The sequence below is a fragment of the Mastigoproctus giganteus genome, chromosome 13 (genome assembly GCF_048544385.1).
Source record: "Mastigoproctus giganteus isolate SK-2022 chromosome 13, ASM4854438v1, whole genome shotgun sequence".
Lineage (NCBI taxonomy): Eukaryota > Metazoa > Arthropoda > Arachnida > Uropygi > Thelyphonidae > Mastigoproctus > Mastigoproctus giganteus.
Window position 1 is genome coordinate 173,216,132 of NC_143587.1, and position 144,179 is coordinate 173,360,310.

The 144,179-nt window shown below is 41.9% G+C and overlaps 1 protein-coding gene and 1 long non-coding RNA gene across 2 annotated transcripts in view; both read left to right on the forward strand.

Moving 5' to 3' along the window:
• The first annotated feature begins 2,146 nt into the window (after positions 1-2,146).
• Positions 2,147-117,599, forward strand: LOC150076617 (insulin-like growth factor-binding protein-related protein 1). The gene is made up of 4 exons (XM_090387147.1): positions 2,147-2,977; positions 72,216-72,359; positions 80,742-80,918; positions 117,360-117,599. The coding sequence occupies exons 1-4, from the start codon at positions 2,545-2,547 to the stop codon at positions 117,383-117,385; spliced, it is 780 nt and encodes a 259-aa protein (XP_090243273.1). The 5' UTR covers positions 2,147-2,544; the 3' UTR covers positions 117,386-117,599.
• Positions 117,600-138,856: 21,257 nt separating this feature from the next.
• Positions 138,857-144,179, forward strand: part of LOC150076618 (uncharacterized) — a 73,937-nt gene continuing 68,614 nt past the window's right edge. The window contains exon 1 of the long non-coding RNA XR_016547822.1: positions 138,857-138,936. This is a non-coding gene — a long non-coding RNA (uncharacterized LOC150076618). The remainder of the gene's footprint in view (positions 138,937-144,179) is intronic.

Consider the following 144,179-nt stretch of genomic DNA (forward strand, 5'->3'; position numbering starts at 1 on the left):
CCACCCCACCTCCAGACCGTAGTAACGAGACGATCCACTACTAGTAATCTGTTGGAGACTCTCTTCAGAATGCAGCACGCATTAAATGAAAAAGCCCAACTGGACATCATATTCCTTGATATAAAGGCAGCTTTCGATAATGTGTCACTACCTGCACTTGAAAACATATTCAAAGTTTATTTGCGCATTGAGGGCAAACTATTGCAGATCATCAAAACCATTTTGAAGCCAAGGCACCAAGAATTCCGTGCAGAATACACCCTCACTTGGGGCATCCCACAGGGAGGTGTTTTATCAGCTTTGCTGCTCGCTGCAGCCCTGGAGCCTTTTCTGGAGCGGAATCAGAATTTTATTTCCTACGCCGATGATATTAAGTATTTTGTTGTCTCTAACGAAGGATCTCAGGTGTCCGACGTCAATTTCCATGCCAACGCTAAGCTGTATGAACTGGAGACATACATACGCAAAATCGGTTTGTGGCTAAACTCAGACAAGTCAGCACAACTGACAGTAACTAACAAGAAGATAAAAATTCAAATCAAATTATCTATTAATGGAGCACAGATTAAGGAAGTCAACTCATACATCGACCTAGGAGTGATGTGGAATGAGGGTTTTTACCTTCCAAAGGCACTTTCAGAACACGAGAACAAAAACCTGTAAGACAGGAAATAACTGGGATACGAAACCAGCAGCTAGTGATCCAATATATCCAAAGATGTATCGTTCCTGTATCCGTATATGCTTCGACAATTTGGTTCTCTGCTCTAAATATTTATATCAGGAAATTTCTCAGCCTGGAACACTGGTTGCCCCGGTGGTTAAATAGGATCGCCGGGAAGCCCTTCACAATTTCGAAATCCATACTGTATGCAAACTTGAACACAGCTCCGTGGATTCAGATGATCACAATACGTAACATCTGCACTCTAGCACAACTTCTCACTGGAAGTTTAGATGCCCCTCAAATTGAAAATCTTGTAGTTGGGCCCCGCCCTGGAGCCCGCCTCCTCAACCCTCACAGTCTCCGAAGCGCTCTAAATAACACGGACGGATTAAGGCGGATGTTTTCTGCCAATACTCTGGAGCTGTTTAGAGACCTCAAAATAGACCCGGACAGGTACTGCCATGAGAAAACTTAGAGGAAGCTCATTGCAGAGGATCTGTACACAGAACTACAAATATGATAAAGAACGTAATTCAAGAAAGACTTCAAGTGCCCTCGAACTGATAAAAATCTTAAATGAACTATATATTGTGTTTCCAAAAGACTCTTATAGGACTGAGGGTATTCCTTTTGTTCAGAGAATGACAATGAGGACCAATTCATAGTGTAAATGACGATGTCATTTTTCTATGTATGCGTAATGTTTTGTAATTTTATAATTTTTCTATGAATGTATGATTTCTGTGTCTGTAATTTTTCCTCTATATTTATTTATCTTATGTATTTGTTGATCTTTTACGCTGCTACACTCTTATAAGTTTAGTTGGAGCCACCTTCCTAGATAATTTCTGTATAGGGGTGTTTGTTGAATAAACTGATAATAATAATAATAATTATTATTATTATTATTTTATCATCAGTTTATTGAACAAACGGCCCGTCTACTTCCCTCCAACTGAGAATTCGCTCGTCGTAGGAAGCGGATGGCGGCCTCGCCTATAATTGTCGCCCCCTCAAGTTGGCCTTGTCATTCTCGGCTAACCTTCTCGCTTTACGCGTACACCGTGTTTTACAGAAAAAAAAGAAGGGGATCCTGTTGTAGCGTTGCTGACTGCGCAGAAATTTGTAGCGAAACTATTATACGCTTGCGCCGAAGAAATGACGTCATGCCTCGCAGCTGAAATCTAATTGGGGAGAGTTTATTACGACGACAGAATGTTACGATCGCAACGGCGCTTCTTTCATCGACAACAAAAGGTCACGATGAATGAATCGACACGCGCGTTGAACTCGTGCGTCTCACACGTTCCGATTCGATTCCTCTCGTCGAGACCGCGCTGTTATCCTTTTTTGGCAGCGAGGCGATGACGCCTGGCGGCCTTAGTTTCCTGCCCGCTTAATAGAAAACAAGCGACGCGTTGTTTCTTTGATTTCCGAACGAGTGCGTCACGGACGGCGGCCACCGCCTTGACCTGAGTGCGCGTTTGTTTCTCGAAGTGTCCGTAAAAAGAAAAGTGTGTCGGAAGATTTGCTCGCGCAGTGAAGGAGCCCTCAATAAATAAGCGCAGATAAGATAGAACGCGGGGAAGTATCGACACGAAGCCGCTTGAGTGCGAAATAAACATCCCCCACGCGCATGTGCCAGACCTTGAGTCAAGTGCGCGTTTCGCAGCAGACGCATGCGCGAATTAAACGAAATTAACGAACGGAGAAAGTTTTAGAATTAAATATTCCGCTCTTCCCGTGGGTCATCGTCATTCGTTTTCGTCCGCACAAATCGAGCCGAGGAGCATCGCAACCGAGAGGATAAGAACGAAAGAGAAAATCTCGTGGATTAGTGGAGAAAGGGTTGAGCCGTGATTTCAATCTTCCGGAGGATGTGGCCGTCCGTGTTCCTCTTCTTTTTGGTGTCGTCCGCCGCGGGGCTCTCCCTGAGAGAGGCCGGTCCTGAATCTGACTGCGACTCGTGCGACGTGTCGTCGTGCCCGCCCCCCAAGCAGTGCTTCGCAGGGATGGTGAAGGACGAGTGCGGCTGCTGCTACATCTGCGGCCAGAGGGAAGGCGAGAGGTGCGACCACCCCACTCTGCCCGTTCACCGTCGATTTGGGTCCTGCGGCGAGAACCTCGAGTGCCACCTCCGTACAGATCTCGCCCCGGGGGATCCTCCCGAATCGCTGTGCTTCTGCACCCGCACCGACCCGCTCTGTGGCAGCGATGGAAAGACCTACGACAACGAGTGTCAGCTGACGGAAGCCCGCTACCGACGAAGAGACGGACTGCGGGCCATGAGCAGAGGGCCCTGCAAGACCGGTAGGTACAAAACGGACGGGTAAGTCGCTCGCATTCCACACTCCGCTTTCAGTAAGTGGCGACCCCCCCCACGAAGAGAAAAGTGACTCCCGCAGTTGCACAATCTCCGTGTCTTCCCGTTGCTATTCGCACTTTACGGTTGATCAAAAAACATCCGATTTTATCCGCGAGCGACGTACACGAGCGCAACATTTTCAGACGTCATTTTCAGAGAGCGCCGTGTCCGACACAACCCCGAGAAGTGTCCTCCGCCGGGATGAAAATGCAAAGTCGTGGAAAAGCAGCGATTTGCAGCGCGACTCATGTTCAAATTTTGCCCACCACAACGAAGACATTTCTCTCTCTCTCTCTCTCTCTCTCTCTCTCTCTCTCTGAAAGTAAATGAGTGGAGAAGCACGTGGTTCTGTATGGGAGTGGAAACTTCGTACAATAAGGGGCCACGCACGGTCCCTCGACGAAGAACTATTCCAGCTGGAACTGCGCGATAGAGATTTATGCGCGTGTGCAGCTGCGCGAGAGTGGAAGAAGTACTTTTCGCGAGGGTGCGTATTTGCGCTCACTCAACGCGGCAAATGCGTTTCTAATTTGGAGAGTGGGGGAGAAGACGACCTCTCCACCCGAGCAACTCCTTCCACAAATTGCGACGATTACTTCCCAAGGAAGTATTCGAAAGAAGATTTGTTTCTCGCATTCTGACACAAACAAAGTAGTACTGAAGTCGGAGTCGGCAGAGCGTTTCTTTAATTCAAATCTCTATTTTTTTTACTTTGAAATATTTTAATTATTATTATTTTTTTTGTTTATTACTTTTTACATTTTATAACTTTTTTATTTTTATTATTATCTTCGTTCGTTTTATTTATTTATTTTTTAATTTTATTTTTTTTTCTCCTCTGGAATGGGCCCCCGGAGGATCCTGGCCCACCTTCCCGTGGTGTGGACGAGTACCCACAATCATCTGTCCAGCTGACTGATGCTTCTGGGTAGCCAAGCGGACAGAACAGAACACGCGCACAAACCTACGTCACACACACACACACACACACATCTGACTTATTTGTAGCGATGCCGTTCTTCACAGAGACACGCGGCGCGGTTGAACTGACCTTCTGGGAGACGCCCCTTACATAAACACGTGTTCAAACGTGTCTCCCTCAAACTAAATACAAAAAAAATTTCTCCGTTCTCTCTCTCGAACCAAACGCTAACTTCGATATTTCGGCAGCGAGGGCTGAAAACTTAAGAAGCGTTAAGAAAGACGGAGCGTGTACTTTTTAAATCGGGATTAACGATTGCGAGTGCGTGGCGGTATGGCTCTCGCGAACAGTAATCCGCATCTGAAGAGGGCTGTAACGGGGCTGTCGCGGTCACTGACATACGGATGACGACGCATCCGATCTCACGGACTTCTGTTGAATACGCGCAAAGGACACACGTGCAAACTTATGAGACGCCACGAAGGAAAATGCCACCACAATGCATCCCGTTAGAGATAGGTGAAAAGTGAAGCCATCACTGGTCCTCCTCCTCTCTCTTACAATCTACTACTCCAAAGACGCCTGGCTGTGAGCACTAGGACAGTCAAGACTGAAGAGATACCACGTGCAACAACCGGTGAAGGACTGCCTCATCTCTCTCTACATTTTCTACATTTCTCTCATGCTTTTCTAATTTACAGCACTTTTGAAAAAATAATATCCTTTAATTCTTTCAATTATGTAAAATAATAAACACTAAGTTCTGTACCTTTCGGGTTAAGCGTACATGCGCCCCTTGTAGGAAAAATTTAAAAAAAGGGAAAGAGAATAGTTAGCGAGAAAAACAACAAAAAAGAAATGACGGACCAGCTATTTAGAGAGTGGACAGAAGTCACATTCGGAAAGCCTTTGAATGAGAAGCAGAAAAATTGTGAGGAAAACATCCGCGAGATGCAGAAAATGATTGAAAAACTGACGGATTCCACTGGCACTAACCAAACTAGAGCTAGAAACATATTACGTGAAATTAATATCAGCAGGGAAAACTTAAAGGAAGCTATTAACTCGCTCCCCAATAAAGCAACGATCGGGCCGGACCAGTTCCCGCTATTCATGATAAAAATATGTAGCGCTTACATAATCGAACCGCTCCACCACCTCTTCCAGCGAATACTAAGTGAGGGGGTTATCCCGGAAAAATGGAAGACATATTACGTAAAACCAGTTCCAAAAATAAGCAATCCTAAAACCAGTAAAGATTTCAGGCCCATCGCAATCGGATGCTGTCTGCAAAAAATATTTGAAAAAGCAATCCTGAGCACCATCAATCAGCACTGCTTTGGGGACAGGCCAGAATACTTACATTCTGTGCTTCCTCGAAGGTCGAAGGTCTTACAAATTTAATGGAGACTCTTCTACGAATACAGCTAGCTTTAAACAATAAACAACAGTTGGACATCGTTTTCCTGGATGTTGCAGCAGCCTTCGACAACGTCTCAATCCCAGCTATAACAGTAATCTTCAAAGAGTATTTCCTCATTTCAGGAAGCAATTTAAACACCCTTCAAGAAAGACAAATTATCGCAATAAACGGGAAACAAACAGCAACTTACTGTATCTCTAAGGGAGTACCTCAAGGGGGCGTATTGTCCGCCACCTTCTTTGCAATAGCACTAGCCCCATTTTTAGCTGAAAACTGTGAACAATTTATTACATATGCTGACGATTTGAAATTTTTTGTAACCTCTAAAGAACAAGAAACTGCACCCCATCTATCAGAGGAAACAAACAAGGCAATCAGGAAACTAGAAGAATATCTGCACTACATTGGCCTGAAACTTAATGAAAAGAAAACTGCCCAAAATGACTTTCACCAACAAAAAGAAGATAAACGAAATTAAGATCTTTGTGAACAATACCAGAGTCCAAAAATCCTCCGCACCTTGGCCCTAAGTGGGATGAAGGATTAAACTCCATACCTCACTTCGAGCACATTAGAAAGAACACGTACTCAGTACTCTGGAGCACTAGACAAGAAATTGTAAATATATGAGCTGTATAATGTATGTACAGAATCATTAATGTGTAAATACCGTATATATTAAACATAAAATGTGTATATAATATTTCGGGACGAGACTACGTGTTCAGTATATGTAACCCACTGCACGTAGTATCTCGTACCCTGATATGTACTTAGCACCCTCCTGGCACTTTGCCGTCCCGGGGTGGTTTCCTTATGGAAATAAACAGATAATAATAATAATAATAATAATAATAACTCACCGATCCCCTCATCTTATGATTCAATACATCCTTAATCGCGTTACACCAATTCTGTTGTACGCATCGACTCGGGAACCCGAGTCGATGCGTACCCGAGAACAACATCGACTTGATGTTGTTCTCGACTTGATGACCCCGAGAACAACATCGACTTGATGTTGTTCTCGGGGTCATCGGCCCCCGAGAACAACATCAAGGCCTTCTTAGGAGTAGAATACTGGCTCCTAAGATGGCTAAACAAGATCGCCGGGAAACCGTTTACCATTTCAAGAGCGGTCTTGTCTGCCAATCTGGACAGCACACCCTGGAAGTACATCATCATAACCAGAAACATCTTAACTCTGGCAAAGCTACTAACGGAGAGAGAGAGTGTGTGAGAGAGAGAGAGTGTGTGTGTGAGAGAGAGACAGAGAACAGATGCGCCGAAAGTGGGAAACGTGATCACTCGCCCTCGGATGATATGACCGAGAATAAATAGAGAAGAACCAAGTCTCAAGTGCCAACTGACTCAATTGGACTCTCTGGGGAGATTTTTCCTTCCCAACAAATACTGTGAATTATTTTAATAATTTAAATATAGATCGAGAGAAACTATGTACAGACAAAATGCATAGGACAGAAATCTTTGGTAATGTGTATCGGCAAGTATAAATATAATAAGAAGACTAACTTAATAATTTATATAATAATATTTATCCTTTAACAATCATTTAGTAATTAATTAAACCAACTTAACAATTAATTCATTAACCACATGCTCTGTGTTTTTTTATCTCCAAATTTTGTAAATAAGTTCATGTAAATATGCTCGTAAATACTGATATAATGTGGACAAGTGTAAAGGGTGGCTACTAGAACGTTTGTTCAACTCCGCCTCGTATATATATATATATATATAATCTGTATTGTACAAAGGATGTATACAATTTACCCTTCACGGAAGTAATGCCAGGGGCCTTCACATTGGCTGGTGTCCAAAGGCCTTGAGGACGGGGCCCACATCGAAGTTCGGGTTCATCCCCCTGGGCCAACAATATAATAGGTTTCAGTTAAATTATTCACAATATTCATAAAAATGTTATACAGTATTTTTTGACATTATATACAATATTATACAGACATCCTTTTTAAATTTATTATACTGCGACATCACTGTGAAGTTTTCCTGGTTGAGTTTAGGTCATCAAGAATCTCCCTCCGGTATTTGCGGTCCTTGACAAACTTGTAGAGGTCGCCTTTGATTGCTTGGATAGTGATAAGCATCTGCTTGGGGAGAAAGCGGTCGCTAAGGGCTAGTCTGTTATGGTTGGCTATAAGGGTTGGAGCTGATCTCAGTCCGGGTTGAGGGATCCTCGCAGCTGCACAGTTCCCATATGTTTGGCTCCGAGATTATTCCAGTGGCCATTTTGACAGTTAAGGTGAGGCGTCTTTCCATTATAAGATTTGGCAGTCGGGCAAAGTTCAGTGCGGTTGCCATCGCAGTTGTTCTTTGCTGGGGTGAACGATGATGTTTATGTGTGACCCAACGAAGGAGCCAGTATTCGGAGGAGTACGCACGCTTGATATTCATGGGGGCTGCAGATGCCCATATTTCTGAGGCGTATAACACGACGGAGTATACAGAGGTGTATACCTGCCGCCGAGTCACATCCAGATCCTTAACGTGAAGTAGTTGTTGTTTGGTAATCCACCGCATTTTGCAGAATTTTGTTATGAGCTTGTCGATGTGGGGCTTGAAGGTCAGTTTGCAATCGAAAACTACTCCCAAGTCTGTGTGTGTATTTACCACTGGAAGGAAAATGCCATTTAGAGAAACTTGGACTTCAGTGGGTTGGTGCTTCAACGAAAAGACACTTTGGGCTGATTTTGCAGGATTAATTAGTAGTCCAAATTGATGGAGATAGGATTCTAAGTCGTGTAGCTTTCGATTGATCTTTTCATTAATTTTTGAGATATGTTTCCCCGGGTTAATCTGGGTGTGTAACTTAATATCGTCAGCATAGCAGATTGTGTCTTCTCTCTCTTGAACAAACGGAATAATGACTGCTGTAAATAATGCTCCGGAGAGGACTCCGCCTTGGGGAACTCCTGCAGTGATTTTTCTTGAGATTATATCTTGATCCGCTGTAAGAACAATGATTCTGTCTGACAGCAGGGTTGTGATAAACCACAACAAGTCACCTTTTATATGGAAGTAATTTTCTAGGAGGTGAACAAGTGAGGGAATGCTGATTGAGTCGAAGGCAGCTTACAGGTCGACATACGTAACGGCAAGTTCTGCTTTTGCTTCTAGTGCCCTGAGAATGGTGCTGGTTATGGAAGTTAAATTGGTGACTGTGGATCTTCCGGGAATGGCATAGTGAATTTGTGGGGGTTTGTGAGGCATGATTTGATTGGTGATGGTTGAAAGTAATGCCTTCTCCATAAGTTTCAAGAGGCTGGAGGAGCGAGAGATTGGCCTGAACTGTTTAATGAGGGATGCAGATTGGCATTTAGGATGTGGCCTCACATTATATCTGTTCCAGAGAGGGGGAAAGTAGTGCTGCATTAAGATACGGTTAAAAATTGAGAGTAGTGGATCGATGATAAACGTGCTGAGACACTTGATCATGAATTGTGGCACAAGGTCAGGGCCTGCAGTTGCGGTGGGTGGCAATCTATTCATAGCAGTTATAAGCTGCTTCCTGGTGATGCTAACGGTGGCGAGCATATCCGTTGGGATGTTGTTGACAGGTAAGTTGCCTGGATATGTCGGGGCCACATTGTTCGAGAACCGTGCAATGTGGTCCATCCATAGTTCAAGATCCAGTGTTTTAGGGATTCCTGTATGCCGAGAGTCGTAATATGGTTTGCCTTTTTGTAGGGTTGCTTTTAGATGTTTTTTGATTGCAGATGATTTCTGGCGGTTGAACACTGCCCTTGCTCTGGAGAAGGCAATCCGATCTTGTACAGTGCCTGACTCTTTCCATCTCTTATGCAGATTTTGTTTTTCTTGGAAGGTTTTGTTCAGTGGAGGCGTCCACCAAGCTCTTGAACGGGGAGTGACGCAGACAGTCCTTGTCGCTCCGTAGTTGGCAATGGTCCGGATCCAACCTGGTCATGAGGTCCACAGCCAACTGGAGATCGCAATTGTTGAGAACTTCCCAAGGATGGAGGATGCGGCTTCGAGACATCGTGGTGGATCAATGAATTTGGGGGATGTTATTATTTTTTTCTTTTTTGGGCCTTGAATATTGAAGTTAGGTGCGGCTAAGTGCAGGAGTATGGCAATGGGTTCGTGATCGGATTGAAAGAGATCGTGAGGGTTGTCTAAGAGGTCGCATGGTGCTGAGGAGAATACCAAATCTAAGAGACTGAGTCCTCTCGTGGGGTGGCAGTTGAGAAGGCTGATACCCAGTGAATCCATACTACTAACGAGTGTCCTACTAAGATGTGCGAGAGTAGGAGGAAGATTGAAATCTCCACAGACAATGTGCTTAGCAGAAGCGTGGAGGTGATTCACTAGCCAATGGATTACATCTTCAATGATATCACTGTTTGGTATCTCTGTGAAAAACAGTATCACTACAAATGAGCCAGATGTGTGTGTGTGACGTAGGTTTGTGTGTGTATTGTGTGTGTTCTGTTGTTCTGTTCTGGCCGCTTGGCTACCCAGAAGCATCAGTCACCTGGACAAATGATTCTGGGTACTCGTCCACACCACGGGAAGGTGGGCCAGTCTCAGCTAAACACGTCCTGTCTCAATACGAGACTCTGAACCACCACCTGATGTTGCCAAAAGGTGGGCTAGTCCATGTAAAGCGCGTACTGTCTCAAGAGAGACTCTGACCCACGTAATGTTGTCAGAAGGGAGGCCAGGATCCTCTGGGGACCAATTCCAGAGGGAAAAAAAACGATCACCCATGGTGCTGGATATGGAACCGAAATTATTAAAATAAAACATTTATAAAAATAAATAAATCAAAAAATAAAAAATTAAAAAAATAATAAAAAATAAGTAAAATGGAAGAAGGTAGTGGTGGTTCTGCTAAAAAAAAAAAAAAGCCAAATAAATTAGTAAACAAAAAAAAAATTTTTTTATGATAATATATAAATGCATAAAAGAAAGAGTGATGCTACTAAAAAATATATATATATATATATATATAATAAATAAATACATAAAAGAAGGAAAGTGATGCTACCAAAATAAAAAAAAAGGAAGAAAGCACTTAATTTTGTCTGCAGGCCATGGAAAAATTTCACTTCTTGAGGATTTGAGTTTATATATTATTAAAGGAGATGAAACCAGCTATGCATCAGCAGGACCATTGTGCTGTATTCTGTTGAGATCTGTCCACACTGAACGCCTTCGAAGAAATACGCCTTGAGCGAAAGCCTGAAGAATGAGATATGACTCCGAGCTTTGAAGCAGAGGAGCTTTGATACAGGGAGCAATGAAACAAGATGTGATCCCAACTCTTTGGTGATCCACACGAACAGAGGTCTGTTTGTTATAAATTGAACCTAAGAAGACTGGTTCATCGATCCATGTCCTGTCAACAGGTAGGACGTGAATATGTCCATGCAGAACCACAATCGAACACGTTTATCAAGGAGAAATGAAACTTGTGGTATAAATTTTCTCGTTGTTGCACCAACGAGAGCTGTATCCCATCGAGACTACCAGATGTTAACTAACTCGTTCCACAGTCTCCTTCTTTCTCTTTTAGCATCGTCTTGAAGGTTGATGGTTATTCCAAGAAATTCGGTTTCAATCTGCCTTTTCAGTCTGTATAAAAAGCCTCTATAAGTAACTTGCAAGTCTAAAGGTAATGTTCCGGCTAGTACTTGCAGAGCTTGCGTCGAGACTGTCCTGCATGCCTTAACTAAACACCGCAAAATGGTTCTCTGCAATGAGGCGAGTTTTGTAATGAAGTGTTTGAGCCGTGCCCCGTGAAACCATACACCGGCAGCATACGTGATTAGAGGGAGGAAAACTGCATTGTAATAGATCCTTAAAGTTTTTCTGGAGAGCCCCCATTCAACACGGGACACCCTAACAATTGCACCAGTAAATCTACGTATTTTAGATGATAAGTTTGTCAAGTGAGGAATAAAATTGAGACTGGAATCAATTACCACTCCTTGTATTCTTTAACTATGGGGAGACGAATGTTGTTGATCTTGACCAACGGAGGACGAGAGATATCCAACTTTGATCCAAGAATCATCAACTGATATAATGTAACCACACCCTCTAGCCACGTGCTGTCTATGGGTGTCTCGAAAGAGAAATAAACAGATAATAATAATAATAATAATAATGTAACCGCCGGACACATGTCCCTGTCTTAACCTCTGTATGTAAATATCACCCCCCCCTAACTTCCTGCTGTCCAGGGGGTGGCTCTTCGCCAGAGCAATAAACAGATTTAATAAAATAAATAAAAAAATTTCAAACTATTATTTTAATGGCAGCCGAGCGTGTCGCTTACGTGTCTGTGCAAGTGCACGTTCGTGGGCCGATGATGTGCGGGACTGAAAGCCCCGAAGAAATGGCGAAGAAAAATTGCGCTCCTTCCAAGCCCGAAGTCGGCTAACTTCACCCACCCACCCGCGATTGAACGAGAAATAAATTCCGTTTAAACTCCCGACGACCACATGGTCAGAAGAGTTTTTTTTTTATCTTTATTTTGCCGTAAGAGACAAACCAGGGGGTGCACATTCACAATTCACAAATTTAAGTTACAAACATAATTATCCATTTTTAATTTATACATATCGTTGTCTTAATAAATTATACAAAATATACATTGTCTAATTAATTATATTATCATTGCCTTATTTTACATGACGCGCAGAGAGGAAGAAAGAGAGCATAATTTGCAATTTTACAAGGAATTAGAGAATGTTCGCATCTACACCACTATTCACAGCGAGTTCACAGAAAGATAAGACGTATAATGCAAACATAAACAGTCCCGACCAGTTCATTCTTCATTTCCTCCATTCTCTTTTGTTTTCATCTCTGAGCTTCGCTCAACATTTATAGGTGCAGAAATGCATTCTGAAACATTTCAGTCCTGGACCTCTTCTCTGTGCAAAGCTTTTCTGGGTCTGCTTGAAGATCGTTGTAGATCTTAATGGTGTTAAAAGGAAAAAATCGCCGAAGGCTTTCCAGCTGCGTGAGCGCGCTACTGATTATAGGGGATGGTGTTCTATTCGGCCGAGTCAGCAGTTAGTCAGTTTTCGGCGAGTCGAGTCTCTCGGTCAGCAGTTTTGCAAGCGTGAGAATGTTCTTGGTGACAATTATGTGAGACTAAGGTGTCTATTATGTGACATCCAAGTTGGCATATAAAATGGCTCATGAGATTGCAAATGGCTGGGTAGTGATCCCGTTTAACCATCTCGGCATCCAGTACTCTAAACCCAGGAAAACCTCGATGGTAGCATCTGGGGATGACTCATCTTAAAATATATTGTTTTAGAAGGTCAAGGTTCCTGATACCTATTAGTTCCTGTCTGGAGGTCCATAGTGCTGCGTAAGTTTTCTTCTTTACATATCCGAAATAGGGTGTGAAGTTTAGGTTTTCATCCCATTTCAGACCGAGATCAATATGTGTCCTGACTTTTTTGAGCACGCTGCCATTCACGCGTATTGATATGTGGTTCTTTATTATCTTGTTGGTGAAAACAATTTGTGCTGTCTTGTGTTCATTTAGTCGGAGCCCCATGCAATTATGGTATTCTTGCAACTCGGCGATTTTGGAGTTTGCTTCGTTGTTGCATTGTAAAGATGTGTTTTGGTCATTCGAGGTGACGAAATATTTCAAGTCGTCTGCATATACGACAAATTGCCTTTGATTTTGGGTCAGGAAAGGATGCAGTGCTGTTGCAAAGAGAATAGCAGAGAGAACACCACCTTGTGGGATTCCCCAGTTAACTTGAAAGGTCTCTTTGGAAATTCTATTTATGGCAGTGATGTGTCTCTCCCTCAAAGAACTCGTTATTGTAGCTAATACGTTCCCAGTTATATGGAAATATTCCTCCAAGATGATAGTAATAGCCGAGATGGATATACTGTCGAAAGCGGATGCAACGTCTAAGAAGACAATATCTAATTGCTATCTGAAGTTAAGGGCGTGTTAGATTCGAAATAGAGTCTCCATGAGATTCGTGGTAGCAGATCTTTGTGGGATCACTGAATGAAGGTACTCCGGTCTATGCCCGAAGCAGTGATGGTTGATGGCATTTAAAATGTATTTCTCAAATATTTTTTGGAACGAACATCCAATTGCAATAGGCCTGTAGTCTGTTGCGGATTTAGGGTTGTTATTTTTGGGAACAGGTTTAACGAAGTACGTATTCCATATCTTCGGAAAGTGGTTTTCACTTAAAATTTTGTGGAAAATGTGGAGGAGGAGATCTATGATGTATACACTGCTCTTAATCATGAAGAGCGGGAATTTATCGTGCCCAATTGTGGCTTTATTCCTGAGGCTATTCACAGCTGCTTTAACGTCATCTCTAGCGATATTGATTTGAGACAGCTCAGCATAGACCCCTGTTTTCAGTTTGCTAATTGCTTCACGGATTTTCTCTGTGTTGACTTCACCGTCAACTTGATTTTCTGCCAGAGGAGTTCCAAAGGTGGCTTGGGTCCATTCTGAGAAGATGTGCTCCGGCATTATATCCGTACGCCTTTTATTATTAGATATCCTGCTTCCTTTCTTTAGATGTGATCGCACCATGTCATACTAAGCTTGACGTTTCACTCGAATGAACCGTGCTCTTTATATCAAATATAATCAGGTGGGTGTTCAGTTTTTTTCCATTTTCTGAAGAGTTTTTTCTTGTTCTTGAAAGCATATTTTACTTGTGGACTAAACCAGGAATTTGCTCGATCGGGAATTTTAATGCGTTTTGATGCCCCTTCAAGAGCAATAAAGTGAAGGGTATCCGAAAGTGCTTCTAAGGCATCGTCTACGGGGAGTTGGAAGAGATTTTGCCAGTTGAAATTCACGAGCCGTTTCAAAATTACGTCTAGTTTTATGTAATTGGTTGAGAAAATAACATCAGCGTTGTTTTCCCACCTCCAGTTCTCTTTTTGACTACAAGCTTGACTTCTCAGGTTGGCTTGGATTGAGAGAGGGATGTGATCAGAAGTGAAGCGAGTCGTACTGTCAGTTAATGTGATGTCTAGAGCATTATAGTATACCAGGTCAAGGCGCTGTGTGCCTCTTGTGAGGGGCGTTTCCAGTTGTTTCATCGAGAGGGTTTCCATACTATCATCCAATTCGCTCTTTGCATCTTTGTGCTTAGGAAGAGGCATGTTCAAATCTCCCATCACGATAGATTCTACATCTGGGTTCAAGTTTGCTACAAGCCAAGTAAGGAGCTCATTTTTGGCTTCGCTATCATGGTTCGGTGGAAGGTATAGAATACAATTTTGTACATTCTTTGTACCTTCTCTGAAGGTTGCTGAGACGGCTTCAAAATTTTCCGAGTGTGACTCTTGGTTTTTAATTACAGAGAAATTATTGTTATAGAGATATAATGATATTATTGTTAAATCATTACTCCTCCTCCTCTTTTGTTTTCTCTTCCTCTTGTAACGCAGTTCACAAGCTAGAGAGAATACAAGCCACGGGCTTCAACTCCTGTCACTCAAGACACGTGTACTTGTGCATCCTCGCGCTGTGATCACTCGGCTAGGGCTTCAGACATTCCTGCACTCGCCAGTGAAAATCGAACCCACGTTTCAGCTTTGTAAAACCGGAAAGATGGTCCAGGAATGTGAGAGAAGTCATCGTCCACCGGAAACAGTTCTCAAACGGGGTCTGAAACATAACTGTTTGTCTGTGCACCCTAATGCGAACAATATGAGGCCACGAAATGGACAAATTGTTGCTGTTGCTGCGATCCTGGGGGACGGAAGAGCGAATCAAAGGGCCTCAGTCGCATTTCACCGTCTGTCTCGGTCTTCAATACTTCAAGTCCATCCGCGACCACTACATCGACCGCTGGATATTAATGTACACCTGGACGATTCGGTTTCTTGCCTGAAAAGATTCGAGCCGAGGACCCCACGCGTTCAACTTGTCCACGAGTAAAGTTATTTTTTAAATCATTTATTAACACACGACTGAAATTGATACATAAATCAATTTATATACATACTCTTATACAGTGGTGTCCCCTTGTGTACATATGCATGCTTTTATTTATTTATTTATTAAATCTGTTTATTGCTCTGCCGAAGAGCCAACCCCTGTGGACAGCAGGAAACTAGGGGGCGATATTAACATTATGTGAATATCACATGTGTCTGGCGGTTACATGGAGCACATGTACGCTTAACCCGAAAGGTACAGAACTTACAGTGTTTATTATTTTACATACTTGAAAATTGTGCAATACCGAGGTCATACATTGTAGCCGATATGTTTCTGGCAAGATGGTAGAGCAGACCACAGCGGATAGCTTTGAGATCCAGGGGCAGAACTCCTACCAGGACTTGGAGGGTAGCCGTGCTAGTCGTTCTAGTTGCTCTCGACATAGTAAGGAGGATGGTTCTCTGAATGGTTTCGAGGATCTGTTTATTCACTTCTAGTGCCGCCCTCGCGTACCAGACAGGGGAGCCATATGTGATGGCAGGGACGAAGAGAGCTTTGTAGTACAGAGACAGGGTAGTACGTCTGAGTCCCCAGTCCCTGCGAGTGACTCTAGCGATGAGGGCCGCGTATCTTCTTATCTTTTGTTTAATATATTCTAGGTGTGGCTTGAAATTTAATTTTCTGTCCAGGATTATTCCTAGGTATTTAATCTGTTCGCACAGCTTAACTGTTTTGTTCTCAATCTTAATTTGTGGTGGTCTCCTTAAGTCTAGCGTACCTTTTAGCAGCACCGATTTTGTCTTGTCGGGTGCTAGTTTGAGTAAGTGTAGCTTCGTCCAATCTAGCAGCTTTTGCAGGGCATCATTTGCCTGCATTTCTAAGGAGGATCTGCTGTCAGCCTCGATGGTCAAGACCAAGTCATCTGCATAGGCCTGGGCCTCCACACCATTCAGATCCATGGCGAGGAATTCGTCTAAGACAATGTTCCACAGGAGCAGCCCCAGGACAGAACCCTGGGGGCAGCCCCTGCGGACTGGGCGACTAAGGCATTTATATGGTAAAGTGTAAAGTGTAAAGTGTGTTTAGGGTCAAACGGCACCAGGGGTTTCCCCCATCTCCGCGTTGCTTTCATTGTGAGTGAACCAGTTCGCTGGGAAATGCCAGAGATTTAAAAGTGTATGGATATTGTATATGTGTAATGTCATGTACCGTTGTTCATCTGGTCGTTTAGCCGCTGGACCCCTACTGAGGCCCAACGTTGCCCCACTTTCGCCCCGTGGAGGCAGACCAGGAAACACCAGTAGACTAAGATTTACTCTGGCAGGTCCTGCCGCTTAATTTCCTGAGATTTCGGCGGCTAGGACCTAAAAAAAAAAAAATATATATATATATAAAAATAAAAAATAAAAAAATAATAAAATAAAAAGAGGAAATGAAAGTTAAAAAATAAACTAAGATATATATATAAATATATATATATATTTTTTTTATTTTGGTAAATTCTATGGGGAATAACGCTAAATTTTTGAAACGCCGAGTGTATGGGCGAAAAACGTAATTTGGAGATGATTAAATCAATTCCGATGTGTAGGGCATTCGCTTGCGTATGTGCAGGTAGAGTGGGTGGGGAGACTGAAGTCTGGGGGGAAAAGACAGAAGTATGGAGTCGAGAGAGGAGGCAACTCCAAGTCACAGTGGGGCATGCCCATGCCCCACCAGAAGGGAAAGTGGGAATGGTGAGAGGGGGATGAGACAGTAAGACCGTCTCCCCCCCCACCGGGGATATGGGTATTAAAGATGAAGGAGGCTAGGGTGCCCTCTTCAATTCGCCAAATGGCGTTTGGCAGCTGTGCTGCGTTAAGTCTCTTTTCTTCAATATTGAGCCGGTTTCAGTCCAGTCGCTCATGGGGTAAGCTCCGTCCTTGTGTTTTTCACTCACTTGTCTCAAGGTTTTTCTCTGTAGTAACTCTGTTGGATAGTATTTTATGGTCTTGTACAGTTTAACTTGTGGTGATATTTCTTCAGACACGATTTATAGTAATTAGCAGTTTTCTCCTCTCGAAGAGGTCCTGCGCATATTGAGAAAGTGCTCTGTATTCCTCTTCTGTGTCAATGAAGTGGGATTCCAGTCCTTTCGGAAGGTAGTGTATCTTTGTGATCAGGATGCCTCTGAGATCTTCGTATTCTGGGCAGTCGTAGACCAAGTGGTTCCAGTTCTCGATCTCCCCACATGTGCAGTTGGGGTCCTCAACAAGGCAGAACCCGAGCAGCTTCTCCTTAAAGGGACCATGACCAGTAAGGAGCGAAGTCAAATGCTTCCCCGGAAAGTACCAGGCTGGTTGCTTGGGATATATTTTGCTGAGGTTGGGAAGGAATTTTCTTGTGATTTCCCCTTTTGTTGTATCGGTCCATCTTTGTTGCCACTCCCGAAGTAGGTAAGCCTGTAATCGGACTTTTTCTGTTTTTGTACTACTCGCTGGGTCAATTATGAAATCCTGGAAGGTGGCAGCAACCCCCCTGGCATGCAGGAAGAGCAAGCCAGCTTTTACAGTCTCCAAATCGAGGGGGAGCGCTCCAGCAAGCACCTGCAACGCTGGTGTGCTTACTGTTCTGCATGCTCGTGTGGTTGTTAGTAAAATGGTCCTTTGTATCGTATCCAGAGTTCTCCTATTGACTGCAAGCGTCGTTTTGCTGTACCACACTGCAGCAGCATAAGTTATCGCAGGGATGAAGGTTGCCTTATAATACAACATTAGTGCTGTTTTTTTTTAATCCCCAGTCTTTTCTCGTAACCCTCGCCACCAGTGCCGAGTAACGTCTTATCTTCGTCCTTATATATTGTAGGTGAGGTTGAAAGGATAAGTTTTTGTCTAGGATAACTCCTAGATATTTCATTTGGTTGGCAAGTTTAATGGTCACACCTTCTATTTTAATTTGGGGTGGGCGCCGTATTTGCAGGGTTCCTTTTAGTAGAATAGATGTGGTTTTCGTCGGTGAAATTTTTAACTGGTTTCTTGTAGCCCAATTTTGTATTTTCTGCAGAGCTTGGTTTGCGGTAGTTTCCAGTTGGGCTCTTGAGTCAGCCTCAATGGTAAGAATAAGGTCGTCTGCAAAGGCCTGGGCTCCGATCAGCCCCAGGTCCAGGTTCAGGAGCTCGTCGAGAACCATATTCCAAAGGAGTGGCCCCAAGACAGACCCCTGCGGGCAGCCCCTGTATACAGATCTTGTGACTTTTTGGTAGTTGGCATTTATTTCTACTTTCCTGCAAGATAGGTAGTCCTCCATTACCTTGTATAGGTTGATAGGGATTTATATGGTGCGGTAACTTGCACTGCTCTATCAGCCAGATAATCCTTCATGCAATAATAAAGATTCAATGGAAGGTTGGCAGCTCTGAGTCTCGCCAAGACGCTCGGCCACCAGAGGGTGTCGAACGCCGCAGCGAAATCCACTGCGATGACGAGGAAGTATTTCCTTTGGTAATGGGTGGCTCTAGAGAGGAGGTTCGGTATTGCTTCGATAGTGGATTTGCCAGGAGTAAATCCATATTGCTTTGTCATGTTAGGATTTACTTCATTATAATGCCTTGTGATTCTGGTATGTAGCAGCCTTTCGAATATTTTACTGAGAGTTGGTAGCAGGGCTATGGGTCTGTAGGAACTAGGTGTCTCTGGTGGCTTTTTTAGGAGCAGTTTTAAATTTGCCTTTTTCCACTGTAGTGGAAATTTACCTGCTTCCAGGCAGCAATCGAATAGTTTTAGCGGTAATTCCGGTATATGTTCCATTGCTTCTTTTGCCATCTCCGGTTCAATTAGGTCCAGTCCAGGGCATTTCTTATTTTTTGCGCGGCTTGCTGCATCCTGAATTTCTTCTAAGGTGAAGGGGGTTTCTATTTGGTCATTATTATAGGAACTGTTTGCTTGGCAGATAGCCTGCTGCTCATCTGTTAGTGTTGTTGGCAGCTGCTGAAGGATGTTGTCCAGGATGTTCCCAATCGCCTCCTCCCAGGTTATGGTTAAATTTCCTTGTGCGGTTTTGGTGGCTGTCACGACTTCCCCCCTGGGGAGTTTGTGAGTGGTAATTTTGTATACCACCCCCCAAGGGGTTGCTGTTTCCTGACCCTTGTACCAACCTCTCCCATGATTCTCTTTTCTTTTTCTTTATCTGTTCAGTATAACAATTTCTAGCGATTCTATATTGGTTCCTGAGTTCAGTGACTCCTTGTTGCGGCCAATTCCGCCTAGCCCTCTGAAATTGTTTTCTTCTGTGTTGTACTAATTTCCTCATTCGTGTGAGTTCTGGAGTCCACCAGGGCGTGGCCCCTGCAATGGGAATTCTTCTCTTCATGGCTTTCTCTGCTGCTTCTGTTATTATTTTTGTTAAATCCTTCTGGAGTCGTTCTGGGTTTTCGCTCCCGCATTCCTGCTCCCTCAGTGTGTGCAGGTATTGCTGGCCTGCTGTGCGTAGATTCTCTCGGAAGGTGTCCCAGTTTGCCTTGCTGAGGGCAAATCTATTTAGCATGTGCTTGTCGGCAGCTGTTCTTGTCAGGTTCTTTTCTAATGTGAAGGTTATTGTACAATGGTCCGAGGTCGTCCATGCGTTTCTAACCGTCCAATTTGTGATGTGGGTGTCTATGTTACCACTGACATCACTAATGACTGCAACTGTGAGAAGAGAAGAATCACCGACCACCTCTCCAGGTTTGGCAGAGGAGATGGAGCAACACAGAAAAAGGTGCAGTGACCAGAAGATTCCTCCCCACTGTCACCAAGCTGTACCCTAAGGCGCCAGCGTGGTTTCACCCTGGTCGAAATACCACCTTCCTCCTTAGAGGGCACAGTTCGTTTAAAGCTAAACTTCACCAACTTGGCATCATAAATAATGCGGACTGTCCCTGTGGCAACCCAGAGTCCTGGAGATACTTAATGTTTGAGTGCGATTTGTATTATGACCTACGACTACGCCTAATAACGGCAATCCAATATATCCCAGACAACCAAGAACCCAGACTGTTAGACACTCAGGAGGACTACAAGGCACTCAGTCAATATGCCCAGGATCTATTTTCTAGGAGGAAAACAATGATAGAAATATACCAAAGGCAACCCGACTAGAAAGAATGCAGGAGGTCAAACAAGTAAAAATAAACTCAGCTTACAACAGAAAGTCAAGACTTTAGGATGATTTGGTTGGCCTACTGTCGACCCAAAACTGCACTCCCTTGTGCGGTTTTTTTTATTTTTATTTATTTATTTTTATTTTTTATTTTATTTATTTTTTTTATTATTATTATTTTTTTTATTTATTATTATTATTTTTTTATTTATTTATTTTATTTTTTATTTTTTTATTTTTTTTTTCCTTCTCGTCTCCCCATGTCGTGGGGCATGGGCATGGGCATGCCCCACTTAAAATGGGGGATCACCTTCCTAATCGACCCCTTCTTCTTCCTATTTCATCCCCCCGTCCACACCCTCCCTCCCATTACTTTCTCTTGTACAGCGATTGCCCCACATGTCCAAATTTAAATCACATCAAATTTTGCCCGACCTTTTAGGCTCTCTAGAAATAGCTCTTTCAGTGTAAAACCCCACCTAGCGCTTTCTAAATGCAATTTTACTTAAATCAACAGCGATAACTCCGACCTTTATTTTAGGTCCTAGTCACCGAAATCCCAGGAAAGTAAGTGGCAGGACCTGCCAGAGTATAATTAGTCTCTTGGTACACCCGGCCGGCGTCCCCGTCGCTAGGTATGGTAACGCCGGGTCCCACTGGGGGGCCCGGCGGCCAACAGGCCGGATGAACAATGGGTACAACAAACTACATACCACATGACCCATACATTATTTTTAAACCTCTGGCATCGACAGGGTACTGTCACTCGATACATAGAACATATGCGGAGATGGGAGAAATCGCCGGAGCCGTCAGACCCTCAACATACCTATACCTATACTTATACCGAAGTGTCTCGAATTATAGGATATTATTTTCTCAAAATTGCTATAAATTACAAAACCATGAGAGAAATGTACAAAATATAGAGAAATGAGTCAGTCCTTCACCGGTTGTGTGTGTGTGTGTGTGTGTGTGTGTGTGTTATGAAGGGTGGCTCCTAGACAAAAAAAAAAAAAATACACTATTATTTTCAGGACACCCGAATAATTAAATTCATCTGCCGCGCTGCGTCTTATGGCTGTTAATTGCGTGTGTTCTGTGGTCCATTCTGCTGGACGAAAACCCCAGTTTCCACGAGCGGAAGATCAACTCGCACTGTAAACCAGAAACCTCCGAAGAAGGAGATTGCGCAGCAAGCATTCTGTCGCTAAGTGTGCAACGCTTCCGTTATTTATTTATTAAATCTGTTTATTGCTCTGCTCACGAGCCACCCCTGGACAGCAGTAAGCTAGGGGGGGGGGGGTTGATATTTACATTCTAAGGCAGGGACATGTGTCTGGTGGTTACATGGAGCACATCTACGCTTAATCCGAAAGGTACAGAACTTAGTGTTTATTATTTTTCATTCCTGAAAGTTGTGCAATACCGAAGTGTCCCGAAATAAAGGATATTTATTTTATCAAAAGTGCAAAAGTGTTAACTTCTCTACTGCAATACAGTCCTGTCTTCTTTTGGTTTTCCTCTTTGCCTCCTCGATGAGGGGAGCAGTTAATCTTTCAGGTTATTTCATCGCGCTCACTGACCGCGCTCGAAGTTTTCTTTACACTCCGGGGCGACCCCAGGGTCGGAACGAGTTCACGAGATGGAGACAGAATGCACGTAACGTCACCGTATTTATAGTAGTCGAGCCTGCTTGAACGAACGATCACTGAAAGAGCCTGTAAATGAGCACCCTCATTTACAGGCTCTTTTTGCGGTGGTCATTCGCTACATTTTTTTTTTTTTATTAACTTACGGGGAAATTAGCAATTTATCAGCGTTTTCTATCTGTGTCCTTTGTTGTCAGACCGCAGGGTCACCATGTGGCTGACATCAGGGCCATAGAGAGGCACCAAAATAAAGTGGTTGCCACTGGTAGATTGCGCTTGACTGGGGAGGTGCCCCATATCGTGCCAAGCCCGAGCTGCAAGAGTGCTCCACGAATTTGTGTGTTTACCTGTTTTCCTACCTTAGAAACATGTATTTTGTGATCCCCCCCCACCCTGCCATAAACTTTATATGGACAGAATCTATCTTGGAATTTACAACTTTAGCTGGGAAACAGACCTTGCCATCGTCTTCTACGTCCACGAATACCCCGAGAGGAAGTGGCTGTTGTCTTTCTGCGACAAATTTGAAATTTGCTATATCCCCCCCCCTCACTTGACTGTGGGGGATAACCAAAATCTTCAACAGAGAACTGTGCAGCTCCTAATAAACGCACGGACTTGTGCGACCCCTCAATTCTTCATTTCCTATCCCCTATAAGGATCTACAGACATAATCACGTTAATTCGGAAACCCCGTTTTTCCGACTTGACCAATACGCCATTAGAAGATGTCACCCAAACGGAAGAGAACGGCGGGAAAGCGCCCGAAACTATACTAATTGACGAGCCAAGAGATGGCGGTGATGAACAGAAACCAGCCACCCTCTCCAAAAAGCGAAACAAGAGGCTAACTGGCTCTAAACCAGAAAGGGAAACTAGGTCCCAATCTGACCCTGAAAGGAAGCAACAACAACAACAACAACAACATAAACAACTGGAAATTGTTGAAGAATGCTGCACCTTAGACCCTAGGCTTGCCAGAAGGCCTTGTGCCTGATCAGATGCTCGCACTCAGGCACTCACTCGAGGACCTCCTAAAGGAACAGAGCAATCGAGTGACCACATGGCTCCGCGCCGACATAGTCGCCTTGTGGACAAAACTCGAGACTATTTTATACAAAACGCACGTGGAATATCAGAAAGTGAATGCTACACTGGAAGAATACCTAAAGGAGGGGCAAGGGAAATACCACAGCGCGCCCCCATACCTATTCAGACGGCTGAGGAACAAAATCACAACCACAGCTGCACTATAACCACCATTTCCACGCCTACTCCTAGGAAGACATTACTTCCAAAGCCACATCTTGTGGCTCTTAAACCCACGACAAATGACTCCCACAAAAGAAGTAAAGAAAATTGTGGTCGACTCCCTGACTCAAGATCTGCCAAAATCAAATCCATTAGAAAGACGCGGAACACAGGGGTTATCATCGAAACTGCAACCAGGGATGACGCAAACCTCATTATGAACAACTCCAGGATCCCCACGCTCGGGCTCATAGCCGAACCGCCCAGAAAGAAAGGCCCCTCTATTGTCAAATTTGACATTGACAATGACCTCAGCCCTTCCTCCATATGTGAAGAAGTGTACAGGCGCAACCTCCAATAGGCACTACCTGACAGAGATCCTACCAGCCTTATTACGCCAAATTCCAAACTAAGAGCAGAAATGGAGGCTCCTCAAACTGGGTACTCGGATTGGCCCCTGAACCCTGGCAAAGAGATCACAAAACAGACAAGAATATATATAAATTGGAGCTCCCACTGGTACAAGCACATCGCGGTCCCGAAATGCTTCCGGTGTTGCCGATTCGGGCACACCACGCACACAATGCACCCAACATGCGGACATTGTGCTGAGAAGGGACACAACTTCGCAAACTGCCCGAACAAAGCAAACGATCCAGTTTGTGCAGCAGTGCGTAGCACACGCTTCTCGATTAGACCGGGGTTCGAGCCCGTCACCACCAAATACGGAGGATGCGGAAAGGTCAGGGAGTGACCACCGCATTCCCGGAGCAATATGGCCTTAGTTGCTAATGCTCCTAAAAACCAAATAACAGCAGCAACAACCATTTAGTGCAAATTGTAAGTGGCAGACACTCCCTCACACACACACTCACTCAGAGACAGCAAATGACCTGTCTACATAAAAGCAAAAGGCGCACAACAACTAAAGATCCACTATGGGGACTCTTCCTAAAAGATACAACACAAGATGCATTAAATTTCTCCAAATAATGCGCAGTGGGCCATTGCCGTTGGGGGACAGGTTAGGGAAAAGGCAGAGGAAGAAAATCTTGACATCATACTGCTACAAGAAGCTTACACCTGCGCCGGGGCTGTACGGGGATACCCGCTCAATTACAAGATTGTCCATGTGGATGGAGTGACCCCCCCTGGGCGGCTATAGTGGTGAGAAACCCTAATATAACAGTGAGAAAGATCACCCATCAGTGTTCTGAGTGGGCATCCTGTGCACACATAATATCGTCACTGGGAGAATTGTATGTGATATCCTTGTACTGTCGTCCGGGCGTTGATATTCTCCCTCCAACACAGGACTGGCAACATGTACTCACCGAGCTGCACGGAGCCATGGTCTCCGCTGACTTGAACTGCCGCTCACCTCTGTGACACAGCGAGACCCCGGAACACAGGGGTCCAGAAATGGACAACATATGGAAGAGTTTTTGAACAACAGTGGCTTTGTTGTCCTAAACCGTCCCAATAATCTACCCACCTTCAGTTCAACCCTTTGGGAAGCCACCTTGGATGCTACCATAGCTACCAGACCTCTTGCCAGTCACATTGCAGCCTGGAAGGTTCAAGAGAACTGGACCACTTCCGACCACCGAGCTATCACATTTGACATGCAAAGATCGCCTCAGCGAGTCTCAAACTAAACAGGTATGCAGTAGATAAAGCGAACTGGGAACAATTCAAAGAGGCTATCATCTGCAAAGCCAGCAACCTACAAACCGACCAACTACTGGGCTGCACACCGGATCCCCACCAATGTGCAATAACAAATGCCATAACAAGTGCTGCAAACCAGACGATCAGGACCCCACAGCCGGGGGAAGTCCCGTGGTGGTCACGAGAACTTGAAGTACTGAGAAGGGAAATGAATCAAAAGAGACGAGCCTTCAGAGAGCTAGACGGACCTGGCCCCCACCTGCACAGGTGGAGTTCCTCAGGCAGCAGTACAGGGATGCCAGGAATACATATACCGCGATGATCAGGCTGCGAAAGAAGCTGTCCTGGGAGCACCTGGTGTCTACTGTAGGCAACTCGGGCCCATGGAGCATAATATATCGTATAACCATGAACAAACTGCCCAGAGGGGAGGTGACATCCTCCACAATTACCCCACAAGGCACTGTGACAAAAAATTGGCAAGATTCAATCAACAATATCCTAAATACCACCTTCAAACCACTAGACGGAAATGATACTCCTGAACAACAACTACTTTGTCTAGCCAACGAAGCTTACCAAACCACCCGAATGGAAGAGCCCTTCACTCACCATGAATTGCAAACAGCCCTAAGCAAATTTGCTTAGGGCTGTTTGAAGCAAAAGAACTCCAGGTCCTGACATGCTGGAGCCGGAAATAGTAAAGAAAGTTGCCGAATATACCCTGACCTCCTCCTAGATTTCTACAACCACTGCCTCAGCTCTGGCTGGTTCCCCTCAGACTGGAAGGTGGCCAGCGTGAAACTTATACTTAAAAACCCATCCAAACAGCCACAGATACCAGAATCATATCGACCAATAGCTTTCCGTGCTAAGCAAAGTATTTGAAAACTGCTCAAACTGAGGATACAACACAGCAAATTTAACTGCAAACAACCAATTCGGCTTTAAACCTGGAAGATCTACCCTTGACGCTCTAGAACGTATCCTGGACTTAGCAGAGAGTTGTGACCTAAAATATTTCCTCCTCATCTCGATTTATTTTGCGGGGGCGTTCGATGCCTATTGTGGCCGAGCGTCCTTGCAAGACTCAGAGCAGCCCAATTACCAATGAATCTCTATGGCTGTATGCGGAGCTACTTAAGTAACAGAAGGATCTTTGTAGCTGCTGCTGCCTATTGTAGGGTGGAGCGACGGGTCTGTCGGGGATGCCCCCAGGGCTCGGTACTGGGTCCTCTCCTATGGAACTGTGTACTTGATGAGTTCCTCTTCAAGGATCTAGGGAAATCACTGGCATTTGCTGATGATCTCTCCTTGGTACTGGCTGCTAACGCTAGGGCTCAGATGGAGATCATCGCAAACAAAGCACTAACCACCCTCCGAGACTGGACGGAGGGACATCACCTGACCATTTCGTCAAACAAGACGGAAATAATACACAGACCGATCCTCCTAACCATCACCTGAGCATGCAATACAGTATCGACACATGCACTGCAAGTTATCACGGGAACCTTGCCTCTCGACTTGGAAGTAATCCGCACAGGAATGCAGCAGCAACTCAGGCGTGGAAAAGCCACAACGTATGTAAACCATACCACAGATCCGATAAATAACAGACATGCAGAGAAGAAAAGACTGGAAACATACCTACAAACAATCTGGCAGCAACGTTGGACTGACTCAACCAAAGGTGAAATAACTCGAAAGTTTCTACCTAATCTCCAACAGGTCTACCCACAATATCGGCAATGGTTCAACCCCGGACTCTATACTACTTTCCTCCTCACAGGACACGGAGCGATCCGCAACAAACTGAACCTCCTTAGCATCACAGATAATCCCGTGTGCGCGTGTGGCTCCCTGGAGACATGGGACCACATAATGCATGAATGTGAGCACTATGAAGATCTACGTGGACACCTGATTACACAGACACAATTCAACCCCAAAAACCAGGAGCATTATCTACTGGAGAATGAAGCAAATTACAAGCAATTCTCTAAATTTTCCCAGAGCCTCTACGCCAGACGGCAAACCCTCCTGCCGCCAGCAAACCCTGAACAACCAGAACCAACATAGCTCACTGCTTGTACGACCACACCAAGCCGTATTGACCTGCGGAATAACCAGCACAACAAAAACAGGAGTCTCGAATCCCTATTTCCCCATTGTGACTGAATTCAAAGATCCCGACTTTCACTCCCGGACAGGCCATAGGGCCCACAGAGAAACCACGACTACCAAAGACAAGTCCAACCTATAGCGTGCAAATGACTCTACACACCCAGGTTGGGACCAAAGCACAGAAATGAACATGTAAAGACAGCCACTATGATGAGAACAGATCCCACAAACAATGATCGTAAAGATCTGACTCTTTTAACCCACAGCTGGGGCGTTTCCCAATCTATAAAGACTAATGACCAAGCAGCTGTCGCGTTGCACAGACACCAAATGGCCATGATTGGACCTTCAACCCGGATGAAAATCTTTCCCAACTGACACACGGATGGGACTCAGTCCCATGAGCGACTCTCACCAAAAGATGAAGGAGAACCTGTACAGTCGTCGTAGTGACCTGACAAGAAAGCCTGAACGAATTCCATTAGCCCTGGATGGTAGCTCCCTGGAAGGTAGCTAATCCCCTGATGCTAATCAGTGGATTAGCCACTGATGATAGACGACCACTTCGCAGCCACAAGCGTTCACGCCCTATTGGCGATCTGGGTCAGCTCCCTTGTCTGGCCCATTATTATTCCCCTTCTCCGATGGGGGAGGGAGAGGACTTGCCGTCTTCTGCAACCCCCACCACCCTTCTCTTCTTTTTGGTGGGGCATGGGCATGCCCCACCAGAAAGAAGATAAGTTGGAGCAACCTTCCCTATCAGCTCCTTATTTCTGACTATATTCCCCCAATCTTCAGTCTCTCTCCCCCAACTCTAACTATACTCAAGCGAAAGTCCCACACAATCCAAATTTAACCATCAAAATAAATTTCGCCCAAAACTCTCGGCTTCACATTCTAGCGCCTTCACCACGCGAACTAACCTATACCAATTGATGTGTATGTACATGCATTTTTGTACGTATGTATATGTGTACTTTTTTTTTATAGGTCCTAGCCACTGAAATATAAGGAAATTAGGTGGCAGGACCTGCCAGAGTAAATAATTATAATACTGGTGTACCTGGTCTGCCTCCACGGGCGAAAGTGGGGCAACGTTGGGCCTCAGTAGGATCCAGCGGCTAAATGACCAGATGAACAACGGTACACGACACTACACATAAACAATATCCATACACTTTTAAATCTCTGGCATTTCAATGTAAACACCTGTCACAATGTAAACAACGCGGAGATGGGGGAAATACCTGGTGCCGTATGATCCTAAATACACTTTACACTTTACCGCCGCCTCCTTCTCCTCCCTCTGCGAGGATGAACTCGAAAGCAGCGACACAACTGAGAGAAACAAAATATGAAAAAACAAATTGATATTATTTTTGTGGATTTCTCTGCGGACTACGACAACGTCTCAATTCCAGCCCTCATTCGGATTTTAAGGAATTATTTTAATGTAAGAGGATGTTGTTAAACATAATAAGCAGCCCGCTCGAACAGAGAAAACTGACTGTTAAGCACCAAAAGCTACAATCTTGCTTTATCCTCTCGCGAGGAATGCCACAGGAAGGAGTTCTTTCCCTTTTCTCGACCGCCCTGGAGCCGTTTCTTGCACGGTACCGCAATTTTATAATTTATGCTGACGATGGGAAATTCCTCATCACGTCCAAAGACCATAAATCAGCAGAAGGTCTTTGCCAGATGGCAAATAGCACAATCGGAGAATTTGAGAGCTACCTGGATTGCATCGGGCTCCGTATTAATGCACAGAAGTCTGCCCAAATGACCATAACTTACAATCAAAATAAAAATGACATCTCGATCTCTGTGACCGGGTCTAGTGTGGAAAAAGTGCACTCTCACCCGGCCCTGGACCTTAAGTGGGATGACAGACTCACCTTTGCTCAACACTTCGCCCATATGAAGACAAAAAAATCGCCGCTTTATGGCGATTTTTTTGTCTAAAATCTAAAAAATCCCGCTACTAGACAGGAACTGGTAGGAATTAGGGATCCTCGGCTAGCGACCAAGTACATTTTAATGTGTGTCCTGCCAATTGCAATGTATGCCTCGCAAATCTGGTCTTCAGCTCCAGATTCACATTATAAGTCCGTCCTTGGGATTGAGTACTGATTCTTGAGATGGCTTAACAGAGTTGCTGGCCACCCTTTTACTATCCGAAGCACCATTCTCTACTGAAAGCTTAACATCACACCTTGTTTGTTGTTATTTGATTTTTAGGAGCATTAGCAACTAAGGCCATATTGCTCCGGGATATGCGGTGGTCATTCCCTGACCTTTCCGCATCCTCCGTATTTGACGGTTACGAGCTCGAACCCCGGTCTAATCAAGAAGCGTGTGCTACGCACTGCTGCTCCTGTCCATGAAAGCGCTTATCACACCGTGAATGCGGCGGACAATTAACAGGACCATACACACTCTCGCACTGGCAGAGTGGATGCACAGCCCTGGATAATATTCTATTCAAACCACGTGCCACTGCTAGACGTTGCTGAGGAGTAAATCATCCTCCGTCCAATCCTGAACAATCTTAGTAGCCTTCAAAGATTCTTCCCATCAAATGCACCAAAATTTTTAACTCCAAAGATGCACAGAGATGCCGAAAAACGGTGTGAGGATGCAACACACCGGAAAGAGATCTTCCAGGATTCGTACAGGCTTACCGAAATATGAATCGGCTGCAAAGTACCAAAGAATTGTGAGTAAAAGTGAAACTTTCTGCTTTAAGAACAATAATAATTTGGTAAGCTGTTGACTGGTAAATTATACGTTTCCTAACGGCTGTGTAAATATATAAGTAAATGGAATTACTGAATTATAAATATGTGATTTGTATGTACAGAATCATTAATGTATAATTTCATTAAATAAAAATTGTGTACAAAATATATTTGGGGACGAGACTACGTGTTCAGTACACTGCCCGGAGTACCTCGTACCTACCCTGGCATGTAATTAGCACCCTCCTGGCACTTTGCCGTCCCGGGGTGGTTCCCTTTGTGGAATAAACAGATAATAATAATAATAACGTGTTTAAATTAACGTCCCGCTCTAAGTGGGAACTTTCGAAACCGCACTTTCCGATTCTGTTCTAATGCAATTGTTCTTCCCATAATTCCGTTTTCCTATCTGGGGGGGGGGGCGGATTCAGAGTTCCAGATCCAGGCGACCGAGTAAAGCGATAGAGCGGCCTTGCCATCTCGCGAGTTCCAAAGTGATCACCCACCGACTGTCGCTGTTCGTCTGCATCTCCTCGGATGGCTAAAATTCACTGGACGGAAAAAAAAAAAAAAAAAACTCCCGAAGATGCACATCAGTTCGTGAACACGCACTTTTCACGTGCAGTTTAATATTTATTTATTAAATCTGTTTATTGCCCCGCTCAAGAACCACCCACCCCCTGGACAGCAGTAAGCTGGGGGGAAGGGAGTGATATTTACGTTCAGAGGTTAAGGCAGGGAAATGTGTCCGGCCGTTACCTGGAGCACATGTACGCTTAACCGGATAGGTACGCAGCTTAAGCGTTTATTATTTTACATTCTTGAAAGTTGTGCAATAGCGAAGTGTCTCGAATTCAAGGATATTAATTTATCAAAAGTGCTGTAAATTACAAAACATGGGAAATCTGTACAAAAATATAAACGATTGAAGCAGTCCATCACCGGTTGTTTCCCGTGGTATCTCTTCAATCTTGACTGACCTAGTGCTCACAGCCAGGAGTCCTTGGAGTAGTAGATCCTAAGAGAGATTCTAATTCATCTTTCTTGGGATGCATTGTCGTGACAATTTTCCTTCTGGTGGCGTCTCATTCCAAGAGTACGAACGCCAGAGTTACATCTTCCCCCTCAGATCATGTTCCTGCAAACCCACTCACTTATGCGCACATCACTATGCTACCTAAAAAGCATAACACTTTTGTGGGTAGAAAAACCCGCCCATCCCAAAATTTCATGCCTACTCTCGCCGAGGACGGCCGACGACGTAATCCAGTACACAGAGAAAGTATTAACGTGTCTTCCTGTAACACACCTGAAACAAACAAACGGTTTTCTGAAATGTACAACATTACTTCCGTTGCAACCAGAGAGAAAATTTTTGTATCAAGGCTGGGGCCCACAACACAGCCCAGAAACATTAAAGCCATGTGTGAGGGCGAGCATGGGATAACTGTGGAAGTGAAGCAAGTGAAAACACGACACCCAGCTTACTCCTCCTTTATAATCTCTTGTCCACCAGATAAAGTAACTCGCCTACAAGACGTAAATGCCTGGCCAGTAGGTACCTTAGTCAAGCCCTACAGAGACAGATTGGCCAGACCACTGGATAAAAATGATGCAAGGAATCGGGCTCAATAGCAATCAAAAAAACTACCACCCCCAGCTTGGGATGCAGAACATCACATCCACTTGTTTGCACAAAACGTGAGGAGCATCTCAAATAAGCTCCACACCTTACAAACGATGATGATGTACGAGGACCTGGATTTTATTTGCCTAATCGAAACCTGGTTGGGAAATGGAAAACAGTTAGATCGGCTAACTGCGGCAGCAAACTGCAAACGTGTGGGAACAGGAAGAACAGATAGGCGAGGAGGAGGAGTTTTAATTTGCTATCAAAATAAATACCAGCCTATAAGAGAACGAAAAACCAATTCAAATAATTTTGAAGGGATTTGCGTTATCTTTTCAAAAGAGCACGTGAAAATACAGTTATGCATCATATACCTCCCACCTGAGCACACAAAGGAGACAAGAAACGAACTCTATGCTTGGCTTGCTGCAAATCTAAAGCCATCAGTCGACACAATAATAGCGGGAGATTTTAATCTGCCTTTTCCGAAACACAGGGAGGCCAAGAAAGAGCTGGATGCTACATTGGGCGCATTGTACTTAACGCAGCTTCCGACACCAGTGACAAGGGGAATGCAGCAACTTGACCTGTTGTATCATAGTTCCTTAGACATAAGGCTAGCGCAAAACTGCATAAAATTTAAGTCGGACCACAATCCCATTGAAATAGAAGCAGCACTGAAGATACACAAATACATGCAGGGTAACCACACGAACTGGGAAAAGCAAAGTAAGTATCTTTTCTCCGTGAAGTATATTAATGCAGAGGTCATTCTCAGTCACCTGACTAGTTACAACTGGAATGACCTGCAAGAAAAGCCAGTAGATGAAGCTTTAGAAATGATCACTAAAAAGCTATACCAAACAGCATTGGAAGGAGCAGCAAAAGAAATCAAAATATCTGAGAGAACAAAAGAATGGTTTAACCCACAACTGAAAGCAAGTTTCCTCAGGAAGCAAAAACTGTATAGAAAATGGCAAAGAACGGATCATCCCGCCGATCACGTTCGTTATAAGAAGGAAAGAGCACATTTCATCAAAGCAAAACGACAGGCACACTACAGTGTTGTTCATAATAAACTAAAAAGAGCAAAAAGAATTACTAGCAATAGAAATAGCACAGAGAATATGACCGAATGCATTTTCAAGGAATGGGCAAATAACACTTTTGGTAACCTGCATGGACTGAATCAAATTGAGAACACTGATAATGGTAACAAAATTTTTGAATTCCTGAAAGATTTAAACAAGCGAAACTATTCGGCAAGAGAGGAACCAACAAGGCCTCCATTGAATGAAATACAAATCACCAAAGAGAGCGTAATGAAAGCAATCAACGATCTGCCCAATAAGGCCACTGTTGGACCAGACAAATTTCCAATGTTCATCCTTAAAATAAGTAGCCCATTTATAATAGATCTATTACTGCACATCTATCAGGAAATCATTAGGTCAGGAGCTTTCCCGCAAGCTTGGAAAAATTACATTGTAACCCCAATACCAAAGATCAAACACCCAAAATTGGCTAAGAATTACAGACCAATTTCTGTTAGTTGCACCCTACAGAAGGTATTCGAAAAAGCACTGCTTCCCACCATCAATCAACACTGCTTCAGCCATAGACCACCGCATTTGCACTCAGTCATTTCGGGTAGATCAACAATAACAAACTTACTGGAAACCCTTTTTCGCATGCAGAAAGCACTAAATGAGAAAAAGCAAATTGATATTATTTTTTTGGATATCTCGCAGCCTACGACAACGTCTCAATTCCAGCGCTCATTGGGATTTTAAGGAATTATTTTAATGTAAGAGGAAATCTGTTAACTATAATAACCAGCCTGCTAGAACATAGAAAACTTACTGTTAAGCACCAAAAGCTACAATCTTGCTTTACCATCTCGCGAGGAGTGCCACAAGGGGGAGTTCTTTCGGCTACCCTCTTCGCAGCCGCCCTGGAGCCGTTTCTTGCACGGTACCACAATTTTATAACATATGCTGACGATGTAAAATTCTTCATCACTTCCAAAGACCATGAATCAGCAGAAGGTATTTGCCAGATGGCAAATAGCACAATCCGAGAATTTGAGAGCTACCTGGATTGCATCGGGCTCCGTATTAATGCACAGAAGTCTGCCCAAATGACCATAACTTACAAGCAGAATAAAAATGATATCTCGATCTCTGTGAACGGGTCTAGTGTGGAAAAAGTGCACTCTCACCTGGACCTAGGTCTTAAGTGGGATGACAGACTCACCTTTGCTCAACACTTCGCCCATATGAAGACAAAAATATTCGCCGCTTTATGGGCTACTAGACAGGAACTGGTAGGAATTAGGGATCCTCAGCTAGCGACCAAGTACATTTTAATGTGTGTCCTGCCAATTGCAATGTATGCCTCGCAAATCTGGTCTTCAGCTCCAGATGCACATTATAAGTCCGTCCTTGGGATCGAGTACTGGTTCTTGCGATGGCTTAACAGAGTTGCTGGCCACCCTTTTACTATCTCAAGGGCCATTCTCTACTCAAACCTTAACATCACACCGTAGATGCAGCGGACAATTAACAGTAACATACACACTCTCGCACAAATGCTCACAGGCAGAGTAGATGCTCCAGTCCTGGATAATATTCTAGTCAAACCGCGTGCCACTGCTAGACGTTGCGGAGAAGTAAATAATCCACTGCGTCCAGTCCTGAACAATCTTAGTAGCCTGCAAAGATTCTTCCCATCAAATGCAGCGAAAATATTTAACTCACTACACATAGATGCCGAAAAACTCTGTGAGGATGCAGCATACCGGAAAGAGATCTTCCAGAATTCGTACAGACTTACCGAAATATGAATCGGCTGCAAAGTACCAAAGAATTGAGAGTAAAAGAGAAACTTTCTACTTTAAGAACAATAATAATTTGTTGACCAGAAAAATATACCTTCTGTAACAGATATGTAAGTTATATGTGGAATTATTAGTGAATTGTAAATATATGAGTTGTATAATGTATGTACAGAATCATTAATGTGTAAATACTGTATATATTAAACATAAAATGTGTATATAATATTTCGGGACGAGACTACGTGTTCAGTATATGTAACCCACTGCACGTAGTATCTCGTACCTTGATATGTACTTAGCACCCTCCTGGCACTTTGCCGTCCCGGGGCGTTTCCTTATGGAAATAAACAGATAATAATAATAATAATAATAATAATAAGTGTACGTTTGCATATGTGTCCGTCAGCCTCTGACGTCTGTATGTATGCTGCTCGCAGAATCTATCCAGGTCGATGGCTAGATTGTTGATCAAATCTACCGTGTTTCTTGGGAACATGCGTCTCAAGCGTTTCAGGTTGTTCAAACTGATTGTAAGTGGGAGCCTTGGGTCCATTTGATTCCTTCCGGCAATGCGGGTAGTTCTCATTAGGTCATTAATGTCTGGGGCGTCGACTCGTCTTGTGATTAGTCTGGAAAATGTAAGAAGGTTTGCTGCCACCATCTGTTGTTTCCATAGGGTGACTTCCAGGTTTATGTAGAGCTGACCCCTAGAAATGGTGTATTGGTTGCCAGTCCGCTAGAGGAGCCAGTATTCCAAGCTGAGATACTTGTTGAAGTGTGTTGTGGGAGCAGAGGACCAAATGGTTGCTGCATAGAGAGGTATGGGATAGACACATCGGACAACATATTTCTTTACCAGGACGGCGTCATGAATTCCCGTTACTTCCTGACGGATCGCCCACATAGCGGAGTACATTTTGGTTTTTGTGTTCAGGAGGTGAGCCTGGAATGTCAGCCCCTCATCCCATACTAATCCGAGATCCTTGTGTGCTCTAACTTTCTAAATGGGTGATCCATTGATGGTAAGATTGATATAATTGCGTGTCTTCTTCCATATGAAAGACATTTGAGCTGTCTTTTCTTTATTAATCTGTATTCCGATGGAAGCCAGATATTTTTGGAGGTTATGTATGGTTTTACTTGCTTGCAAAGTAGTGCTAACAACTTGAGTTTGGTCAGATGTGATATAAAGTTTCAGGTCATCAGCGTATGATTGGAAGTCAGTTTGGGATGCCAGGAAGGGCTCATTATTATTACATTTCGATTATTATTATTATTTATTTAGTTTTTATGTATTTATTGTTATTTATTTATTCTATTTTATTTTTCTAACATAAAAAAATCAGTTCTGTAAACAAAGATTCCCCTGGTTTTCTGTGTAAGGAATCACTGTTGTATACAATTTATGTTAATAAAGAATCTTATTATTATTATAAAAAGAGGGGCGAAACGGGTGGCAGAAAATGGGGATGGGAGGCGAGGTATGGAGAGAGGGTGTTCTGGAGTAAAGTATAGGGCTAGGACGCCCTACTGGGAGAGAACGCATTGAGGATAATATTGTTCATTGCTTCCCACACCAGCCGGTGTTAGCAAAAGGGGCACAGCGTTAGCAGAGCGTGGGGGGTTCAGCTTGGTTCCCCCCTTGCAGTCAAATTTTAGGGGGCTGCTAGAGCAACACTCACACCCTTTCGTTTATCAGAATTATATACTGTTGTATTAACATATACAGTCATAATTATTCGGCTTCCGTAGCCGAGTGCAGTAGCACATGCTCTTTAAGTAGACCGGGGTTGAAGCCCCTGACTACTAAATACGGTCGATCTGGAGATTTTTCAGTGAACATGACTCGTCCATCCTGCAGTGGATTGACAAAAAGAGCTGCAGATTTATTAACGATTACACAATTTGTTTTGTACTCATTTGGGGGCTGGGGCAGTTTCATAACATGTACAAGGGACTCTCTCTCTCTCTCTCTCTGGCTCATTTGCTTTGTTCCACTGAATATCACTGATACAGACGGGTAAGCGCATTAACGGGTCTGTCCACCACGTTTCATCTCATTCCCTTTCTCCATTATTAAGGGGAAAAAAATGTACTTTTCGGAAACCCCTCGTAAGGTGCCTCCAAAGTAGCCGTCAGTTTGGGCACGCACACTTCTTTGCGCATACATTCGCACAGTTCACGCAGTTGCCCACACCCCCTTCTTCCCCTCACCTGTACGCGGCGTAACCCGGAGCATTAGAGAATTTATTATTATTTTTTAGGAGTGCACAAAACCACACGTGTGCGATAACCATTCGGGCTGTTCGGTGGCGCAATACACGCGTTCATATTATCTGTACAAATGGTGCCGGGGTTTCCGGAAAGCTGGCTGGGACTGCCTTCTTTAATAAATAAAAGAAATATTTGTTCAGCAGTAAGCGTCGTGGATTGAGCGAAAGAAAAACAACGCAATTTGTAGCGCGAGTCAAAAAGTAAAATTATTTTCATAGACACGCGCGAGTACAACTTCCCATCTATTACTTGAACGGGGGTTCCCCCCCCCAAGGTAAATACTCCGCTACAATAAAAACAGTTTCGAATTTATTGTTTTACTTTTAATGATCTGTTCGTCTCACGTTTTGGCATTTTATGTTTGGGAGGGGTGAGGGAGAGAATGCTGGTCGCGTTTAATAAAAAATAGAAAACTAAATAAAATAAAAGAGAGCAGAATTATGACGTCGTTGACACCCTTACGAGAACGGATGTTTTCTGTTAAGCGTTTGAACATCGCCGACGAGTTCTCGTTTGACGCATTTCTCAAAAGAAAGTCGTTGAAGATTGCGCGTGCTCAGCCAAAATCAGGTTGGGTCTTCTTCTTTTCCACGGGTCGTCTTACCTAAATAATATTTTACCGTAGTTGTATTTTACACTTGGACGCGGAATGCTGTTGGCAAATCATTTTCCAACCGCCGATGGGGTGGGTGCGCGATGCACTTTTAAAAAGCGATGAGATCAACGCAGTGCGGGTGACGACGAGCTGAGAACGCAATGATCGGGGCTGAACTGTCCACTGCGAAATGGGAAGTAAAACGTCAATATTATGAACGCAGCGAGACAACATCCGCTCGCCGAAATGTTTCCCAACTTTTACTGCGCGTGGTAACACGACACTGCTTCGGTGTCCCCTACCCAGTCCTTGACCCGCTCCGCGTTTCTGCAAAGCGACGCCAGTCTCCTTTCCACGTTCTTGCAGGTGGCGCCGCACTCGTCACGAAGCAGCGCCCTTCCGAGCGAAAACCCGAACGGCGTTTCGGTTTCGCCAAAAATCATCTTTTTTTAATTAAAACGAACGAATCTTGAAAGGACTCTGCGAGGACTGCGCAAACTCTGTCAGATTCTTTCGCAGTGACCGTTGCTTGTATTTATGTTGCCTTCGTCGAGTGACTCACTGTCGATGTATTTTCTGGTTTTCAATGTTGCCGTCTAATTTGTTTTAGGATGTTTGTATTAGCCACCCTCCTACACAATGTCTGCACAGGGGTGTTACGCAAATAAATTGATAACAATAAGGCGGGAAAGGGCTTCGGACGAACATTTGCTGTTCAGATTAGCGTTGCGATGTTCAGAAGCGGACTGCTTGAGAGGAGCCGCTTTTTGTAAACGGTATTTACGAGGGGTTTCCGAAAAGTGGGGTAACGCATTTTTTCTCTCGATGATATTTAATAATACGAAGTTGAAATTACGCACCAAGAAATAAGTGAACGTGCAACTACTTTTTTTTTTTTTTTTTTTCTTTATGAAAACCCCAAACACGAAAGGCATCGAAACCTATAGTACTTAGTACCGTGCATGGGTTGAAGGAGAAGTATGGGGGGAGGGGGATGCCGGAAACTTTGCTCTAGAGACTAAACATGGGTTTCACCACTTCAAGCCTCCACTTCTCCACAAAGTCTCCAGTTTTATCGATGCACTTGTCCCAACCAGTACTGAAGAAGTCCGTGCCCACACGCAGCAACCAACATCGCACCACCTGATGAACTTCCTCATCCGTGGTGAATTGCTTTCCTGAAAGGTGTTTATTTCAGAGGGCCGAACGAAGTCTGAAGTCGCTAAATCTGGGCTGAAGGGGGATGTGACACAGTTTCCCCACGATTACGGCGCAACCACTCACGAGTGGTGTGGGCAATGGGTGGAGTTGCGTTGTCGTGCAACAAAATCATGCCGCTTGTCAGGAGTCCTGGTCGTTTGCGTCGAATATTGGCTTTCAGTTTTTCCAACGTTCCACGGTAAGGTTATGCATTGATTGTTCCTCCATTCGACAAGAAATCCACCAACAGATCCAAGAACATTCTGGCCATGATGTCGATCTTCAATGTGAACACGGCCCACTTGAAATTCATTGCATCAAAAACACACCCGCTTCTTTGTCATCACCTTTTCGCCACACACAGCAACCAGTTCACGGTGAATGTCACTTGGTGAAGAACTTTTTGCTCGCAAAAAGCGAATAACTTTACGAACACCTGCTTTGGACCACACTCTCACTCGCACGGTAGCCGCCATTTTACAACTGGAATCTGCTGTGAGTCGACAGTACCCCAACACTGCACTGGCGGTCTTTTTGAACGTTATTAACGGGTCTGTCCACCACGTTTCATCTCATTCCCTTTCACCATTATTAAGGGAAAAAAATGTACTTTTCGGAAACCCCTCGTAAGAAATCGCTCCCAACACTGAAACACGGAATCGTCTAACGTCACTCGGTTCACAGTTTATACTTAATTGTCTCTCTCTCTCTCTCTCTCTCTCTCTCTCTCTCCCTTTCCGGCGAAGAAAGTGAACTAAACACGGTGTTGTCACCACTCTATGAACAGTTGTTGGATGTGCCCAGTCCTCAGTGAACTCAGTACGGTGAATGCACTGACGGCAGAACGTCCGCTGTTATGAATGTCAGCGGAGAAAGTCACGGAGAAGACGGATTTCGCTTCAAAGTGCATTCGAATGTGTCCGAGCTCCGCCAACTCCCATTTGACACGACACACACGCACCGGACATCGTCCCTCAACACACGCCGTTGAGGGAACGATGAATCGGCGCCCCCTTCGAGCACCGATTTGTCCTCAACTGAAACTGAAAACCCTCCAATCAGCAACTCGTGCGCAGTAATGAAAGGTGCAACGCAGTTAAAAGGAGCGTCAACGCCGAGGTCGTGAACTCATCGGACGGCTTTACCGAAATAGCCTGCTGCCCCCCCTTGTTTTTTTTTTTTTTTTGTGAATGAGCGTTTGAATCGTCAGCGTAAAACAGTAACGAGATATCAACCCTTCCTTATTTCTTATTTGTTTTTCTCCTACGACACACCCTGTTAGGGCTGTTGAGCGGGTGAGGGGTGCACACACAAGTTGTACTCATCGTCATACTATTCTACTCGTCATTATCTTATTTTAACACTCGAAGCGCAATTTACAGTTTTAAGGGAAATCAAAGAAACGTTTCCGAATATTCGCATCCACAGCGAGACATAAAAGAGAAGTGCGGAAATGATGCAGTTGGATGAGAGATGTGACCAAAAGAAATCAAAATATCTGAGAGAACAAGAGAATGGTTCAACCCACAACTGAAAGCAAATTTCCTCAGGAAAGCAAAAACTGTATAGAAAATGGCAAAGAACGGGTCATCCCGCCGATCACATTCGTTATAAGAAAGAAAGAGCACATTTCATCAAAGCAAAACGACAGGCACACTGCAGTGTTGTTCGTAATAAACTAAAAAGAGCAAAAAGAATTACTAGCAATAGAAATAGCACAGAGAATATGACCGAATGCATTTTCAAGGAATGGGCTAATAACACTTTTAGTAACTTGCACAGACTGAATCAAATTGAGAACACTGATAATGGTAACAAAATTTTGGAACTCCTGAAAGATTTAAACAAGCGAAACTATTCGGCAAGAGAGGAACCAACAAGACCTCCATTGAGTGAAATACAAATCACCAAAGAGAGCGTAATGAAAGCAATCAACGATCTGCCCAATAAGGCCACTGTTGGACCAGACAAATTTCCAATGTTCATCCTTAAAATAAGTAGCCCATTTATAATAGATATATTACTGCACATCTATCAGGAAATCATTAGGTCAGGAGCTTTCCCGCAAGCTTGGAAAAATTACATTGTAACCCCAATACCAAAAATTAAAAACCCAAAATTGGCTAAGGATTACAGACCAATTTGCCGACAAGGCTAGCCAGGAGGGTAAAGTGGCTGCCGGGCAACCCAAAGGTAAGGTGTGTAAGGTGTAAGATGTGTTTTGTGTTAAACGACACCAGGGTTTCTCCACATCTCCGCGTTGCTTTTATTGTAGGTGTACCTGTTCACTGGGAAGGCCAGAGATTTAAACGTGTGTGGATTTTGTATATGCGTATCGTCTTTCCGTATCTAATCCTATAATTCTTTAACTAGAAGGGCACTCAATCAGTGCTTTATCCGTTTAAACAATTACTATCACTAAGTTATACTCTCTATAAATCCAAATTCACTATAATATCATATTCAACTACAATCCTTTGTTACCTAATTAGTCATTCCCCCAAAACTAACTATTATCTCAAATTAGAATAGAATAGTATCCTTTCTACCCATTAATAAACCTTTACCTTAAGGTCCTACTCTTAATTTCACTACAGTTCTGTGTACATGGGTACAATTACATTTAGCTTTCTCCCATAGGTTAACTATTTCCCCTAGAGTCCTTCCTTCACTAACTTAAGATTTTTCCTTACTGACCTATCACTTACTGGTTTTCCAAGTGATTTTTCTATTCAGGGCTGCCATAACCATCAGCGTAACGGCGTAGACTAGAAGGCGAGCGGTTGCTCATCCTTGGAATACATCAATCTACCTGAGGTTCACTCTGTTGAGTTGAATAAGGATCCTTTTCTTACGTCATTCTTTAGAATTCTCATTGGGCGCTCTCCTTCCTTCACTATGAATTTCATCAGCTTCTCACAACGTTGTTGTATTCATTGGCTACTCTGGATCATCTTTTTTCCACATGGACACATTCTTTCCCCAACTTTAGACTTACGAAATTTCTCACAAGGAAAATTTCCTTCCCATTACTAAACCATCTCCCCAAAACTCAGCAACGACTCTGCAACACGACTGTCTTCCTCCACGCACTTCCAAAGACTCTCCCAAAAAAACGTTTCTTTCTCCTCACTCTGAATTTCAAAATTTCCTACGCTTTTCACTCTGGCCAATCGCTGACCTGTACATCCCTTCCCCTGTAATTCCCATTCGTCTTCTATACTCCTCTGTGGGAGTGTCTTCCATCCTTTATATGAGGACTTCCGGTTTTCCAGCAATTTCTGGAACTTTCTAGAAAGGTAAACGGAAGTTCCGATCAGCCAAGAAGTTTCCAGATCTTATTTGTGACCTCACATCCACACCCATTTACGCCCTGTATTTGCCTGGCTACACCTGTCGTTAATTGCCCCCAAGAAATTTTAAAGTGTGTACTTAAATTTCTTGAGTATCTCCATTACTGAGCTCCATCTCTATCTTAATTGTTTTTTGCTTTGGCTCATTGTTCTTTAGGGGCGAAATGATCTGTGATTTACCCTGATCTGTGCTCATTAGCTACGGTCTGCTCCATCAGTGTTTCCTATTGAATCGCGTATTCGAAACGCATCCCCCCGTTGCTATGTTAATCTTCCTCTTGCTTAAAGGTAATAGGCGAAACGAGCACAATTAAACCTGGGACTTATCTGAACTATTGTATACAAATTCTGTTATTAGTTTTGACCATATATATTTCAAATGGTTGTCTGTATTAATATTCCTTAATAATTTTTCAATATCAATATCTCTCATTATTAAATAACAGTTTTAAGGACAGGTCCTTACAATTTATTTGGTAACGACTCTTTGTTTTGAGATAGGTAGGGCATTTGGGGTCTCTGATTGAGTGGTTATGCTCCAGTCTGAGTGCTTTGCAGTTTACGGAGGTCGGAGTTTTTTAGCCCTGTTCGGGAAGTTGTTATAGTCATGCCCTTTTTCTGAGCAGTGGCCACAGGTGGCAGCAACCTGGGTGCACGTATGGAAGGTGTGGCCATACAGACAGCATCTATAGTATTTGTGCACAGTCACGTGCTCCTGGAAGCTATGACTTCCCCATTCTATGTTGATCCTGGATTGATGTTTTAGTGTTTACCAGGTGGCCGGCGCAATCTCTACAACTCAGTTTTTTTAGTCCGGGTCTTCGATTTCGTTGAGTACTTCGGCTGTACCACAGCCTGAGGTTCCTGGTCTTGCAATGCTCCTGACAGGTTCCTGGTATATATTTCTTATATTAGGATTTGTGGGGTGACTTCTTTGTCTACATTAAAGATAATAATTGATGGTCCTTTCCGCTTTAGTGGCTCTGCAGTCAGACCCATGGTGTTGGTCATGATATTATCCATGTCTTTCTCTGTCTCCGTTTCTATGACAATACCTATATTTCTTGTCTTTCTTATTGCCTTAATCTTGGTAGTTTTGAAGTCATCTTTGAGGTTCGGCATAACTTTTTTTTTCAGCTCTTCACTGGTCAAGGTTTCGCTGGTCTCTGTAGGTCTTATCACTACCACATTTGGGGTTTTTATAAGTGGGGGTTTCCTTGGTTAGGCACTCATGATTGTAGTATTTGCAGTGTTTGAGTTCCTCAGCGCTTGTGCGTATGTGGAAGCACGCTGTAGCATTTGGTTTGTTCCACATTCTAGGTATGCCTCCAGCTTTGTCGAAGCTTTTTCCCTTGCCTTGTCAGTCTGGAGGAGCATGGTCTCCAGTTTTGTCCAGAGGGACACTATCTGCCCCCTGACGCCAGTTGTGACTCTGTTCGATTGGTCTTTGAAAATATCTTCCAGGGCAGTTCTAATATCAGGGTTTTTTCCAGGATAGTGCCCTCAGGGAGAATCGGATCCAGGGGTTTGTCCTGTTGCTTTGGGTCCTCGCTTTGGTGGCGTTGCACGCTGTTTCCATTCTGCGCATCCCTGAGCTCGGTTTAGCTCCTAGTCTCTATATTGAACTTCGGCACCGTTTTCTTGTTCTTTTTCTGAATAATTGGTGTGTCTTCTACGTTATTCATATCATTCTCCTGCTCGGGCTGCCTTCGCTCATTCGGCTCGACCGTGATTTCGGTTTGTTTTCCACTCATTGTCAATATAGATGGTAGTTTCCACGAAGTTTGCAGAATTCTGGATTACCTAGGTGAAGCGGTTAATCGATGCTTTCAACCCAGTGTGTGCGTGTGTGTGTGTCAGGAGCGATGAAAATTGGCGCCGAAAGACGCCAACCACAAGTCTGTGGTGTAATTTGGTGCCTATCAGCAGGCTGGAAAAGTTTTGGGCTTAGCTGTTTACTCACGTGAGGGGGTGGGGGGCGCCCAAGTGGAAAAATGCTCGTAAGAAGGTGGGGCTACTTTCCCCTTAGGTTTTCAGGGGGCGCTGGATTCGATGGTGAGGTCGAAATTGCAAGAAGATGCATTAGAGAAAAGTTTGCATCTTACCATGTAAAGTGGAGGGGGGAAGAGCACGTGGAACAGTTTATCACTAGATGCAGGAAAAATGTTACTCGTCTGAGAACAGTGGAACGATGGAACGCAGTGAGAAGCGGGTGGTCGCGGGAGGGCAATTATTGCCTGAGGCGATATAGTGCGACAGAACACCGTTCACTAATGGAGGCTTGAACGGCAAGTGACCTTCAGCTATAAATGTACTCACACAGGGGGTTACTCGCCCCAGTCAATAGTGCAGTTCAGCCGTGGTAGCAGCAGGAATACATGTTTGCCACACTCTCCAATTCTAGAACAATGCCGCCAATGTGGGCCGACACATTGTAACTAGCGTTGGATAGAAACGAGTTGAAATGCACGAAAAAAGGCCCAGAAAAACAAGAAACTGATCTCACCACTGTGTTCCTCTTCCTTATAAACCCTTCTTTGGCAATAATCCAAAAGCTGGCACTATTTTAAACTGATGAAACTATCGATATTCACGGAGCGATTTGCAGCACGTGTTATCAAGAAGGCAGCCATTACTAGTCTCCCCATTATATGGGTAATGTAAAGTACGGTGTCCTGTACCGTTGTTCCTCTGGTCGTTGTGCCTCTGGGCCCACGTTGCCCACACCTCGCCCCGTGGAGGCAGACCAGGTACCCAGTAGTCTTAGATATTTACTCTGGCAGGTACTGCCACCTAGTTTCCTAAGATTTCAGTGGCTAGGACCTAAAAAAAAAGAAAAAAAAATCCATGTGTATATATATATATATATGTATATTTATTTTAGAATGATATGACGCATGAGGGAATATCGCTAGGTTTTACATAATCTGAATTTTGGGCGAGCAATAATTAAAATTTTGACGGTAGTGCATACGCTTACGTACAGATAGAGTGGAGGGGAGACTGAAGAGTCTCCCCCACTCTATCTGTACGTAAGCAGAAAGGCAGAAGTATGGGGCCAATAGGGAAGGCAACTCCAGGTTTCAGTGGGGCATACCCATGCCCCACCAGAGAAGAAAATGCGGATGGCGAGGAAGGCAAGAAGGCCATCCCCCTGCCAGGGATAAATATGTAAATATGTAATTTATAGATGGAATTATTAGTGAATTGTAAATATATCAGTTGTATAATGTATGTACAGAATCATCAATGTGTAAATACTGTATATATTAAACATAAAATGTGTATATAATATTTCGGGACGAGACTACGTGTTCAGTATATGTAACCCACTGCACGTAGTATCTCGTACCCTGATATGTACTTAGCACCCTCCTGGCACTTTGCCGTCCCAGAGTGGTTTCCTTATGGAAATAAACGGATAATAATAATAATAATAATAGTGGATTTAAAGATGAAGGGGAACAAGGTGCCCTCTTCAGATCGCCATATGGCGTTTGGCAGCTAGGTTGCACTTTAGTTCTTCACTCCAGTGTCACTCATTTCAAGTTGGGTCGCTCTCGTGGGGCAAGCCCCGTCATTGTTTTCCGTTTTTCTTGCTTCAGGCATTTTCACTGTGGTTACTCTGTGTTGTATGTAGTAGTTTATGGTGGTGCTCACCAGTCGCGATGTATGGCGATTAATAGTTTTCTCCTAGCGAAGAGGTCCTGCGCATACTGGGAAAGTGCTCTATATTCCTCCTCGGTGTCAATGAAGTGGGATTCAAATCCTTTTGGGAGGTATTGTACTCAGTGTTGCCAACTCTTAATAATATTTCCCGCTAGCCGCATACTCAAAATCCGCTATTTTTAGCACTTGACCCGCCAAATTTTTTAAATTTTCATTTGTTTGTACTTTGTAGTGAATAAAAACAAACAAACAAATAGTATATACAGGGTGTTTCAGTTAAACGTTTCAGAACTTCTAAGAGGGGTAGGGTACATCCTGACAACTCGAAATCATATAGCAATGTGGGGTCGGAAATGCTTTCCTGAAGCGGTGTTGTACACAGAAGCACCATAAAAAGAAAAGAGACCGTAAGTGAGAAATCGTTTTAATAATACATGAAAAGAAGCAAAAGGTACATGGATTAAAGTAAGTGTTCGAAGTTTCTTCCACGGGCTACAATGCACGCCTCACATCTCCGACGCATGGACATCCGAACATTCTGGAATACTCCAGGCGAATTTCTTCGGCAGCTACTGCGATTCTTGCAACCAGCTCCTCAGCATTGTCAACAGGGGTGTCATAAACTAGCGATTTCATATGACCCCAGAAATAAAAATCAAGACATGATAGGTCGGGTGACCGAGCAGGCCAACGCACGGGACCACCACGTCCGATCCACTGTTGACCAAATGTGACATCCAGGTAGTTACGAACATCTCCGCTATAATGGGCAGGGGCTCCATCGTGTTGGAACCACATTGTCTGTTGCGTCGATGCAGAAATCTGTTCATCTCTCAAAAGTTGTGGCAATACTTGCTGCAGAAAGATCAAGTAGATAGGTCCGGTTAGACGACACGGTAACAGGTAAGGTCCGATGAGGTGATCTCCCATAATACCGGCCCATACATTGACCGAAAATCGAATCTGTGCTGCACGACGTCGTATTGCATGCGGGTTCTCGACCGCCCAGATATGTTCGTTATGCGTGTTGAAAATTCCTTCCCTTGTGAAGGATGCTTAATCGGAAAACAACACTTCAGCAGGAAAAAGGGATTTGTAGCACATTTTCCAAAGTACCACTGTGCGAAAGCAATACGAGGTGCATAATCCTCCGGTTGCTGTGTCTGGACACGCTGCACGTGAAACGGATGCATGTCTTGTTCTCGGAGAATCCTCCAGACGCTGCAATGGGAAACCCCGACTGCGTTTGCTAGACTTCGTGTACTCGTTCTTGGATTCCCCTGTACATGCTGCAGCACATTCTGTTCGACGGCTGGAGTCCGTACTGTTCTTACCCTGTCCCTGTCAGCTCTTTCAAATGAACCTCTCTCAGCTAACCTCTGGTGCAGTCTTGCAAAGAAATTATGACTGGGAATACGCCTCGTCGGATATCGTTCCGCGTACAAACGCTGTGCGGTTGGCCCACTACAATTTGCAGCCCCGTACGCCAAATGCATATCGGCGTACGGGGCTGCAAAGCTAACTCTGCGTTCGTGTAATCATCCATCCTACTAACTTGGCGTTCTTGTTCAAGAAATTCGAAATTCGCCTGGAGTATTCCAGAATGTTCGGATGTCCATGCGTCGGAGATGTGAGGCGTGCATTGTAGCCCGTGGAAGAAACTTCGAACACTTACTTTAATCCATGTACCTTTTGCTTCTTTTCATGTATTATTAAAACGATTTCTCACTTACGGTCTCTTTTCTTTATGGTGCTTCTGTGTACAACACCGCTTCAGGAAAGCATTTCCGACCCCACATTGCTATATGATTTCGAGTTGTCAGGATGTACCCTACCCCTCTTAGAAGTTCTGAAACGTTTAACTGAAACACCCTGTATAAATAGTTATTTATTTTTCTGTTTTTAATATAAAATCAATATTTAAAAATCTAAATTAATTTCGAAATTCAATACCTCCTCATCATATGCTTCTTGTGTACCTATTTTGCGAAGCACTTCTTCAGGTAAAACATAATTTTTACAACACTTTTCAACTCTTTTGAGCCGTATCGTACTGATAAGATTGCATTAACCGTGCCAACACTCATTCTGTTGCGTGTTTTGTTTTTTACTAGGTTTAAGTTGCTGAATATTCTTTCCACATCTGCATTGGATAATGGCAAAATTAAAATTCCCAATGCAAATTCGATAATTTCTTTAAATGGATTTTTATCGCTTGTATCTCGATATTTCGAAACTTCTGACCAAAACTTCATTGTATCGTTGATGTTTTCCCATTTAACGAGAGTAATGTTTACATACTGTTGCCTGTTGTTGTTGTGATAAGTTTATTCATTATTAATTCATTTATTTTTCTTTCAAATTGGTAACCTAAATATGGCTTAGGGTCTAAATAATTATTAATGTCCTCTTCTCTCCTTTCAATATGTGTATTTGGTAAAAACATTTTATTGGCAATCATCGACAATAGCATGTTTAAATCATGTAGTAATAATGTAGGATCGGCAGTATTTGATTCAAAAGATTTGTTTACTCTTTGTACTTCAGATAAGATAGGTTTTAAAATAAAAGATACGCTAAATTACTTTCATCTTTGAACATTGAATAAAGAAGTTCTGCAGTATAACATTTGTCAGTCAAACGAGTTATTTCAAAATGGGCTTTTAATTCAATATACTGTTCTAAAATTCTTGTTATAGCAACTTCAATGGATAACCACCTTGTTTGACACGAATGAACTATCTTTTTCGGATCTGCACCATCGTTTATGGCATTGTACAATGTATAAATATTTGAATTGATTTTGTCGGCTGTGGATTTACTAAACGCACGATTTTGCATTGCACGAGGGTTTCTAGGAATACAACTATCGTGCAATACAAGGACTGACTATACTAAGATATTATTACACTGTAGTTATTAGAAATATTTATTACTTATTACTCTTATTACTTATTGCTCTGTGGTTATTAGAAACGTTGAAAGAAATGTCGGTAATTCGGATCGCATTTCTTGGAAGCCAGACAAATACGACGAAGAAAAATTATCCAATGCCATTCCTTCGCAGTTTCAAAAAAAGGCGTCATTAGAATTTTTTCCACATTTTTAGATTTGATTCAACAATTTAAAGCCATGACCCAATGATCAGGTCGTTTGACCACGAGCGTAACTACGTAAAATTGTTGGGGTCCTCCTCAGGGAAATCCAGAATAATATAAAACCGATTCTTCGCTTTATAAAAAAAAAACTATGAAATATGATATCCCTACTATTTCAATTATGAATTATTTTTTTGTTAATTAAATAATTAATTGAACAATTAATTTAATATTTCTTAATATAAATGTTACATTGCCAAAATACATAAAATGCTAAACATTTATACTCTTCCCGCTAAAAAATCCGCTATCCGCTATTTCATACTTTTATCCGCTAAACCTGAAGCAATTCCGCTAAATCTAGCGGGAAAACCGCTAAAATGGCAACACTGATTGTACTTTGTTATGAGGATACACCTGAGGTCTTCATATTGTGGGCAGTCATAAATCACGTGGTTCCAGTTTCAACCTCCCAACATATGCAATTGGGGTAATCAGTGAGGCCGAAACCGGAAAGCTTTTCATTGAAGGGTCCGTGTCCTGTAGTAGATAAGTCAGGTGCAACTCCGGGAGGTACCAAGCCGGTTGCTTGGGATATATTTTGTTCAGGTCTGGGGAAAATTTTGCGAGTGATCTCCCCCTTTTGTCGTCTCTATCCATATTTTTTGCCACTCCCTAAGCAAGTAGGCCTGCAATCGGGCTTTTTCTGTTTTTAAATTTCTCGTTGAGTCGATTGTGAATTCCTGGTGGGTGGCGGCTACCCCTTTGATATGCAGGAAGAGTAGGCCTGCTTTTACAGCTTCTAGATCCAGGGGGAGCGCACCAGCAAGCACCTGCAGCGCAGGTGTGCTCACTGTACTGCATGCTCGTGTGGTTGTTAGTAGGATGGTCCTTTGTGTCATATCCAGGATTATTTTGTTGACTACAACTATCGTTTTGTTATACCATACTGCGGCTGCATAAGTTATTGCTGGAATGAAGGTAGACCTGTAATATAACATTAGAGTTCGTTTTTTCAATGCCCAGTCTTTCCTAACGACCCTGGTAACCAGTGCTAGGTATTGTCTTATTTTTCTCCTTATGTATTTTAGATGGAGTTGGAAGGATAGGTTATTGTCTATAATAACTCCTAAGTACTTCAGTTGGTTGGCAAGTTTGATGATTACTCCATCTACTTTGATTTTTGGTCGATGAGATTTGTAGCTGGTTTCTTGTAGCCCAGTGCTGCAATTTCTGTGATACTTGGTTGGCGATGCATTCCAGTTGGGTTCTGGAGTCCGCCTTAATAGTAAGGATGAGATCGTCCCCAAAGGCCTGGGCATCGACCAGCCCCAGGTCCTCTGTGCAGGATAGATAACCACTCTCCCATTTTTTTTTTTCTTTTTCTTACTCGCTCTCTCTGCTGGCACCCCGACTTACATCTTCCTCTTCACTGTGGGATTAAAATTATTTATTTATTCTGTAATTATGATTTTTTTTTTCATTTACTTAGATTCATTTTTTTTTTTTTTTACGCGCGCTCCGTTCTGACACCTGGGATTTAGGCTAACATTGGTGCCAGACAGCTTTTTTTTTTTTTTTTTATCACAGGGAATTTATTTATTTATTTTATTTTTTATTATTATTATTATTTTTTAAATTTTTATTTATTTAATATATTTTCTTTTTCACCACGGGGAATTATTATAATTATTTATTATTATTATTATTTTTTTTATTTATTTATTTTTTTTTGCACCACGGGAAATATATTTTCTTTTTTTGTTTTTAGTTTATTTATTTATTTACTTTTTATTTATTATTTTATAGTTGATTATTATTATTATTTTTTCCTCTCTGGAGTTGGCCCACCTTTTGGCAACATCAGGTGGTTCAGAGTCTCGTATCGAGACAGTACGTACTCAATTGGGACTGGCCCACCTTCCCGTGGTGTGGAAGAGTACCCAGAATCATCTGTCCAGGTGACTGATGCTTCTGGGTAGCCAAGCGGCCAGAACAGAACAACAGAACACACACAAACCGACATCACACACATATCTGGCCCATTTGTAGTGATGCTGTTCTTCACAGAGATACGAGGCGGAGTTGAACTGACGTTCTAGGAGCCGCCCTTTGCAAAAACACATGTCCACATGTCTTCCCCAGGTCGACGACTTCCATTCAGGAAGTCGTCGAGGACTATATTCCATAGGAGGAGCCCTAAGACCGACCCCTGCAGACAGCCGTTGTGTACAGTTCTTATAATTTTCTGGTAGTTTGTTTCGTTTATTTCCACTTTCCTGGATGATACTTGTTATGTTTGTTTGTCTTTTGGTTTTTAGGCGCATTAGCAACTGAGGCCATATTGCTTCGGGATATGAGGTGATATTGTTCCGGGGATATGCATTCCCTGACCTTTCCGCAATAATAATAATAACACGATGAAGAGAAGGCCATTTTGCATCCCTAACATTGGGGTACTTAGCCTCAGGCAGTGGTACCTCCCGGGCATTGCGACATTTCTCTCGCTGTATTCCAGTGCGGTTTCCCCAAACTGGGTCAGGAGGCCTTCATTTCGCAGTGTCCGCCGTTTAAAACAATTCAATTTATGCCGCTGTTTGGAATCGTACTAAAGATTCTCGTGCGATTTTCACTTCTGCATTAGCGGGTTCTTCTCCTTCCTTTAAAGCGAGTCCACTAACGATGTGAGGGCAACGGGTCAGTTAGCGATGACCAAAACAGAATGCACTTGCAAGGTGCCAATTTCCATCTTTAAGGTGCCACTTTCAAACGGTAAAACGTACAGGAGACAGTTGAGAAAGGAACTTGGTCAAGCGAAGACACATTTTTAACTTCTTCGGCGGGAAATCATCTTATTCCGGACGAGGATGCTGTACTGTATTTTTTTTTTTTTTTTTAAGCATTACTACAGGCATATCATGCAAGAAAGCAAGCTTATAGAGCATCAGACAAGAGAGAGAGAGAAAAAAACACAATTTCACCCATCCAGTAACTCCAAATGGTTGTCAAGTTCTGCCTTGAATCTATTTAAGCTATCAACTTCTACAACGACAGATGGAAGTTTTTTCCAGCAATCAACCGCCCGCTGGCTAAAGGCAAACTTCTGCACATCTCTCCCACAACCGTCTTTCCACAATTTGAAATTTTGCCCTCTCAGGAAATTATTCTGAGCAAGAGGAAGACTCCATCAGCATTGAGCATCTCAAATTTGCAGAACTTAAGCCTTTTTTCGTAAGAACAACCCTTTGTTCCATTCACTAATCTTGTTGCCCTTCTCTGTACTCGTTCCAGCAGCTCTACATCCTTCTTGAAATGTGGCCTCCAGACCTGTATATCGTACTCAAGGCGTGGCCTGGCCACTACCTTTTACAAAGGGATAATCACCTCCTTACCTCTGCTAGAAAATTTCTTATATATCATTGACGAAACTCCATGACGGTCTATCCGTAACTCTTCTCGACACGCATAGCAACCAGTGGCCCTGCTATCTACACATAATACGCTCTCCTCTAGTCATAGAGTCCCCAGATCTCAACTGTTCAGTGTTTACCTTCAGAATTGCAGGAGTATAGTTAGCAACCTAAACCACTTTAGAGCAATCCAAGGCTCTCCATCGATATTGATGATCAGGAGATTATAGATGGGCAATATACAATCCATAGAAAGGACAGAGGATCTAGTGGAGGCGGAGTAGCTATTATACATTCTAACCATATACTCTGTGAAATTGCATTAAATTTCACAAATATTGAATCACTATACTGCCTTCTTCATAACGAAACAGGCCTACGCGCTCTGGATTCATTGAGGAATTTATTGTAGCTTAAACACAGAGCGTACAGATAAAGCAGAAATATATGAGCTTTCGGCTATATGGTAGCCTTCATCAGAATTAAAAATACATGAATGGCAGTTGGAATGAAGACGTGCACTGCCAGGTGCGTGAGACGCGAGGTTTAATTGTTTGTTGACGTCTGTGGCTGTGACGCATGATGACGTGGCCAGCGCTTGTCCAATGACAGAACTACTGACTCTGTGATCGGTTTGAGTTGGTAACCACTGTTCCTGTTTAAGGATTTATCCGAAGATTTTATATTTAATGATTCCAACCAGGTACGCTTTAGGTAATGGTGGGATCTGTCTACCACCACGACATCGCGGTGTGGGTCGATATCGTGGTGGGTTGTCCAGACATGTTCGGCGATAGCTGAGTGTTCTATATCCGCTAAACGGATCGCTCTTTTGTGCTCCGAGAGACGTTTCTCGAGTCGACGTCCAGTCTCTCCGAAGTAGCAGCTAGTGCAGTCACGGCAAGAGATGCGGTAGACTAAACCGCTCTGCAGAAGGGTGGGGACAGGTGTTTTCACGTTGGAAATGAAAGAACGCAGTTTCCTGCCTGGGAGCTGGATGCACTTTATTCCGTGCGTTCTCAGGATTCTGCCGATCTGTTGTGACAGGTTGGGGTAGTATGGGATGAATGCCCTTGTGGATGGCTCGTCACTGTTGGTGTTGTAGCTGGTCGTCACGATGTCACGTGTCTGTAGATCACACCTGTCGAGGACGTCAATGGGGTAGCCACACCTCGTAAGGTCTACTTTGACCCTAGTGACCTCTTTGCGTCTTTCATCAGCGGAGCTGGAGTGTGTCCAGGCGCGAGTAAGCAAGGTTCGGGCCGTGGAGAGGAGGTGGCCTCGCGCGTGTGCTGACCGGAAGTTGGTAAACTGGCCAGCACACATGGGCTTACGATAAACTGTAGTCCTCAGGTATGTGCCTTCACGTCGGACAAGTGTGTCTAAGTATGGTAAAGAGTTGTTCGACTCCAGCTCAATCGTGAATTTTATGAAGGGCGATAGTGAGTTGAGGTATGATAGAAGTCGCTGACCTGAGTCTCTAGGGATGACCACGAACACATCGTCAACATAGCGACACCAAAAGGCGATGTGATCAGGTGCGTGTGCAAACGCACGTCCCTCTAACTCCTCCATCACGATGTTTGCTGTGACTGAGCTGACCGGGGAACCCATGGCCGTGCCATGTATCTGCTGGTAGACTGAGTCATTAAATATGATCGCACCCCCTGTTAAGCACAGTCTGAGGGCGGTGGAAATGTCATCGGGTGTGAGACCAGTTCTTTCGTTGAGGGTTCTATCATTGTCCAAGAGTTGTTTTGCACAAGAAATGGCAAGTTCCACAGGGATGGAGGTAAAGAGCGATATGACGTCGAACGATGCCATAACTTGATTCTGCGAGATGGATACAGTGCGAATCCTCTATTTTGGCAAGTTAAAAGTTTTAATCGTATTGCTTTATTTCCCAGCTCCCTTAACTAAAATCGACCTTCAGTACAGTACTTAAGAGCTCGCTGGAATTTATCTTCCCGCTAATTCAATCTGCCAACATAGCAATGGGTTTGGGTGACTTTAACTGTCAAATGGTCAATTTGGGTTCTTCTTCTCCATCACTGCAGACAAGGGCTCTCTTTAATATGCTTCATAGCTATGGTCTTTAACAAGTTTGTAATTTTCCAATCAGAGAAAATGACTACCTTGACCTAATATTCTCCTCTACTCATATAGAGGTTCACAAAGACAACCGTATATTTCACTCGGATCATTCGCCAATTACTCTTCACATCACTGTGACTTGTCATAACCTCAAATGCAGTTCCCGTTCTCCACGATTCACTTTCAGAATGGCTGACTGGCCTCTGCTGAACCTAGCTCTCAGCAATATGGACAAGCAGCTCTTTGATACTGTTGATGACATCGATGTGCTCACCAATAACCTGATCAACTGTGTCCACTCAGTTATATCTGACACTGTTCCTCAATCCCATCCTACCCTCACTGGTATAGCAGCGAACTAATACATAAAATTAAATCCAAAGAATTCTATAGAAACAAGTACATGTATAAGCAATCAGGTGACAATCAATACTACGAAATATTCAGCCAACTCCGCAAAGAAGTGAAAAAGCTTATATTAAACTCCTACAATATGTATACAGAGTCAGTTCAGGATAGCCTGCTTATTCACAGAGATATCAAACCATTCCGGAATTTCATGAAACACAAGAACATGACCAGTAGAAAGTTACAACTCCATAACGCAGATGGAATTCTCTTATCGGACGAATTCAGTACCGTTCAAGAGCTTGCCAAGCATTTTTCCAGAATTCAAACGAATGATACATTGAGACCTGCCTCATTTCCTGACTTCACTCCTGTTAAAGATGATATTCTCATTAACCTCTTTATCATAGATGAAGATTTAAATTCGGTATTAAAAAGCACGATAAATGACTATATGACATTCCAGGCTTATTTTGGAAAATGACTGTAGCTATCTTAAAACCCCTCATACTGCGGATCTTCAACTTGTCTCTCAGGCTGGGGAGGTGTCCTAAGCACTTTAAGCAGGTCAATATATTTCCTATTTTCAAAAAAAGGTGATAAAAATGATGTAACTGATTACAGACCCATAACCTTGCAAAACAGCCTGGCTAACTCTTCGACACAGCAGCACACAAACGTCTCTTCGAATTCTTCAGGCCTTTCATTGATCACAATCAACATGGTTCTGCAGTGGCAAGTCTGTAGTCACAAATTTGCTTCCTTTCTGGCAATACACATCTGAACTTCTTGATAACCACCTTCCAGTTGATGCAGCCTACACAGATATATCTAAGACATTTGATAAAGTCCCGCACAAACAACTTCTGGATAAACTTAAGCTATATGGTATCCGTGTCCCTTTGCTCTCATGGCTACGCAGCTATATTACTCATCGTTCCTTGAGCGTTATCATCAATCAAGTGAACTCGGACCATTTCTTACCACTAAGTGGAGTACCTCAGGGCTGCTCCCTAGGTCCTCTACTTTTCATTGTGTTCATAAATGATCTTCCTTCTTTCATCTGCACCTCCAATGTTCAAGTTGCTCTCTATGCAGATGATCTTAAGATCTACTCAGCAGTGAAGGAGATAACGGATTCTCAATAGCTTCAATGCGCCCTCAATAAATTCTCTCTGTGGCTATCTCTGAATGGCTTGTCTGCTAACCCCTAGAAGTACAAAGTAATCTCTTTCTCATCTGGCAGATCTCCACAACTAATAAATACGTAGTACAACTCTGTGATCATCGAAAGGTGTGACCAAGTTAACGACTTGGGGATTCTCTTCTCCAGCAGTGGAGAAGCTCATGTCCTTAAAATCACCAGCAAAGCATTCAAAACACTGGGATTCATCAAACGGAACACTTACAAGTTCAAATACTACAGATATGCTATCATCCATTACAAAACTATAGTTCTCCCAATCCTGGAATTCAGGTCACCCATCTGGAATCCTCACACGAAAACTCTAATTAACAAAATTGAAGCAGTCCAGTTGTTGTTGTTTGGTTTTGTTTAGGAGCATTAGCAACCATATTACTCCGGGGATATGGGGTGGTCATTCCCTGACCTTTCCGCATCCTCCATATTTGGTGGTCACGGGCTGGAACCCCGGTCTAATCACGAAGCTTGTGCTACGCACTGCTGCTCCTTCCCACCTTGGCTACGGAGGCGCCCTGAAGCAGTCCAAAAAAAAAAAAAAAAAAAAAGTTTTGTCCATTACCTTACGTACCGCAATCCTCTATTCTATCACTCAGTGTATTATGAATCGCTGTGTGACTACTTTCATCTGAGGCCTCTGTGCACTAGAAGAGTTACTGCTGACATCGTCCTTCTAGCCAAAGTAATCACTGGAATTTATGAAGCATCTGATATCCTTAGCAAAATCAACTTCAATGCTCCTTGTAAACAAGTCAAGAATCTTACACCGTTTTGCCTTGAATCTGCCACCACGGACTTTATGAAGTTCAGTCCACTGAACAGAATCAGCAAATGACTCTCTCATTGACTTCTTTGACAACTCCCAATCACTGATGAATTCCATCCACAAGTTTGCCTCTTCTCTTCGAATGAAAAATGACAACTCTCATCTAATTATTGTAGTTTATAATTATTATTATTATTATTATTATGTGTTTTATTATTTTTCTATTCTCTAACGGATTAATTATTACTTGTTTTACCGGTAACGTAACTTAATGCAATCCTCTTTTGTACATATGATTTTAATTTTAAATCTATATCAATGTTTATTTTCCTGTTGGATTTCATATTATTGTTATTATGTTTATTGATCTGATCTCAGATACACTCTTCATGGTTACCTGTTGTGTATCTTGTTATTAATAATAATAAAAAAAAAAAAACTTGAGTTGCCACTTCTCAGCCCATTTTCCCAACTTATCTAGATCTAGTTGGAGTAGCATACTGTCTTTACTGTCGTTAACAACCCTGCCAACCCTTGTATCATCTGCAAACTTGAATATTAAACTTGATGTACCTTCAACAATATCATTGAAAAGAGTACAAAACAACAGTGGGCCCAGCAACTTAATTCGATATATTGCGCACATCCAGGGGCGTAAATCATTGGTATGTGGCGCCCACGTGCCAATGATGTATGGCTAAAATCGATGCGTGGGTTTGGATACGAATGAAATTTGCTATTGTCCTTTTTATCGGCGCCTACTGAAGTACGGCTGCGCAATGAATACATTTTCAACGTACCGACAGAAGCGACACCTGCAACGAAAGGCTGCAATATTGTAGACGCGCTCTTCGGTTCGTGACAAACCTACGTGCCAATTTATTGTTGCACGCATGTAAGTAGTCTTGGAACCCGGGTTGCACAATCACGTGTCACGTGCTTAAAGCAGTCACGGAGAATACCCCGCGTACTTTCTACTCATACTTTCAACGCCTCAGTTGCCTTACGACGAACTTCTCTCCCGTTTACAGAAGCGGTTGGTTGGAGAGGAAGAAGTGGTTGGAGCTCCGGGACCGCCGATTTCTGAGATTGAATCGCGTCCATCTTTAAGCAGCTGTGCGATGTGGAAGTAGATTCGGCAAAATCCTTTTCGACATTTGCTACTGTTCAGCTGATGTTTTCTTGAGACGGAAGCAAAATGTGGGAGCAGCAGACTGCTCCTCTCGTGTTGCATTCATTATTACGTAGGCGAAACTGAACGGACATAAACTTTACCGACCGCCAAGGTCACACTGTGCGCACGAGTCAGCTATGTGATGCGGCTTGGTTTGTTTTTAAATTCCGCGGTCCGTTAGAAATAGCAAGCAGTACGGTTGTTCCTGAAAAATGATGACCATTCTTTATTGGACAGCCGTCGTGCAATAACGAACGAGGGCTGTTCAATGCCGCGTAACTTCTCGCCTCCCTCCCCCAGATGGAAGCCTCGCGCTCTTTCGGAACGCGACAGAATTTTGTGCGCTCCGCGAATATACACGTCGTCGGGCGCACGCGGTTAAACGGACGCAGGAAGTTTTCCACACGACACAAACGCTAATCGCTTTTATTTCGTTATTTTTTCCGGTTATTTCGTTTTTTATTTCGTTTTGTCCGCTCGCGGTCAATTCGTCCGCGAGCGGACGAATTGACCTTTTAAAAGACGTCAGTTTTGCAGCCACGAACTTCGACATCTGAAGGGTGGCGTCGTTGTTTGGCAACAACGCCGCTATCCATCGGGTCGAAACTTGATCGTTGCGCGTAGCCCCTTAACAGTGGCGATCGTTAAAGAGGGTTACGTAAGATGCACGTGCAGGCACAAAGGACAGTGGGACCTTGGAAACATCGAATTCTCATTGGCGCGACAACTTCCGTGTTTGAAATAGGGAAATGAAAGTTTATATCCACGCTAAAGGAGTGTCGCGAGAATTGAACAGAAGCGGGTTTTTAATCGTCTCCTTTTATGAAACAACGACTGCGGGCCAAAATGAGAGACTCATCTGGCACTGAGAGTTACTGCTGCTAACTGAGTCCGAAAGAGAAGATCATTTTATTTATTTCCACTGGTGGGGGAATAAAATTATATTAATAATAATAATTATTATTATTATTAGTATTAATAATAATAATTAATACAATACAATACAATTTTATTTATCAAGAGAATTCGTTTACAATAAATGAGCTTGTTAAGAAAAGTAAATTTCTTGACAACAAGTTGTAATTCTTCCTTTACAACAGTTTTGTACAAATTTGTTATCTTACAGAAAAGACTATGAAGTCATTCCACACTGTAAACAGAGGTAGTAGTTTATCTGCATATCAATTCTAATCTACTGTGTCATTGAGTATCAAGAATTTTCTTATTAGGAATTTTAATTTGGAGATGGGGTAACTTCTCCTGAGCCTGAAATCAATGCTAGCCAACAAGTTGTTTATTGTATTCATTGTGTGCCTATCTCCAAATCTATTTAGTATCCTAGGGTGAGGCAAAGTAATTGCTTTTGGGTTCCTTAAATTTTGTGAGACATTTCTTTGCAGATTCGACTCTTCAAAAATAGTGTTACAATTTTTTAAGAATAGATTTAACTTCAGTTTTTGAACTGGATACAGTATTTTATGTTTCAACAAAAATTGCCTTCTCTTGTTCAGGTCATTCCAAGAGTTCGTCCCCATTAAAAGTTTCAGAATCCTATTCATTAAGTTGCTTATTGCCCTTATTTCTCTTATTGCCCTTGTTTTATTTGCTCGTGCCCATATATTTACTAAATAATTGAGTTGGGAGTCCACTAATGCATAAAATAAGGTAACTTTTGTTCTAAGATTTAACTTATTCTCTGTAGTAGAAAAAGTACACATAAAATCTCATTTTTTTGTACAAGTTTGTTATATGCATTACCCAACTTAGACTGTAGTCAATCCATAACCCAAGGTAACAATGATTTGAGACTTCTTCCACAGTCAGACATTTGCAATTCTTGAAATTCTGATCGTGTAGGCAATCACGTTTGTGCAATTTGATAGAGGGTTGAATGTCCAAGGTTTGATGAGGAGGTCTTATTACCAAAAATTTTGTTTTTTCAAAGCTGAGTGCTAATTTATTATCGTGCAACCAAGTTTGTAAATGTATTGCGTCCTGTTGTAAATCATTCGCCATTTTTGTTGGGTTCTTTCCTATTGTATATAAGATTATATCATCTGCATAAATTTTTATGAAGGAGTTCTTAATTACTTCGAATATGTCATTTATATAGATGTTGAACATGATTGGCCCAGCATGTGTGCCCTGAGGTACCTGATGTGCATCAGTTCCAGGATGTTGCACCAGTGATCTTCTTCTGGTGAAGAGATCATGGGCGAAGGCAGAGAAAGCGTGGTACTGGTCTTCCTCATTGATCAGAAAATGTTCATTTCCTCGAGGCAAGGCATGATATGAGCAACGTTCGCAGGTCCTCGTAGAGCGGGCAAACATAGAATAGGTGATCGCAGTCTTCGTTATCACCACAAAGACAGCGAGGGTCATCCACGATGTTCATAAAGGCAAGTTTGTGATTTATGGATCCATGGCCTGTAATCAGGAAAGTGGTATATAATCCTGGGCTGTACCATGCTGGAGCTTTAGGGTAGATCTGGGCTATTTCAGGTAAGAATTTTTAAGTGATGGAACCTTTGGGGGTGGTATTCCATCTGTTTTGCCAGGCGTTAAGAAGGTAGACTGCAAGGCGCTTTTTTTATTCTTTGGTGGTGCTTGCTGGGTTTGTAGTGAAATCTAGGATGACGGTAGGGAGTCCCTTTGCGAGCCGGTAGTGCACGCTTTTGCGAATTATCTGCAGGTCCAGAGGGAGAACTCCTGCCAAGACTTGGAGCGCTGGGTTGCTTACTGTGCAGCAGGCACGGGTGATAGTGAGAAGGATATTACGCTGGATGGAGGTGAGCTTCCTTTGGTTACGAATAATGAGTGCACGATGGTACCAGACACCTGCACAGTAGGTTATAGTGGGAATGAATACAGCTTTGTATAGTATTTGCAGTGAGCGGCGATTTAGGCCTCAGTCAGACCTGCTAATCCTCACTACCATTGCCGTGTACTTCCTGACATTGCGATGAAGGTAGTCTATATGCGGGTAAAACGTGAGCTTGGGATCGAGAATTACCCCAGCGCTCTCTGGTCTAGCACTTCCACCAGAGGGTGCGGGAATTTTGTGCGGTCAGCACAGACAGTACAGTTCGCCTTTTGAATTTGCTTTCTCCACGTTCATAAGGACGAGCATCAGGTAGCAGTTATCCTAGGTGATGACTGCTCTCTGGTGGCTAGGTATCCTGTACAAGGATAATAAAATCAAGTATATTAAGCCCCAGTCAGACCTGCTGATCCTCACTACCATTGCCGTGTAGTTCCTGACTTTGCCATGAAGGTAGTCTATATGCGGGTAAAACGTGAGCTTGGGGTCGAGAATTACCGCAAGGTACTTCATCTCAGTTGTCAGTTTGATGCACTAAAATATCTATCCAAATTATAACGTTCACTAATTTTGTAAGCAAAGGACTCGCCAGTGAATAATTACTGTAACACCCACTTTCGCCCCTCACCTGCAGATGCAATAGAAGAGTATTACGAACAGCTCTACAGGGGAATGGGGCTGCCGTACATTTGTTACCAAGTGAACTTTTATCAACGTAGTCAACGACATCTTTTCGTCCACTGCAGCACACAACTGCGGAACGACACAAAAATGACAGATTGCACTTTTGATTTAGTTTTCTCGGAACTCAATAAACTGTAGGACATCGCAAATAAATGAAATCAGCCAAATTTCGCAATACATCTTCGAAGAGAGCATTGAGCCGCGTTTAAGCTATTTTCGCTCTTCGAAATGCGGATGCGCAGAGCAGAGACGAAACCTGACAAAAGATGCGAAGACCAGTCGACAACGCTTCAGTATGCCAGACCAAGTGGCGCGCGCGTGTAATCATCACATTCACCGAGTCCGTTTACGAGCAAATCAGCTCCAGACAAGAACCAAAAAAAAACCGACGTTATCAAAATGAATTATTCTTCTATTATTGCAGAATCAAATCTCTCTTTGTGATATGTGAACTCAGCAATAAATGTATGAAACCCTCTCCACTGGCGCCACATTTCGAAACAAATCATCGAGAAATCAACGGATTTCAACGAAATCAACGAAGAATTACATAACGAAAAGAGGTATTACGTAAGAAGAATTACATAAGAAAAAGAGGTCTTACGCAAGAAACACTTCGTTAGAAAAATCGTAAAAAATAATTATTAGAAGCCTCGCTGAAAGTGAGTTGTCGCATTGCTTGTCCCACACACCACCGCTGATAATGCCATTAACCCCTGCGCGAGACAATAATATTGGGGGGCGCAAAAATGCCGCGACGCTAGAAAAAAGAAGAATTATAAAAAGACGTTCTTGTTTATACTCGGGCACGACCACTCGTCACTAGACTTTGCAACAAATCGATACAAACGCTAATCGTATTTTTCAGTCACGGGCTTGAACCCCAGCCCCACAAAGAGCGCGTGTTACTGCCTTCTCGCTCCTCACCACTCGGCAACGTTAGGCCGTCGCTTGTGGGGCAAATATTCTTAATGAAAGCATTCGTAGACTGAAGTTTCTTTCGACAACTGAAGTTTCTTCGACAACTTCAGTTGTCGCCTTATTTTACCTCGCAACTCGATGAGAGCACCGATGTCAGTAGTCTGACTGCGCTCTTAGTATTTGTTCGATACTCACATGAATGGTGAGCTGCGTGAAGTCGTTCTTATCTGTGACCATTTGAAAACCAGCTCAACAAGAGCTGATATTTTTGAAAATATTAAGTTTTTTTTTTGCGCTCGTGGAAGAAGTGCATTGACGTCTGTACTGACGGTATGAAGGTTATGCAGAGTCCCATTTCCGGTGTTGTTTCGAGAATCGAGGAAGGAGTACCCTCTTTCTGTTCAAAGTAGTCACCGTGTACTCCAAAGGGAGAATTTATCTTTGGAAAAACAGTCCTGAAAAACTGAAAGATATTTTTAAGACACTAAAAGGAAAGCGTCAATTGTGTGAAATGTAGCTTAAATTCGAGGTTTATCCGATTACGAACGACTAAAACAACAAATATTCTGAATTTTCGTCAAAATAACCTCCGCGAAATTTCTATTACACAAGATGTCGCTGGCATTCCTGATTGCTGGCGTTGATTTTATAATAGAGTTTGGACGAAACATTATTCCAAGCAATCTGCAAAGTTCCACATAAATTGTGCGAAAATGGGCACACTTCACGGATTTGACGGGCCAGATGATCCCATAAAAGCTCTATTGAATTTAATCGGACAAGCGGGTTGGCCACACCATAATTATAATTCCTCCTCCCGTTGTTTAGTAAAAAGTCACTGCACGGCTCTGAGCTCTGCTTGAGGCCACTGTCTTGTAATATAAAGTTTCTTCCACAAAGTCGAAGCCCAGGAGGATTGTGCGTTATGATGAAGGACGTTTTTATAACCTTCTTTTCTTAAAATTCCTTCAATTCTGACGATATCACTCCCTCCAGAAAAAAAGAAGCAACCCCAGATCACGATGGACCCACCACCGTGCTTCACTGTGGGCACTGAACAATGAGGCACCACTCTTTCTTCAGTTGATCGTCTCACACCGACTGTACGCTTCCACCCAAGCGTAGACTTTATCTGAGACAATGGAACGAATAAAAAATGGTGCCACATTTTCCGGTTCCTTTCATTTTCCGGTTTTAATAATGGTTTTCGCACCGCTAGACGACCACAAAGTCCTGTTTGTTTAAGACGAAATGGATTGGGACACGGGAGTTGCTCTTTTTCCGAGTGAACTCAGCTCGATTGTCAGTAAATCGTCGACCGCGTTTAGAAATCCGTGTTCTGGTCTTATCTTGTGCTTCCGTGTTACGCGCAGTCGTCGTGATCGTAGTTTATCCTTTGAATTTGCAGTTTCCTTGAATCATCGAATGGCAGTTTGTACTCCTTTAAATAAAACACCTATTAGGTATTTTGCCAAGACTTCTCGCGGAATAACTTTCTTTGTACGTAGTAATAAAGAGGACTTCTTTTTTTACTAAACTCGGATGCTTATTTCTTGCCATGTTTATCACAAAACACACAAAACTAACACCAAAACACTGTGAATGACGGGGGTCCGACTTTATAAGTACCGGCTCTCAATTTAGATTATTGCAACACTCTCTACATTGTACATGATTCTAGAATGTTTTGCAATTTATGTTATTGCAAAACACTCCAGAACCACCCGTAATCTTCTATTATAATAAAAAAAAAAAAAAAGGTAAAGTGCAGCCATTATCAACCCACTGCAGGATGGAAGCCTCCTCAACGATTCATGCTGAGGGAAATCGACCATAATCTGCCACGCTGGTCCAGTGCGGGTTGGCAGCTCGACCGTATTCAGTAGTCAGGGGCTTGAACCCCGGTCTACTCAAAGAGCGTGTGCTATTGCACTCCCGCCCACTCGGCTACGGAGACCTATTATAATATTGAAAGAATACTCCCACTTTCTAGAATAATCTATAAGATGTTTTATCACAGTTAGGAATCTTCTACAGCTTTACGGAGTATGCTCAAATATTCTAGAACTTGATTAAGTATTATTTCAATTTTTGATTTTTATACATAATAGAAAACATTTTAATAACAATTGGTTGATGGATCAGATCCTGGCCAGTCAGCCTCAACAAATTCATCTAATAGATTAACAATTGCGAACTTCCTTACAGTGCAAACCGCGATACTGAACGCTTTCCAAGCCGGAAATGAAGTTGCAATAATAAATTCGTATAAAGGCCGCCTTCAATAGTATCAATGTACATGTCCTACTCGATCTGCAACACCCCTTCCAAATAAAAGGAAATTTGCTGAAGTTCCTGCAGTCCCAACTTATTTCCTACAGACAGTCAGATCCTCCAACGATCAGTTCATGCGGGAGTGCCACAGAGTGGCGTCTTATCCGGACTCTTCTATATGATCCTGTTCTGCAAGGGCAGGGACGATGTATACACGTACGCAGATGACATTAAGATCTTAACGACCATCCAACCGCCCATGTCTAATGGTGCGTTGTGTGACGTTGTTGTTATTTGATTTTTAGGAGCATTAGCAACTAAGGCCATATTGCTCCGGGATATGCGGTGGTCATTCCCTGACCTTTCCGCATCCTCCGTATTTAGTGGTGACGGGCTCGAACCCCGGTCTAATCGAGAAGCGTGTGCTACGCACTGCTGCTCCTGCCCACCTGGCTACGGAGGCGCCTGCGTTGTGTGACCAGATCAATCATAAGCATATGGAGCTATTCGTATACTTCCATAAATTTGGCCTGGCCCTAAATCCGCAAAAAGACTGTAATGATGGTGTACTCTCAAAAAATCACCAACTCTCGTACATCCAAAACTAAGTGGAATGCCAATCCCAATTGTCACCACTCATAGAGATCTGGGAATAATATATGATACCAAACTTACGTTCATCTCGCATATTGACTTGCTTGTAAAGAGGATGAACTATCAATGTTGGACATCTAATCAACACCTTTTGCACGTAAGATAACCTGCGACAACCGCACAATACATGAGAACAACGGTATATTCGGCCATATTGTACGGGGCTGAATTGTGGTCTTCGGCCACCCCCACCCACATTACGAGAATATATGCGACTGAATTCTGGCTGCTGGAGTGGGCCAACAACAAGCACCATCTCCCCATCAGTTAAGGAGCATGCAGCTTGCAGAACAACCGAAACTACAACGTTTGTCCAACATCATTGCCTGGAAACCACTCATAACTTCAAGTGAGACGATGACGGGCGTGATATCCTCACCGTGCTCTGGCAGAATTGAGTGGCACATCCCACCCTCTGTCTTAAGAGGCACGAAATCTCTGAGGATGAAGACGAACAGACTGAAAATGGCCGATAGGTTCATATCAGCCAGGACGTTGGAATCAATCCACAGCTTATCTCAAATTGGAACAGATCTCGAAAGGTAGTGGAAGATCCAAAGTATAAAAAAAAAAAAAACAAAACAAAACCGCGATATAGTTCGCTGTCGCCTAACAGGTGCTTGCGTTTTTTGAACAATTGTGTGCAGTTAATGGTGTGCTTATGTGAACAAGTGTACTACGTGGGTGTACAGTGTTCAGTGGTGGTGGTGTTGTTATTCTGAGCAATTTGTACGTTAACTTCCAGGACTCTACACAGAAATGCAGCGTAAATGCAGTCACTCTATTCGTTTATATTGAATTAAATGTACATCCCCTGGCATGTACTGCGTGAAGGGAATTTGTCCCTCACCAAGTGGCTTTCTTTATTTTGGTAGGACAAATAAAGATTTATTTATTCAAACAAAAAAAGTTGGTCCCATTTAATAAAAAAAAAAATCTTTGACACTTAAGAAAAATGAAACGTGATCCCAAACTTTTCGGCGGGAGTGTATACATGGATATGTAATGGGCGGCATCTAGAACATTCGTTCGACTCCGCCTCGTCTTCACAAGTTTCTTCTTTCTGCCTGGTGTCACTGTATGAAGCGCTATCTGAATATTTTCCGATGGAAAATATTCAGATAGCGCTTCATAATTTGTAAAATATTTGTTTAAGATATGCATCCCATAATCTCATTGTGACTGCTGATTTTAATGCAAAATCACATTTTTGGCACAGTGGATATACTGATGTGAGAGGGAACCAATTTGAAGACCTCTTATTATCTCATAATCTTGTTGTTCAAAACCTTCCAAATAAGCCGTTCACCTTTTAATCTGTAAATGGAGAGTCTAATATTGACGTAACTGTGACATCTCTTCGTATGTGCGATTCTATTTTGAATTGGGAAGTCAATTCTGGTTTAGTAAATAGTGATCACCGTGCAATTTCATTTGATCTCTGTTTCGAAGTAAGGGAAAAGAGCTTCGCTACGAGTGATCTGTCTAGATTTTCTATGGACCGTGTTAACTGGAACAATTTTAAAAATTATTTGACTTCAGTTTTCGATAGTGATAATTGTGAGATACCTGGAGAGAGTTTAAATGATATGACAGCTTATGAATATGTAAACTATGTACAGTATCATATTTTCCAGGCTTGTGTGCACTCCAGGAGGAGAAAAAGGACTAAAAAGTTGTCTGTGCCGTGGTGGACTCCTGCTTTGTCTGCTCTGAGGTCTCAGGTATGCCAGGCTTGGAAAGTATACCAAAGAAATAGACATCTCTCTAGTGTTGACGTGGAATCATTTAAAAATGCCTATAAAGAGAGAAGAAAGGCTTTTCATAAGGCTATTGCTGAGAGCAAGAGAACTTGTTGGCAAAATTTGGTTAATGAAGTTGGTAACAGAGATCCCTGGGGTCTCGTGTATAAAATTTCTCGTAATAAGTTGCTTTGTGGAGAAATATACAACACTGTATTGAACAATAATGATGAGACATTGGATTGGTTTTCTACTTTGGAAACGATTGTTAGAAGACTATTTCCTCAGGATTTTCCTCAAGATGATTCACCTGAACAAACGGAGATACGCCGGATGAACTCTGAGTTTACAGGAGCAGGTGACGCTGAAGCTGAAGTCTTCAGTTTGGTGGAGTTGGGTGCAGCAGTAGCTAAATTGAACGTTAAGAAATGTCCAGGTTTGGACTTAATTGAAAATCAAGTAATCATTAAGTTTTATGATTACTTTCCTCAAATTATGTTAAATTTGTTTAATAAATGTTTCACTGAAGGTACTTTTCCAAGACCGTGGAAGATGGCACTGCTAAAGATATTGCATAAGCCTGGTAAGCCCAGGACTGATCCGAGAGCATACAGACCAATTTCTCTCTTGGCGAACATGGGTAACGTTTATGAAAGGTTACTTGCTCCCAGAATTTCTGCGATGTTAGAGGATAAGCATCTGTGTTCTGCTGATCAGCATGGATTTAAGAAGGGGCACTCTACAGAGGACGCCATAACATCTCTTTTAAATTACATCAAGGATTCTTCTGAGAAATATGTTCTTATGGTCTTTATAGACTTCGAAGGAGCATTTGATTTGGTATGGTGGGAAAGTGCCCTTCGATCTCTAGTGCTAGCAGAGTGTAATAGTTACATATTTAACACTATAAGGTCATACTTTCAGGACAGATTTACTACTGTGCGTGCACGTCATCTGTCATATAGTGCCAGTGTCTCGAGAGGCTGTCCTCAAGGTTCGGTTTTGGGACCTCTCTTTTGGAATGCAGTTTTAGATCAGTGGCTTGTTAAGGAGAGTACAGAGTTTGCTAAGATAGCTTATGCTGATGACCTTGTGATTGGAGTTTCTGGGCGCTCCAGACTTATACTGGAAAGAAAAATACAGTCAGTTTTAGATGATTTAATGGAGTGGGCCAATTTGAACAAATTGAAGATCTCTGCAAGTAAGACCTGTTTTGTGGTTTTTAAGAAACAATTTGATTACGGCAGACCTCCAAGAGTTCTTTTAGGTGGAGTTCAAATTCCTTATGTTGCTAAAACTAAGTATTTGGGATTAATCATAGATGACAAACTTTCCTTTTTCCCACATGTTTCACACCTAAATGTAAAAGTAAGACACTTTACAGGCTCCATTGCTAGGATTTCTGGTAAGGAGTGGGGATTGAATAAGAGAGTGTTGTCATTGTATTATAAGACTATTTTTCTCCAGATAGTGGCATATGCGGCTGTTATTTGGTTTTCTGTGGTAACTAAAACTAGGATTCGATCGAAACTTTTATCGCTTCAGCGCTCTATGTTATTAACTTTATTGAAAGTACCTAGAACAGCGTCTACAAACGCCCTACATGTAATTGCTGGTACCATGCCATTGGATTTATTTATTGTCTACAGAGGGTTTTTGTACAAATTGAAAAAGGGTACATCAATAACGTTTATGGATATTACAATCGATTTGGAGAATAATATTAAAGAAGAAAAACAACGAATATGGAACAAATTAATGGATTCATGGCAGACCAGATGGGAAAGTGGTGATGTTGGAGCTGTGACGAGGAAATATATTCCCCAGGTGAACTATACATTGGCAAAAACCGTGGCATCTTGGTTTACACCTTCTATGTACACTTCTTATTTGTTAACAGGATACGGCTCACTTAGGGCCAAATTATATGAGAGAGGGTTGGAGACAGATCCTTTCTGTACATGTGGCGAGCAGGAGAATTGGATGCATGTAATTTTTTTATGTGGGGAGTATGAAGACCAAAGGCGGATTTTGATGGCGCATATTCCTGACTTATCATTTGATACAGTACATTTGCTTATTGCAAATCGTGACTGTTTTAATTTATTTCAGGAGTTTTCAGCTGCTGTTTTTGCAGACGCGGCGAATAGGGGAAACCCTGGAGCCCGCCAAAAAATAAAAAATAATAAAATACTTTGAACTTTGCTGTTTTTGCAAGAAGAACTGTTCTCAGAGCCTTTCTTGAGAGGCAAACCTAGTGTCTTAATTGTCTTCATGGAGTTTCATTATTTGTTTCTACAGCTGGGGTGCTGGACCTGATTCATGGTGTTGGGTCTGGTGCTCTGGTTAGTTGTCTTTTGTGCTGCGATCATGAATACTCCATTCTGGATTCTGCCGTGCTGGATCAGATTCATTGCGTCGGGTCTGGTGGTCTAAAGGGTCTATTATCCATGGCGTACAGTTGGAGATTGCTAGATAGTACGGTTATTGGTTTTGGAGGTTCCAGTGCATGTGAAACAGCAACTGAGGAAATATTAAGTTGAACTGTGATTTTTGAAGTTTATAGTTGTGCCATCCAGACTATTGAATATTATTGTTGTTTTATTATATATATATATATATATATATTAGCATTAGCATTAGTAGAGGCATTTGATGCAAGAAAGCAAGCTTATGTAGCATCAGCCAAAAAAAAACCCACTTCCACTTCACCCCTCTGTTCGTTCAAAATACCTGTCCAGCTGAGCCTTAAACTTATTTAGGCTATCAACCTCCACCACAAGGGATGGAAGTCTGTTCCACCAACCAACCACCCGCTGGCTAAAGGCAAAAAATACTATCATTGAATTATATTAATTAAAGTTAAATCATAATGAAATGAATAAATAAATAAATCCTTAAGAATTCATTAGAGGCAGCAACATGCAATTCCTCCATATGAAGCTGAAATACATCCAATATTTTTAATTAAATAAAATAAAACATAAGCCAGTAGTATGGCAAAAACTGTAGAGCGAAAATTAACATAAAAATAACCCAAATAAACAATCGAACGAAAAAAAGAATAGATATAAATAGTAGCCCAGAAACCCTTGTATAATTTCGATATTTAAATCCAATTTGGTAGTTCCTTTAACCCTCTTTTGGTGATATTTCACGTCTTTCGGAACTGGTACCTCTCGGGGGGGTACCGCTAAATTAATAAATAATTGGCATTATCCTAAAATTTGTATAGTTTTTGTTAATTGGATTTAAATATCGAAATTATACAAGGGTTTCTGGGCTACTATTTATATCTATTCTTTTTTTCGTTCGATTGTTTATTTGGGTTATTTTTATGTTAATTTTCGCTCTACAGTTTTTGCCATACTACTGGCTTATGTTTTATTTTATTTAATTAAAAATATTGGATATATATATATATTTTTTTTTTTTTTTATTATTTTTTTTATTTTTTTTTTTTCCCTGCTGGCTCCCTGGTATGGGCAACCCGGGGCGCGGGATTGCTGGCACTCACTGGTATTGCACTACCTCCAGTGTGTGCGGGATTTCAAGTGCGAATTGCGCTACAGTAAAATCAGACTCAAGTAATTTAACATACTTTTTAAGGGCTGCTTTGTAAAGACTAGATATTCCCAAGTTCTCAAGGTAGATTTGGGCTTATGCCTGGGAGCTACCCTGAATAAGGACACACTTGCACACACACACACACGAGAGTTTAATGTTTGTCAGAGCATATAATTATATGTAAATATATCTTGTATATAAATCATGTATATACTTTTATGTACATAATGTTGAGACTATATTGTGTGTAATTAATAAATGAATGAAAAAAAAATGCTGTTTTTGCAAGGAAAAAAAAAAAAAAAAACTACAAACGGGCCAGATGTGTGTGACGTAGGTTGGTGTGTTCTGTTTTTCTGTTCTGGCCTCTTGTCTACTCAGAAGCATCAGTTACCTGGACAGATGATTCTGGGTACTCGTCCACACCACGGGAAGGTGGGCCAGTCCCAGTATATCACGTAACGTCTCAAAAGAGACTCTGATCCACCTGGTGTTGCCAACAGGTGGGCCAGGAAACTCTGGGGCCCATTCCAGAGGGACTTCAGCAGAAAAATAAAAAAACACAAACATTCACCCGTGGTGCAGGTTTTCAGAGAAGAAAGAAAAATAAAAAAAAAATAAAAATAAAAAGAAGGGGGGGAAAAAGAGAGAGGTGAGGAAAGGGAAAAAAAATAAATAAAAAAATAAAAATAAAATAGAATAATAATATGCCTGAAAAGGTCAATATGTTGATCTTTGAATGCTGCTTGTTGCTATACCGCATTAGTTGTAAGCATATCTTTCCAAAGGCAGCAGCTGCAAAAGCCTGGAGTGCAGACAAGTGATGTAGGGTGAGAACAAGTTGGTCAACTCGATTTATGCTGAAGGATGGGACTTCATTTCGTACACCTTCCTAATGTCTTCTTAGTTCGTGGAGATGTTGCCAGTTTTCTTTTGCTCCACCGAAACAAAGGTCAGTATTTATCAGTACCGTCTAGTAGAGTTTTTAGTAAAGGGACCCATGCCCAGTAACAAGTTATGTTTCCAGACTAATCGTAAACCATGAGCTAACCTTCTTCGACATCACAAAGGAGACATCCGGTAGGAAAGACATCCTTGTTTGCCTGACATTTATCAGCTCGTTAAAGCATCGAGCTTTTTCCCTTTTATTATCATCATTCACCGATAAGTCTCTATCCATGATGGAGGTAGATATTCCTTTTTTGAGCCTGAAGCATAATCCTCTAAATATTACATAAAGGTCTAATGGCAGAGTCCGTTCGGCAGATGCGATGTGTTGCTAGTAGCATTGGCCTCTGGATTGAGTTAAGTTTTTGCTTCATTTTGACGTTTACCACTCTGTGGAATCAAGCTCCGGTCGCGAATGAGACTATGGAAAGGAATACCACTTTATATTAGAGGAGCAGGGTCCGCCCGGACAGGCCTCACTCATTTCTTGAAATTCTAATGATGGAGGCTGCAAACTTCCTGGTTTTTTCACGAAGGTATAGGTGAGGTAGAAATGATAGCCTGTGGTCTATGATCACGCCCAAGACCCTGGCCTGCACGACCAGGGGCCGGGAGTGTATATGTCGTATATGAGTGTGCCCTGAATTGTCGCGATTTGAGCGTACATTCGTGGCCGCGCTTAGCAGTCTGTGGCAAATATTCTCGTGTGCCGCCGGAGCGTTGAATTTGTGAGATTGGTCGAAGTTCGAGGGAGGTGTTCCAAAAACGGATTACTTCAGTTTGAAGGATCTCTGAGATTTTTGGGGTAGATTATGGCATTAAGCCAGTTATTACAACGATATCTGTTAAATAATTACGGTGTCGCCTAGCGGTAATGAATGCGCGTGTCTGGTTTTTGGGGTTGCGCAGAGATTTCTGTCAAATTTTATGAGTGTGTGCCGTTTGTGAATTCCCTTTAAAATGAATTCCCAACTCGTGAAGTGGACTCCATTTGTGCCTACGGTGTCAGCGTGTGAAAAGCTAATAACAACCACCCTGATCTAAATTTTTTTTTTTTCCAGCACCTAGTATCGTTTCTGCTCCTGACGATGTCTACAACAAAACAGGAAGTTACGTAGCTCTTTCGTGCGAAGCAACTGGTTGGCCAGTTCCTGTTATGGAGTGGAGGATCGATCACGGAGACGGAAAGTTAACCAGCCTGCCAAGTAAGCCGTAAAATATTCATAATTATTCATCTTTCTTGTATTTTAATAAAATGGTAAATTTGTTACATGGAGCGCCATGCCGTGGAGGAAGATTGCGTTATTTGAAAGTAATAAAGCGCCGAAACCCACGATGGTCTAAATAAGTTTAAATAAGGGTGTTTTACTTGAAACGGGTGTTCAAGGACGATCTGGAATCTATAACAATTGCCCCAACTATCCAAAATGCAACAGTAACAGAAAGCCCACCCAGGCACACTAACCCCTCCATCCCATTATGCGATGTCCAAAAAAATACTATTAACGAGGACTTCCAGGATGATCTATTCCACAAGAATCTCATGGCACAAGAATTCTCTTTTGAAGAAGTTAAAAAGCAAATTATCATTAGATTTACCACTAAAGCCAACTCCATCTCTACTTCGCGTCAGGTAATCACACTCACTCCAAATCCCTTCAGGACGGTCATGTCTTTGGAACGTATCTATCTGCGGTGCAGTGCACACCAGTTCAGACCATTCACAGTGTTGACCAAGGGCTTCCTCTACTTAGGGTTTGGACACAGTACCCAGTATTGCTCGCACATATCTCCCACCTGTGAATACTGCACTCATAGTGGCCAATTCATGCTGAATGCCCCAATAAGGATGAGGCACCTAGTTGTGCTAACTGCAAAAGGAGGAAAAGGGAACACAGCCATTCTATGATGGACAGTGCAAGTCCGGATTATCGGTTAGCTGTACACCAGGCAAGACAAAGGACCGCTGATGAATAAACACCAAAAAGCTTCCTTCCAGTTTCCAAATTCCACAAATAGAACCTCTAGCCCTCAGCCTTCAACTTCCCGTGTGTACTGCAGGCCTCGCTATATCTCTACTAGTCAGTTAACGGTCATGCAGATCAGTGGCTCACCCTGGATGACCCAAAAACCTGCATTGTAGTAATGAATAAAGAGCTGGACATCCTATTGATCCATGGCTTGTGCACGAAGTATGCAACCTATATTCAGGTAACGTATGCCTCACTTTGATATATCTCATCTCTTTGTACTGCTCACCATCCCATGACATCGAGGCATCACTCAACTACCTAGATCTCGCACTGGAAAACTCTTCGTATGTTGTCTTTACGACTTTGATTTGGCGATACGTGATGGGAAAATCTAAAACCATCCATACGTCTTTTCAAAAAAAAAAAAAAGTGAGTGTTTAAAAGCAAAGGTTGAGGAGATGATCTTCCCCTCCTTCGAAATCGTGCGACCGATCTTTTAAATAACAAATTTTTTTTACAATTTTTACGACCGATTTTACAATAACAAACTTACTGGAAACCCTTTTTCGCGTGCAGAAAGCACTAAATGAGAAAAAGCAAATTGATATTATTTTTTTGGATATCTCCGCAGCCTACGACAACGTCTCAATTCCAGCGCTCATTGCGATTTTGAAGAATTATTTTAATGTAAGAGGAAATCTGTTAACTATAATAACCAGCCTGCTAGAACATAGGAAACTTATTGTTAAGCACCAAAAGCTACAATCTTGCTTTACCATCTCGCAAGGAGTGCCTCAAGGGGGAGTTCTTTCGGCTACTCTCTTCGCGGCCGTCCTGGAGCCGTTTCTTGCACGGTACTACAATTTTATAACATATGCTGACGATGTAAAATTCTTCATCACTTCCAAAGGCCATGAATCAGCAGAAAGTATTTGCCAGATGGCAAATAGCACAATCCGAGAATTTGAGAGCTACCTAGATTGCATCGGGCTCCGTATTAATGCACAGAAGTCTGCCCAAATGACCATAAGTTACAAGTAGAATAAAAATGACATCTCAATCTCTGTGAACGGGTCTAGTGTGGAAAAAGTGCACTCTCACCTGGACCTGGGTCTTAAGTGGGATGACAGACTCACCTTTGCTCAACACTTCGCCCATATGAAGACAAAAATATTCGCCGCTTTATGGGCTACTAGGCAAGAACTGGTAGGAATTAGGGATCCTCAGCTAGCGACCAAGTACATTTTAATGTGTGTCCTGCCAATTGCAATGTATGCCTCGCAAATCTGGTCTTCAGCTCCAGATTCACATTATAAGTCCGTCCTTGGGATCGAGTACTGGTTCTTGCGATGGCTTAACAGAGTTGCTGGCCACCCTTTTACTATCTCAAGGGTCATTCTCTACTCAAACCTTAACATCACACCCTGGATGCAGCGGACAATTAACAGGAACATACACACTCTCGCACAAATGCTCACAGGCAGAGTGGATGCTCCAGTCCTGGATAATATTCTAGTTAAACCGCGTGCCACTGCTAGACGTTGCGGAGAACTAAATAATCCACTGCGTTCAGTCCTGAACAATCTTAGTAGCCTGCAAAGATTCTTCCCATCAAATGCAGCGAGAATATTTAACTCACTACAGATAGATGCCGAAAAACTGTGTGAGGATGCAACATACCGGAAAGAGATCTTCCAGGATTCGTACAGACTTACCGAAATATGAATCGGCCGCAAAGTACTAAAGAATTGTGAATAAAAGTGAAGCTTTCTGCTTTAAGAACAATAATAATCTGTTGACTGTAAAAATATACCTTCTGTAACAGTTATGTTAATATGTAAGTTATATGTGGAATTATTAATGAATTGTAAATATATGAGCTGTATAATGTTTGTACACAATCATAAATGTGTAAATACTGTATGTATTAAACATAAAATGTGTATATAATATTTCGGGACGAGATTACGTGTTCAGTATATGTAACCCACTGCACGTAGTATCTTGTACCCTGATATGTACTTGCACCCTCCTGGCACTTTGCCGTCCCGGGGTGGTTTCCTTATGGAAATAAACAGATAATAATAATAATAAAAAAAAAAATTTCGAATCAAAATCGTTGGCTGTGACTTGATGGAAACTCCCCCGAAAATATAAACCCTCAGATGCGAGTTAAGTATTTCAGGAAATGACTCACCACTGTGAGCATTAAGAAAACTGTTGCAGTCATGTTGGGCTTGTTGATGGTGATTTTGTATTCTGCTAACATAAAATAATCTTTATGGAGAGCAAATACAAGTTCGAATAAATGTGTTATGCAAAGAGATAGAGTGGATGCCCCCGTGTCAAGTGAAAAGAAAGTATCTGTGTCGGTAGAGGAATGAGTCATAGATTCTTAGATTAATTTTACCACTGAAAGGGCACGCCCGGGCTTGATTTGTTTGAATGCAAGAATACTGTTCTGTCTTCGTTATTTGCGTTTTGGTCCTCGTTTGTGGTGCTACCGTCCAAAATGTCGAATTTGCATTCTGCTGCTAATGGGAACGCGATCAACTGTTCGAGTGACATATTTTGCTGTATGAGTTTGTTCTAACCCGTACATATAGTAGCTGTCCACGAACTAAAGGAATGGATTAAAGACAAAATTGACTGAAATCGTTTTTTCCTTCGCAGTCCCACGAAATAAAAACTTTACAACTCCAGGATTTATCCCTCGAAACTGAAAGTTCCAAGGCCTAGTAGGACTTAGTAGGACTCGCTAGTAGGACTTAGCGAGTGCTGTAAGTGAGAAATTCGTTGTTCATTTCTGAATTTGTACTTTAAACTCCCTTCATCGACCGCTTCCTCTAAATTCTGGAAATCAAGGCTGGGAATTCTGACTCAAACACGAGTCGTTTCCTTCAACTGTGTAAAGGACAGAAAATGTATGTTCTTCTAAGAAAAAAACTATAGTTACGTGGATTTTCATTCTGATTGCTAACTTGGAAAATAATTTTTGTACGCTTACTGCTAACTTGAAAAGTGTTCTCAGAAAAAAAAAAAAAAAAAAAAAAAACACGGTGAGTAACGTGAAATTTACATTCTGATTGCTATCTTCGAAAATAAATTTTGTATTAACAATAAATTATCATTTTTTTGTAAATTTTATCAGTATCTGTGTTCCTTTTTTGGGATAAGAACTTTATAATTACCAACTATAAATTCGCTAGACTCTGGGGAGACTCCGTTGGATTGGAAAAGTGCAAATGTATCTCCCATACATAAGGGTGGCTCTAAAAGTGAAGTTGGAAATTATCGACCTGTCAGTCTGACTTCAGTAGTAGTAGGAAAAATCATGGAGGCAATGATCAAGGGTGGAATTCAGGATCATTTGGATCGAACTGAAATTCTCAAGCATACTCAGCATGGTTTTGTAAAGGGAAAATCATGTTTAACAAATCTGGTTCGCTATTTCGAAAGGGTCACTCACGAGCTGGATTTAGGGAATAATTTCGACATTGTTTATTTAGATTTCAGCAAAGCTTTTGACTCAGTCCCACATGAGCGGTTGCTTTATAAGCTGGAACAGGTTGGAATTACTGGGAAAATCCTTAGATGGATAGAAGGATGACTTTAGGGCAGGAGGCAGAGGGTTGTGATAAATGGCTATTCCTCAGATTGGATTGATGTAAGAGTGGGGTTCCCCAAGGACCAGTATTAGGGCCACTGTTGTTTTTAATTTTCATAAACGACATTGATGAAGGGATAGAGGGCGTGATGTCTAAATTTGCAGATGATGTTAAAATTGGTAGAGTAGTTAATGATCACTGTCAAGCTGAGCTTCTTCAGAGAGACCTAGATAGACTTCAGGAATGGTCAGAAAAATGGCAGCTGTGCTTTAATCCAACAAAGTGTAAGGTATTACACCTGGGAAACAGTAATCCCAAAATAACGTATTCACTTGGTGGAGTTCAACTAAACCCAGTACTGGAGGAAAGGGACTTGGGTGTTACGATACGGTCAGACATGAAATTCTCTGAGCATTGTAAACAGGTTGCAAGGAAGGCCCATGGTGTCCTATCGATGATCTATCGAACTTTTGCAAGTAGAGATAGGGACGTGATAATCCCATTATATAAGGCTTTTGTTAGACCACACTTGGAATACTGTGTTCAAGTATGGAGACCGCACCTAAAGAAAGACATCGAGCTTCTTGAAAGGGTGCAAAGACGGGTAACTCGCCCGGCAACAGGGCGTCCTTATGAAGAAAGACTTCGAGTATGTGGGTTGCAGAGTTTGGAAACTAGACACCTTAGAGGAGATTTGATTGAGGTGTTTAAGGCTCTGAGAGGCATCAGTAAAATGAATGAGGACGAAATTTTCAAGATTATAAATGATGCTAGAACTAGGGGACATAAATTCAAGTTACGGGGGTGGGGAAATGTTTAGATTGGACTGCAGGAAGTTTTATTTTAGCCAGCGAGTTATAAATTACTGGAATAAGTTGCCTTCACGAGTGGTAGAGGCCGACAGTTTGGGGAAATTCAAGGGTCATCTGGATAGTACTTTCGGGTAAGGGAAGCGCACAGGATGATAGGTTTAATTTCCTTTTTTTTTATTAATTATTGTTATTTATTTATTTATTTTTATCATTGTTTTGTTCGGATTTTTTTTTTTTTTTTATTATTTGGCTGGTGCAGCATAGCCATAGGCCATTACTAATACTAATATTAACTAAAGAGGGTAACAAATTAACTGGGTTTAGAGAGTTTGACAAATAAACTTAGCCTGTTTTTTTTTTTTTTTACAAACTTTGGAAAAAAAAAAAAAAAAACAGTTATTCGCTGACTGAGAGAAAAGTAATATATTTTTACTCGTTGCTAAACCATTGATGTTATTTGCTGGTCTGTTAAGAAGCAGATGTGAATATTGGTCATTTTAAGTTTTTGAGAAAAACGGTGTTATTTGTTGGTCGGTGCATCTGTGTTTTGCAAACACGCTTCAATTGCTTGACAAAACTAAATGGTTAAGTGTAACGTGTGTGTTTTGGTTTGTTTTTGGAAATTTAAGTAGAGTCAAAAACCACAGTTGATAATGCTAAAATATACAGTTTTATTCTTGAGGTAACATCGAAAATAACCTAAAATGCCCACCTTAACGTTCGTAATTTTCACTTAAACTCATTAAAACAAGCACACTTGATGTCGCTTAATATACACTTTTATTGTTCTTGTGACAGCTAAAACGTCGAACTTAACGTTGCCAATTTTCTCATTAACGTCTTGTGCTAACAACTAAAACGGCAAAATTACAATCTTAAGGAAAATCTAACTGAAGTCGGTGAGAAATAGTTTTGCGAAAAATGAACACAAACGGACGTTAGAGCCACTAGACTAGAGGGACACTAGCGGTGCTCCAGAAGAAAGAATTTTGTACGCATCATCTACCTACATTTTTTAATTAAGTTTCAAAGATGCAAACAGACAGTTTTCTCTGTATTTTTCACATCACGTGTATATAGAGGTTTGAGAAAATATCATAATCATTGCAGATAAACTTGAAAAGAGTTCAAGGCAACACACAGGTTTCCAGATCGTGCCGCGGCCCAAAAATAAATTATAAATTAAATTCTGAAATTACCACTAACGCCATCTACCAAGAGAAAAAAACCAACGTCAGAAAAATATAAACAATTTCCCACTCCCCTCAGGCCAAGTCAAACGTGTGTACTGAGAAGCATTTGGTTCATATACTCCTCCATTACTACTTATATACGACGCAATAAGGCCTGAAACCCTACAGCAACCAACCGACAGTTTTGTTATTTATTTATTGTTATTTATTTATTTACGCATAGCTGCCATACGTATTTATTTTACACATAGCTTGACACATACTTGTACAGATTTGTAATTCGCAGACTTTGTAATTTCCCCTCACATGTAACGGACAAAATCAAAACTTATGCAACTTTGATCACGAAGATAAGAAGATCAGACTGGGGCTTCAAGCGCAAAGTACTTGGATTTTACAAAGCTATCTTTGTTCCCATCATGTATTGTGGAAGCTTCGTCTGGTGCACCAGAGTCTGTTTTACTTGGAATTTCTCGAAACTGGATTCTATACAACGGGCTACGCTCCTCGCCATCAAACGTGCAGAACAGCGAGCCCCACGGCCCTTCAAGTGCTTGCAGGATTTATGCTCTTATATCTTGAAGTGTCCAAGACAGGCCTTTTCCAGAGATTGAAAAAGAACATTGCAGCTGAAGTTGCTGGCATGACTTTGGAATTGGCCGACGACCCTAAACAGAAAATACACAGAATTATGGAAGAACTCAATGGAATCTGACAGACTGCATGGGAGTTTACCACAAAGGAGCAGTAACAAAGAAATTTCTCCCATCTATCTCCTTCATCTGTCCAAACCCTCCACTTTGGTATTTACCACGTTTAGATGCTACCGTCTTATTGACCAGTCACGAACTGTTTAAGCGAAAATTACAGCCCTAGGAATTGACAACAACTCACTTTATTCATGGCTATGCTCTCACGAATTTATCACGATGTCCTAGTTCTCATCAATAATGAGAGCTGGGACCTCGTCATGTATGAGTGTCCCAAATATAATGAATACAGATTGAGACATAGAGTACAAAGACTCCTGAGACACAATGAAAACCTGCTTCTTCTCGAAGAGCAACAATATGCTGCCTTCAGGGAGTGGAACCAAGGAGTCTATAACTTCAGATGTTCTATCATATGACTCAAGTTGACCAGTTGATTAGTCGTCCTGAAACATGAATCTATACTCACCTTAGAAGATTCCCATGATACGGAATTTTAAACTGTTCCCTCAGTGCTTGCAAGAGCTGACATAAACCCTTCCAGGGTTGAACACCAACGGCAATCCTATGGGAACATTTGTTTCCCATCCTCATTTTAATCGCCAGGCATGACCCGATCCCTCACCCACTTAACACCTAGGCTTTTGCCTAGTTTGGTAGACTTCTGCCCTGCAGCCCACCTCTATTAACTTCTCTCATTGACACTTTGTCTATTTCCCTGCGCTCTTTACTAAAGATTCTCCGATCAAGAAGTTCAGGGGACTCTGTGGCTGGGGTTAAGGCAGAGATCGTTTTCCCCACTGTCTGGCTCACCTGGTGAGGTCTCACTAGAGAACCCTGCGCTTGTAGCCAGAAGACCAACACAACCATACATTAAACACACACCCGGCATTTACAGATGTCTGTTTTCTTTACAAGAGTACTGATGGCGCAGTTGTGGGAAACCAACGGTGGCACCTTACCCTCAACACTACGCCACTATGGCTTATGCCCCCAAGAAGGAATAAGCTGGCTTATTCCTTACAAACTGCAGTTGCTGGTCATCTCCTAATTCACTCACATGTCGGTGGTGCGTGCTTCTGTCGAAACAGTGCCACAAAATGGCATCGTTGAAACAAAGGCATTTTGTAGGTAAGTAATGATTCGTTCATTCTATGCTCAGGTGCGTTACCCAAGTTTTGAAAACCAGTGTATTTGATTTAAGAGCAGAAAATGAAATATCAATGCGTATATACATATAACAGGGTGGGCCTTTTTACGTTACATCACTCTACGAGGTTTCTCGTTGCAGGTGACGACTCGCACATAGCAGTGCAATCCCGAGGAGGCCCCATTCGGTACGAGGTAACCACCTGGCTCCAACTGATGAAAGTAGTGCCATCGGATGACGCCACTTATTGGTGCCTAGCAAGAAATGACCTCGGTGAAGCCTCGGCTTCGGCAAAAGTCCACATCGTCAACGCTCGGAGTAAGTACGGCATTTTTTATCGCTTTTCTTTTAATTAGAGAAAATGGCGGACCACTTGTTTTTTTTTTTTTTATCAATAGCGAGACGCACAACCGGTAAACATTGGGAGTGTATCTGAGAGCAGAACAACGAACAGAGATGATAACAATAACACCGGTTCAGAGCATATCTGGGCTTTGAGTAAAAGTATGTGGCAGTTATTTATGCATGTTTGCTGATTACTAAACCGAAGTCCGTTTATTTCTACCACGTAACGATTTTTCACAATTCACAAACAAAATATTACCTATTACACGCAAATATGTAAACATTGATAGAGATTCGAGATAAACAATAAGATAAACATTGACGGAGATTCAAGCATTAAAATCATAATGTACAAAAGAGGTACAAAATTAAGTTACCGGTAAAACAAATAAATTAATTGGAGAACAGAAAATATTAAAATAAATAATAATAAATTGGAATAATTAGATGACAGCTAATCACTTTCCAGTTTAAAAAAAAAAGAGGCAAACTTGTGGATGGGGTTCATCAGGTTCATTGAGAATTGTCAAAAAAGTCAATGCGAGACATTTGCTGATTCTGATTAGTGGACTGAACTTCATTAAGTCCGTGTTGGCAGAGTCAAGGCGAAACAGTGTAAGGTTCCTGACTCGTCTACAAGAAGCTTTGACGTTTATTTTATTAAGGATATCAAATGTTTCATAAGTTCCAGTGAGTACTTTGGCTAGAAAGGTAATGTCGGCAGTAACTCTTCTAGCGAAAAGAGGCCTCAGATGAAAGCACAGCGATTCATAGTACGCTGAGTGAGTGATAAAATAGAGGATTACGGAACACAAGGTAACGGACAAAATATTTTTTGGACTTCTTTAATTTTGTTAATTAAAGTCTTGCTGTGAGGATTCCAGATGGGTGAGCTGAATTCAAGGATGGGGAGAACTGTAGTTTTTGAACTTGTAGGTGTTTCATAAATTCCAGTGTTTTAAATGCTTTGCCGGTGATTTTAAGGAATGAACATCAAATTTAGTACTGTTGGAGAAGAGAATTCCCAAGTCGTTAACTTGGTCACACCTTTCGATTATCACAGAGTTCATTGTGTATTCAGTATTTACTAGTTACTTCTTCCTTCTATATCTTACTTCTTTGTTATTTAGCCACATTTCAGAAAGTAGAAGTAAATTGGATTATTGTGTGACCGCATCAGGGAGATCGTCACTCTGAGAATGTAAACTTTACAATTTAACGTTAGAATGGAAAGATCTTGTCGTTTACTGATGAACTCGTAAAAAGCATCTTGCATGGTAGATAGAGGATTACTCGACAACCTGGTCACTTCAGCTTGCATGAGTGGATGTAGCGTTTCTCAGTCCATGATAAAGTTTCTTTTCTCCACTTGCAACAGCAATGTAAAGATCATTGATATCGGTAACTCGAGATAATGCAACATAACTAGTTGTTGTTCGTTACATTTCTCGTATTCATAAACTACGGAATGGAAAGTTCCTCCCTGAAATTTATGGATGGTAATAGCACAAACCGGTATTAGTGGAAAATGATTTCGTTTAGCCGAGATCGTTCTGTCGTTATTCAACGAAACACTTACTTCTTGCGATCGGTACGGCTTCTAAATCGATTTCTCTAGCAACAGAAAACCGAAGGGCCTTCGTTCTAACAAGTCGACACACAGCAGATGATCCTGGAAATTTTAACCAAACACGTTTAATACAATTAGTTTCTTCGTCATATTCAACGCGTGCCAATTTTTCTAAGGCTCCGTTAGCCAGACCATCGGACAGGTCAATATTAGTGATTATCAAGTATGGTTTACCAATAAGTACAAGAAGTCCATAATCCACCGGTATCTAATACTGCGATTTTTTTTTTTTTTTTTTTGTTGCACATGAGCCTCACATTCTGCATCTCTGCACCCGACAAATATGTCTTCAGCAATCAACATAACGGTATCCAGACACGAACTTAACACAGAATTGTTAAAATCGTTCACAGATTTATTTTTCAAATATAAACCAACACCATCAGAACACAAATCTCGATTCGATAGGTTCCGGTTTGTCGTCGCTTAACTGAACACCGTTTCCGATTTTAGTCAACACTCTCGAGAATTCTGAATTCGACTGGCTCTCACTTCATTGAGTTCGTAATATTGTAACCCTCGCCAAAGATTAGGGCCTGCAACGCGTTGCTTAATCTGTCGTTAAATATTTATTAAATCAGTTTATTTCCCAAGAAACCTTGGGTCACCCCGGGACGGCTCTGTGCCAGAAGGGTGTGAATACAGACTAAGGTGCGAGAAACACAATGTACAATAAACAAGGGTACATTCGTGCTCGACCCGAGACTTTTACAGGATTAAATAAACAATAATGTACAAAATATACAGTAATATACATTAGTAAATTAATAAGAGGAGTTTACCTCAATATAGTACGTGGAACACTTCCGTATGATACCCTCCAGAAATTAACACGGAAAAAACGAAAAAATCGACAACTTACCGGTACATTAAAGTAAAATATAAATAATTAAAGTAAAATATAAATAATTAAATAATCAATTTAACACAATTCAAAATCAATTCAAAACAATTAAAATTCAAATTAACGCAATTAAAAGAATCTAACGAAAAAATTCAAAACAATTTTTCTTCCTGAAGCTGACAATGCTTTTCGACCGACTGTCGTGATCACAGGACTTCATTCCTGTGATCACGACAGTCGGTCGAAAAGCATTGTCAGCTTCAGGAAGAAAAATTGTTTTGAATTTTTTCGTTAGATTCTTTTAATTGCGTTAATTTGAATTTTAATTGTTTTGAATTGATTTTGAATTGTGTTAAATTGATTATTTAATTATTTATATTTTACTTTAATTATTTATATTTTACTTTAATGTACCGGTAAGTTGTCGATTTTTTCGTTTTTTCCGTGTTAATTTCTGGAGGGTATCATACGGAAGTGTTCCACGTACTATATTGAGGTAAACTCCTCTTATTAATTTACTAATATTATTATCAACGTAGAACATATTGAGTATTACAGCTCTGATTCATACTATCTAAGTAATATACATGAAGACAGAAAGTCTTTGTCATATACAAAGAGGCAAGTTAAAAAAAAAAAAAAAAGGTCTGTCCAGGAGCAGGTGAGTATTATAATTTCATAATCTGGTAGCAGTTCTTGAGGATTTCCTTCCTGTAGGGCTTGTCTTCACAGAACCTATCAGGGTGGATCCTAAATTTATTGAAGATCCGAAGACAATTGGCTGGAAACATGTTCCTCAGGGAATCAATGTTTGAGAGCGTAAGACGTAGAGGGAGACAGGAGTCGGGGTGCTCCCCCCTTGCCCTACTCGGGCCAGAGATTAATGTGGATACCGATGGAGCATCAATTCGCCTCGCTAGAAGCCGTGCGAGCGTGAAGACATTTTTTGTCATGATGATATGTCTCCAGGGAGCGGTGCCCAGATTTGCTTGTAGGATAGATCTGGAGATGGTTAGGGGGTGGCCTACCACCCTGTTCATCCATCTAAGCAACCAATACTCTAAACTGAGATACTTCTGAAGGTATGAGGCAGGGGCAGATGACCAAATTTCTGAAGCATAGAGAGGAATCGGCGAAATACACCTCAGGATGTGCCGAACAAGCAGCGCTGGCTGAAGCACATCAACGAGTTCTTGACGCACTGCCCAAAGAGCAGCGTACGTCTTCTGCCTCATCCTGGCAAAGTGGGGCTGAGAAGTGAGTCCAACATCCCAGGTGAGGTCAAGATCAGTATGAGAGGTCACCTTTTGCACCGGTTCCCCACTAACAAAGATTTGGATATCATTTTTGACTTTCTTCTTGGTTATCGTCAGTTGCACTGATTTGGAAGGACTCAGATGCAGCCAAATTGTGGCAAGATAACTTTCCAAGCTTAATATCTGCCTAGAAGCTTGTTCGTTGATATGTTGAATCTGATGACTATGATCTGAGCTCACGTAGAACTTCAGATCGTCGGCATAAGAAACAAAGTTCGGATTCTGAGCAAGGAAAGGCTCCAAAACTGCTGCAAACAGGATAGCTGACAGTACACTTTCTTGTGGAATGCCTCTTGAGACGTCAATAGTTTCTTGAAAGTCATTGTGGGTCACAGACAGATGTCTAGGAAGTAAAATAGACTTCAAAATTTGAAGTAAGGTTTCCGCCAGGCCGAAGTAGTGTTTCAGAATGGTAAAAAGAGCTGGGAGGTGTATTCTGTCATAAGCCGATTTTATGTCGAGGAATATGATATCAATCTGTGATTTGTTGTTAAGGGTGTGCTGAATTCTGAAGAGGGTATCAAGAAGATTGGTAGTTGTCGATCTCCTTTGTAGAACGGTATGGAGGTACTTGGGCCTGTGTGCAAAGCAATGCTGGGCAATTGTTGGCTGAATTACTTTTTCAAAAATTTTGAGTAAAGAACAACTGATGGATATTGGTCGCAGGTCTTTAGGAGATTTGGGTTTCTTGTTCTTTGGAATGGGCTTAAAATGGTAGGTTTTCCAAATTGAAGGAACTATTCCAGATTGCAGAATTTGTCGGAAAAGGTGAAGGAGAAGGTCGATTATATATGGGTGCAAATTTTGATAATAAAGAGTGGGAAACCATCTGGACCTACAGTGGCTTTGTTGGGTAGTTTACTGATGACATCAATTAGGGTCTCTCTCTCTAGTTATTTATATTTCAGACAAAAGACCTGCCTTTTCTTTTTCAAGAAGCAAGCTCTTTCTTTCTTAAAGATGGAACGGTCTGAGGGAAGTTGAGTTTTCTGCCATCCGGTAGGCCTTCTGTTTCTTGATGAAAGCCATCTTAGTTTCCTTATTGAAACCCCGATTCGACCTGTTAACAATCCTGGTGATTCTGGCTGCACCATGTAGTGCAATTAACTTCAGTTGTTCCGACAAGAGGATGCATAATGGCATCCTCCAACAGCTCAGAATAGAGACGCCCCCAGTCAAACCCAATCAAGCGTTGGAGAATGATCTCTGGCTTCAGATATTTGGTAGAGAAGGCTATCCTAGGCAATTCAGCGAAGTACTCATCAGGTAACCCAAGGGAGTTGCTCGGTAAGGATAGTTTACATGCAATTGGCGAGTGATCAGATTGGAATCGAAAGTTGCTAGGTAGGAGTTTGATATCTTGCAAGTTGTGGAAGATTAGGTCCAGCGCTTGACACGCTCTAGTTGGCTGCGTCACTAACCGTGTAAGGTTAAAGGCACGAAGAGTGACAAGGCCCTCAAGTGCATTCCCATGCCTGGGTAGTGGCAAGTTAAAATCACCTGCTACAACAGTTGGAATTTTTGGCACTAAGTTGGTTGCTAACCACGTGAGCATCTCAGCTCTCTGGAGGAAGGTAAACCAGGCAGCATTGGATTTGAAGAAGGGGACTCCTCAGCGTCAGGGAGACAGCCTCAAAGTTGTTAGACTGGCTCACTCGTGTCCTTATTGGCTGGAATCGATCGTTGAACAGGATTTCAACACCTCCACCTCGCCCGTTAATCCTGTGATTCCCAATGTGTTTGTAAGGGGTGTTAAAATGGGCAAGATCAAGCTGTCTATCCGCCGTTAACCATATTTCTGTAAGGCAGATGACATCATACTCATTAAGCAATAGGAGGGTCTGGAGACAATGAAGCTTGTTTTTTAGGCTGCGTACATTCTGCATAAACCAAAGAATCTCTCCATCGTGTGAACCTGGTAGCAAATCATCCTTTTGTAGCTATGGCTGTTTATCTCGCCTGGATCCGCTGTAAGCGATCGATCTGCTCCTCTCTTGGAACGGCTTTATAAGGATGCCTACCGGCCAGCAGCTAGAATCCAAGACGATATGCTTTGCATTCGCAGGGCAGGAGATGATAAAGGAAGAATAGGTCGGGTGTCTAGTTTTGATAGCTTTTGCATCTAAGTTGATCCCCTGTTCTTGGGCAAAGAGTGCCCTGATATTTTCCGCTTTTGTTGCTGGTCCCAGTCTGGAAACAAAAATTCTCTCTCGGGTCTGGACAGTAGAAGTATTATATATTTCCTCAAGTCTCCGCGACAGAGGGACCGAGGTAGGTTCAGTAGGAACCGACATATTAGGCTCCTCGCATGGAATTCTGTTACCTTGTGTTTTCACAGTCAAAACACTTTGAGCGCAAGCCATTTGTGGGTTATGCCTGGGAAACTGCGCATGATAGTTAAACTGATCAGAGAGACAGAAAGCATCTGCTTGCGCATAGATCCACTCCTCCCTGTTTAGGAGTGGGGTTTTTTTCATCTCCATCCTGTTGTAACAGTGATGAGCCTGGCCACCAGGCTTCTCCTGACGTCTTTTGCAAGGTTGCTGCAAATTAGATTCACCAGGAATCACACACTTGTCCTGGATAAAAGGTGTGTCAGCCTCGAAGGTCGGATCGCGCTGATGGGGAGCGGTGTAAGGGGCATGAGCACCCAAAGGGTTCAACATCACGGCCGGGGCTACGATCTGTTCAGTTGTTCTGTCTGCAAAAAGAGGCGAACTTTGCAGATTTTGGAGATCTCTTATTCTTTGCTGGACGCGCTGAGTTTGAGTTGGAGGTCTTGGAAGTGCATCATCTGCATCCTGTGAATGCTCCTGAGGTTCCAGATGGTTCATCAATGTCGTCTGACTAGAGGGAAAACAGCATTCACTTATAAAGATTTTGAGATCCCTGAGTTGTTCATTCATTACGAGCACTTGGTCGAGAATTTCCGTATTTTGGGCTCTGAGTTTTCTATTTTCGTCATTAAGGGAGGCAAGAGAGTCGATTATTGGGGACAGAATCTCCCCGAAAGTGATCTTAAATCTTTCAGGGAGGGCATTGAGTATGGACGTGTTGTCCCTTAGAGCGCTTTTAATTGACAAACTATCAAAGGGGCTATTAACTTGCAAGTCCTTTGCGGAGGCGGCAGGAGCGGTATAAAACTCCCTATCCTAAGAAGCAACGTCTTTCCCAAAGCATAAGTTTGAATCTCCAAGTGTTCTCAACGCAGACGACACAATACTACCATCAATCGAACTGTGCACATCAAGAAGGCCGGGGGGTTGGATGGGGTTTCTTCTGCAAGAGTGATAGTGGATATCTCTTCCTTAGAAATGTCCGCGCTTTTTGGGTTACTTGCGCAAAGGTGGCAGGTCCATTTTCTTCTCCATTGTTTGTTCAACCTTTTAACTTTAGGTGGCTGGCAATCACGACAGAAGATTCTACGACACGTAACACAAAGTAATGCGGGAGCCTCGGGTTTGAACCCACATTCGGCACACGACTTTTGCTGAACGCCCGTTCTATCCTTCATTGTATACAGTTGAATTATAATCGAAGGATCTGAGCTGAAAAAGGGGGCGGATGGCACGTCGAGAAAGGCAGTAATCGGGTAGGTGAAAAGGCAGGGAGCAACAAAATCTTGCTGCAATTGGGCAGGTTACTAGCTTGAAGTGTAGGCTAAATTCTGGAGATGCACAAATTAAGTAAGTTTTGAAAGTGCAACTGGGCCATCTGAGACCTGTTGATGAGGGGTTCCAGCAAAAGCGGTCATCTTATCGTATACTTGATTGCCAGACAGAAGTAGACAAAAATAGTCAGAGTTAGTTTGCTAAGTTCCTTCTAGCTCGCTTTCAACATGCAATCTCTTAAGCTAAACAGATGCATAAGTAGGTCAGAGTTATAAAAGTCGCACCTTACAAGCGGTCAACTGCCAGAGAGCTCCCACCGCAGAGGAACTGCTTGACCTTGTGATATAGCCCGAAGCGGACAGTGGTCAGCCAGCAGAGTAAGCCTACAGAAGTGAAGTTTGAATTCAGGCCTCGGAGACAAGCAACGGTGGCAAATGTGAATATCTGGATAGAAACAGATCATGCAAAAATCATAATTACTTAAAATGTTAGAGTAATGATTTTCCACAGGATGCACAGTATTACCACTAGGCAGGTCACTAAACAAAAAAACTAGCGTAACTCGCGAAATAAATACATGTCATCACTGTAAACTTGACGAGCACAAGATTAGGCAGTCTTCATAGCTACGCGCACATCTCCAATAAATAAATTTTCTGTTTATACTCCGGGACGACCAAACGATCAGAGGAGTTTACAAGATACACAGAATACAAGAAACAGCACCGTATTCAGCAGTCACGGGCTTGAACCCCGGTCACTCAAGGCACGTGTACTTATGCACCCGCGCGCCTGACCACTAGGCTACGGCGGCCTTTTTTCACAAATAGACGTTGCTCGTACGGGGGCAGCTGTCGCAAATCACCAATCACAAAAAATTGTGTGTGCCGAGCACGCATAGCGGAAGTTAAGTGACACTTCTTCGGGCGAACATTTATCACTTGACCGAGGATCCCGTATTGACCGTATGAATGCCGCAGGCGATGAATTTGCATGAATGAGAGGCTCGGAAATATGAGACACATTCCGTTACCAAATCTAGTTTCAGAAAGTGCTGTGGCATCGGATGATATTTAAAACCGTTTGACTTCGATAGAGCCGGAATCACTTTGTTCATGACAGAGCCAGGACAGCTGTTGCAGGCCGACATTTGACTTACATTCTCATTTGGAAATGCTGTTTGAAGAAGAGCGTGATCTCGACCTACTGCAATCTTCACATCGTTCTTGAACCAAACACACGGAACAGATTCAACCGAAATCATTATTAATTCAACCGAAATTCTGCTCCTTCTGTGTGTTGAACGATTTGATGGAGTACTTCTGGCTGTCGGTTTTGGTGTTTTTGCTTTCGACTGAGCTTTGAGAACTCTTCATCGCTTTCATTTGCAGCATCAAATTACCCGACTCCTCCTTCCAAATTCACATCTAACATTTCTGGGGAGATGTTACGCTCTGAAGATGTGGATGGATCTTCAGCGGCTTCTTTCTTCAACTCCATCGCACGCTATAATTTCTTCCACTGTCGAAATAGCTTAGATCTCTCCTTTGTACTCAATGGAGGTGGTTTCGGTAGTCGCGTTGCCCGTATACGTGCTGTATACGCCTTACAAAGCTCACTATCATCTTCCGCATGTTTAAATTATAAATTCTTTTCCGTGGAAATTTCTTATTAAATACGGTGGAGAATGTCGAAAGAAATAACATGCGATCAGTAGGGATGCTGAATTCGTTTCGAGTGCCCTCGTGGTTCCAACCATTGCGGGCGATTTTATTGTTTAAATTAAAGAAATGCGTCGGCATCTCCGAAATACATAAAGTTCTCGATGTCGGTGGCGCCACTGTTCGTCATTTCGTGTCCACTTGCCGATCCACCACCCCCTTACAGCCGACATCCGTTAAACCCGTCGTTCTTTGCGTATTTATTGAAAAATAAAGCAAGTTTCTAACGAAGAATTGTTCAAAAGTTCTTATCAGTTTGCTCGCAACCGTACTGCTACTTTCACTTCTTTAAATATTTTCCGGAATAAGTTAAAGAAATGCCGAAAGTAATCTCAGATTCTGTAAATACACCTCTTCGATACAAATGAGGAAGGTCGCGATACTTTCGGGTCGTGATAGAAAGGGGCGGAGGTGGCACCACGGCAGGCAGTATTTAACGTAGATCAGTGTTTCTCAACCTTTTTATAATTATCGCCCCCCCCCCAAGGGTTTTTTAGATATTTTTTTCTTAATCGCCCCCCGTGAAATTTCAAATAAGAAAATACTTTATATTTATTTTTTTTATTCAATGAGATCCCTGAGCCTGATGTTTCTTTGCTAAAAGTTCAATGTTCGGTATGATGTTAGTAAATTTATTCTAATGTCTCTTCTTTAAAATATATGAATTCTGTTTCTTTCCTTTGTTAATATTATATTTACTGAACTAAAACCACTTTCAACCATATAAGACGTTGGAAAACAAAGTAGTTTAGCCATTTCAGACCACATTGTTGGATAAAGAAGTTTAGTTGTTTTTGATCCCCACAACTCAGCCATTCCACCTTTTTTCGAATTTATATTTGCAGTCTTCGTTTTAATTTTAATTCAACGAGTTCTTCTTGATTTCTTCACTAGCAGATCCGGCATTGCATCCAACTGGATCTAACATCTATGGCTACACTTCAAAAGAAAATAAATCTGAAAATCTATTTTTCATTGCACCTTTTAAAGAACACAAATGATCTGAATAATTCTTAAGATCATTCTCGGTGAGAGATTCATTGATTTCAGCGGACCTTTGCATATCCTGAAATTGTTTTCTCGTTAAATTGCTTTCAAATATTTCCAGTTTTTCAGTGAAGGCTTTTAATACGCGTTTGCGGTCTATCAGCGTAATTAATTTCCCTCGAAGTTGAAGCGATACTTCATTAAGATTTCGAAAAAACCAAGCCATATAGTCTTAGTAGATTTTGTGTTTGCTGATTTCCTTTGCTAAATCTGTCTCCTTCGCTTTTTAAAAATCTAATTATCGTAACAAAAAGGTTTACAAATCTTGTTAGACAGTTTCCTTTAGAAAGCCATCCGACTTCTGCTTGTAAAAGAAGCCTCACAAACTGTTCTTCGTTATCAACACAATTTTCTGAAAAGGCGGTCATATTTGCTACGTGACTTTACTTTATTGATGGTTTTAATAATTACGCTGAAAGATTGATAAAGAACTGGACTAATATTTTTTGCAACCAGATGATGATGGGACATACTTCCTTTGGGTGGGCTATAAAACCTTTATGTTTTCCAACCATGGAGGTAGCACCATCGGTAGCACAGGATACCAAAATTTCCAATGGAACTTGTTTTTCGTCAAACCTTGTTTATACAGCAGCAAAAATGGATGCTCCACTACACTCAGTTTCTACAAATTTTACAAACAACATCTCTTCTTGCAATTTACAATCATCATCGAAATAACGAACGTATGTCATTAGAAGGTCCTTGTTGTCAGTAACTGTGGATTCATCAATCTGAATAGAAAAATTTCGCATTTTACTTTGTTAAATTGACATCTCACCGATTAGTCTTCGAAATGAATCGTTGAATGCTCAGTTACAATGCTTTTAAAATACTGAAAGGATTTTGATGCATCACTGTTGAAATTAGTCTCAGCAACTGTATGAGCGCCAATCCCCAGTTTTCTCGTGCGTGAGGCTGGTTAATTCAGTGCTCCGCATTATTGTGTTTTTAAGTGGTGATCTCTAGCTCCATAGTATGGAATTTTTATACTGAAAGAATCGAGATGTTACGCATAATCCAATTCAAGTGCCTTTTGATGTCTAGTATGATCAGATAATTTTTTATATCCATATTTGTTTCTGAATTCTCTATACGGAAACTAACATTCCTTCCACATTATAACCCTGCAGCGTACAATACCAGTTGGAATAAGCTGAGAACGAAGACACTCTATGTTCGTGCACCTGCAACAGAGATTGGGCTTCATTTCACTATCCCTTTGAAGAATAATCCCGTTCCCACAGGGAATATTGTTTACTTCAGGAAAATACGAATCAGCCGATTACAGTGCCTGAGGAGATTTCGTGACATTTCTGTTAAGAAACTGAACGTTGGACAGTTTCAGAGTGCATTAATTTGGATCGTGTGTGTAAATTTAAATTTGGAGCGGAAATACCAAACGGTTCCCTTGCATTCCTACCTTGTTGCGACCTTAACCACCGGACCAGTTCTTAAACATGACAACCGCAGTAACTCCCTGTGATCTCTGCAATAATTCCGCAGATGAAACCCTACTTTGCAGTAAATCAAAGCATACAATATGCCGGTTATGCTCAGGACACTCGAGCCTCTCGGGCTTATCACTCAACAATAGGAAAGGGTTCGTGGGAAAATGCTGCTTAAATAGTAAACCGACGGGAGCTGCAAGAACCTCCAATCAGAAACCCGATTCCCCCGGCAAGGAGAAAGAAATGCCCCGAACTGAGAATGCAACACATCGGAAAAAGTGGCTACGCTGACCTGTCACACCACCGCCGATGCACAACACAGTGACTCGGGAAACAATGGAAGAAGTAATAATTTAGAAAATAATAAAGAAGACGAGAAAGGTCACGAAAATTATGGCCATGAACGAACAAATGACTGTTTAAAAGATGTTAATGGGAAATACACGAGCTCAGGACTCGATTCTCACATTTTAAACGTCCTCGATTATGATACTTGTCCCGAGGACTGTTTTCATGCAAATCCTCCTGTCAGCCCACAGGCAAACCCACCCAAGGCTATGGCTAATCGGGCGAACACCGCCTTCTTCAGGGGCATGAAACAAATGCTCAAAAGCGTAACAGATGAGGTATTTGGGGAATTTCTTAAACCTGTTGCAATCCAGGCCGAAGAATACATGCATAATTTTCTTGAAGAAAATCAGCTCATCCATCAACAACAGTATGTTTATCGCTCTAAAAAATCCACTGATCTTGCAATTGTTGACTTCTGCTCAAGGATTATTGATAGTCTTGAAAAGGGTTACTATACTATAGCACTGTTTCTTGACTTATATAAAGCTTTTGATTGCATAAACCATACTATTCTACTTAACAAACTCAATAACCTTGGCTTGAGAGGGAAAATTAACCTTCTCCTTGAAAGCTACCTTACCAATCGGCCGTTTGTTTGTAAGAACAAATCAATCATACTCTGACATCTGTTATTTCTCCAGAAGAGCACCTCAAGGCTCACTTCTTGGACGTTCAATCAATCAATCAATCAATCTGTACATCAATGAATTTCTCTCTCTTCTTCCATCTTCTCACCTAGTAGCGTATGCCGATGATATTTCCATCCTAATCACAGATAAAGACCCTAATGAGCTCCAACTCAAAATCTCTGCCTTGCTTTCTGTGATGCATAATTGGCTTCAAAAGAATCAGCTTATACCGAATCCAGAAAAATCAAAATATATGGTGTTTAGAACGGAAAACAAACCACTAAATATTGATTTAGACGTAACGTACAAAGAAAAACAACTTGAAAGGGTGAATGAAACCAAGTTTCTCGGAATCTGGCTAGATGATAAACTAAGTTGGGCAAATCAAATGATAACCCTACGAAAGAAAACTTCGTCACTAGCGGGAATACTCGACAGGGCTTCTGCCTAGGTGTCTCCTTCCCTTCTCACACTAGTGTTCCTTTCTTTAATTCAGCCGCACCTCAACTAGGAATCATCTCACGGGGTACCACCAGCCAAGAAAACCTTGCGAGAATCAACTCCATTCTCAATCGATGCGTTCGTTCAATTTTGGGCCTTCCCTGGTACGCATCGGTTAGTTCGAGACACAAGGAACTGAGACTCCTAAGCATTTATTGCAGAAAGCCTAAGCGATCCTTGTTTGCAATGCTTTGAAGACACCAGACATTTCGCCTCTCTTCAGATCCTTTTTCATTAACCATAGAAGAAGAAATATCATACAATCTAAGAAATGAAGCCGACCTGAAGGTTCCGCTTTTCAGAAAAGTATAAAAAACAGAGGTGCTAAAACCTGGAACAAACTTCGTGCAAAAATCAAAAATGTCACTTCACTAACTGAATTCAAGGAACTACTAATTGAACACATCACCAGGGATGTCTGATACAAATTACCTTCCACTCAACGCCTGGATTTTAAAAACACCAACATGGAAATAATGTACAAATGTTAAAGGAAGCAGTTGGCAAATAGGTTGTAAATTTCTGTGCATGTATCTCATCATTTTCCTTTTCTCTCCTCATTTAATTGTAAAAATGTCCACAATGATATAATAAGTAGTGATGCTCTTCGAAGTCTTCTGTAAAGAAATGTACAAAACACTCCAATTTATTTAATATTACCTGTACAATTTCAGAACTGTACATTTTTCTATTGTATATTCATAATTTTTTAAGGGAACACCCCCTAAAAAGCCATTGGCCTATGTGTTCTCCCTCCCTTTTTGCTGTTATCTCCCAAAAATGTGTAACATAAAATAGGGATAAATAAATTATTATTATTAACTAGAAGAAAAATTTCCCCGAATTTTCGAGTTCTTGTCCACCCTTATCAACCAAGAACTCCGAGCACAGAACGAAGAAATAAAACAGGAAATTTGCTCACTAAGAGGCCCAGATCACTGACCTGAAAAGCTGTATGATGTATGGGGTAAGCCAGATTACAAACAATACCGCGAGTGCCCCAAACCTCGGAGCCTGAACGCGAAGAGCACGGCGCTTTACTCCATAGAAGCAGACAGGATGCCCAAGCTCATGCCCCCTTCTCGGCTATTAATGCGACATAGACCAAAATATGCCATATTAAATATCCCCCCCCCGGCACTCCCTATCGGCGAAACAGAGAAACTAGAGGACTTATCGAGCATAGAGGACTTCAGGTTGTCACAGACTTGGTCCTTGAAGTTGTCACAGACATTCTCTCAGATATGCCAGACAAGCTGTACTAGCTACCTGGGAGTCTAAAACGCTGATGGAACTGATATTCGGGTGACACTAAAGTCAAGTGCACTCAATTTCGGCGAGGTCCGGACGGTCTGTGACAACCAAACCCTCTGCTTGCACCTTTATGATGGTGGGACTGTTAGTAATCCTGGGTATAACCTCCATGCACAAGTACATGGTGGGTGACCACCTAGGTGCGAACCAACGGAAACATGGGTCGAGGTGTGGCGCCCACACCACATGGAGGAATGCCGCCCCTCTATGTTACCAGGCAGTACTAGGTGACTCATCAACCGGCGCAATACCACCACTTTGTTTATTGGAGGCTGGAAGTGATGGAACCCATGTTCAATCTCCAGAGCTAAGTTCCAGTCAACCTTCCCCATCTCTTCCATCATGCAGTATGATTGATGACTTTTGAGGTCATGATAAACATCGTGGCGAGATCCAATGTTCCTTACATTTCGAGGGTACAGCTCTAAAACGGTGTTCGCAGGCCGGCCACTAGTCAGTACACCGAACCGAACCTATTGGTAACTCTCTAGAAGGCTTTCGGATCAGATAGTGTATAATCTTGCTACCTCTACTCTGCCAGATAGTGACTGGAGGGAGTCCGAGTAGTGTGTATGCGGGGAGCCACGTTATGTCAAAGATCTGGGTATATTCTTACCACATGTACGGCATATCCAAAAATTTCATTACTTCATACAGCATGTCCTACCCACTTTTTCTTACTATTGAATACACCATGAATTGTCAAACTAATAGAGCAAGCTTATCTGCGAAAAGATTTAAACCTCCCAAGCACTTCCTAATTCATTTCACAAATATACGTGGTCTCAATTCTAATCTTAAAGATGTCCATTTCCAGTCTACCACTTGGAGTCTACCAAACCCCATGTACTTTTCTGACAGAATCTCAGTTATCGGTTGATTCAACTACTGCTCATCTCAGATGCGAAAATTATTCCCTATGTGATTCCTTTCGCCTCAAAGGTGGTACTTGTGCATATGTCCATTCTGATATTCCCTGTCAGAGACTTGGCAATTTGGAATCTCCTCTCTTTGATCTTCTCTGGCTTAAAATCTCTCTCCCTCATTGTGTCAAATTCATCTGTTGTCTCTACCGTTCTTCCAACTCCACTAATCACTTAGAGCTCTTTGACTTCCTCTCTTTACAACTTGACTCTCTCCAGTCCAACTTTCCTAACAGTGAGGTAATTTTCCTTGGTGATTTTAATGTTTACAACTCCAGCTGGCTTCTGTTTTCTAGTCACACAGACCCAGCTGGTCGAGATGCTGAGGCTTTTGCAATTACTAATGACCTTGCACAGATTGTTCATTTACCTACAAGAAAACCGGACAATCCTAATCATACAGCCAACACGCTTGATCTTTTTCTCACAAACAACCCTTCTAAGTACACGGTCGAAGTGTGAAGTCCTCTAGGCACTTCAGATCACAACTTGGTGATTGATTCTTCTCCAATGGAGCCTTTATCTCATGGCTATTCCCAACATCGTGTTGTTTGACATTACAAGAATGCAAAATGGAATGACCTGCTAGATTTCTTTTCTTCTTTTCCTTGGTCGGATTACTGTTTCAAAACATCTGATGTCAACGTTTGCTCAGATCACGTCAGTGAAATTATTCTTGCAGGAATGGAATCCTTTATCCCACACTCCACTTTAAAATCTCGTCCTTTATTTAAACCTTGGTTTTCCAATAAATGTGCTAAGGCTGTTCAAGAGAAGAATGTTGCATATCGTAATTGGCTTCTTTCTAATTCTTCAGTTTCATTTTCTGCCTACACCAAAGCTCGCAACAATTCTAAAGCAGTTATTAATCAGTCCAAATTAGAGTTTGAAAAGGCTAAGAGTAGGAAACTTGCTTCTTGCCCTTTGTCTCTTGCCAAAGCTATTGGCCGCAACTTTTGTCCATCTCTGCTCCCACTTCTGTCCAAACCAGATGGTTCTGTTGTCACTTCAGCCAAGGATAAAGCTGACCAGCTAGCATCCCATTTTTCTTCCAGCCCATGTATTAATGATCTTGGTAAAACACCTCCCACCATTCCTAACAAGCTCCATTCAATGCCTCTTCTGGTCTTTCGTCAAAAGGATGGCAGATGGATTTTCACGAATCTTGATGCTAAGAAAGCTCCAGGTCCCGATGGTATTTCTCTACATGTTCTCAAAACCAGTGCACCTGAACTTACTCCTATTATTTGCCGCCTTTTTTCACTTTCTTATTCCAAAGGTGTTTTTCCTTCTGCTTGGAAATTTGCTCATATCCAGCCAGTTCCTAAAAAGGGTGACAAATCCCTTCCATCCAATTATCGTCCCATTGCAATTACTTCTACTCTTTCTAAAGTATTGGAAAAATCAATTAACCGCTAACTCTTAAACTACTTAGAAACATTCCGTCTGATCAACGATCGCCAGTATGGATTCCGTCAGTGTCGATCCACTGGTGATATTCTGGCTTATGTTACCCATTTATGGACTAATTCGATGGAAAGGTTCAGTGAAACACAAGTAGTTGCTCTTGACATCTCAAAGGCTTTCGATCCTGTTTGGCATAAAGGTCTTCTAAACAAGCTTTCATCTTATGGTTTGCCATCTGTTTTTAGTAATTGGCTATCCAGTTTTCTCTCTGATCGCTCACTGAGAGTGATGGTAGATGGCTCTGTCTTCTAACTTCTCCACTAATGCCGGTGTCCCCCATGGTTCAGTTCTTTCCCCCACTCTTTTCCTCTTGTATATCAATGACCTTCTTCCATTGACTGGAAATCCTATCCATAGTTTTGCCGATGATAGCACATTACATTCCTCTTTCCATTTTGAGAAACCTTGTCCTGCTCAATCAGCTTCAACTTCTGCTATCAATTCCTTAAATGCCGATCTTCAAGTAATTCGGCAGTGGGGCAAAGACAATTTAGTTTATTTCAACCCTTCTAAAACACAGTCTTGTCTTATATCTCGTGAAAAGGATTCTTCTGCACCTATGCTTATCTTTAGTGACACTCCGATTTCTAAGCAAAATGATATATCTCTTTTGGGGATTACCGTGACTTCTAATCTCTCTTGGCACAAGCATATTACAAATAATGCTTCCTCTGCATCTAAAAAACTTGGTTTTCTCTTTCGTTCTCGGCGTTACTTTTCTTCCAAACAGTTGCTCACTCTGTATAAATCGCATATCCGCCCTGCCATGGAATATTGTTCCCACATCTGGGGTGGTGCCCCCAAACCCTCTCTCAGGCTTCTTGATTCCATTCAGAAGAGGGCAGTTAGGTTAATTAATGATTCATCTCTAACAGAGTCTCTCCACTCGCTTTCTCATAGACGCACTGTTTCTGCTGCATGCCTCTTCTACAGATATTTCCATGGGCACTGTTCTTCTGAATTGGCTTCTATAATTCCCGCTCTCTCTTTCAAAACAGTCCGAACACGTGCCGCCACCAGCCAACATCCATTTACTGTCCAACTTCAAACTAACAGAACTAACTTTTCATCTTCCTCATTTATTCATTCAACTGCCATTTTCTGGAACAATCTTCCTTCATACGTATTTCCTGAAAATGAAAGTCTACAGAAGTTCAAGTCCAATGTGAACAAATATCTTCTTTCGTCTTCTCAACTTCCAACCCAAGCACGGTACCAAGTATTATAGGATTTAATACCTCTCGTGTTTGCGGTTTACATAAAAAAAAAAAAAAAAAAAACACACCGGTGATATATAATCATAAGCAACAGCCCCTGGTAGAATTTTTGCAACAAGCATCTAAGGCCCCTACCCGAGCCCCCCCCATCTCGCTTACCACAGGACCTATCTAGCTCATATTCTCCAGCCGTATGTGAGGCTGACAGAATGTGCCCTGAAAAATATCCCACGCTGACATATGCGGAAATAACATCAAAGGGGAGTACAAAGAAAACCTTATCTCAGGAGACTTATGAGAGAGAGCAGGATCAGAGTATGTCGAAGGCTACCAACCGAAGAGCAACTTCCATAACAAATGTACGCGATAGCCAGATCCGGAATAATAACTCTTATCCCTCTACACAATCTCCGAACTACAATTTTAATGTAGATACAGCGCATACCCAACAGATGGCCAATTGGCAAGGAGGTTAAATATTACAGCCGTCAGAACCCGAGAGAAAGTCTTTGATACTAGGCTTGCCCCGAACACGCAGGCGAATGACATAAAGGCCAAGTTTGCTCAAGGATTCGGGGTCCACACAGAAGTAAGACAGCTGAAAACAAGGCATCCTTCTTATGCATCATTTGTGCTCACATTCTCCCCTGGTGACCTAAATCTAATCCTTTTAGACAACAACTGGCCAGAGGGTGCACTAGTTAAACGGCATCGAGAAAAGGACACCGCATACGTGCAGAGAACCAATAGTACGCCACTAAAGCAACAGAATGCCCCTTCTGGAGAATGCCAGACCATTTGCTTTTTTATTCAGAACGTTAAAAGTGTTGTTAACAAACTGCACACATTTCAGACTTGCCTACTCCTTGAAGAATATGACTTTATGTGTGTAGTGGAGACTTGGCTAAATTATAACAGGCAACTGGATCTGCTGGTACAATCTTCCAGTTACAGATTTATTGGGAATAGCAGAATAGATAAGCGGGGTGGAGGAGTTTCAATCCTTTATCGTGAAAGTCTGCATCCTACAAAAATTAAACCAAGTAAGTCTAAAGCAAGAAATCCAAGTCTGCCTTATCTATTTTAATTTATTTATTAAATCCGTTTATTAAAAAATCTTCAGCTGGAACACAGTGCTCACACCAGGACCTAGCTTGGCACAGATATTCCCATGATTGTAACTGGCGACTTTAATATGCCTAGCCCAAGACACGATCACGCTGTAGAATACCTTGATGCAACCCTCCAAACCTTAGGACTGACCCTACTTGATACGCTTCCCACTAGGGGAGAGCAGCATTTGGATTTATTATATCATAATCTGATAAACATAAAAAATGTCACCTCTCAAACTAAATTCTAGTCAGATCATAACCCAACATGTTGTGAAATTTCCCTATCGAATGGTGCAGGTGAGCAACGCATCGATGAGCAAACTCGTCAAACCAAAAAGAAGAGTTATTCTGTTAAGTTCATTAGACCTGAGATTATTTTAAAACATCTCAAGACCTGCAACTGGAATGCTCTATACAATAAACCGGTGGAAGAAGCTGCCAACTTGATTGAGAAAGAGCTCCTATTTATTGCTGACTTGGGTGCCTCAAAAGAGGTAAGGGTCACCGACAAAACTAAGCTGTGGTTCAACGAGTATTTAAAACAGGCGTTTGTGGGCAAGCAAAATGCAAAAAATCAGGATTGAGTGAAGACTTCACGGACTACAAGAAAAAAAAAGAGCCATTTTCTTGAAAAAAGAAACGACATTCACGCTACGAAGAGCTTATTAGAAAGCTTCGACATTCGAAAAGAATCCTGAGCAAAAAGGCCGCTAAATTTGAAATGGAAGAAACCACATTCGGACACTGGGCAAAGGAGTGCTTTGAAAGGCTGCCAGTTGAAGGTAAAGCAAAAAATGTCCAAGGATATCGGCTGGAGAATATGGCACAACGTATTTTAGTGAGAGAAAGCGTTTGTGAGAATGATTTATCCACAGTCACGATTTCTAGAGAAGATCTCATCAATTTCATTAATTCCTTGCCTACCAAATCTAGGATCGGGCATCCTATCTTTATTTTAAAAAGATGCAGTGCTTATATATTATTGTAGATGTGATGTTGCACATTTTCCAAAACATCCTGAGAGATATTTTTATTGTAGGGCAGTGATTGCCTGATGCAATAATACCCACAACAGCGACAATGCTAGGGGTTTAACATTAAATAACTTATACAGGAAAAATTACTTAAAACATATCTTAGGACATAACAGGGGGTAACTCGGGAATTTTTTTTTTTTTTTTTTTTGGCTGGTGCACCATAAGCCCCAGGCTTCCTTGTATCATATGGCTAGTAATAATAATAATAATACGTATAATTACATATTTTTCATATAAAATTAACATGTGAAATGAAGACACACGAAATGCGATGAAAGGACGATGACAGTCACTCGGTTGAAGACGAAAGCTGGAGTCCTCTCCCAGAGATGGAATCACCTTTGTGCGGCCGGTGCCAAAAAAGAAGAACCTTAAGGCCTCTTCAGACTTTCGACCTATTTCCATCAGTTGTTCTCTTTTAAAACTTTTTGAAAAAACTATCCTTCCTGCTTTAACCCAACAGTGTTTTTCGCACAGGCCACCCCACCTCCAGACCGTAGTAACGAGACGATCCACTACTAGTAATCTGTTGGAGACTCTCTTCAGAATGCAGCACGCATTAAATGAAAAAGCCCAACTGGACATCATATTCCTTGATATAAAGGCAGCTTTCGATAATGTGTCACTACCTGCACTTGAAAACATATTCAAAGTTTATTTGCGCATTGAGGGCAAACTATTGCAGATCATCAAAACCATTTTGAAGCCAAGGCACCATGAATTCCGTGCAGAATACACCCTCACTTGGGGCATCCCACAGGGAGGTGTTTTATCAGCTTTGCTGCTCGCTGCAACCCTGGAGCCTTTTCTGGCGCGGAATCAGAATTTTATTTCCTACGCCGATTAAATAAAATATTTTGTTGTTTCTAACGAAGGATCTGTGGTGTCCGACGTCAATTTCCATGCCAACGCTAAGCTGTATGAACTGGAGACATACATACGCAAAATCGGTTTGTGGCTAAACTCAGACAAGTCAGCACAACTGACAGTAACTAATAAGAAGATAAAAAATCAAATCAAATTATCTATTAATGGAGCACAGATTAAGAAAGTCAACTCATACACCGACTTAGGAGTGAAGTGGGACGAGGGCCTTACTTTCCAAAGGCACTTTCAGAACACGAGAACAAAAACTGTCGCTGCCATATAGGCTGTAAGACAGGAAATAACTGGGGTTCGAAACCAGCAGCTAGTGACCCAATATATCCAAAGATGTATCGTTCCTGTATCCGTATATGCTTCGACAATTTGGTCCTCTGCTCCAAATACTTATAATAATAATAATAATAAGATTCTTTATTAACGTAAATTTTATACAATAGTGATTCCTTACACAGAAAGCCAGCGGAATCTTACAATTTGCTGTTTGTAGAAGTGATTTTGATTTATAAAAAAAATAATAATAAAAAATAAATAAAATAAAATAATAATTAATAGATCAAAACAAAGATGATAATCAAAATGTAAAAATGAAGTAGTAATTACAGCAAAAAAGGACTACAAGTTGAGCAGAACATGAAATGACATCGGTTAACATACTAAGATCGGCACTTACATAAATGTCCTTTACAAACAGCAAGATAGGACAAGATGCCATCTCGGTATGCCTTGTCTATCGTCCACAGGTCGATGTTGAGCGAGTTGAGAGTCCAAAGTCACATTAGGGAAGTGTCTTTTGAAATTCTGTAACCTGAAATTCCTGCTTAGCTGAGCACAGATGAAGGAATGACTTTATTTTTAGCACATGGGCTCTGTGGATTATTGCAGGTTGAAGCAGAGAGTAGATTTAGATGTTGTGTAGATCTGGTGCGACCACTTGAGCACCCAGAATTCGAGGCCCCATAGTTTCCTGAGGCTGGTGGGTGCTGCCGCCGACCAAACTTCCACGGCATAGGAGAGGAAAAAAATTCTGCACACTACAGAAGTAAGTTGCGAGGTACTTCTTGATTATTTTCTTATTGTGCGTTTTGCACAGATCAATTTTCATTCCCCAGAACGCTCTTAGGGCTTTGGAATACTGTGCTTGGATTTGTTTTTTATATGTGAGGTTGGCATCAAGGATTACTCCTAGGAATTTGACTCTGTCTGTGGGAGTCAGGACCTTTCCTGCCAATTCCGGAAGTAGAGAAGATGCAGTATCAGTAGAAGTCATTCGACTTGGCGTAAAGATGAGATAGTTTGACTTCTCTGGATTGACTGACAGGCCAAAAAATTTAGCATACTTATAGAATGTATTTAGGTAGCTGTTTACAGATTTCAGAGGCGGTTTGTCTTTCTTGTGCATCACCAACATGGCGTTTGCATGGCAAGTAGCAAACAATATCATCAGCATTAGTGGAACGAATATTGCTGCAAATAACAAGGCTGAGAGACAACCACCTTGTGGGATCCCTACTTCGACGCTTTCAGTGACTGTGTCTCAGCCTAGAATAATGGTTGCTCCGGTGGTTAAACAGGATTGCCAGGAAACCCTTCACAATTTCGAAATCCATACTGTACGCAAACTTGAACACAGCTCTGTGGATTCAGATGATCACAATACGTGAATTCAGATGATCACAATACATCTGCACTCTGGCACAACTTCTGACTGGGAGTTTAGATGCCCCTCAAATTGAAAATTTGGTAGTAAGGCCCTGCCCTGGAGCCCGCCTCCACAATCCTTATAGTCTTCGGGCAGAGTGGAAGCGCTCCCCACCACACGGACGGATTAAGGCGGATGTTTCCTGCCAATACTCTGGAGCTGTTTAGAGACCTCAAAATAGACCCGGTACTGCCATGAGAAAACTTAGAGGAAGCTCATTGCAGCGGATCTGTATACGAAACTACAGATATGATGAAGAACGTAATTCAAGAAAGACTTCAAGTGCCCTCGAACTGATAAAAATCTTAAATGAACTATATATTGTGTTTCCAAAAGGCTCTTATAGGACTGAGGGTATTCCTTTTGTTCAGAGAATTACAATGAGGACCAATTCATAGTGTAAATGACGATGTCATTTTTCTATGTATGTATATTGTTTTGTAATTTTTCTATGAATGAATGATTTCTGTATGTATGTAATTTTTCCTCTATGTTTATATATCTTATTTTTGCTGATATTTTATCCTATGTTACACTCTAATAATTTTAGTTGGATGTATGTATGTATCATTCCATTCAACTTTATGAAGATGTTTCCTTTTTAAAAGTTCTGTCCCTAGTATAGCTATTTAGAGACATGCCACTTATTTGAGATACCCTTCCATTCTTGCTGGGATTTGGACTGGCAGTTCCTTCTGGACTCGTTGAGATATCCTCATATAGTAAGGGTTACAGATTTCAGGGAGTTTGCGATCATTGGCATCCATGGGCGGCGTTCATTCTGGCGATGCTGTGCATTCGATGAAACGGCCACTATCGGCATATACTATCGGGATTTCTTGCTTCCCTGGAAAGCTTCATTACCACCTAACGATTCCCTCCTTATAGGCAGGTGTTTATCATTATCCTTCCGCTCTAACACTTATCATTTCATTAGGGCCTAGATGACACTAAAAAACAAATCCTTTTTCCTTAACTCTTTTACTACCGCACTCCTTGCCAAAACTTTCCAGACTGCCGCACTTTTTTCTTTCTGTTTTCTTCCTTGGAGCTTTCCATCAATCTGGGGCTTACCATAAAATTCGCCATACCGTTTTTTGGAATTTGATCCCCCTTTTCTCTAAAAATCTCTTTCCCTTTAGCATTCCTAATTAGTTACGTTCTATTATTAGGAAGCGATGGACAACGTATTCGATGGATAACCAGATTACTGCACCGCTACATTGCTGGTGTATGATTCAGCGTACCTTCAGGCGTGACCAAGATTATTTTTCCCACTAGCCCGGATTTTGTTGCTTTTCTGTTGTGTGATAAACCATTAAGACGATTTGCATTAATTTACTCATTTAATTCCATTATTACCTTTATCTCTCTCTCTCTTTACTTTTTATTTCGTTAATTTTACATAGATCGCGCTGTAAATTGTATATAACTTCCCCTTTCCTTGGTCAAATGCTTCCCTCTAATTCTCTAATAGCCCACACGTGTAAGGTTAATATCTTACAACACACTGGCTGTGCTGCCTTCAGTCCAATGGACTTTCAATAAAACCACAAGCTACATAGATATTAATCCAGATACTGCGGACAGTTTTCTTTTCAGCACTCGACACGATTGACGAATAACTACAAAGAATTAAATAATAAAATATAAACTATTTTTATTTAACTCTCATAGCCGTGTCACTCACAAAAGTGGATCAAAAATAAACAACTTCCACGAGAAACGATAAATCAATAATACTAAATTGCCTGTCGCTTAGAAAGTAGAAACAACAGACTGAAACATTTGCTCATCCCATCTATGCCTCATATTGACCGAGGACACAAAAGAACGAATGAATAAATAAGCCACGCCCACCATGCAGCCGCCAAGGTCGCAGCTGACGGAAAGGCGCAAACGGCAAGAATTTCGGAGACGTTACCTCCGAAAACACTTAGGCTTGTAATGCCTAAGAAAAGCAAAGGTGGTTGAATTAAATCACGCCCACTATCTTCCTTTTGCCAAAATTTCTCCCTCACTCCTGTTTAAAAATCGGTTATCTCAGTGAAAAATGAGAGAAATTAAGGAATAAGATGTCTTCTGGTAGGGATGATCTTTGGAGGGCCACAAACCATTCTAATGATTTTTAACCCATGATTTTTCGCCCCCCAAACCAATTTTAGCCCCCCGTTGAGAATCCCTGATGTAGATAAAATGCAAGCGTGTGCCTTATGGGACATTTATGCTTATAAATAAAACCACGGAAAATGGGTTTCTTCTTGGAAAAGTAAATGAGGCTGAACTAGACCACTCATTGCACAAATAAAATGATAACTTTTTTGTTTACTGTACGTGACTTTTTTGTCACGTACAGTAAACAGTATTGTAGGTACGTGACTTTTTTGTCACGTACCTACAATACGTGAAGAAAATAGCTGGCGAGTAGAGAACACGAATATGTGGGGCGAGGCGAGGAGGGGGATTGGGCCGTCAATGTGTTTTCCCCTTAGCAATAATTTATTGAAAATGATAATCGCGATCTTCGAGGACACATCAGCCACGAACAGCAAAGACTTGTTTCAGCTTCGATTTCGCAGTGACGTGGTCCTCTTCCGCTATTTGTGTCACGATTGCGTTATTTAAGAGCCGAGGAGCGGCTGTCGCGCCAGGGGCGGACTGGCCACAAGACTTAGCGGGCACATCCCGGTGGGGCGGAGGACAGAAGCCGATCTGTTTTTCAATACTACGCTCTGAACTCCGACACATTCTATTTGTTTTCCCCGGTAGAAAGTTTTGACCAAGTCCTCCTCATCTTTTGTTTTTGAAATTTTCTTTATTTTTTTCCCTTTTGCACGTAAATAGAATGTAAATAAATTTTCTGAAAATGCGTTCGTGTTTAAATAAAAAAAAAGAAAAGTACTACTGTATAAAGCTGGTACATGTACGCGAATGTAATTAAAGTTACGCATTCAGTGGCGGATTCGGGGTAGGGGCACGTGCCCCCTTTCGTTTTTAGAAAATATACACCAATCGGTTAAATTCCCTTTAGCTACAAAAAAAAAAAAAAATTGTTTTTCATTGTTAATATCTTACGATTTTATTATTTCTGAATTTCCGAATATTATTTCTATTTTCAACTGACTGCAGTTGGCAACCCTGATGCTGATGTGATGCCATTCTAGGGCACAAAATGGTGCCCCCCCCCAGTCACAAATAAACCATAAATTTTCTGTTTATACTCCGGGACGACCAAACGGTCAGGGCAGTTAACAAGATAGACATAATACAAGAAACAGCACCGTATTTAGCAGTCACGGACTTGAATCCCGGTCACTCAAGGCACGTAGCCGAGTGGTGAGGCCCGCATGTACATATGCACATGAAGGCCTCACCACTCGGCTACGGCGGTGCTCCTCCTGTCATTTTTTTCTGGATCGGCCACTGTACGCATTGGCGTTTCGGTTAACGCCCTGATGAATGTATGCGCGGCGTGTGACCTGAGAAATGCCACGGGAGACTGGGGACGAGTAGGAATGGAACCCCCTTCTCCAATTTCGCGCTGAGCCCAACCACGGTAACATGGAGATGAGAGAATCCCACACCAAAACAGGACTGGACGGACCTTTGCTCAGGAGGTTGCTTCGAGTTATCATCATGAATTGAACTCTCAAATACAATCTCATAGCCATAACCCCCAAATGGCTATTTTCACCCAAAACATTTTGACAGTGGAACCCCAAGGGAACAGATTACCAATACAGAAGACACAAGTTTCTGCCTCTCGGCCACTCAGTCGAGATCACTGGAGGAGATTTATAATATATCAGCTGTTCAGACCAGAGAAAGAATTTTTGTTTCGAGATTGGGTCCTTCAACGCAAGCAGAAAGTATCAAGGCTCTCTTTGCTCATGAAAATGGGATTAAGATTAATGCAAAGGCTATCAAAACGAGGTTTCCGACCTACTCTTCCTTTATCATCTCCTGCCCAGCGAATTGAGGAGTATATCGTCTTGGATTCTAGCTGCCTAAGGATGCCCTTAGACATCCTTTTCAAGCTGTATCATGAGAGAAGTAGACCGATCGCGTACAATGGACTATATACAACCAGGTTCACGGCGGAAAGCTTTTGTGGTTCATGCAAAATGTACGCAGCATAAAAAACAAGCTTCACTCCCTCCAGATCCTTCTTTTTCTTGAGGGGTTGGATATCATTTATCTTACTGAAACATGGCTATCGGCGGATAGGCAGCTTGATCTTGTGCCGCTTAACACTCCTTACAAGCACATTGGGAATTCAAGAAACACCAGACGGGGTGGTGTAAAGTGTATCTAGGGTCAAATGGCACCAGGGGTTCCCCATCTCCGCGTAGTTTACGTAGACGGGGTGGTGGTGTAGAAATCTTTTTAACGGTTGTTTTCAGCCAATAAGGACAAGAGTAGGCCAGTACAACAATTTTGATGCAATCTGTACAACGCTGAGGAGACCTTTTATTCAAATTCAGTGCTGCCTGGTTTACATCCCCCCCCCCCAGATATGAAGACTAGATCTGAGCTGCTCATCTGGTTGGCAACAAATTTAGTACCTAGAACTCCAAGTGTATTTCAACTTGCCGATTCCTAAGCACGAAGATGCTCTTGTGGGCCTTGAGGTCACTCTTTGGACGTTTGACCTTACACGGTTCTTAGCGCCGACTACTAGAGGAGGCCAAGCGCTCGACCTAATATTCCATAACCTACCAGACATCAAGCTCCTGCCTAGCAATTTCCAATTTCAATCGGATCACATGCCAATTATCCATGCATGGCAATTCCCCTGAGTTACCTGATGAGTATGCTGCTGAACTGCCTAGGGTTGCCTTCTCTATGAAACATCTCAAGCCGGACATCATTTTACAGTGCTTGAGCGGTTTTGACTGGGGATGCCTCTATTCTGAATCGATAGAGGATGCCACTATGGCCTTGTCCAAACAATTGAAGTTAATTGCACTCCGTGGTGCATCCAAGAAAGTTAGAATTTGTAGCAAGTCGAATCGGTGTTTCAATAAGGAAACCAAGTTGGCCTTCATCAGGAAGCAGAAGGCCTACTGGAAATGGCAAAAAAACTCAACTTTCCTCAGACCTCACTATATTTAAGAAAGAAAGAGCTACTTCCTAAAAAAGAAAAGACAAGTCCTAAACCAAGCCAACCAAGACAAGTCCTAAACCAACCTTGATAAGTTGAAGAGGGGTAGAAGGATTCTATCACACCAGATAAACCATATGATGGTTTGTATGGTGTGATAGAAATAATCTCCACCCAGCAGCCACTCATATCCTATGTGGAGACTTCAATCTTCCGCCAACTACCCAACACCTCAAAAGTCGGCTCACAGGATCTCTCCAATAAATCCAAATCTTCCAAGTTAACTACCAGCCAACGAGAGACCAAAACCTGCTGGACAGTCCATTTTTCGGCGATATGTCAACTCGAAGAAACTACAGCCGACATGTTACAATCAGACCACCAACCAATCATATTTACAGCTCTTCTACCCAAAAAATATTTCAATACCTCCAAAACCAAATCTGTGCAAAAGGTCAACATTCCAAAATTTCTGAATCCAGCACTCTGCACATTGAAGCTGCATCTACAGTCCCATGGAACATCTTAGATGGATGTGAATTGAGCCTCGCAATCGTGACCAAATGGATCAATACCGTCGCCCTTCACACCGCTACCAAGACAGTCACCATCATTCCGCGCTCCAGAACATGGCGGACTTCCCAACTCAACCAAAGTTTCCACTACAAACAATGACTACACGCTAAATGGAAAGCTTCCGGTGATGTCCAAGACCACATTTCATTCTCCAAAGCCAGGGCCAAATTCAACAGAAACAAATCAGCTGCAATTAAGAAGCACCTCGAAAGAACACTAAAAAGGGGAAAACCATTCTACAGAACAAAGGCTAGTTCTTCCAGCAACATCGACCCAGTTGACTGGCTCGACTACTTTGCCAGATTTTCTAAGCAACTTCCAGCTCTACCTAACCTGCCAGTCTTCAACCACTCTCATCCCACTGATTGTCTCGCTACGATCCGAATTTCCAAGCAACAACTGGTACAGGCCATTAATACTCTCCCTCTCACAGCAACCACCGGTGACGATGACATCACCCAGTTCATAATCAAATGCTTAAGCGTCTTCATCATCGACTCACTCCTCAACATATACAACAGATGCCTCGAAGTTCATTTCTTTCCGCCCCAGTGTAACAGATACTCTGTCCGGCTCCTTCCCTAGCACCAACAATCAACGCTCAAAAGCCAAAATAGGCCCATCGCTTGCGCCCCTGTATTGCTGAAAATTCTGGAGAAAGCACTGCTACCGTCTGTCACCCATAAAATTCTCGGTGACAGTCCTCAGCAAATACACTATGGGATATCAGGAAGGTCAACTAAAATTAATCTTGCAACAACCACACCGCACATCTTAGCCAGCCTTTGAACAAAGACAGGAATTGTCTGTTATATATCTTGACATCCATTCCGCATTTGATGCCATCTATATACCTAATCTCCTACGTCTCTTAGAAAACTAATTCAATTTTCGCGGCGATGTTCTCTGGTTCCTAGAATCTCTCCTTCCAAGAGGACCCTTATTCCAAAGATCGCAACAAAGACCTTCACGCATCACATAACTGCCGGTGTGCCTCAAGGGGGGGGGGGGTCCTATCTGGCATTCTCTTCTCAGCAATCATGGTGCTGTTTGACCAACAAGTGCAATTGGATCACATATGCTGATGATGTCAAACTCTTTACTAGCATATCGCCATCCAACTCGGCAGCCGAAACCACTCAGCAAATCAATAGTAAGCTGCAGGACATGGCTGATTACCTCAATACTTTCAACCTCCAAATCAAGCCCCGAAAATGGGCATAAATAATTTATTCACTAAAGGGCAGCCCAACAACGTTGGAGCCTGTGCCTAATAGCTCCTCAGTTCCAAGTGTTCAAACACACAAAGATCTGGGGGTCGTTTTCGACTCCAAACTATCTTTCAACGATCACGTAAACCTCATACAGTCGAGGCTGAATTCAGACAACCAAACAACAGCTGCTCCACACCACCGACCCAGACCTGGTAAAATGATACATCGTATCAAACCTATACCCGACAATACTGTATGCTTCAGCGATATGGGCCTCGGCTGCAGAATCCAACATTAAAAGGATATTCTCTGCCGAATTCCGGCTTCTAAAATGGGCTAACCCCCAAACTCCACCTTTCCCCAACTCTCAGATCGACGCAGTTAGCAGATACTCTTCAACTGTGCAGGCTCCGATCCTACATCGGAGAAAGAAGGCTGCAGTTCACCATCAAGATGGCCACCGATAAAATTACAGAGCCGAACTTCTGGGATAAATGCTCTTGGCGCGTTCCTTCCCCTTATCTTCGATCTTCAGCACAGCTGCTAGCAAACCGTAACCGGCTAGTAGTAACCGACAGATTCCTGCCAAAGCAAATGCTGCCCTCACTGCAAGCCATCGACGGGGACCTCCAAGAAGGGGTCAACAATAAAAAATAAAGGAAAGGAATCCTCGTCGAACTGAAAATGTAAAACTGCTTTTTTGCCTTCCAGTAATCTGGATTTATGTAATATATGTTTTTCTCATGTGTATCTCTTTTGTAAATATGTTTTGTAAACCCCTGGCACCGCCATGCCGTGACGGGACTAATTGTATGTATTTCATGCTGCAATTAAAGATTCTATTCTATATCATTAATGATATAGAATAGAATCTTTAATGAGTACAGCGCAACCTCCTGCAGGCAAATTTTCCAGATCCAGATTCCCCTGCCTCCCTCACAGGAGAGGACTGGTTATATAGGGCACAGATGAATGATATAGAAATATCTAGGGAGACTCTGATTGATATCATCAACAAATTACCTAACAAAGCTACTGTAGGACCAAACGGTTTCCCATTATTCATAGTGAAAATATGCAACACGTACACCGTTCCCTTTTATTCCACATTTCCAGACGAATCTTACAATCTGGAATAGTTCCATCAACTTGCAGTTCTTAGCATGTCAAGCCTGTTCCAAAGATTAGGAAACCTAAATCTCCGAAAGATCTGCGACCAATTTCCATCAGTTGCTCTTTACTTAATCTTTGAAAAAATTGCCCAGCACTGCTTTGGTCACGGGCCCTAATAGCTTCATACCGTTCTGCACAAGAGATCAACAACTACTAACCTTTCAGATATCCTCTTCAGAATCCAACAGGCAATCAACAACAAATCCCAGATTGGCATCATCTTGTTGAAAGCACCCTCAAGGGAGTGTGCTTTCAACAATCCTCTTCGCCGCAGTTTTGGAAACTTTCCTAGCACGTAATTCTGACTTTGTCTCTGGTCCAGTTTTACTGATTTTTCTCCATTTTATGATGATAAAGGAGTGTCCTCGTATTCTGGGGAAAATCCAGAAAACGGTACCCTTTACAAAACGGCGTCGAGAAGAGGGGGAAGCAGTGACGTACGGTTTGTGATTCCGCCCACTCACTGCGTTCCCCCGCTTCCCCTCGACGAATGCACGTGGCACATGTCACGTGACATAGTATTATGTCGGAACTGAAAAAGAAAAACGGCAATTCTTTCGGAGCAGCGAAGCGATAGAAACGCGATTTATTCGGGGAAGACAAAATGTCACGCGACATAACAACATTCGGAGTGAAAATGAAGAAAAATTAAGACGAACGCGGCAATTTTTTTTTTCCAAACAAAAAGTAAGATCACGCGCGGGCCAACGACCGGTTTTTGCTCCCTCCCGAAGTCGCGTAAGAACGTAACCTCTCCACTAACACCACGCGCAATCGGCGATTCTTCTCGGCCGGACGGAACAAAACGATTTCACGTGCGAAGAGGCTCGTGTTGCAAGAAAGCGTGCTTATCTAGCATCAGCCAAAAAAAAAAAAAAAAAAACAATTTCACACGTCCATTCCCTCTTCGCTAAACGTTTGTCCAGTTCCTCCTTGAATTTATTTAAACTATCACTTCCACAACGACAATGTTATTATTTTTATAACCTTGGGGTCTGCCGCCCTCAAACCGCCGCTTTTTTCACCGCAATTAACGAGACAATAAAATTTCTCGGTAAAATTCCAGAACACGGTGCCCTTTTGCAATTAGGTCGAGAAGAGGGGGAAAGCAGTGACGTACGGTTCGTAACTCCGCCCACTCACTGCGTTCCCCCTCTTCTTCTCGACAACTGCACGAGGCGAATGTCACGCGACATAACAGTATGGCGGAACCGAAAAATAACGAAATTATCGGCAACAGTAATTTTTTCGGAGCAGCAGCCAAAATAATTGCAAATTAAACGCACTAATTTCGTTCTTCAAAACGAAAAAAAAAAATAATGAGACGCAGCAAACGACCAATTTTCGATAAATAAGTCCCGCAAAAAGGTAACCTACTATTTTTTAATTAAACACAAACGAAAGACAATTAAAAACTTAATTCCCAATATACATTTTTTTTTCGTCCAACGACTGGTTTTTGCTTGAATACTTCCCGAAGTCGCATGAAAACAACCTTTTCTGGCTAAACAGAAACGAAAGTCAATTAACACGTGCAACGAACAATAAGCACAAAACGGCAACAGAATTTTTTCTCTTTTTTTTTTTTTTTTTTTAAACGCAACGGACACAATACTACGTTAATAATACGTGAAAATAACACAGAAATAGAAGACAAACTAAACTCACCTCACCTCACAGCAGCAAAAAACAAAGAAACAGTTTAGCAGCAGGATGGAACGGGATAACGACAAACTGAAAACCACGAGGCAATAAGCAGAAAAGAAAGAAGTAACAGCTCAGCACCGTACGCACTAAAAACCAACATTCAAAAGAAAGAATACGCAACGAATTTCGCATTTAGCGCTACAGTGACGTCTTGTCACGTGACATCCACGTGAAACGAAGAGGGGACGCAGTCAGTAGGCGGGATCAAAACCTGTCAATCACTGCTTTCCCCCGTTCTGACAGCCAATTACAAGGGGGCACCGTATATTGGATTATGGCCAATTTCTCTTTCTGCATATGCACAATACGCCATATATGAAAAGAGAAATTTTATCGTTAATTGTGCATATGAACAATACGAATGAGAATTCGATTGCGCATGTGCCCAATACGCCATATACAAAAAGAAACATACGCCATATATAAAAATTCTATTGGCGTATTGTGCGTATGCGCAATACGCCTTTTTAATATCTCTGCGGCCCACTACAACATCACAATTCCAGCCTTCATTCCGATTTTAAGAAATTATTTTAACATAAGAGTAAATTTTTTGTTAAACATAATAATCAGCCTGCTCGAACGAAGAAAACTTACTGTTAAGTACCAAAAGCTACAATCTCGCGAGGAATGCCACGGGAAGGAGTTCTTTCGGCTACCTTCTTCTCAGCCGCCCTGGAGCCGTTTCTTGCACGGTATTGCAATTTTATAATTTATGCTGACGATGGGAAATTCCTCATCACGTCCAAAGACCATAAATCAGCAGAAGGTCTTTGTCAGATGGCAAATAGCACAATCGGAGAATTTGAGAGCTACCTGGATTGCATCGGGCTCCGTATTAATGCGCAGAAGTCTGCCCAAATGACCATAACTTGCAAGCAGAATAAAAATGACATCTCGATCTCTGTGAACAGGTCTAGTGTGGAAAAAGTGCACTCTCACCCGGCCCTGGACCTTAAGTGGGATGACAGACTCGCCTTTGCTCAACGTTTCGCCCATATGAAGACAAAAATATTCGCCGCTTTATGGGCTACTAGACAGGAACTGGTAGGAATTAGGGATCCTCAGATAACGACCAAGTACATTTTAATGTTGTCTTACCAATTGTAATGTACGCCTCTCAAATCTGGTCCTTGGCTCCCGATTCACATTATAAGTCTGTCCTTGGGACCTAGTACTGGTTCTTGCGCTGGCTTAACAGAGTTGCTGGCCACCCTTTTACTATCTCAAGGGCCATTCTCTACTCAAACCTTAACATCACACCTTGTTTGTTGTTATTTGATTTTTAGGAGCATTAGCACCTAAGGCCATATTGCTCCGGGATATGCGGTGGTCATTCCCTGACCTTTCCGCATCCTCCGTATTTGATGGTTACGAGTTCGAACCCCGGTCTAATCAATAAGCGTGTGCTACGCACTGCTGCTCCTGTCCATGAAAGCGCTTATCACACCGTGAATGCGGCGGACAATTAACAGGACCATACACACTCTCGCACTGGCAGAGTGGATGCACAGCCCTGGATAATATTCTAGTCAAACCACGTGCCATTGCTAGACGTTGCTGAGGAGTAAATCATCCTCCGTCCAATCCTGAACTGCGTCCAAATACAGCGAAAATATTTAACTCACTACACATAGATGCCGAAAAACTGTGTGAGGATGCAGCATACCGGAAAGAGATCTTCCAGGATTCGTACAGGCTTACCAAAATATGAATTGGCTGCAAAGTACCAAAGAATGCGCCTCCGTAGCCAGGTGGGAAGGAGCAGCGGTGCGTAGCACACGCTTCTTGATTAGACCGGGGTTCGAGCCCGTCACCACCAAATACGGAAGATGCGGAAAGGTCAGGAAATGACCACCGCATCTCCCGGAGCAATATGGCCTTAGTTGCTAATGCTCCTAAAAACCAAATAACAAACAAACAAACAACCAAAGAATTGTGAGTAAAAGTGAAACTTTCTGCTTTAAGAACAATAATAATTTGGTAAGCTGTTGACTGGTAAAATATACGTTCCCTAACGGCTGTGTAAATATATAAGTAAATGGAATTACTGAATTATAAATATGTGATTTGTAGGTACAGAATCATTAATGTATAATTTCATGAAATATAAATTGTGTACAAAATGTATTTGGGGACGAGACTACGTGTTCAGTACTCTGCCCGGAGTACCTCGTACCTACCCTGGCATGTAATTAGCACCCTCCTGGCACTTTGCCGTCCCGGGGTGGTTCCCTTTGTGGAATAAACAAATAATAATAGGAGGTTAGTGGGATAGGAAAATAATACGGAAATACAAATAAAACTGACCTCATTAGTCCTCGCATGCGGGCTTATATAGTTCCTGAACTCCCTTTATTTCGTACATTGCTCGTGTTTTTGAGTAATCTACGAATACTCAAATACTCAAAATGTGAGAATACTCAAAAACACGAGCAACTGAGCCGAGCAAGCAAATGAGTACCCCAATTTCGCATTTACCGCTGCGACAACGTCGTGTCACGTGAAGTCTACCTGAAATGAAAATTGGGGACTCAGTAAGTGGGCGTAATCAACCTGCCAATCACCGCTTTAATTATTATTATTATGAGCCATGCGGTGCGAGGAAGCCCGAGGCTTATTCTGCATCAGCCAAAAAAAAATTCAGGAGTTACTTGAATTTTTTTTTTACCTGAGAGACAGAGGGTAGAAGGGAATCACCAAGAAAGAGAAGAACGATACCGTCATTCTTCTCTTTCTTGGTGATTTCCTTCTACTTCGCTCAGGACCCTGGGTGTGCCATGCCCGTACTCACCAGATGTGAGCCCCTGGGGTTCCACGTTTCTCGTCGTCATTTTGAAGGGTGTACCGCTAACTGGAGTGTAACCCTCCCCCCCATTTCTTTTAATTCGGAATATATTGCCGAAAGGAATGGGCAGAGTGGAGTGTGTTTAGGGTCTAACGGCACCAGGGGTTTCCCCCATCTCCGCGGCCTATACATTGTGAGTGTGAAACAGAACACTGTGTCAGAGGTTTAAAAGTGTATGGATGGGAAGACTCGTGCTGGCAAAGTGTCAAACAGAATACGAAGTGGGGGGAGGGGGTGGAAGCGTCTAGCGGAATTATTATTATTATCGGATGTGCGCGCGCATTCGTCACTTGGAATTTGAGCGAGCCGAATGGTTGGCCAAATTCTACTTGGCGGTATCAGAAACAGATGCGCCTGCGCAAATTCATATTTGGGCCCTTTACCACTGCCAGTGCTGAAAAGCGGAAGGGACTTTTACGTTTCACAATTCGTTTTTTTTTTTTTTAATATTACGCGCAAAAAACGCAGCATTTTTTAAATATTAAATTTTCGCATTAAAAAGTAAAAATAAATTAAACTCGATTAAGAAAGGCCGATGTTTTGGCATAATTTAAAATATCAACGCCTTTTCCCCTAAATAAAGACAAAGGGTTACCTGACAGGGGTGACGTCAGGCCCGTGTCGTGCTATGATACAGAGAGGCGGCCGCATCAGGCGGCACCGTAAGGGGGCGGCATAAGCAGCGAAATCAAAATAGGTAGGGGCGGCATTTCGAAGACTTGCATCATACTGAGAAAATCTACCGCACGGCCCTGGGTGACGTCACCACACTGCTTCAAATTGCGGCACAACCACTGCCGAAATGACAAAATTGGGACCGACGAATTGAAAAACACGTGGAAGGATAAAAGAGAAATGTTTTAGAAGAGCGTGCCGAGTAATACACGCAGTTGCATTTATTTATATACTGTATTTTATAAGCTATAAATTGATTTATATATAAACGTGTCAGTACCTGTTTGTGTGTGCGATGAAGCAGCTGTTGTTCCTTCGATAAGAAAGCTAACTTCTAATTCTCCTGTTCTTTTCCGCAGAGGGGATTTCTCTTGGAAGATCGTGAAGACGTCCACGGATCCGTAAAGAAGAACTTCAATTTGTATTACTTTCAGGAAAAGAGAAACACCTCACATTTCCTAAACGCTATTATTAATGATAATTTTAAACGTGGGCTGTTCCTAGTATAGTAAACTGTTTTTGCTTCCTGAAGGGGGCAAATCTTGTTTTCGGCCATCACAAATGGACGGAAATTACTGCAATAAAAAATTCATTTGAAACTTGGCTTCGCAATTTCTTTCTCTGCGAAAGTTTTATAAAACCCCGAACTCTACCTAATAACGATCTAATCCTAACGCGCTTATATAACAGTCAAGTTGACACATCGGCTCTGGTCAGCGGCACGGACAAAATTGCAATTGCACCTTCGCATTGGCGCATTATGACCCGCGTAGTCCATGCGCCATTAAACCTCAATACAAACCAAACCTTCGCACAACCACCGACACCTTGAACAGTGAAAAGGAAAGTGTGACAGGAGCGCCATCCTCCTGCAATCGAAGGTCACGCGGAAAAAACAACTTTAGGGGTGCATCGTGGTTGTTAAATGCAATAATAATAATAAAACTATTTTTAGACAGTAACGCTAGGAGTGCTGTAATCCAATTCAATTAATTCAGCTTTCGATCGGGTCAAGAAGAAGAGAATCTTTATTGCAACAACAACAACAACAACAACAATAATAACCAACACCACCCGAAGTCAGCCGTGGAGAGACTGACAATTTCGCGAAAAGAAGGAGGAGGAAGGAGACCGATAGACCTCATCGATCAACAAAAAACAGCGATTGCTAACCTGAAGGACAACTTTCAGAAACACACAGCAGCACTCCACCAGGCCATAAGGAAGATAAACAAGCGGTATACTCCCACTCAACCAGTAGGTACAAGCGAAGCTAGAAACATGGACAGAGAAGACACTCCATGGCAGACACTACAATGATCTCCATCAAGATCACATAGATAAAACTGCCTCCAATGCATGGCTCACGAGAGGGACGCTCTTCCCCGAGACTCGAGGATTCATGCTCGCCATCCAAGATCAGGTAATCAACACCAGAAACTATAGAAAATACATTGCCAAGGAGCCCGGAGTGTCCGATGACACATGTCGGCCTGGCCTCAGAAACGAGCCAACACATCACCGCGGGATGTAAGGTGATCACCCAGACTGAGTACAATCATAGACACGACCAGGTAGTCAGGATAATACATCAGAAGCTAGCAAGGAAATACCAGTTGATCGAAGAAACTGTACTGTACTACAAGTACGAACTCCAGGCAGTACTAGAGACACCAACCCACAAGCTGTACTGGGACTGTGCCATAATAACGAATAGCACAATCCCGAACAACAGAACGGACATAACCCTTGTGGACAAGAAGGAAAAGGCTACCTATCTGATTGACACAAACCTAAGACAGGAGATCAAAGAGATGTGGCATATGCAACGAGTAATGACCATCCTGATCATCGTGTCAACCAGAGGTATGGTGCCAAAGACTCTACATAGCAGCCTATCAGCGATTGATCTCCCAGAGAACACCTACAAGGAACTCCAGAAAGTCGCAATCCCGAACACCTCTGGGATAGTCAGAGAGTTCCTCGACCAACAGTAACATCAGACAAAACAACAACCACACTGTGTACTTGGTAGCAATACCCGTCACGAGTGGAACCCACAACCAGGGAGAAATAATATAAGAGCAATAATAATAAGATACAAAATACAGTTTGTTGCAATCTGCCCGTCACGGCCAGAGGCCAGGGGTTTACATGTTCAGGGATCAATGAATTTGACTTATAAATGAAAAGGTGAAGGGTCTTTACAAACATAATATAGAAAGCGGCTAATATCCAAATAGGATTGAAATAAAAGGATAATTTAAATAGGATTGAAAAACAGCAATGAATGAAAAAGACTGTCCGCCCCTTCATGTTGAAATGCACTCGTTTCTTTACCAAAGTATAAACTTAAGAACTTCTCACATCATTGGCATCAACCCGCAGCGAAAGGAAGCATCTTCGTGTTCCAAGAAACCTCGCATTAATCCTGCGAGGTTTCCGAGTCCGCAAAAAACTGACAACACGCACAACCGTTGGCGTTCCGAGGATGACACTAACTTCTTGATTCCATTCCGAAAAGGGCAGTTAGGTTAATTAATGATTCACATCTAACAGAGTCTCTCCACTCGCTTTCTCATAGACGCACTGTTTCTGCTGCATGCCTCTTCTACAGATACTTCCATGGGCACTGTTCTTCTGAATTGGCTTCTGTAGCTCCCGCTCTCTCTTTCAAAACAGTCCGAACACCAGCCAACATCCATTTACTGTCCAACTTCAAACCCACAGAACCAACTTTTCATCTTCCTCGTTTATTCATTCAATTGCCGTTTTCTGGAACAACCTTCCTTCTTACGTATTTCCTGAAGATTACAGTCTACAGAAGTTGAAGTGTAATGTCAACAAATATCAAGGCCTGACGTAGCCGAGTCAGGAGCGAGAGTGCATAGCACTCGTTCCTTGTGAGAACGGGATTCAGGCCCATGACTACTAAATGCGATAAATATTTGTATCGACGATTTATTGTAAACTCTACCGAGTTGGTTGTCGTGTCGAGTATAAACAGAAAAATTTATTTATCTTCTCAACCTCCAACGCAAGTACTATAGGTTCTAATACCTCTCGTGTTTGGGGTTTTCATGAAAAAAAAAAAAAAAAAGTTACTACGTCCGTACCGCCATCTATAGCCTAATTTGTTTCTATATATTTTCAGTTCAACTACTGTTTTGTCAGTGGTGTGGTTTGGCCATGCCAGTACTAGGCTTCCTGTATTATTATTTTTCGCTGCAGAAGGACCACCGCTGTGCAAGTCTATTGCATCGGAGGTTTCATTTTGGTTCCGTCGTTACATGGATTTGTTTAGCGTTCGAAATGCAGTGATTCCGTGACTATTATTGGCCTCGTGGTCCTCTGTCGAGATGGGGCGTAATGGTCACTCTACTTTATTTTATTAATTATTATTTTCGGTTCATTTGGTCACGTATTGTTTTTGGTAGTCCCGTTCGCACCTTAGTGAGATTTCACATAATTCGGAACTGCTGTCACCTGGGGTCACCACTAAATTTCCTTTGAATTGGCTTGAATTTTCTAAATTATTTTAGGAACTTTGCTTCAACAGTACCATCTTTTTTTCTTTTTTTTCTCCCACTTCCATTTTACTTTTATTTTTTGTTATTTTTTTGGTTAAGTTTATTTGCACGCTTCCGGTTTGCCATCCTACCGGCATATATTTTTATTTTAGTTTATTATACGCAACGTGTAGTGGTTTGTGCTTTTCTACTTCCACCGATGTTAGCTTTTCTACTATTTTTTCTTATTTATTATTACTTTTTTAATTTTAACCCTCTGTTTCATTTTTGGATTATATATATATATATAATGTGTGCGTGTGTTTTTTGTGCTGGTGCAGCAAAAGCCATAGGTTTCCTTGCACCATGTGGCCATTGCTAATACTAAATGATTGGCTTTCCTGAATGATGATCTGAAAAATGTGCACTCAGTTATTCCAGGCCTCCAGAAATAAAATATCAAGGAAAACTATTTCCTTTATTGTCTACAAAGAACACTTATTCCTCACAGAAGAAAACTACTACTATGAGTTTATCAAGTTTGCACGAGCTCTCTTCACAAGACGAAACACCTTATGTCCAACGCCGAATAGGAACATCCCAAACATCTGATCCTTACCTAACTGGCCAACCGATCTTAATCTGGATAGTATTAACTGGCCCACGGGCTACCTGATTCCACAGTGGCAACTTACACGCAGCTCTCTTGCTGTGTCTTATTTATCCTCCTCCCCGGGTTCCCCTTTCACCTGATGGCGCTTATTGCTCCATTGATAACTTGGAGGATGCCTTCGCCTGCATCCTCCATATTTCTAGCTATACCCTCCATTCTTGTGTTCACTCTGTACTTTCCCGACTCTACCCCCCCCCCTTTTTTTTTTGTCTCCGTCCAGGAAGCTCTGGCGACCCCGGTGGAGACAAACTAGAGAATAATGGGCAGCCTGGCTACCTCCTAGTCGTATGTGCGGGCAACATGGAGGCCCACTAGGGCCCTACGGCCAAATACCAGGACACACAATAGAACCTAACGCAATATGTCATATACAAAACACAACAGTTTTCTGCATTTACAGTAGAATACAATAGAACACCGCCATTTCCGGTCCCAAGCCCGGATGAGAAAGGAGGAGTGGAGGAGCATACCTCATGTAAAAAAGACGCCAGGCTCTGCTGGCTCCGGCCGACAGTACCTGGGATGGGCCCTGCTTGGGTTACAGGTGAAGATGGAGGATCTATCTTCAGCAACAGTGGAAGTCTGTCACTCTTCCAAGAGCGTCCTGGCCCGGCTCCGGGAGACCAGCATGCCAGAAAATTTATATAACGTAATAAAAAGCTACCTGTCTGACAGACGTATCACGATAAACACCCCATATAGAACGCTTACAAGACAAATACACAGAGGCTGCCCACAGGGCTCTGTACTGGGACCAATACTGTGGAACATCACAATAGATGAACTCCTTAATACGGACATTGGTGAAGCATCCTCGCAAGCCTTCGCAGATGACCTCATCCTTATGGTCGCCGGAAACAGCAGACTACAACTTGAAACAAAGGCAAACCATGCCCTACAAATTCTTCTGAAATGGACCGACACAATCTCAGGATCTCCAAAGAAAAAAACTAATTCTATCCTCCTAAGGGGCTTCCTTGATCCGAGGAGACCCCCTCAGATAAGATTGGTACCACCACACTGAGACTATCAAAAGAGCTCAAGTACCTGGGTGTAATACTTGACGCCACTCTTTCCTTTAAAACGCATCTCAACTACACCAGGAAGAAAATTAGGGGCTACACGGCCCTCATCACCAGGGTCGCAAAAAGGGACTGGGGGCTAAACAGCAAAACCCTCAAGCTCATATACAAAGCAGCCTTTATACCGATAGCAACCTATGCATCGGGAGCATGGTACTCTAAAGTCACCATGGCAGTGAACCACAGGTTACTCGACTCCATTCACAGAGCCATGCTATTAGCCATCACACGGGCCTGCAGCACAGTAAGCACACATGCGCTGCAGTGCTGGCTGGAACCCTTCCACTCGACCTGGAAGTGGCCAGAATCGGTATCCTCTATGAAATTTCTAAGGGGAACGCCTGCACCTTCATGGGCTTCAATGCAGATCCCACTGCTAACCGAGCGACCGAAAAGAAAAGGCTCACTGCCCACCTCACGCAAATATGGCAATCTAGATGGGACAACTCTTCCAAGGGAGAGATTACATTGTGGGTGAACCAGTCAACTGGTTCACCCACAATGTAAACTACATCCTAAATAGGAAATTTCTCCCCAACGTGGAGAAATTGCATCCGAAGGCCCCGCTGTGGTTCTCACCGGGCCTCTATACAGCCTTTCTACTTACCGGACACGGAGCATTCAAGGCAAAACTCACAGCCCTGGGCATCACAGAGGACCCTGCCTGCTGCTGTGGAGAGTCTGAGAGCTGGCAGCATCTCATGTACGATTGCCGGCTCTACGATGACCTTCGCTGCCAGCTCATCTCCAGGATCACCTTCTTGCCCAGAGACAGAGAAAAGCACCTACTCGACAGTAAAGAGCAATACATTGCATTCTCCAAATTCGCAGAAGACCTCTACAAGAGGAGACGTACCCTCATTGTACAACAACCAAACCGTGACCAACAGCAATAAAACTAATTCAAGCTGAGAACTGAAAACGACAAAGTGTCATGACTGCCGCATCGTGGACCCTACAAGGAAACGGATTCTACCAAGAATAAAGGACACGGCTTACAACAATTAGAATGACTACAACCCTGGACTTTTCAAAGGAACACACCGACCTGGATCGTGCAGTTCACTGCCACCAAGCCATTTTGGCGAACAAAATCGAGCACCTGACTCGATTACTTTAAACCCAAACCCAGGCGGGAAGAGGGGAGACACCCTGTCCCCCCCTCTCTCCGCCGACCCTCCTTTTCCTTCTGGTGAGGCATGGACATGCCTCACTGACCACCTGGGGACATCTACTCTGTCGCCCCCATACTTCTACCTCTACCCCCCAGCCTTCTGCCTCTCCTCCCCCACTCTATCTATACACGATGCAAACGCCCTACATCCTAAATTAATCAAATCAAAAATAATTTTCGCCCAGTCTCGGCCTATCATATCCACTGCCCTGCTCTTGCCGTTTGAATGCATGGACGCTATGCGCTGTATGCAAACATTCAAAAATAAATTACAACTGCATGTGTGTATATATATATATATATATATATATATATATATATATATATATACACACACACACATATATATATACACACACACTTATATATCTTCATTTTTTTTTTTTTTTTTTTTTTAGGTCCTAGCTGCCGAAATCTCAGGAAATTAAGCGGCAGGACCTGCCAGAGTAACTTAAGTCAAGTGAGTTCCTGGTCTGCCTCCACGGGGCGAAATTGGGGCAACGTTGGGCCTCAATAGGGGTCCAGCGGCTAAATGACCAGATGAACAACGGTACACGACAGTACACATGTACAAAATCCATACACTCTTAAATCTCTGGCTTTTCCAGTCAACTGGTTCACCCACAATGTAAACTACGCGGAGATGGGGGAAACCCCTGGTGCCGTTGGACCCTAAACACACTTTCACTTTCACTCTTCCAAGATACTGGTCCTCTCTAAATTGTGGGCTATGCAGTAGAGGAATGGCAAGGGGGCTGCATTATCTGCCTTAAACCCTATAGATCTCAGTCATTGTAAGATAAAAATTCATGTTACCGCGTCCGGGATAACCGACGCGGCTGTTCTTATACCATGGAGAACAGCTGTGAAGAAAGCTAGATAGTCAGCCAAAACTCAAATGTATCTGACAACGCTAAACGTAAGATCGCTTTACAAGCACGGGAAAATAAAATTGGTAGAAGAGGAATTGAAAAAGATGAAATGGGATATCGTAAGCATGTCAGAGACACATCGGACAGAAGAAGGAACACCGGATATGACAGAAGGAAAAATATTTTACTCGGGGAGAAAAGACAACACACATAGAGAAGGAGTCGCTTTCATAGTAAAGAAATATCTATTAAATTCAATAATAGAAATTCACCCACACAGCTCAAGAATGATAAGTTTAAGAATAAAAGGAAACTTCATAAAAATAATCCAGGTATACGCCCCAGACTCCTCACACGATGATACAGAGATCTTCTATTCAGACCTACAAGAAACCATACATAACACAATCAAAAAAGATATTTTAATAATAATGGGAGACTTTAATGCAAAAGTTGGAGGCTTTTCGACAGATTTCAGTGACGTATTAGGAAAGTTCGGGATAGGAAATAGAAATGAGAGAGGAGAATAACTCTTGAACTTCTGCAAAGAAAATAAACTATTCATCACCGACACACTGTTCTACCACAGATCCTAAGAGTATACGTGGACATCACCAGATGGAAATACAAAAAACTGTATCGACTACATTTGAATAAACAACAACTGGAAAAAATCCATTCAAAATGTTAAAAAAAAAAAAAAAAAAAAAAAAAACTCTTAGAAGTACAGATTTTGACACCGACCATGAGCAACAATTAAATGGAAATTTAAAAACACGAAGCCAATGAACAATAGAACAACGCTAAACACATCAAAATTTGAAGAAGACAAAATAAAGGAAAATTATGGGAAACACTGCAAGAAAAATTAAAAGATGTAAACTATTCATCATCTGTGGAAAACATATGGGAGAAAACTAAACAAATGACTGAGGATGCAGCCTTACAAACCTTGAGAACAAAACCAAAACATGCTTGGATTACAGCAGAAATTTTAGATGTATGGACGGAAAAAAGACAAATGAAAAACCTTCTAAACAAAGAAAATAGTCAAGACAACAGGGAAAAATATAGAGCCCTAAAAAACAAAATAGACAACCTATGTAAAGCTGCTAAAAGGAAATGGTTGGAAGGCAAAGCAAAGCAGTACGAAGAGGCAAATAAACGTCACGACTCGAAAACAACTTACCGAGTTATAAAAAGGAACTCTCTAAAACATACATCCCGAAAACACTGATGACGAAAAACAAAAACAGGAAACACGCAAGAAATTAAAAAAATATGGAAAGAATATTACCAAACCCTGTTCAAAGGGGAAGGAAAAAACGCTCTTGCCTTAGATAAAAGAAAAGATAAAGCACCCTCGATAACAAAAGAAGTTCAGAAAGCAATTAGCCAAATGAAGAATGACACCCGGAAATGATGGTATCTATGGAAACTCGGAGGAGATGCAATGTTAAAACACCTCGCACAACTCTTTAATCTAATTTTATTTAGAGGTGATATATCAGAAGACTGGAAAAGTGGAATAACAGTACCTACACACAAAAAAGGAGAAAAACAAAAAAAAAAAAGAAAATTGTCAGGATTATAGACCCATTACCCTTTTAAACCATGTATATAAATTATTTATAAGGATCTTACAAAACAGGATACTGAAAACGTACAAAGAAACAACAGGGGAACAACAAGCAGGATTTAGAAAAGACAGATCAACACTAAACATCATTGCAATCAGAAGAAACCTCTTTATCTGCGCTTCATCGATTTCAAACAGGCATTTGACTCTGTAAACAGAGAATATTTAATGAAGCAACTACAAAAAATCCCATTGGATCAAAATAAATCATGTTTGTAAACAATTTCTGCAAAAACACAAGAGCAATAGTAAAATTCAACAACAGAGAAATTTGAAATAGAGAAAGGAGCCATGCAGGGATGCCCTTTATCTCCACATCTATTTAGTATCTACCTAGAAGAACTAACGAAAGAAATTGAAGAACAAGTAATATAAAAAAAAAATTTTAAAGTCAATTCCTACTTAGGTCAACGAAGAAAAATTTTATTTTAGTTACTTTTTATTAAATAATTACAATTAATATAAATATGTATATACATATGACAGAATCGCAATATTAAGTGGCAAAATAGAAAGCGAATTTCCTCGCAATTTTCCATTTTCCTTTCTATACATGGTGTTGGAATATTACTTTTATTCACATGTTTCATTTTCCATTTTGACTCAGACTAGAACCCGGAATGAAAAAAGAATCTGAAAAAGAAATTTTTTTCCAGCGATCTACACGCTTCGCCACTGACGGTATTTATTCCTAAATTTATATCCTGCTAAATATCTTATGTAAGAGAAATTTTTTTCTCCCATATAAAACTAAAATTAATTAATTAAATTTAATTAATGAATTAATATTTGAAAAAACTGTATTAACATCAAATATCATCCACTACAAGTTTAAAAAAATTTATTTGAACTTGAGGGGATGAATAAAAAGTATTTTATTAACGATTGAAAATTTGAACAAGATATATAAATATATATAGGGAGAGTGTGAACTAATAGTAGGAATTGAAAAAAGAGGCACAATAATAAATGGAAAAAATATAAACCACATAAAATATGCAGATGATATTGTGATTTTAACAGAAACCAAGAAACAACTAAAAGAAATATTAACAAACATCGATAAAGCAAGCAACAATTACGGAATTAATATTAATAAAACCAAAGTAATGCAAATCGGAAAAAACACAGAAGACATAAACATAAACATCCAAAATCAACAAATAGAACAAGTACAAAAATTTGTATACCTGTGCTCTCTAATAACCGGAAACCTAAGTAATATTGACCAAATTAATCACAGACTGAATATCGGATGGACAAACATGAAGAAACTCAAAAACAAGGAAGGCCCATGGTGTCGTATCGATGATCTATCGAACTTTTGCAAGTAGAGATAGGGACGTGATAATCCCATTATATAAGGCTTATGTTAGACCACACTTGGAATACTGTGTTCAAGTATGCAGACCGCACCTAAAGAAAGACATCGAGCTTCTTGAAAGGGTGCAAAGAAGGGTAACTCGCCTGGTGAGATCGGCAAAAGGGCGTCCTTATTGAAGAAAGACTTCGAATATGTGGGTTGCAGAGTTTGGACACCTTAGAGGAGATTTGATTGAGGTGTTTAAGGCTCTGAGAGGCATCAGTAAAATGAATGAGGACGAAATTTTCAAGATTATAAATGATGCTAGAACTAGGGGACATAAATTCAAGTTACGGGGGGAAATGTTTAGATTGGACTGCAGGAAGTTTTATTTTAGCCAGCGAGTTAAAAATTACTGGAATAAGTTGCCTTCATGGGTGGTAGAGGCCGACAGTTTGGGGAAATTCAAAAGTCATCTGGATAGTACTTTCGGGTGAGGGAAGCGCATAGGATGATAGGTTTAATTTTAATTTCTTTTATTAATTATTAATTTATTTATCATTGTTTTATTCGGTTTTTTTTTTTTTTTGGCTGGCGCAGCATAAGCCATAGGCTTTCTTGCACCATGCGGCCATTACTGATACTAATTCTAACATATGGAAGAGCAATAAAATCTCAAATAGTCTAAAAATTAAACTATATGAAACTGTCATCATACCCAGAGCAACTTTTGGATCAGAGAATTGGAGAATAAATAAGAATGAAAGGCAAAAAATCATGTCCTTTGAAATGAGATGTCTAAGAAAAATCAATAAAACAAATTGAAGAGAACATAAAACTAATGAACAAGTAAAGAGAGATCTAAATAAATTTTGAACGCAGAATAATCGAGCAGATCTACAAAAAACAACTTCATTGGTTTGGACAACACAGGCTGCCTAATGTAGTATTGACAGGAAGAAATGGAGATAAGAGACCACCAGGAAGACCCAAAAGAGAATGGCTCCAATGCCTAAAGGAAAACACAGGCTTTCAGAGTTATTAACAAATGATGAAAGATTCAAGAGATCGGCAACAATGGAGGACGGTATCTAAATAGGGACTCAACCCGTGCCAAACGAAAGAGTAGAATTATGAGAATAGAATCTTTAATTGCAACATGATATACATACAATTAGTCCCGTCACGGCATGGTGGTGCCAGAGGTTTACAATGCATGTTTACAAGAGATACACATGAGAAAAACATATATGTCACATAAATCCAGATTATTGGAAGGCAAAAAAAATCAGCTCTACAAGTATTCCTTTCCTGTATTGTATATTGTTGACCACTTCTTGGAGGTCCCTGCCGATGGCTTTAGTGAAGGCAGCATTTGCTTTCGCAGGAATCTGCCGGTTATAGTTTGCTAACAGCTGTGCTGAAGACCGGAGATAATGGGGAAGAATGCGCCAAGAGCATTTATCCCAGAAGTTCGGCTCTGTAATTTTACCGGTGGCCATCTTAATGGTGAACAGTAGTCTTCTTTCTCCGATGTAGGATCGGAGCCTCCACAATTGAAGAGCATCTGCTAACTGCGTTGATCTCAGAGCTGGGGGAAGTTGGAGTTTGGGAGTTAGCCCATTTTAGAAGCCAGAATTCGGCAGAGAATATTCTTTTAATGTTGGATTGGGCAGCCGAGGCCCATATCTCTGAAGCATACAGTATTGTCGGGTATCTTTTTAGCAGGTCGTTCGTGTGGAGCAGCTGTTGTTTGGCCACCCAGCGTAGTGAAGTCAACCTCGACTATACGTGATCGTTAAAGGATAACTTGGAGACGAAAACGACCCCCAGATCTTTGGGCGTTTGAACACCTGGAATTGAGGAGCCATTGAGCACAGACTCCATCGTTGTTGGGCTGCCCTTTAGTGAATAAATTATTTGTGCCGACTTTAGGGGGTTAATTTGGAGGTTAAATGCGTTAAGGTAGTCGGCCATATCCTGTAATTTTCTGTTCATTTGCTAAGTGGTTTCGGCTGCCGAGTCAGATGGCGATATCCGAGTAAGGAGCTTGATCGTCAGTATATGTGATCCGATAGCATTTGTTGGTCACAAACGGCACCATGATTTTCATGAAGAGAACTATTTATTTCAATGCTATTTATTTCAGATCCGCTAGGTGGCGGAAGTTGACTAACTGAGGAATTATGTGCTCCGCTTTTTACCTTAATTTAGTATGGATTAAAAGTGTTAAACTAGTTGTAATTGATATCAGTGGGTAGCTCTCTTCTCCAGCTTTTGAAACAAGTATGAACAGAAGACGAAAGCATGCAGGTAAATATGATTTCTAAAGATTAAATCTGCGAATACCTGATCGGACATTTTCTAGTTCGTATAAACGCAACGTGTCCGCTTACCGAGGGTAGTCTTTCGAAATCACTACAAGGTCATACCTCCCGCTGTACTTCCCCTTAATAGGTGGGCAGAAAGGCTTTAGTAAAGTTACAGTAGCTCACTATACTTCTTTTGCCCTTAGGGAAAGAGCGACCTTAAAAGCTAAAGGGAAACACATGTCTGGATTACAAAATATGGAAAAACAGGGATCAGAAGCAACTGATCAAATATGTAATATATGCCAAAAAGTGAGCAAATGCGCTATTAAATGCAGCGGATGCAAGGCGGTTATTGGAAGATGTTGCTCCTCGGTGGACATAGCTCGACTTAATCGAGCTAGGAAGAAGAAATTTCTTTGTCTAACTTGTAAATCCAAGAAAGGGAACGATGGGGGTGAACGGGTAAATAAGCCATCTAAAGAAGAGTCTAGCGAAGGCGAGTCGGGCGATGACGCCTGCAGCGAACGCGAGCCTACGGACTCCTCTCAAGGTATCTGCTCTGGGATACCCGAAGAACCAATTAATGTCATAGGTGACTCGATAACGGAAATACTAGGGTGCGACGCATGTCCAGATGACTGCGAACATCGGAGACTTCTTAGCAGAACCCAAGACACTGAAAAAATGTCAAACTTCGTTGTACAGCGTGTTGCAGAAAGCCCTCATTGCAATGGAACTGAGAAAAAACAACACTGCGGCTCGGAACCCTACACAAGTAATCACGAATATTACTTAACAGAGCTCCTCTCTCCGATGTACAGGGCCCTACGTGAGATCCAAGAGGAGAACAATGAACTAAGGGAGCAAAACATTAAAATCAGCAGAAGTCAAAAGTTATTAGAGGAAAAATTGAACACACTATTAGCGCAGTTACAACTAACGGATAGAAAAATCGACACTGCTGTACTAGCTATGAAAAAACAAGAAAATAGGGCCCAATATAAGGAGGCGGATAAGGCACGAACAGATCAGCATACGCAGACATCCAAATTACAGAGGGATACTAAGGGAAAAGCAAGAAATGATAGGAATAATAACTTTAAAAATGAGGGAGGCGAGTCACTACTGCGTCTAAGAGTGTCAAGATCTGAAATCTCCACTGAGAAAGACCACACGACTAGGCCAGAAACAAGAATAGACCTCGCAAATGCTAGTCCCCTCTCCCTATCAACCAATGACAACCCCCAGAGCACATTGACGACTGAAATAAATGCTGGGTTTACTAGACAACCTACCTTTGCGCAGATTGCGACCATTAGACAGAAGGCACCGCAACAGAACAAGACGAGTGAATCTGCCCCATCGATACCCTCTCGCGCAAATCAATCCATGTTTGAGAACAATCTCGCGGACTATAGGGTTCAAAAAACGAATCAAATCAATGATGAGCACAATAGAACCGAGACCACAACTAATCGTGTTGCGGGACACAGTCAGAGGCTTGCCGACAGATTTAACATATCCTCTGTACAAACCAGAGGAAAGATATTTATTTCAAGACTCAATCCGCAGACAGGTCCAAATCTTATTAAAGAAATGTGCGACAGAGGATTGGGGATGGATGTAGAGGTCAAGCAAATACGCACACGACATCCTGCATATTCCTCTTTCATACTCTCCTGCCCACTAAATAGTGAAGGACGGCTCTTGGACAGAAACATCTGGCCATTAGGAACGCTGGTGAAGACATATAGAGAAAGGGCTGGGAGGCCCACAATTAGGAACAGCACCGCGAACCTACGAAGAGCCCAATAGCAATCAACAGTCAATTTTTCTCTCGCAAAAGACTCGAACCGGATCATTATCTTCTTGCAAAACGTAAGAAGTATATCGAATAAGCTACACGCACTACAAACCTTACTACTCAACTCGGAGAATGACTGCGTATGCTTAGTTGAAACATGGCTCCATAATAATAGACACCTGGACGCCCTTGCACACTCCTCCGGTTACAACTGCATCGCAAATGGAAGAGAGGGTAAAAGAGGAGGCGGTGTAATGATTCTTTTCAAGAAAGGATTTTCTGTAGTCAAAGAACTCGAGGCGCAATCGAAGAATTTCGAGGCTATCATTGCCACTCTTGGCAAGGAAACGAGGAGATTGCAATTAGGCGTAATATACCTACCACCGGAACACACTAAAGAAAACAGAGCCGAGCTTCTTACGTGGCTCACCTCAAATCTGAGCACGAACACAGACACAATCATAATGGGGGACCTCAATATGCCACTACCAAAACATCGGGAGGCAAAAAGCGAGTTGGACGATACAATGAATGCTTTAAACATGATCCAATTGAAAACACCAGCAACAAGAGGAACTCAGTGCCTAGATCTCATATACTACAATACCCCAGATATAAAGTTGAGGAATAGCTACATGAAATTCACTTCGGATCACCAACCGCTCACGTGTGAAGCCACTTTAAGAAGAATCCGGGACATCCGCCAAACTGGTCCGCATCCAAAAAGCGATACAAAGATACTTTTCTCATCAAAATATATTAAAAGTGACGTCATTCTGAAACATCTGATGGCATATAATTGGCAAAACCTATACCTTTTGGGCACTGATGATGCCTTATCAGCGCTCTCACAATCACTCATGCATATGGCTGAAGAAGGAGCATCTAAGGAAATTAAATTATCAGACAGGGCAAAGCCCTGGTTCAACTCACAGTTGAAAGCAATCTTCAAAAATAAGCAAAAATTGTTCAGGAAATGGAAAAGAACTAGACATCCAGAGGACCACACCCGGTACAAACATGAAAGAGCACGGTTCATGAAGGAGAAGAAACGGGCACACATAGATATGGCTAAAGCAAAACTAAAAAAAGGCAAAAGAATTGTCAGCAAAAAAAACCTCGCGCATAAAATGACTGAGGCATCCTTTAAGGAATGGACCGAAGCCACTTTCGGAACACCCCTCAAGGAAAACCAAATTGACAGCGAAGCAAACAATAACAGGATACAAGATGTAATCAAGGGGTTTAAGGAATCTATCAATAGTAATCGGATTGTCACTAACAATGGACATCTAAAGGAAATCAGTATTAGCAGAGACAACTTAAAAAGTGCAATCAACAGCCTCCCAAATAAAGCAACAATTGGGCCAGATAATTTCCCACTATTTATGATCAAAATCTGTAGCTGTTACATCATCGATGTACTACTACACATATTCCAGAGAATTTTGATGGAGGAGAACTTCCCGAAGCTGTGGAAAAGCTATTTTGTAAAACCTATCCCCAAAATAAAAAACCCAAAATCTGCAAAAGACTTCAGACCAATCGCTATCGGATGCTCATTGCAAAAAATCTTTGAAAAAACAATCCTGCACACCATCATCGAGCATTGCTTTAAGCACAGGCCAGAATACCTGCACTCAGTACTTCCGCAGAGATCGACCATCACCAACCTCATGGGGACACTGCTAAGGATCCAGCAAGCACTAAACAGTAAGCAGCAGGTGGACGTAGTCTATTTAGATGTGGCATCCGCGTATGATAACATATCCATCCCAGCTCTCATAGTCATTTTGCGGGACTACTTCCACATTACAGGAAATGCCCTCCATTTATTAAAGAGCACTCTTTGGCGCAGACAAATTGCGGTGACAAACGAAAACATGTGCGCAACGTATGAGGTTGATAAAGGTGTCCCGCAAGGCGGAGTATTGTCTGCCACACTTTTTGCCATAGCCCTCGAACCCTTCTTAGCCCAGAACAAGAAGCACTTCATCACATACGCCGATGATATAAAATTTTTTATTACCTCAGGAGATCAGAAATCAGCTGACTACCACAACCAAGTGGCTAATACTAGAATAAAAGAACTTCAAGAGTATCTAGATTGTATCGGGCTGCAGTTGAACGAAAAAAAGACGGCACAAATGACTTTCACAAATAAAATAAAGCCAAACAAAATGGCAATATTTGTGAACGGCATCCTCGTCCAAAAGGCACAGTCACACATTGATCTTGGTCTCAAGTGGGACGAAGGCCTGACCTTCCGCCCGCACTTCGCATACATCCGTAACAAAACATACGCGGCGCTTTGGGCAACCAGGCAGGAGCTCACCGGTATTAGAGACCCCGGTCTGATGAAGCAATACATCAACAGATGTGTTACTCCTATTCCCCTATACGCGGCACAAATCTGGTCTTCAGCTCCCGAATGCAGTATCAAAGCCTTTCTAGGACTCGAATACTGGCTCTTGAGATGGCTGAACAGAATTTCAGCTAAACCTTTTACCATCTCAAGAGCTATACTATACTCCAATTTAGAGGTCACACCCTGGAGACAAACAATAACGTCAAGGAACATAATGACCCTCGCTCAGCTTTTAACGGGACGACTGGACGCACCGAAAGCCCGAGAGTGGATAAAAATACCCGGCGAAAAACCAAGAAGAGTTGCAGAAAAGAAACCACAACTGAAATCGGCATTTACGCAGTTAGATAGCCTCGGAAGATTCTTTCCAGCAAACACCATCCAGCTATTCAACAACCTAAATATCAATCCTGAAAAGCTCTGCACTTGCAAATCCTACAGAAAGGAAGTTCTCAGAAACTCTTACTTGCAAATACAGATGTAATTAAGGATACAGTTCCAGCACCTTGTTCGGCCAGACACAAGCCACTGGGATTTAGGAAACCCGACCTCATCAAGAAATAGATGTCAGGATTGTCATACCTACACAACTCTAATCCCACAGAAGAAGACGACTGCTGGAAATTTGAACTTTCAATTTTTTTTTTTTTTTTTTTTTTTTTACTGTATCGCAGTCATTCCTGTGGTTACAAATGCTGTACGTTGTTTGGCTGTAAATATTTGTGTTTGTGTAAATACGGTGAAACTATCACTTGTGTCTGTTCAAGCAAAAGGTATGCTTCAATTGTCATGGTATTAAGTTCTTACCAGTTTACGGTAGTAAGTAATTAATAACTGAAATATTCTATATTCCAGATAATTATAAATCAGATATTATGTATTTCATGTATTTCATAACTGTAACATATTTGTATGTTTTGTAACATAGTTGTATATGTATGTTCACCCTCTAGCCTGTGGCTGTAACCGGGTGTTCTCATAAGAGAAATAAATTGATGATAATAATAATAATAATAATAACACCAGACAGGACCCCCTTTGAGGCACACCAGCAATTATGTGACCCCGGAAGGTCTTTGTTCCAATCTTTAGCACAAGGCTCCTCTTGGATAAGAGAGATTCTAAGAACTAGAGAACATCGCCACGAAAATTGAAGTAGTTTTCTAAGAGATGTAGGAGATTAGGTATATAGATGGCATCAAATGGATATCAAGATATATGACTGACAATTCCTGTCTTAGTAGTACTGTATTTCTTCACAGCGTACATATGGGGCAGATGTGGGAAACCACAGGTGGCGCCTGACCCTGGGTCTGTCCCGACAGTATCTACTATATTGTAAAAAAATATGAATATAATTCTATATATTTATTAGTTTTTTAGTAAGTAAACATTTACCTTATTGGATTAATTTTGTAGAAAGAATACAAAAAATAAAATTTTTAACGAGAAACACCTCTCTCAATTTGAAGATCATGTTTTTAGTTACAGAAACCAACAGTTTTAAAATACGATGAGCAAATAAAAACAACTTAATTTTGCTTTATTATGTTGCATTTAACTGGTAATTTTTCAAACCGAATCTTGGTTTTTGTATAGGGCGTTTGAGTAATAATTATAGGTACAGCATTGAAAGGATAAACTTGAAATATATATATAAAAAAGTGTGTGTTGTTTATTCATTTGACATCACATAAAATATTAACATTATAAATACTATTTGCATAACTGCAATTCCGTGTGTTCAAATAAAATTTTAATGTTTTTAGCTGCCGTTTTGATCACGTGAAAAAACCCCTGACTTAGGGTCATCTTCCCTATGGACCCCGTATCTCTGTCATTTCCCCCCAGTCTTCAGTCTCCCTCCCCTTCTCTAACTTACAACTAGTGTCTGAATCAACTCCAAATTGTTTGAGCCCTACACCCAAAAACTTAACAACATCAAATCACCTAACTAGTACTCCCTTTGTTTTGGCTGACCCCTATCTATAACGTGTTTTTTTTTTTTTTTTTTTTTTTTTTTAAGTCCTTGCCACTAAAATCTCAGGAAATTAGGTGGCAGGACCTGCCAGAGTAAATAACTAAGTAGTGTACCTGGTCTGCCTCCACGGGGCGGAGTGGGACAACGTTGGGTCCCATTAGGGGCCCAGCGGCTAAATGACCAGATGAACAACGGTACACGACACTACACAAATACAAAATCCATATACTTTTAAACCTCTGTGTTCTGACAGTGTTCTGTTTCACACCCACAATGTATAGCACGCAGAGATTGGGGGAACCCCCGGGTGCCGTTTGACGCTAAACACACTCTACAGGCTGTGTGTTGCTTGTAGGGTTTGATTAGTTACACAAATTTCCGACGCGAACGCGAGATCCAATGTGCTTTCACCCCTCGTGGGTAGTGTACGTGGGTCTTAATATATTTTAGACCATGCTACAGTTTTCTCTTGAGGTTCTCCAGAGAACCTCCTGGAACCAGAGTATTTGGAAGCTTGAAATCCCACACACACACACACACACACACACGAAGTCTTTCAGTAATGAATGCAGATGATTCAATTGAGGAGTTCATCGGCTACTTCTGCATCTGGATATACACATGGTGGGATATACACAGGGATAATGTCGAGAGAATTGTTTTTAACCTTTAGTGTGACTAGAACTGCCTCGAAAGAGTCATACTGGCTCATCGGTGGGGAAGAGAAACACTTGATCATTGACGAAAATTGACACTCCTTCTCTGCAGTTTTCTCTAGATGTGTACATCATCTGATACCCTTCAGGCCCAGTGGAGATAATTGTTTCCTCGTTGGGGTCAAGGCAAGTTTCTTCGAAGCAAACCACGTCCATTGAACTGGACAGAAAGTTCCTCGACTTCATTTAGTTTACTTCTCATGAATCGCACATTTTTAAATAGGACTTGGAAAGAAGTTGTTCTCTTTACCATTAAGGGATGTACACGGCCTGATCTGTCTGTGATTCTTCACTGGTGTTCGATCTGTTGTGTGTGTTCATCCACACATTAGCGTCTTCAGCTTTTATCATGTGTTCCTTAACTCCTCGACTATCATTACTCTTAAGTAACCTCGCTCTATTGTGTTCTTTCAATTTCATTGTCATAAGATGCTACAATTTCAATGTCACAAGTTTACTCTATTCTACTCATTGATTTCAAATGCCCAAAGATTTTGTATGCCATGGCGCTCGTAAGGCAACGAACCGATTGTGGATAATTTGTCTTTTACTTTTTGCAGACGATTGAACCTTTAAACTCACCTTGGTTTGACTGAAATCGAGTGAATTCATTTCAGGAGTCAGGACTGGTTGGGCGATGAATTTCCAAAGGTAACTGATGAAACTAAACATGATATCATAGCCTTATAAGAATCCTATCACCTCCTGGATACCATATCTTTTTAGGGTTGTTCAGGCAGAAGATGCTGAATCACGTACAGTTTTTGTCACGATGAATCCCGAATTGGACGTAATCAAAATCGGCATGCTGTTTGTGTAAGTGTATCTACTCCCTGCGGCTCTTAATTTTTGGTGTCACTGTACTGCCCACCAAGTTCGACCTCACCCCATAGCTTTGGTTATTACGAATCTTAGCTATTCAGTTCATTTCTCTGGTAGGCATTGCCAGACCTATAATGTCAGACGATGATGCCAAATCCAGTGGGACCATGCTGATTGCGACCATCCTTTCACATAAGTTGGCTCTTCTAAATAAACCGATTTACCCTTAGCTTTATGAATGAAATGTAGCCGTCACTTTTACTTCCTGCACCGTAACAACTTTTAATCGCTGTATGTTAATACCAACCTTTTCTCAAGTGACCATCGTGGGATTACCCTCTCTGCAGCTTGCTCTGCACAAACATAATCCTCCATTGTGGAATCTTAGGAGATTTTCTTCGAGGCGCATCATGTGCAACCGATGTGATGACCCTGTAAACACTGACCGCACTTGAAACTATAAGCTTCATCCGCCAATTCGCAGCTTCTCAATTAGCTTCTTGTATGTTAATGATGCTTTCTGCCATGCCTCTAAAATAACAGCCAAAAAAGAAAAATTCAGTCTTCCTTTCTCACTTCTTGGTGGTGGAAATTACTTTGCTTCGTCAGCAAGTGCCTCGTGCTAGGCGTAATTAACAACGAAATCTCAGAAGCCGTCTAATTACGTTAAGACTATCGCTGCTCGTAAAATTAAATGTTGGCAGAACTCGGTTACCTCCGCTGTCAATCGGGACCCATGGGACCTCGTTTATCGCCTTACACAGAACAAATTCTATTCTCCTGCCTTACCTGCGAGGACACCATTTTGGACACTCCGCTTCCTTCTGATGGCACAGAGGATGACGTGTCCGCGCTCTGCTCCTCAAAGTGACTGCTGGCCCTTCCTCGTTAATTTGCTTTTTTCACGTTTCATTTTATTTTTGTTTATTTTGTATTTCCATCATTTCTCTAAATTTAATTTCGTTTCTTTTGATTGTTTGGCTGCGTAGTAGCGGGCATAATGTCGCGTGGTTGCCCCACAACTATAATCGATTATGACTCTCGATTGTGGCCATCAGCAGTCGCGTGTGGCACCTCTCCGTACAACTTGTTGCCTTCAGCGGAAATCCGCAAACACCGCATAAAGGCGCTTTTAACCTAATTTCGAAATCGTCAGTCGATTTCACCGTCTTTCGTTTATATTTTCACTCTCGAAGGCATAATTGATCGTTGGATCGGTCTAAAGTGAGGATGCGGCCATCCCCGCTTAGAGCCGTCCGCGCGCAAAAGGGGATGGCAATTAACGAATATGATCACGACCTTGTTCTTTCAAAAGTACGGACTTAGCAACCAGGCCAACGGTTCATCCTACGGACGTGCACAGAAGCAAGGTTGGGGGGTGGGGAGGCGGACATTCGCGTTGCCGTGCCTACTATGTTTGTATTGACTCTCTTGGTCATGGCCTTATTTTTGTTAGTAGGTTGCCGAGCAACTTGATCAATAATCGATATGCGCTTGTGCAAGCTACTCCAGCAATTTAAAAGTAGACGTCATTAGCCGCGTCCTCCAAACCCAATCGGGTTCGTCGGTGTTCTCAGAAAAGTATTTTGTACGAGGGCAGTCGGCTAAAAAATAGTGATTCCGAAGAGCGCATAAAAAGTGCTCGCGGATTTCTGGCGCAAGAGCTTCTCGGTGTAATATGGTGAGTTTCGCATTTTGAATCTTCTTTCTTTCTCTTCTGCCGAGCGCGGTCGATTTTCTTTATTTTTAAAAATCTCGTCTTAAGCCTTCCTGGAAAGGGAAATGTCGCGAAGATTGAACATTTGTCCGCAGACGCAGCGGGTCGTGGGGATGCGCAACAAACTGCATTTGGCGGAAGCAGGTAGTAGGTCAGACCAGGAGGAGGGGGGTACCAAATTTACGATAGTATTGGCTGCCCTGCACTTGGGGCAGAATTTGTTAACAAATGAAGACCCCTTGTAAGACTCTCGGGATATACGAAGGAATTCTGAGGGGATTTCGTGTGTTTTCGCTTTCTTCGTAACAGTTTTGAACATGAAAGAGGTTGTTTATGCGTGGGTATGGCACTTCCACCATTTCTACTACCCAAGTACTGTATATATTGTGAACACCTTCACAAAGAGTTGCCTGGGTATTGCACTACTTCGAATAAGTAACAATTCTCTGGCAGAGAAGACTGCCGTTACTTGTTCGCAGATGGGCACCACCACCACCACCACCCAGACGGCACCGTTTCGAAGCTAGTTGGCTTCATTCATGGGTGGATAGGCAAGTAGTCACTATTGCAACAGTGAACAGTCAGTACCTGCCTACCCACCAATGAATGAAGCCAACTAGCTTCGAAGCGGTGCCGTCTGGGTGGTGGTGGTGGTGGTGCCCATCTGCGAACAAGTAACGGCAGTCTTCTCTGCCAGAGAATTGTTACTTATTCGAAGTAGTGCAATACCCAAGCAACTCGTTGTGAAGGTGTTGGCAATATGAGATACGAATAAACGATGCATTCGTACTACAGTACTTGGGTAGTAGAAATGGTGGAAGTGCCATACCCACGCATAAACAACCTCTTTTATGCTCTGAGACATTCAGTCAAGAAATATTTTTGTTTCTCTTTCATTTATTAAAATAGTTACGAACTGAACTCGTCGCATTTTACGAGAACACAAGTTTCGTTTTACACACTTCGGGATGAGAAAAGGCATCGAGACCCGCAATTGCCGAGAAGCACTCGCAAAGAAAAGCACGAGACTTATTCCTCATCATTAAAAAAAAAAAGACGAGAAAGAAAAAAATAAAACGGCGTTCGAACAAATATTAAACTGAAGTGAAAAAAGAACGAGAGAAAATCGTTCTTTTTCTTCCGAGAAACTTGTTCTTTTGGACAAGAGAGAGAGAGAGAGAGAGAGAGAGAGAGAGAGAGAGAGAGAGAGAGAGAGAGAGAACAAACATGAAATTAGACACCGTCACCACACTCGTATTCGTTAACTTGAAGCAATGAAATGAACTCATTTCAAGAATGTGAAAAAATTCAAATTTAAATTTCGCAATTTATACGCGTGCGTATTTATTTGTTTCATTTCGTTACTCGGGAACAAATAACAACGAACGAACCTAACCAAACTTGTTCTTTTGAAGGAGTTCCTGGATATTTCTAATCTAGAGTTTCTAATCTCCAGCCACCGCTGGAGCGTGAAGATCAATATGGCATAGATGATGCGGCAGGTAGGTTGAACCAGTAAAGACGTCGTACAACAGTTTTAGATCGAGAACAGTTCTCCAAGTTTCCAAAGGTTGAAGTTTGATTTAAGAACAGAGATTCGGGTAGAAGATCCCGTGGTAAATCATGGGATTACGTCTGGAAAGATAGTGGAATGATTTCATCTGCAGCGATTCTATTTGCTGTATCAAGTATGCGGGTTCCATATAGGGGAAGAAAACTCCAGTATCGGGAGTACAGTTGTTTTGAATAGAAGCGCTAAGAATTGAGAATCTTGAAATCTGTACGTCTGCTGTTTAATGAAGCCAATTTGTTTTTCCGCTTGGTTTAATATATTTCTAACATGTTTATGAAACATGTTAGAAATATATTAACCAGCGGTAAAAGTAACTCCCACATCTTTAACTTCATCAACTCTGGAAATCGGCATCTCCTTGATGTAATATTTGTTAACTAAAATCTAAGTTTTCCTCGAAACTGCAAAGGAAATAGAGCTGCATTTCCCAGGAATCACCTCCAGATCATTCAAAACGACCCAATTAGCAAAAGAGTTGAGAGCAGCCTGAAGGTTAACTGCATCATCTTGACTGTTGATACGTGAATAGTTTCACATCGTCGGCAAACATTAAGATCTTAATACCACATCTTTCAACAAATTGTGGTTGATCATTGACAAAGATGGTGATCAAAGATGTTGATTTGACAAAGAAGCCAAAGAGATGATTCCTGTGGCACTTCTCTCGATGGAAAAAATTCCCTTGAGATTTCCTGTCCGATGATCACCCTTGGTTTCGATATGAAATACAGTATAACTCGTCAACCAGGATAGCAGAGGGTCAAGTATTCCATAGCGGCTTAGTTTTTTTTAGCAAGTTGTTTGTGCGGGATACTGTCAAAAGCCTTAGTAAAATCTGTGTAGATCACATCAGCCCGTCCTCCGCGAATGACGGTGTCTAGCTAAAACCTGCTGCCAGATAGCGAGAAGATTGGTGGTAGTTGATCGTCCCCTGGTAAAGCCATGTTGGCAGTCGCAGACAAAGTGCTGAAAATATTCCATTAGTCCAGTGGTTTTTAACCTTTTTTTAATAACGGCACCCCTACTCAATTTTCTGCCTGTTAGATCCGTCTCTCTCTCTCTCTCTCTCTCTCTCTCTGTCTGTGTGTGTGTTCTTTATTACAATAATAAAATTATAAAAATTACATTTCATAATACAAATTATATATGTCTACAGTATATATAGCAGTACTAAGTAAACATCAATTATAAGATCACCACAAAATTAAGAAGATACTGTACACCTTTTTATAAAGAAATAAACATATAAATTTAAAAATAATAAGTTTAAATAATTTAAACCCAAATTACGTGGCACCCTGGAATCTTGTTGCGGCACCCCGGTTCAAAACCACTGCATTAGTCGGTTGTGAATGACAGTGTCCAGAAGTTTAGCCAGCGAGTTGAGAAGGAAGATGGGACGGAAATAATCTAGTGAATGGATTGAGAAGCTCTTTGGGACAGGAATAACATCGACTGTTTTGAAGTGAGTGGGATAAATACCAGTCTTAACGGAAAGATTGAATATATGGAATATTATATATTTAAGTTGTAAAATAATAAAAGAAGTTTATACCTCAATATAATACGCAGAACACTTCCGTATGATATTCTCCAGAAATTAAAACGAAAAACTTACATTAGAGTAACAAATAATTTAAAATCAATTTAACACAATTAAAAATAAGAAAATTAAAAGAATTTAACGAAAAAAATTGCAAATCGATTTTCCTTCCTGAAGCTGACAACGCTTTTCGACCGTATGTCGTGATTACAGGAATGAAAATTATCGAATAGGGGTGAGCGTGGAACATAAATAGGGATTATGTTCCACGAATTATGTTCCGAAATCATGAATGGAAGCCAATTCACAATAATTCCTGTTAGGATATCTGAAAGAAACACCTTAAAAAAAAGAGAGAAAAAGACCGCAGAGGGTACTAAGGAATATCTCCAGACATAATAGCATCTCTATATTCTATCAGAATGCCCGTAGCATCCGTAACAAGCTTGAAACTGTAGAAGAACTTCTACTTTCGCACAACTTTGATGTGCTCTGCTTAACAGAAACCTGGCTTGGCCGAAACGAGGAGCATTTTCCATATGCAGTGTCGGCTGGATATAATGTGATTCTCTGCTCCCGACAAGACAAAAGGGGAGGTGGAGTGGGACTCTTCTACAAAACACCGCACATACTTGTTACTAAGAATTATAAAAGTCAGTCCACTAAGTTCGAAGGGCTAATTGTGTCATGCGAATTTAAATCTGCTCACATTGATTTTGCAGTTATATACACCCCTCCAGGACCCGATGCTGAAACCGTCGACGAGATAACTAATTGGCTCATTCATGGGCTCCATCACTCAGCAAGGCATGTTATCTGTGGAGATAACTTTTCCCCTCAACTTGTTCATCTTCAGTCCAGATTGCTAAATAACCTTCACCCATTAGGAATCCATCTGATTAATAATCTTCCGACCAGAGGTGATCACCATCTTGATCTTGTGCTATCATCGAGCAATTGTGAACTTGATTCTACAACAGAAATATCTTTTCAATCTGATCACATGCCAATTTTAATTAACTTATATTTTCCGACTCCAAATTACAACGTCTCGACTCAGGTCCACACCAAGATAATAACGAGCCCAAAATTACTCAACATTACTAAATGTCTAGAAGCAGCCACTGCAATTCCTTGGAATGCACTTGAGCAATGTGATAATCAACTTGCCTTAGACCTTTTAACTCGCTGGCTCATCACAATTTCTAATTATGCAGCCTCAAAGAAAATAAGGATCTCTGAACGTACGAGAGGATGGTGGACTCCTGAGCTGAGCAACAGTTTTAAGCTTAAACAGGAACTGTACAAACAGTGGAAAATGACAGGACTAGCTCCGGACCGAATTGCGTACTCCAAAGGACGAGCAAGCTTCAACCGCCTCAAGTCTCAAGCCATAAAACATCACATTGAAACCACACTTCATAAGGGCTGTCCATCATACCGACAGAAATACTGTGAACTCCCTCCACAGTTTGATCCTGAAAGGTGGATGGACTTTATTGCACGAGTTCAGCAAAACCAACATGAGCCCAGTGATATTCCCATGTCTGATGATGATGTGCCCAGAGATGCACTTGAAACCATTCAATTAACAAGACAAGACCTTTTATCTGCGATTAATAAGTTGCCTGCGACTGGTACAGCGGGAATCGACAAAGTACCACAATTTATCATTAAATGTTTGAGCCCATTTCTAAGTGATCCCTTCCTAATAATTTTCAATAGCATATTAAAAGGAGAATTTTTCCCTCCAATATGGAATTTATATTCTGTTAGGCCACTCCCAAAAGTTTCCCAGCCAACTGAAGCCAAGCACTTTAGACCCATCTCTCGTTCCTCGTGTCTATTGAAATTACTTGAAAAAACAGTACTGAAAACACTTACCACGCACATTCTCCCGCACAGGCCCCAGCAAATTCATTATTCGTTGCAAAACAGATCAACAGTTAGTAACCTGATTATGACTACTAATGCAATCCTTGGATCATTTGAGGAGAAAGAAGAAATGGCAATCACATATCTTGATTTACAAGCTGCGTTCGATAGTGTTCACATCCCAGCATTGCTCAAACTCCTTCGAAATTACTATCA

Coding starts and splice junctions, on each gene's coding strand:
- LOC150076617 (XM_090387147.1), top strand. CDS start 2,545: ATGTGGCCGTCCGTGTTCCTCTTCTTTTTGGTGTCGTCCGCCGCGGGG. Junction 2,978..72,215: donor CAGAGGGCCCTGCAAGACCG/GTAGGTACAAAA, acceptor TTTTTTTTCCAG/CACCTAGTATCGTTTCTGCT. Junction 72,360..80,741: donor AAAGTTAACCAGCCTGCCAA/GTAAGCCGTAAA, acceptor TTCTCGTTGCAG/GTGACGACTCGCACATAGCA.